Source organism: Medicago sativa, chromosome 4 (assembly GCF_051527215.1).
Source record: "Medicago sativa cultivar Bolivia chromosome 4, Bolivia_mono, whole genome shotgun sequence".
Taxonomy (NCBI): Eukaryota; Viridiplantae; Streptophyta; class Magnoliopsida; order Fabales; family Fabaceae; genus Medicago; species Medicago sativa.
Window position 1 is genome coordinate 13,764,278 of NC_140752.1, and position 143,494 is coordinate 13,907,771.

General features: G+C 37.8%; 8 protein-coding genes across 8 annotated transcripts; 2 read left to right on the plus strand and 6 right to left on the minus strand.

The window, feature by feature from the left end:
* Positions 1-63,732: 63,732 nt before the first annotated feature.
* On the minus strand, positions 63,733-65,172 carry LOC146926505 (uncharacterized). The gene has a single exon (XM_085706921.1). It carries the CDS (start codon positions 65,170-65,172, stop codon positions 63,733-63,735), a length of 1,440 nt encoding a protein of 479 aa, XP_085563047.1.
* Positions 65,173-66,781: 1,609 nt separating this feature from the next.
* Positions 66,782-71,668, minus strand: LOC146926506 (uncharacterized). Its single transcript, XM_085706922.1, has 3 exons — positions 69,941-71,668; positions 69,310-69,850; positions 66,782-68,859 (listed from the first exon to the last, which is right to left on the minus strand). The coding sequence occupies exons 1-3, from the start codon at positions 71,666-71,668 to the stop codon at positions 66,782-66,784; spliced, it is 4,347 nt and encodes a 1,448-aa protein (XP_085563048.1).
* Positions 71,669-78,672: 7,004 nt separating this feature from the next.
* Positions 78,673-79,642, minus strand: LOC146926507 (uncharacterized). The gene is made up of 2 exons (XM_085706923.1): positions 78,794-79,642; positions 78,673-78,702 (listed from the first exon to the last, which is right to left on the minus strand). Exons 1-2 carry the CDS (start codon positions 79,640-79,642, stop codon positions 78,673-78,675), a joined length of 879 nt encoding a protein of 292 aa, XP_085563049.1.
* A 1,529-nt stretch (positions 79,643-81,171) lies between these two features.
* On the minus strand, positions 81,172-84,602 carry LOC146926508 (receptor-like protein 7). The gene has a single exon (XM_085758830.1). It carries the CDS (start codon positions 84,415-84,417, stop codon positions 81,331-81,333), a length of 3,087 nt encoding a protein of 1,028 aa, XP_085614956.1. The 5' UTR covers positions 84,418-84,602; the 3' UTR covers positions 81,172-81,330.
* Positions 84,603-92,295: 7,693 nt separating this feature from the next.
* Positions 92,296-95,711, plus strand: LOC146926509 (receptor-like protein 6). Its single transcript, XM_085758832.1, has one exon. The coding sequence runs from the start codon at positions 92,317-92,319 to the stop codon at positions 95,515-95,517; it is 3,201 nt and encodes a 1,066-aa protein (XP_085614958.1). The 5' UTR covers positions 92,296-92,316; the 3' UTR covers positions 95,518-95,711.
* Positions 95,712-97,153: 1,442 nt separating this feature from the next.
* Positions 97,154-100,293, minus strand: LOC146926510 (receptor-like protein 6). Its single transcript, XM_085758831.1, has one exon. The coding sequence runs from the start codon at positions 100,291-100,293 to the stop codon at positions 99,130-99,132; it is 1,164 nt and encodes a 387-aa protein (XP_085614957.1). The 3' UTR covers positions 97,154-99,129.
* A 14,701-nt stretch (positions 100,294-114,994) lies between these two features.
* On the minus strand, positions 114,995-116,044 carry LOC146926511 (uncharacterized). Its single transcript, XM_085706924.1, has one exon. It carries the CDS (start codon positions 116,042-116,044, stop codon positions 114,995-114,997), a length of 1,050 nt encoding a protein of 349 aa, XP_085563050.1.
* A 9,337-nt stretch (positions 116,045-125,381) lies between these two features.
* On the plus strand, positions 125,382-128,900 carry LOC146926512 (receptor-like protein 6). Its single transcript, XM_085758833.1, has one exon. The coding sequence runs from the start codon at positions 125,409-125,411 to the stop codon at positions 128,769-128,771; it is 3,363 nt and encodes a 1,120-aa protein (XP_085614959.1). The 5' UTR covers positions 125,382-125,408; the 3' UTR covers positions 128,772-128,900.
* The last annotated feature ends 14,594 nt before the right edge of the window (positions 128,901-143,494 follow it).

Consider the following 143,494-nt stretch of genomic DNA (forward strand, 5'->3'; position numbering starts at 1 on the left):
TCTTAAGAACCATGTCTGGACGGGACCTTCTCAATTTCTGTTTGACAGGAGGGCATTCAGATCTTGTCGGTATCCGATGTTCCACAATCTTGGGATCTAGACCCGGCATATCTTTATAGGACCATGCGAAGACATCTGGATAATCATGGAGAAGCTGTGTAATCTTCTTTTTCACTTCTGGCTCAAGTGCAGCACCAATCTTGATCTCTCGCTTGTTCTCTTCAGTACCCAGGTTGATAAGTTCAATTTCTTCCTGGTGAGGCTGAATGGCTCTCTTTTCTTGTTCAAGCAGTCGAGTGATCTCATGCGGTATCTCTTCATCATCTTCCTCATCTTCAGCTTTATACACAGGGAATTCAAAATTTGGAGGAACCATAGGGTCACTGTGTTCAACGGGTTCATTATGGTTCAATCTGCATAATGTGATTGGGATGATTTTAGAAAAAAAAATGTTTTTCATGCAGATTTTTGAAATTAATAAGAAAATACAGATGTTTTGGTTTTTTTTGGCATTACCATTATTTCCAAGAAAAAGGCACTAAAAAGTAAAAAAAACAAAGAGTCGCGAGAAAGACAACAACTTTTATTGATAACGGCAATGCCGAAACAAACATGCCCTTACAAAGATATCACTTTCGCCTTGGGCAGAGCTAAAGGATTGTTATTTTGAAAACAAAGAAAAGCATGAGCAAAAAGACACATTAGATGGAAGCATGCATGACTAAAGGAACATCAATGGCCTCCCAATTTCTCACAGTGCCTCCTGGTAAAACAAATGTAGGCACATAGCTACTCTCAGCAGCATCTTCAGCAATAGCATTAATGAACCCAGCACTATAGAAAGTTCCTGTTGAAACGCCTGAGGTCGGGGAGAACCCGAGGCCCTCTTTACGCTTGTTCTCCAAAATCTGTATCACTTTGCCCCAACCAGCAGCTTGCCCTTCTTGAACAGCTTTCTGGGCGTCTTTCAATGAAGCCATACTGGCACTAGCTCTTCGGGGCTCTGCACCTTCAACAGTCAAGCCTTGAAATGACGTCCCTTCAGCGGACCCTGCTTCAACACAAGAGAAAGATGACACTTGGCTAACCAGATACGCTTCTTCACCATGTACAGTGACAAGCTTACCATTCCTCACAAACTTGAGTTTCTGATGTAGAGTAGAAGTTATTGCCCCGGCGTCGTGAATCTATGGTCTTCCGAGGAGACAACTGTAAGAGGCGTTGATGTCCATGACCTGAAAAGTGATCTGGAACGTCTCAGGACCAATGGTAATTGGCAGATCTACTTCTCCAAGAACATCTTTGCGAGATCCATCAAAAGCCTTAACCAAATAGCTGCTTCCTCTTAGAGAGATTACATGATGACTCAACTGTCTTAGTGTAGACTCAGGCATTACATTTAAGGACGATCCAGTGTCCACCAATACATTGGATATCATATCAGACTTACAGTGCACTGAGATATGCAAAGCTAAGTTGTGGTGTTTTCCTGCTTCGGGGAGTTCATCGTCACCAAACCCCAAGTTATTGGAAGCAGTAATGTTACCCACTATTCCATCGAACTGATCCACGGAGACTTCATGATCAACATAGGCCTGTTCCAGTACCCTCATTAGCACTTTCCTGTGAGCTTCTGAACTCAGGAGCAAAGACAAGATAGATATTTTTGACGGAGTTTACAGCAGTTGATCCACAATCTTATAATCGCTCTTTTTAATGAGCCTCAAAATCTCGTCCAGATTGGACTCTTCAATAGACTGGCCCCATGGGCTGGCATTCTTGTCAACAGGAGGAGCAACTGGTGGAGTTACTGTGGCAGCAGGTGTAACAACCTTCTTCTGGAACAAGGGTGGACCTTTCCGCTCCTCAGAGTTGTGATTTCTCCAGCAACGTTATCAACTGTAGCTAGGGATACCAGAGGCACTTCTACCCCGTTCTGAATCATAGTTGCATCATACTTGTAGGGGATTGCTTTCGTGGAGGCATAAGATACCAGGCCAGGTAACCTGATTACTAAGGGTTCAGCATCCCTTGCCTGTGCCACACCCCCAGTAGGAGAATCATGAAACACTGGCACAATCATACAAACATCACTGACAATTAAGTGTTTATCATCCATTAGGCTCTGTATATCATCTTGTACCACACAACAACCCATAGGATTTCGAAGACATTCTGAACAAGAAACATGATCGTGATTAAACAAAGAAGCTTGGCAAAGTTTAACGTGTAGCGGCACCAAAGGAGTAGCAACATTACGGACATCTAAAATGGGGGCCTCTTGAGGAACACGAACTCTTTCGAAGGCCTCGATCATGTTAACAGCAGCATGGTTTGGAAGTGGATTGTCAAGGACGTGAGGAACGCTATTTTCAAAAGTCAACCGACCTTTGTCTATCAGATCCTTCACAACATACTTCAGAGCATAACAACCTTCCACATCGTGGCCTTGAGCGCCCTGATGGAATTCACATGTAAGATCCTGCCGGAACCTGGGAGGCAACGACGTAGGCGGAGGCTTGTCGGGTCTAGTGACGCAGTGGCCTTTAGCGAGTAGAGTTGGGAGCAGATCAGCATACCGCATTGGTATTGGTGGAAAATAAGTCTTGGGCCGAGGACCCTGTTGTTGCTGCTGTTGCTGTTGAGCAGGAGGCTGCTGTTGTACCTGCTGAGTAATGGCATTAACGGGCACTGGTGGTTGACCCGGTGGCAGAGGATATTGTTGGTAGAATGGTGGGAAGAAAGGATGTTGAGAATACTGCATATATTGGTAGGGCAGAGGTAACTGAGCAGCAGTTGTAGCCTAGTTACCAGATACCATCCCTACTTCGGAATCTTTCTTCTTATGGTGGCCATTACCGTACTTCTTTGGCGCGCTAGCTGAGGACTCACCCTTTTCAAGAACAATGATACCTTCTCTGACAGCCTCCTCTAGACGAGTTCCCATAGTAACCATGTCGGACAAATTATTTGGAGCAGAGACTATCATTCTTTCAACATATTCCTTCTTCAAGGTTTTCAGGAATGTCTGTGTCAGTTCTTCCTCATCAAGCCGAGGAGAAACACGGGCAGCTGCCCCTCTCCATCTCTGAGCATATTCACGGAAGGTTTCGTCTAACTTCTGAGACAAAGACTTAACAGAATCCCTATTCGGCTTCAAGCGGGTGTTAAACTCATAATGATTTTCAAAAGCAGCAGCGAGTTCCTCAAAAGTATGGATATTGTCTTTGCTCAAACCAGTGTACCAGTCTGCCGCATCTTCCATTAAGCTATCCTGGAAGCAGTGGATCATCAGTGCATCATTATCTGCGTAGTTGGCCATTTTTCGGACGTACCGAATGACATGGCTATGTGGACAAGAAGATCTGTTGTACTTGTCAAAATCTGGCACTTTGAACTTCTTAGGAACCTCAAATCAGGATACCAGGCATAGATCACGAGCCTTAGCAGGAACACCGTTCCCACAGCTAGCTTTGACGTCATGGAGTTCTCCAGCTAGCTCTCTCAACTGTTCTCTCATAGCCTCCATTATGGGGTCTTGTCCACGCGGAGTATCATCATCAATTACCTGTCGCACAGTGTGTACAACAGGATCGGTAACAACAGTAGTTACTTGAGGCATTGAGGTACTTGTAGGAGCAAAAGTTGTCACAGGAATCTGTCCTTGATTGCCAATACCAGAAATACCGGCTGCAGTATTAGGAGCATAGAAAGCTGAGAGTCCATAAGGGAGGCCATTGGGCATAACAAACCGAGCATCAGAAGCCACAGTGGAGAATGGGATAGATGGAATCATTTCAGTAGTAGCTGGAACAGATGTGGCTGGTTGTTCTTGTGCAGCCATCATAGTAGACATAGCGTCATGAGCCTTAGCCAAGTCTTCTTTCATAGCAGCCAGTTCGGCACGGAGCTAAGCATTCTCTTCTTCAAAGTTAGCCATGTTTCTTCTCTTGTACAATCTTGTTTGATGAACTCTATCTGGTTGGTACACCTTACGAGCACGAGCCACTTTTCAGACTGCGGCAGAAGAACCAGGAGGCAATGAGCACGAGGGAAGTCTTTTGTGACCAATGGATGCATATGATGCATGAGATGTGTAGATGCATATGCAAAGAAGACTTTTTTTATGTTATCGAAGGGTTTTAGACAAACTAGAAATTTGTAAACATTACTAAACAACTGAAACATCAAAACCAGACGAAACAATCAAACATCACAAGGTCTTACAAGATAACTCCCTTTGAAATACTAAGCCAAGGGATAAACTTTGAAATGTAAAGCAATAATAACAACTGGAAACAACAACAGGAAACAGAGATCCTCAAGCATAAGAAGTGGAAGTATCATCCTCAGACTCAGTCTCAGACTCATAACTGCAGTATCGGGCATAGAAGTCACGGGCACCCCTAGCCCTCTTGGAATCTCTCATAAGCAACTTATCCTTTTCTTCAATTTCCCTTCTAGCTTTAGCCAACTCCTTCTTCAATGTTAAAACCTCATGAGTTTTCTGCTCATCTTTCCCATCCAAAGTCATGATCAAATTCTCAGCCTCATAGTATCTAGTCTTCCACTGATGCTTCTCTCGACTCTCCATAGCTAGATGCTCCTGATACATCTCCTGAGTAGGTGGTAGTAGAGGCAAAGGCAAGGTTGGAATAGACACAGACACATATCTCATGGCGGGGTAAGGCATGCCAATCTTCTCAGCTTGGTTTATCACCCACTGAGTATAGGCCTCATGAGCAATACCGGATCTCACACCCATATGCTTCACCTCTTTCTTCCGAAGCTCGGACCAAGCCTCCATGAAATCTTCTCTTATTCCCGTGGGAGCATTAGAGTAATGGAAGAAATAAGGAGATGTAGCAAGATGGATGGGCTTCTCTCTCATCGGGAAACCAAATTGTCGCAAGGCGAGCTCTGGGTTATAGTTGATTCCACCCCGGGTACCACGAAGAGGTACATTAAGAAACTTTCCATCACCGAAGATGATCTCTTTAACCCTAGCAGCGGGAGTGAGCCAAACCACTTCATTAGGGGTGAGAGCCATGATCCTCTGTGAAATAGTCCAATGCTCTGGATTATCATGAAAAGACTTCGGAAGGTGCGAAATAAACCACCTATAGAGGAGAGGTACACATCAAAGAATGTATCCGCGACCCTTGCCAGATCGATCGTGAATAGCATGGTATGTGTCAGCTAGCAAAGTAGGAACCAGATTCTTGGAGTGGAAGATCATAATAGCATTCATATCCACGAAGCCATCAAGATTCGGAAAGAGAATAAGCCCATAGATGAGTAGTGCAAGAATAGCCTCAAGAGTGTCCTAACAAGTAGTTTTGAGGTTGGCTTTCTCAAGTAAGTACTCCAAAGTGAATCCTTGGATGTGAGCCTTAGTAACAAGATTCTTGGAAACATCGGTAGTCTTGAGATAGAGATCACGGGCAATAACCAAAGGAGTAGGAGGATTCTCAAGTCCCGCGAAAGGTGTTCCTTTGGCTCTGGGTAAACCTGTCAAGGAAGAATAAGCCTCGAGTGTGGGCACCAACTGAAAGTCGGGAAAAGTGAAGCATCGATAGTCTCGATCATAAAACTGCACTAGAGTGTGCACAAGCTTCTCATCCACATTAGTCTGAAGAAGAGTAAGTAAGGCCCCGTAACGATGTCGGAAACCGGTCGGATCCTTGATCTTGAGTGCCAAATCTCTCAAACTAGCCAAATCCACTTCCTTGAACTTGTAGGACTTAGTCTTCCCCATTCCTACAATGTTTAAAAATTCAATTTGTCTAAGCCGTTCGATAAATGCATGGAAAAAGTTTATGCATGTATGCATGTATGCATGATTATGTCCAAGTACGGAGAAAACATGGTGGGTTGAGATTCAAAGTCAAGGAGTCATGGGTGGACACGGTGTTCGGTGAATCTAGGGCTTTGGATAATAGTAACCGGGTTCCAAAAAGTTCCCAAGTCGCAACCTCTCTGACGTATATCATGGTACCACGAGACAACACTCACTCCATGATTATCCGTAAGAAAGTCTAATCTTGAGTGTAGTATCCGGTGACGACTAAAACTCGAGACAACACTCGGTTTAGCCTCCGCACTACATCCTAGAAAATGGCCATGGATGGGTTTGGTTATCTACAGTTCATAGCGTCATAGAACAATTAGAAGTAAAGTGCCTAAACGCGACAACACACACCGACGACATCACCCCCAAAATGCCTCAGCTATGTGGGATTGATCGCATAATCCAATACACGAGGCAACCCTCGGAATGAATTGTCGATTATATCCCCCCTATATCCTAAGTTCACTCAGCCCGGGTGTAGGACTTTTGATATTCTCACCCCATACGTTAGCAAGAATTTAAACATTTATTCACATAAGAAAGCAAAAAGAAGTAAGTAAAAACAAAAGCGCAAGCGTAATAAATAAAGACTAGGCGTAACTCTCGAATCTCCCCAGTGAAGTCGCCAGCTGTTTTATCTTGGTTTTCGGGTGTCAAACATTGATTAAGTTTGAACCTTTTTAACCTTTGATATCTCATTTTTTCTTGGGAAGGGAAAAATAAGAAAAACCCTTGAGAATCGAGGTCCGGGAGTTGTTTTCGCTATGGGAAGGTGTTAGGCACCCATAACGACTATAGTATCATATAGGAACCATCTTTACTTTCTACGCGCGCGCTTTATTTTTAAATGCTATTTGGAAAATGATATTTACACCTAAGAGTTTACTAAGTGAAGAATGGGAGGAAGAAGAAGATGTTTGAATTTTGTTTTATTGGAATTGAAGGAATATTGGTTCCTTGCCTACGTACCCTTTTAAGGGATCAAATCCACCGTAGTTCTCTTCCAAAAAGTGTTCTTTTGTTTTTGTTGATTGATTTTAAGTTTGAAAATGGAATTCGAAGAATGAGAGGGAGAGGCCTCAAGGGCATAAGATTGTGAAAAATGTGCGGTGGAATTAGTTATTTTGCAAAGAAAAAGTCTAAATATGATTAAAATTCATTAAGATTTTTGTTTAAGAAAAATAAGGGAAAATCAATGGGATTTTGATCCCAAAGTTTATTTAGAAAAATATTTGAGTGAAGTTGTTCATATTTTTTTGAAAAGAGAATTTTTCTAAGTATCGTGATTCCTAAGCATACATCTAAGCATTCAATCACCTAAACATACATCTAAAGTATCCATGTGACGTGTGTGCATGTGTCGGTGCTCGTGTCGGTGTACATCATTAGAGTCCATTGTCCTTTACATATGCCCTAGTTTACATGCTATGGTCTTGCAAGAAATTAAAAAACATAAAGAAAATTACAAAATTCCTAGGTCTTTACATCCTAATTCTTTGCAAGAAATGTAAGTTGCTAGAAAATTAAATCTAGAGGGATGGGATGAGAATGCTATGAATAAACTATGGATGAGAGGGTTAGTAACATAATATGGCATAATAGAATAGAAATTTTAAACAAAGTAGCAAAAACTTAACACAAGAGGTGACAAGACTCTTAGCAAAATATACCTAAAATTTGTCACAATATCAAGACAAGCATATGACCTATAATTCCCATGTCATGACAATTTTCGAAGGTTTCATCACAATCAATGATATAAGAATTACAAGAACACATTCAAGTCAAGAATCATAACATATTTTAGACATACTTGGCACTTTATTTTCACAAACAAACATTTACATGACTTGTAAAACAAGTAATCACAAATCAGCACACCAAATAGTAAAGTGACCACAAATTCAGAGGCATATACATCATGGAATCACTTATCAAGGGGCACTATCATGAATCAAAGTATTAGGATCAAGAACATAGTAAAAGTTCACAAAATTTTGACAAACAAGAGTAATCAATTAGCAAGAAATACCATACACATTTTCCCTCAGGTTTTAATACATAACAACATCACAAAAATGTCAAGAAAAACATCAAGATCATGTAGAAAATATTTAGGAATTTTTTTTATCAAAGTTTTGAGTCTATCAGTGGTGTAAAAATCAAATCACAGTATTCAAATAGCAAAAATACAAGCACAAACGAAGTCCACACCAAACAAAAGCCCAGGCCCAAGGGGGAAATGGACCTGGATCATCCAAACGCATCAGGAGCGTTGGATTGATCCAGTCCAACGAAACCCTAAATCTAACGGTGAAGGCTCAGGGTTCATGGGTGAACCAGACTGGTTCAAGTGAACCGGTCTGGTTCAAGCCCCTTTATAAACATAAGAGGCCGGTCCAGCCTCATTTGCCTTTTTCGTTTCTCTCTCTAAGCTCGTTCTAGTGAGAGAAGCTCTCACTTCTCTCTTCACTGGTGTTCATCTCTCCACCGTCGGTTTCTGGAATGAAACGGCTGGAGACGATGAAGATTCATCGGAATCTTCATTGTCGCCGCCGTGAATTCCAGATTCCGGCAACACTTCAAACATCTTTGATTTTCATGGATCTAAACCCTAACTTGTTCTATTTCTTACACTGATTATGAATCTGAACTTATTTTTTCGAAACGAGGCTTAGATACGAGCAGATCTACATTTGAATCTTTCGGTTTCTATGTTTTCAAATCTTTTCGAAACTTTTTGAAATGAAACCCTAACCTAAACTATTTTCTTCACTGATTACGAACATGAGTTTGGATTTACAAAATAAACGGTGAATCTTCGTAGATTTACATCTTTAGGGTTTCGTTTCAAACTTTTTCGAATCTTTTCAAAGTTCTTTGAAAGAACAAGTCTGAGAACTTGTTAATCTGCTTCGATTCACCGTTTATTTGTGTTTACGAATCTTCGATGAGCTTTTTGCAATGAAAACGAAGGAGTTTTGATGATTACCTGAACTTTGACTTGGAGATTCGAATAAAAAGATCCTTGAAAGCTTCTGGTAAGTTTGGACCGAAAATAAATCGGTGTTCTTCTCTCTTTCTTCTTCACTGGTTCAGAACTTGCTTCGATTCTCTCTTCTTCTCACTTCTCTCGAACCCTCTGTGATCGTACCAGTTCGTCTTTGTGATGAATTGGTGCTGGAATTGCAGAGGACGTAGTTCAATGATGAAGATTCATCTTCGAATCTCTGAGAACTGCGAAGAAATTGCTTCAATTTGACTCAATTTTGATTCTGGAAAAACTAGGGTTTTGTTGAGTTCTTCATTGTTCTTGATGATTTCTGAATTTTGATCTAACTGCCAAGAGAGAGAAAGTTTTGATTCTGTTTCTGTGATTTGATGAGTTGGCTTAATCTTAATGGGACTGTGATGATTGGGCCCTTATATAGGTGACATGTGTGCTTGATAGCCAGTGAATGCTTGCCACGTATTCTGGACTAAACTAACTCGGCCTTGCTGAATTTTGGAACCTAAGGATCTTCCTACAAATTTAAAAACTAAAAGGACTAATATGCAATTTCTGAAAAAAGGACAAGAAAGGCAATTTTGACCAAAGGACTAAAATGTAAAATAGAAAAAGACTTCAAAAAGAAAATAAGATAGAAAAAGGACTAAAGTGCAATTTGCAGAATTTGAAGGACTAAAAAGAAAAATAACAAGAGGACTAAAATGAAAATAAAAGAAGAATAAGGACTAAAATGAAAATAATAAAATTTGGTAAAAAATGTAAATTGTAAATACGTAAAGTGAAACCAATAAAAAACACAAGAAGGACTAAAATGAACCAACTACTAAATGAGGTACTTTAAAGTAACCTCTCTCTGTCGAAATTTCATGTGAAATGACCAAAATGCCCCTAGGGACTAAAACGACTCAAAATGATTCAGATGCAATTTTAAAATGGTTTTTTAACAGGGAATTAAAGCAAGAGTTTATTCAGACCAATTGAAAAGACTCAGAGACAATTTTCAGAGATTAAACAGAGTTTCAACACTGGAAATGACTAAAATGCCCTTAAGGACTAAACCGACTCAAAATGCCTCAGATGCAATTTTTAAAATGGATTTTGACATGAATTAGATCAAGGACCTATACAAACAACTTGAAATGACTCAGAGGCAATTTCAGAGATTAAAAATGAGGTTGGACACATGAAATGACTAAAATACCCCTTTGTTATGAATTTTGCAAATAATATTGAAATAAAGTGCATAGAAACATGCAACTGATCAGAGACAACTTCAACATGACTTGATATGCAAGAAAAACATTTGGATGGTTTTAAATGTATGAAGACATAGACAAATTCACAGTTTGAAAAGATTTTTGGGGCAAAAAAATTGGAAGATAAAGCAGGGTAAAATATCAGTGTAAAATAATAGCACATTGGCAATCCTTCAAGAGTAATAGACACATATTAAAGATAGAAAAACATTTTGAGCAAGTATTTTTAGGTCCAAAATTAGGGTATAACAGCTGCCCCTATTTAAGTTTCTTTGTCCGGAGAGTCAAGAGACGAAGTCTTTGATTTGACGGGACGAAGATACTTAAATATTAACATTTGCACTGTTTTTGGACATAAAAATACGCTTCTCATATTTTCAAAAACATGAATGCCTTGCAACATTTTGATTATGAATGCAAGACAAGCGACTGGAGTCTACAGAGCATGTCATATCACTGGGGATTTAGGTAGACATTGACAGGGTAGACAAACCAGGGGACAAAAGATAGGTACAAGCTGTTCTTTGGATCGAACTGGCCACTTGACCAAATAATACAAACAAAAGGTGAGTACAAGCTGTTCTTTGGATCGAACTTGCTACTTGACTGGGGATAGAAGTACAAGACAGGTACAAGCTGTTCTTTGGATCGAACTTGTCACCTGACCGGAAACATAGACATATAGACAGATACAAGCTGTTCTTTGGATCGAACTTGCTACTTGATCAATAACACGAACAGACAGACAGGTGCAAACTGTTCTTTGGATCGAACTTGCTATTTGACCTGGAGGCATAGACAAAAAGTTGATACAAGATGTTCTTTGGATCGAAGTTGCGGCTTAATCAATATCACAACATGTAGGTAGATGCAAACTGTTCTTTGGATCGAACTTGTCGTTTGACCGATAACAAAACATAAGCAGGTTACAAACTGTTCTTTGGATTGAACTTGTCGTTTGACCGAAAACACAGGCATGTAAGCAGGTACAAGCTTTTTTTTGGATCGAACTAGCCACTTGACCAATAACAAGACATATAGCAAGATACAAATTGGAAGTTTGATTTAACAAGACACAAATTGAGGGTAAGTTGACATTGCCTTGAAAAATAGGCATGACCATTATTGTTGGCCCAAAGAGCAAATTGAGAGTGAATTAGCATTGATTTGAATTGAATTGAAAGTTGACATTGAAATAGACATTGAAGGTTGAAAATAATCAGAGACACAAACATGGAATTGAATTGAGAATAGACACAATCATTGGATTGAGAGTTGAAATTGGATTGAACTGAAAGTTGAGATTGAGTTGAATTGAAATTGAGATTGGGTCGAATTGAAATTGAGATTGAGTTGAATTGAAATTGAGATTGGGTCGAATTGAAATTGAGATTGAGTTGAATTGAAATTGAGATTGGAAATGTAACATGTATGTATGGTATAACAATATCATCAAATGTAAGGGCACATAGAATGCATGATTATGGATGTATGAATGCTTGAAATGCATGATTGGTTTGTAGCTTGACAGAGAAGTTTCACAGAGACAGACGAAACATTAGAAGATTGGGCACGTGGTGGCTTGTGCTATAACATGTACACACGGGAATCCTCTTTGGAGAGATCATTGTTTGAGAGACGTATCTAAACCATGGCTGAGGGCAATATATCATATCACATGCAAAACTTGCAGACGAGGGAACCTTGGAAGATTCTTTGATACAGGTCGACATTGCTAGGCGTGTCAGTGCTGGGTAAACATTGGATATTCGCATCTATGGTCAATGCTTTTCATTCTTTCGTTCTTTCATTTTTCATTCTTCAATCCCATTTTTTCCTGAACCGCCCTTTCGGGTTTTCGATTCACCGAGAATAAATTCTTTTCATTGCCCCATTTTTGCCTGAATTGCCTTCATAGGTTGTCAATCCGCGGGGTGCTCATTTTTGCCTAAGCCGCCCTTTCGGGTTTTCAACTTAGCGAGCTTTTCATTTGCACTTTTTTTCAAATTTTTCTTTCATTCTGTTTTTTCATTCTTGCCATTGACCACAGATCATCCTGGGGAACAACCTGCTTGTAACATGTATTGAAATAGACATTGACACTCATTTATTCATGCATGTTTCACTGGAATGTACCCTATTGCTCATGTTTGCTTTCAAAATAAACGGAAAAGATTTTTCAATTTTCAAAATGTTCGTTTCAGACGTTGACATTATCAAATAGAAAGAAAATATTTTGTATATAACATTGAAAATAGGAAGAAAATAGAGTTTCAAACAAAAGCATAGACTCAAATTGATGTAGAAGAGTGAAAGTCAACCAAAGGCATAACTCCACGGATTTACAAAGCTTGGAAAATGGTAATTTTATTGGTTGGTGGTACATTGAACACGGTGACCGCTACATTTCATAGAAATTTTGAATTCACAAGTACAGAAGCTTCTGATGAAGACGATCTTTGACAGCTACAGGTGCTCCAAGGGGTGATGGTGATTTGCCAGATATAGTTACTTGTCTTTCATTATCAATCTCATTTTTGCATGAACCGCCCTTTCGGGTTTTTGGCTCATCGAGACGCTCATTCTTGCCTGAGTTGCGTACAATCTCAGCGAGCTTTTTCATATTCATTTTTTTTGTCCCTAACTTTTGCCTGGATCGCCCTTTCGGGTTTTCGATCCACCGGGAAGCGCATTTTTGCCTAGGCCGCCCTTTCGGGTTTTCGACCTACCACGCTGTTCTTTTCTTTTTAGACAAAGTATTTCTTGACTATATCAGCATTTACAGGATTTGGAAGTTCAACACCATCCATGTGCGTAAGGATCAAAGCACCACCAGAGAAAGCCTTCTTGACAACATAAGGACCATCATAGTTAGGTGTCCACTTGCCCCTTGGGTCAGGTTGTTGCCTTATACTTTCTTTCAATATAAGTTCGCCTTCCTTGAATTCTCGAGGTCGGACTTTCTTGTCAAAAGCATTCTTCATTCGTACTTGATACAACTGTCCATGAGCCATAGCATCCATACGTTTCTCTTCAATCAAATTCAACTGATCATACCGACTTTGACACCATTCAGCCTCAGTCAATTTTGCTTCCATGATCACTCGAAGAGATGGAATCTCCACTTCTAGAGGGAGAACTGCTTCCGTACCATATACCAGAGAAAAGGGAGTTGCTCCGGTTGAACTGCGCACCGTGGTACGATAACCATGCAAGGCAAACGGTAGCATCTCATGCCAATCTTTGTAAGTAGTGACCATCTTCTGAACGATCTTCTTGATATTCTTGTTAGCGGCCTCAACTGCACCATTCATCTGAGGTCTATAAGGAGAAGAGTTGTGATGTTCAATCTTGAATTCTTCACATAAAGCTTGCATCATGCTATTGTTCAGATTGGAACCATTGTCAGTGATGATCTTGTTGGGAACACCATATCGACAGATGATGTTATTCTTGATAAACTTTACTACCACTTGCTTGGTTACATTTGCATAGGAAGCAACTTCAACCCACTTGGTGAAATAATCAATTGCTACCAGAATGAAACGATGTCCGTTAGAAGCTTTTGGTTCAATTCTTCCGATCATGTCAGTGCCCCACATAGAGAAAGGCCATGGGGAGGATATAACGTTGAGAGCATGTGGAGGCACATGAATCTTGTCAGCGTAGATTTGACATTTGTGGCATCTCTTAGCATGTCTGTAGCAGTCACGCTCCATAGTCATCCAGTAATAGCCGGCTCTTAACAGTTTTCTTGACATAGTGTGACCTGTAGCATGGGTCCCAAAGGTGTCGTCATGTACATTGTGCATCAACTTCTCAGCTTCCTGTTCATCAACACATCTCAACAAGACCATGTCATAGTTCCTCTTGTATAGGATTTCTCCGTCCAGAAGGAATATACTAGCCCACCTCCTCAGGGTCTTTTTATCCCTGTTGGATGCACCAGGTGGATATTCATGGCTCTGCAAGAACTGTTTGATATTATAATACCAAGGTTTTCCATCATTCACACTTTCATCAACTTGATCTGACATATCTTCAATAGTAAACACATGAGCGGGTCTATCAAGACGATGTACCTTGATTACGGGCACGTCATTCTAGTGATTCACACGAAACATGGAAGACAGAGTAGCAAGGGCATCAGCCATCTGGTTTTCATCCCGAGGGATATGATGCAACTCAACCTTGGTAAAGTATGTCAACAGACATCTTGCATAATCACGGTAAGGGATCAGCTTCTCATGATGAGTCTCCCATTCACCTTTTATATGATTAATGACAAGTGCAGAATCTCCATAGATGTTGAGGTGCTTAATTCTCATATCAATGGCCTCTTCAATTCCCAAGATGCATGCTTCATATTCAGCTATGTTGTTCGTGCATTCAAAAGTTATTCGAGCAGTGAAAGGAATGTGGTGCCCTTGCGGAGTTACAATAATGGCCCCAATCCCTTTACCATAAGCATTGATAGCACCATCAAATACCAATCCCCATTTGCTACTGGGATCCGGCCCTTCATTGATCACTGGTTCTTCACAGTCTTTTGCTTTTAGATACATAATCTCTTCATCAGGGAAATCAAACTTGATCGGCTGGTAATCATCAAGAGGTTGACAAGCAAGATGCTCAGCAAGGATACTTCCTTTGATTGCTTTTTGAGTTTTGTACACAATATCATATTCAGACAACAACATTTGCCAACGTGCAATCTTTCCAGTAACAGCAGGTTTCTCAAAGATGTACTTGATTGGATCCTTTCGGGATATCAACCAAGTTGTGTGATTCACCATATAATGGCGCAGGCGTTTGGCAGCCCAAGCTAAAGCACAATAGGTCTTTTCAAGCATTCTATACCGAGTCTCACAGTCGGTGAACTTCTTGCTCAGGTAATAGATAGCATGTTCTTTCTTTCCAGTCTCGTCTTGTTGCCCGAGAACACAACCCACAGACTCATCCAACACTGACAGGTACATAATCAAAGGCCTTCCTTCCGCTGGCGGGACAAGGATAGGTGGTTCCAACAAGTATTCTTTAATGCTATCAAAAGCTTCCTGGCATTCATCATTCCATACAACAGGCTGATTCTTTCTGAGCAATTTGAAAATTGGTCCACAGGTAGTAGTCATGTGGGATATAAATCTTGAAATATAATTCAGGCGTCCGAGGAAACCTCTGACTTACTTTTCAGTTTGAGGGGCCGACATCTCTCTGATAGCTCGGACATTGTCAGGATCAACTTCAATGCCTCTTTGGCTGACAATGAAGCCTAGCAACTTTCCAGATCTTACACCGAATGTGCACTTGTTAGGATTCAACCGCAGTTTGTACTTTCTCAATCTTTCAAACATCTTTTTCAAGTATACAACATGCTGCTCTTCATCGCTTGATTTCACAATCATGTCATCAACATATACTTCAATCTCCTTGTGAATCATATCATGAAACAAAGTAGTCATACCCCTTTGATAGGTAGCACCCGCATTTATCAAGCCGAACGGCATTACTTTATAACAGAACGTTCCCCATGGAGTGATGAAGGACGTCTTTTCTCTATCTTCGGGCAACATCCGTATCTGGTTATAGCCGGAGAAACCATCCATAAAGGAGAACACTTTGGATTGGGCGGTACTATCAACGAGCACATCAATATGAGGCAGTGGGAAGTTATCTTTTGGACTGGCTTTATTCAAATCTCTGTAATCAACACATGTTCGAACTTTCCCATCCTTCTTTGGTACTGGTACAATGTTGGCAATCCACTCAGGATATTCAGCTGTCATGAGAAAACCCGCATCAATTTGCTTTTGCACCTCAGCCTTGATCTTAAGAACCATGTCTGGACGGGACCTTCTCAATTTCTGTTTGACAGGAGGGCATTCAGATCTTGTCGGTATCCGATGTTCCACAATCTTGGGATCTAGACCCGGCATATCTTTATAGGACCATTCGAAGACATCTGGATAATCATGGAGAAGCTGTGTAATCTTCTTTTTCACTTCTGGCTCAAGTGCAGCACCAATCTTGATCTCTCGCTTGTTCTCTTCAGTACCCAGGTTGATAAGTTCAATTTCTTCCTGGTGAGGCTGAATGGCTCTCTTTTCTTGTTCAAGCAGTCGAGTGATCTCATGCGGTATCTCTTCATCATCTTCCTCATCTTCAGCTTTATACACAGGGAATTCAAAATTTGGAGGAACCATAGGGTCACTGTGTTCAACGGGTTCATTATGGTTCAATCTGCATAATGTGATTGGGATGATTTTAGAAAAAAAAAATGTTTTTCATGCAGATTTTTGAAATTAATAAGAAAATACAGATGTTTTGGTTTTTTTTGGCATTACCATTATTTCCAAGAAAAAGGCACTAAAAAGTAAAAAAAACAAAGAGTCGCGAGAAAGACAACAACTTTTATTGATAACGGCAATGCCGAAACAAACATGCCCTTACAAAGATATCACTTTCGCCTTGGGCAGAGCTAAAGGATTGTTATTTTGAAAACAAAGAAAAGCATGAGCAAAAAGACACATTAGATGGAAGCATGCATGACTAAAGGAACATCAATGGCCTCCCAATTTCTCACAGTGCCTCCTGGTACAACAAATGTAGGCACATAGCTACTCTCAGCAGCATCTTCAGCAATAGCATTAATGAACCCAGCACTATAGAAAGTTCCTGTTGAAACGCCTGAGGTTGGGGACAACCCGAGGCCCTCTTTACGCTTGTTCTCCAAAATCTGTATCACTTTGCCCCAACCAGTAGCTTGCCCTTCTTGAACAGCTTTCTGGGCGTCTTTCAATGAAGCCATACTGGCACTAGCTCTTCGGGGCTCTGCACCTTCAACAGTCAAGCCTTGAAATGACGTCCCTTCAGCGGACCCTGCTTCAACACAAGAGAAAGATGACACTTGGCTAACCAGATACGCTTCTTCACCATGTACAGTGACAAGCTTACCATTCCTCACAAACTTGAGTTTCTGATGTAGAGTAGAAGTTACTGCCCCGGCGTCGTGAATCTATGGTCTTCCGAGGAGACAACTGTAAGAGGCGTTGATGTCCATGACCTGAAAAGTGATCTGGAACGTCTCAGGACCAATGGTAATTGGCAGATCTACTTCTCCAAGAACATCTTTGCGAGATCCATCAAAAGCCTTAACCAAATAGCTGCTTCCTCTTAGAGAGATTACATGATGACTCAACTGTCTTAGTGTAGACTCAGGCATTACATTTAAGGACGATCCAGTGTCCACCAATACATTGGATATCATATCAGACTTACAGTGCACTGAGATATGCAAAGCTAAGTTGTGGTGTTTTCCTGCTTCGGGGAGTTCATCGTCACCAAACCCCAAGTTATTGGAAGCAGTAATGTTACCCACTATTCCATCGAACTGATCCACGGAGACTTCATGATCAACATAGGCCTGTTCCAGTACCCTCATTAGCACTTTCCTGTGAGCTTCTGAACTCAGGAGCAAAGACAAGATAGATATTTTTGACGGAGTTTACAGCAGTTGATCCACAATCTTATAATCGCTCTTTTTAATGAGCCTTAAAATCTCGTCCAGATTGGACTCTTCAATAGACTGGCCCCATGGGCTGGCATTCTTGTCAATAGGAGGAGCAACTGGTGGAGTTACTGTGGCAGCAGGTGTAACAACCTTCATCTGGAACAAGGGTGGACGGACCTTTCCGCTCCTCAGAGTTGTGATTTCTCCAGCAACGTTATCAACTGTAGCTAGGGATACCAGAGGCACTTCTACCCCGTTCTGAATCATAGTTGCATCATACTTGTAGGGGATTGCTTTCGTGGAGGCATAAGATACCGGGCCAGGTAACCTGATTACTAAGGGTTCAACATCCCTTGCCTGTGCCACACCCCCAGTAGGAGAATCATGAAACACTGGCACAATCATACAAACATCACTGACAATTAAGTGTTTATCATCCATTAGGCTCTGTATATCATCTTGTACCACACAACAACCCATAGGATTTCGAAGACATTCTGAACAAGAAACATGATCGTGATTAAACAAAGAAGCTTGGCAAAGTTTAACGTGTAGCGGCACCAAAGGAGTAGCAACATTACGGACATCTAAAATGGGGGCCTCTTGAGGAACACGAACTCTTTCGAAGGCCTCGATCATGTTAACAGCAGCATGGTTTGGAAGTGGATTGTCAAGGACGTGAGGAACGCTATTTTCAAAAGTCAACCGACCTTTGTCAATCAGATCCTTCACAACATACTTCAGAGCATAACAACCTTCCACATCGTGGCCTTGAGCGCCCTGATGGAATTCACATGTAAGATCCTGCCGGAACCTGGGAGGCAACGACGTAGGCGGAGGCTTGTCGGGTCTGGTGACGCAGTGGCCTTTAGCGAGTAGAGTTGGGAGCAGATCAGCATACCGCATTGGTATTGGTGGAAAATAAGTCTTGGGCCGAGGACCCTGTTGTTGCTGCTGTTGCTGTTGAGCAGGAGGCTGCTGTTGTACCTGCTGAGTAATGGCATTAACGGGCACTGGTGGTTGACCCGGTGGCAGAGGATATTGCTGGTAGAATGGTGGGAAGAAAGGATGTTGAGAATACTGCATATATTGGTAGGGCAGAGGTAACTGAGCAGCAGTTGTAGCCTAGTTACCAGATACCATCCCTACTTCGGAATCTTTCTTCTTATGGTGGCCATTACCGTACTTCTTTGGCGCGCTAGCTGAGGACTCACCCTTTTCAAGAACAATGATACCTTCTCTGACAGCCTCCTCTAGACGAGTTCCCATAGTAACCATGTCGGACAAATTATTTGGAGCAGAGACTATCATTCTTTCAACATATTCCTTCTTCAAGGTTTTCAGGAATGTCTGTGTCAGTTCTTCCTCATCAAGCCGAGGAGAAACACGGGAAGCTGCCCCTCTCCATCTCTGAGCATATTCACGGAAGGTTTCGTCTAACTTCTGAGACAAAGACTTAAGAGAATCCCTATTCGGCTTCAAGCGGGTGTTAAACTCATAATGATTTTCAAAAGCAGCAGCGAGTTCCTCAAAAGTATGGATATTGTCTTTGCTCAAACCAGTGTACCAGTCTGCCGCATCTTCCATTAAGCTATCCTGGAAGCAGTGGATCATCAGTGCATCATTATCTGCGTAGTTGGCCATTTTTCGGACGTACCGAATGACATGGCTATGTGGACAAGAAGATCTGTTGTACTTGTCAAAATCTGGCACTTTGAACTTCTTAGGAACCTCAAATCAGGATACCAGGCATAGATCACGAGCCTTAGCAGGAACACCGTTCCCACAGCTAGCTTTGACCTCATGGAGTTCTCCAGCTAGCTCTCTCAACTGTTCTCTCATAGCCTCCATTATGGGGTCTTGTCCACGCGGAGTATCATCATCAATTACCTGTCGCACAGTGTGTACAACAGGATCGGTAACAACAGTAGTTACTTGAGGCATTGAGGTACTTGTAGGAGCAAAAGTTGTCACAGGAATCTGTCCTTGATTGCCAATACCAGAAATACCGGCTGCAGTATTAGGAGCATAGAAAGCTGAGAGTCCATAAGGGCGGCCATTGGGCATAACAAACCGAGCATCAGAAGCCACAGTGGAGAATGGGATAGATGGAATCATTTCAGTAGTAGCTGGAACAGATGTGGCTGGTTGTTCTTGTGCAGCCATCATAGTAGACATAGCGTCATGAGCCTTAGCCAAGTCTTCTTTCATAGCAGCCAGTTCGGCACGGAGCTGAGCATTCTCTTCTTCAAAGTTAGCCATGTTTCTTCTCTTGTACAATCTTGTTTGATGAACTCTATCTGGTTGGTACACCTTACGAGCACGAGCCACTTTTCAGACTGCGGCAGAAGAACCAGGAGGCAATGAGCACGAGGGAAGTCTTTTGTGACCAATGGATGCATATGATGCATGAGATGTGTAGATGCATATGCAAAGAAGACTTTTTTTATGTTATCGAAGGGTTTCAGACAAACTAGAAATTTGTAAACATTACTAAACAACTGAAACATCAAAACCAGACGAAACAATCAAACATCACAAGGTCTTACAAGATAACTCCCTTTGAAATACTAAGCCAAGGGATAAACTTTGAAATGTAAAGCAATAATAACAACTGGAAACAACAACAGGAAACAGAGATCCTCAAGCATAAGAAGTGGAAGTATCATCCTCAGACTCAGTCTCAGACTCATAACTGCAGTATCGGGCATAGAAGTCACGGGCACCCCTAACCCTCTTGGAATCTCTCATAAGCAACTTATCCTTTTCTTCAATTTCCCTTCTAGCTTTAGCCAACTCCTTCTTCAATGTTAAAACCTCATGAGTTTTCTGCTCATCTTTCCCATCCAAAGTCATGATCAAATTCTCAGCCTCATAGTATCTAGTCTTCCACTGATGCTTCTCTCGACTCTCCATAGCTAGATGCTCCTGATACATCTCCTGAGTAGGTGGTAGTAGAGGCAAAGGCAAGGTTGGAATAGACACAGACACATATCTCATGGCGGGGTAAGGCATGCCAATCTTCTCAGCTTGGTTTATCACCCACTGAGTATAGGCCTCATGAGCAATACCGGATCTCACACCCATATGCTTCACCTCTTTCTTCCGAAGCTCGGACCAAGCCTCCATGAAATCTTCTCTTATTCCCGTGGGAGCATTAGAGTAATGGAAGAAATAAGGAGATGTAGCAAGATGGATGGGCTTCTCTCTCATCGGGAAACCAAATTGTCGCAAGGCGAGCTCTGGGTTATAGTTGATTCCACCCCGGGTACCACGAAGAGGTACATTAAGAAACTTTCCACCACCGAAGATGATCTCTTTAACCCTAGCAGCGGGAGTGAGCCAAACCACTTCATTAGGGGTGAGAGCCATGATCCTCTGTGAAATAGTCCAATGCTCTGGATTATCATGAAAAGACTTTGGAAGGTGCGAAATAAACCACCTATAGAGGAGAGGTACACATCAAAGAATGTATCCGCGACCCTTGCCAGATCGATCGTGAATAGCATGGTATGTGTCAGCTAGCAAAGTAGGAACCAGATTCTTGGAGTGGAAGATCATAATAGCATTCATATCCACGAAGCCATCAAGATTCGGAAAGAGAATAAGCCCATAGATGAGTAGTGCAAGAATAGCCTCAAGAGTGTCCTAACAAGTAGTTTTGAGGTTGGCTTTCTCAAGTAAGTACTCCAAAGTGAATCCTTGGATGTGAGCCTTGGTAACAAGATTCTTGGAAACATCGGTAGTCTTGAGATAGAGATCACGGGCAATAACCAAAGGAGTAGGAGGATTCTCAAGTCCCGCGAAAGGTGTTCCTTTGGCTCTGGGTAAACCTGTCAAGGAAGAATAAGCCTCGAGTGTGGGCACCAACTGAAAGTCGAGAAAAGTGAAGCATCGATAGTCTCGATCATAAAACTGCACTAGAGTGTGCACAAGCTTCTCATCCACATTAGTCTGAAGAAGAGTAAGTAAGGCCCCGTAACGATGTCGGAAACCGGTCGGATCCTTGATCTTGGATAATAGTAACCGGGTTCCAAAAAGTTCCCAAGTCGCAACCTCTCTGACGTATATCATGGTACCACGAGACAACACTCCATGATTATCCGTAAGAAAGTCTAATCTTGAGTGTAGTATCCGGTGACGACTAAAACTCGAGACAACACTCGGTTTAGCCTCCGCACTACATCCTAGAAAATGGCCATGGATGGGTTTGGTTATCTACAGTTCATAGCGTCATAGAACAATTAGAAGTAAAGTGCCTAAACGCGACAACACGCACCGACAACATCACCCCCAAAATGCCTCAGCTATGTGGGATTGATCGCATAATCCAATACACGAGGCAACCCTCGGAATGAATTGTCGATTATATCCCCCCTATATCCTAAGTTCACTCAGCCCGGGTGTAGGACTTTTGATATTCTCACCCCATACGTTAGCAAGAATTTAAACATTTATTCACATAAGAAAGCAAAAAGAAGTAAGTAAAAACAAAAGCGCAAGCGTAATAAATAAAGACTAGGCGTAACTCTCGAATCTCCCCAGTGAAGTCGCCAGCTGTTTTATCTTGGTTTTCGGGTGTCAAACATTGATTAAGTTTGAACCTTTTTAACCTTTGATATCTCATTTTTTCTTGGGAAGGGAAAAATAAGAAAAACCCTTGAGAATCGAGGTCCGGGAGTTGTTTTCGCTATGGGAAGGTGTTAGGCACCCATAACGACTATAGTATCATATAGGAACCATCTTTACTTTCTACGCGCGCGCTTTATTTTTAAATGCTATTTGGAAAATGATATTTACACCTAAGAGTTTACTAAGTGAAGAATGGGAGGAAGAAGAAGATGTTTGAATTTTGTTTTATTGGAATTGAAGGAATATTGGTTCCTTGCCTACGTACCCTTTTAAGGGATCAAATCCACCGTAGTTCTCTTCCAAAAAGTGTTCTTTTGTTTTTGTTGATTGATTTTAAGTTTGAAAATGGAATTCGAAGAATGAGAGGGAGAGGCCTCAAGGGCATAAGATTGTGAAAAATGTGCGGTGGAATTAGTTATTTTGCAAAGAAAAAGTCTAAATATGATTAAAATTCATTAAGATTTTTGTTTAAGAAAAATAAGGGAAAATCAATGGGATTTTGATCCCAAAGTTTATTTAGAAAAATATTTGAGTGAAGTTGTTCATATTTTTTTGAAAAGAGAATTTTTCTAAGTATCGTGATTCCTAAGCATACATCTAAGCATTCAATCACCTAAACATACATCTAAAGTATCCATGTGACGTGTGTGCATGTGTCGGTGCTCGTGTCGGTGTACATCATTAGAGTCCATTGTCCTTTACATATGCCCTAGTTTACATGCTATGGTCTTGCAAGAAATTAAAAAACATAAAGAAAATTACAAAATTCCTAGGTCTTTACATCCTAATTCTTTGCAAGAAATGTAAGTTGCTAGAAAATTAAATCTAGAGGGATGGGATGAGAATGCTATGAATGAACTATGGATGAGAGGGTTAGTAACATAATATGGCATAATAGAATAGAAATTTTAAACAAAGTAGCAAAAACTTAACACAAGAGGTGACAAGACTCTTAGCAAAATATACCTAAAATTTGTCACAATATCAAGACAAGCATATGACCTATAATTCCCATGTCATGACAATTTTCGAAGGTTTCATCACAATCAATGATATAAGAATTACAAGAACACATTCAAGTCAAGAATCATAACATATTTTAGACATACTTGGCACTTTATTTTCACAAACAAACATTTACATGACTTGTAAAACAAGTAATCACAAATCAGCACACCAAATAGTAAAGTGACCACAAATTCAGAGGCATATACATCATGGAATCACTTATCAAGGGGCACTATCATGTATCAAAGTATTAGGATCAAGAACATAGTAAAAGTTCACAAAATTTTGACAAACAAGAGTAATCAATTAACAAGAAATACCATACACATTTTCCCTCAGGTTTTAATACATAACAACATCACAAAAATGTCAAGAAAAACATCAAGATCATGTAGAAAATATTTAGGAATTTTTTTTATCAAAGTTTTGAGGCAATCAGTGGTGTAAAAATCAAATCACAGTATTCAATTAGAAAAAATACAAGCACAAACGAAGTCCACACCAAACAAAAGCCCAGGCCCAAGGGGGAAATGGACCTGGATCATCCAATCGCATCAGGAGCGTTGGATTGATCCAGTCCAACGAAACACTAAATCTAACGGTGAAGGCTCAGGGTTCAGGGGTGAACCAGATTGGTTCAAGTGAACCGGTCTGGTTCAAGCCCCTTTATAAACATAAGAGGCCGGTCCAGCCTCATTTGCCTTCTTCGTTTCTCTCTCTAAGCTCGTTCTAGTGAGAGAAGCTCTCACTTCTCTCTTCACCGGTGTTCATCTCTCCACCGCCGGTTTCTGGAATGAAACGGCTGGAGACGATGAAGATTCATCGGAATCTTCATTGTCGCCGCCGTGAATTCCAGATTCCGGCAACACTTCAAACATCTTTGATTTTCATGGATCTAAACCCTAACTTGTTCTATTTGTTACACTGATTATGAATCTGAACTTATTTTTTCGAAACGAGGCTTAGATACGAGCAGATCTACATTTGAATCTTTCGGTTTCTATGTTTTCAAATATTTTCGAAACTTTTTGAAATGAAACCCTAACCTAAACTATTTTCTTCACTGATTACGAACATGAGTTTGGATTTACAAAATAAACGGTGAATCTTCGTAGATTTACATCTTTAGGGTTTCGTTTCAAACTTTTTCGAATCTTTTCAAAGTTCTTTGAAAGAACAAGTCTGAGAACTTGTTAATCTGCTTCGATTCACCGTTTATTTGTGTTTACGAACCTTCGATGAGCTTTTTGCAATGAAAACGAAGGAGTTTTGATGATTACCTGAACTTTGACTTGGAGATTCGAACAAAAAGATCCTTGAAAGCTTCTGGTAAGTTTGGACCGAAAATAAATCGGTGTTCTTCTCTCTTTCTTCTTCACTGGTTCAGAACTTGCTTCGATTCTCTCTTCTTCTCACTTCTCTCGAACCCTCTGTGATCGTACCAGTTCGTCTTTGTGATGAATTGGTGCTGGAATTGCAGAGGACGTAGTTCAATGATGAAGATTCATCTTCGAATCTCTGAGAACTGCGAAGAAATTGCTTCAATTTGACTCAATTTTGATTCTGGAAAAACTAGGGTTTCGTTGAGTTCTTCATTGTTCTTGATGATTTCTGAATTTTGATCTAACTGCCAAGAGAGAGAAAGTTTTGATTTTGTTTCTGTGATTTGATGAGTTGGCTTAATCTTATTGGGACTGTGATGACTGGGCCCTTATATAGGTGACATGTGTGCTTGATAGCCAGTGAATGCTTGCCACGTATTCTGGACTAAACTAACTCGGCCTTGCTGAATTTTGGAACCTAAGGATCTTCCTGCAAATTTAAAAACTAAAAGGACTAATCTGCAATTTCTGAAAAAAGGACAAGAAAGGCAATTTTGACCAAAGGACTAAAATGTAAAATAGAAAAAGACTTTAAAAAGAAAATAAGATAGAAAAAGGACTAAAGTGCAATTTGTCAGAATTTGAAGGACTAAAAAGAAAAATAACAAGAGGACTAAAATGAAAATAAAAGAAGAATAAGGACTAAAATGAAAATAATAAAATTTGGTAAAACATGTAAATTGTAAATACGTAAAGTGAAACCAATAAAAAACACAAGATGGACTAAAATGAACCAACTACTAAATGAGGTACTTTAAAGTAACCTCTCTCTGTCGAAATTTCATGTGAAATGACCAAAATGCCCCTAGGGACTAAAACGACTCAAAATGACTCAGATGCAATTTTAAAATGGTTTTTTAACAGGGAATTAAAGCAAGAGTTTATTCAGACCAATTGAAAAGACTCAGAGACAATTTTTCAGAGATTAAACAGAGTTTCAACACTGGAAATGACTAAAATGCCCTTAAGGACTAAACTGACTCAAAATGCCTCAGATGCAATTTTTAAAATGGATTTTGACATGAATTAGATCAAGGACCTATACAAACAACTTGAAATGACTCAGAGGCAATTTCAGAGATTAAAAATGAGGTTGGACACATGAAATGACTAAAATACCCCTTTGTTATGAATTTTGCAAATAATATTGAAATAAAGTGCAGAGAAACATGCAACTGATCAGAGACAACTCAACATGACTTGATATGCAAGAAAAACATTTGGATGGTTTTAAATGTAAGAAGACATAGACAAATTCACAGTTTGAAAATATTTTTGGGGCAAAAAAATTGGAAGATAAAGCAGGGTAAAATATCAGTGTAAAATAATAGCACATTGGCAATCCTTCAAGAGTAATAGACACATATTAAAGATAGAAAAACATTTTGAGCAATTATTTTTAGGTCCAAAATTAGGGTATAACACTCTCTCCTGCATCTCCTCCCTCGACTGTGCATGCTCAAGTCGTCTAGCCTCAGTCAGGTGCTGCTCATAAACCCGCTTCAGTGCGGGATAACTGATATGACCAGGAGATTCATCCCTAACCTGAGCTCTGGCATCAGCATCTGACATGCCCAACAACTTGGTCATCAAATCAATAGATCGGTCCTGATCCATCGACTCATCGTGCTCCAACATGCGGCCGTAAATAGGAATGTGTAGAAGATTATGCACATCGTCCAGAGTGATCGTTATCTCCCCCACAGGTAGATGAAAACTACTCGTCTCCGTGTGCCACCTCTCGCATAGAGCACGTATCATCGCATGGGTCACAGTCAAATACCCAACGTGTATCAAACCATGAAGGCCAGACCCCTCCACAGGCTCCCAAAACCACCTCATAGCCGCCTCCGGCTTATCAAGCTCCTTCAACCTTTTCCCCGCGTTTACGCACTTATAACCCGCTGCATCATGCTACATCTGAAATTCAAATTAAATAAGACATTTTCACTATTTTAAATAACTAAAACACTTACGCTACATTATTTTAAATAACTAAAACACTTATGCTACGTTATTTTAAATAAATAAAACACTTACGCTACATTATATTAATTAATTAAATCACTTACGCTACGTTATTTTAATTAATTAAACAACTTACGCTACCTAATTTTAATTAATTAAACCACTTACGCTATGTTATATTAATTAATTAAATCACTTACGCTACGTTATTTTAATTAATTAAACAACTTACGCTACCAAATTTTAATTAATTAAATAACTTACGCTACGTTATATTAATTAATTAAATCACTTACGCTACGTTATTTTAATTAATTAAACAACTTACGCTACCTAATTTTAATTAATTAAATCACTTACGCTACGTTATTTTAATTAATTAAACAACTTACGCTACGTTATTGTAATTAATTAAACCACTTACGCTACCTAATATAATTAATTAAAACATTTAAAGAATTTTGAACAATTTAAACACTAACATTATTATGGTTCACCCAAAGAGGGTTCGCCACGTGTCTCGCGTAGTCCGACAACAATGACGTGGTCTGAGGTCCTCCAGGAAAGGGAGCCTCTCCAGCAGGATAGGGCGGTATCCGCGGAACACGACTACCTCGTCGTGGCTGAGGTCACGCTCAGGCTCACCCTCGGGAATAACATTCTGTGCCTCCATATAATCTGCCACAACATCCTCTGGCACCCCCTCATCCTCTGGCACCCCCTCATCCTCTGCCTCGTCCTGCGGCCGCGGCTGAAAATACATCCTCTCCTCCTCCATCCGATCATAGCCAACAAAACCATCATCCGCATACCCAGCATAATCATGCGTTGGTGTCGGATCAACCACCTGGGAGGAGTCATCTGAAGGTGAGAAAAACACAAGAAGGGGGGTTGAATTGTGTTTTGAAAAATTCTTCGTTTCTCCTAAACACTGAACACACTGATCAGAAGCTAAGTGAGACAGCTTCTGAAGTGATAATCAGAATCTAAATGCAGCGGAATAAAACAGAGAGAGAGAGAGAAGAAGAAGAACGACACAAAGCAATTATACTGGTTCCTTCCACAATCCGGAAGTAGTCCAGTCCCCCTTGCACTTCCAAGGAGATTTCACTATGAGTAATATCTGATTACAAATGCTCAAGCACACAAGCAAGAGACTTCCAATGCTCAAGCACACAAGCAAGAGACTTCCTTTGCTCAAGAACACAATCAAGAGACTTCCTGCTCAAGCACAACTGCAAGAGACTTCCTAACTAAACAAAATTACACAGAAAATTGTTTAAGGTTGAACACTTGATATACAATCAGAGGTGCTCACAATACAAATCAGATACAGACTCAATGGACTTAAGAATTTCTAAGATATGACTTTGAGACACAGAAATTCTAAGTGAATGCAGAACAATTTCAGTAGAGGTTTGGTACTTGTGAAAATCTTGTGAGTCTTTCGTTCAGCGTTCTTGCATTACCAAAACTCTAGGTCTTCACTCCTTTATATAGAGGTGTGAAAGAGACGTTGTGAAATTGCCAGCACACCAAAGAGTCGTTAGTTGAAGCTTGATCTTTCACCAATGATCTTTTGCCTGATTTGGTTGTTGTCCTATGAAGAACCAATTTGAAATCCATTCCTTATCCAAAGGAACATATATGCAGGCGAGACCGTATTCTGGAGCTGTTTTCTTGTCTTGAAGCGTGGACACAAAACAGAGTAGTGGAGAACGTGGTTGTACAATTCGTACAAAGTACAATGTCAACGCTTTCGTCCAAAATGCAAGCACAAGCCTTCAAACACCTTTGAAATGACCGTTGCAAAATTCCACTAATCCTTTGTTTGTGTTTTCGAATCCAATAGACAGTTTTTGCATTGATAATTCTTCAATTCTTGAATCTTTTGCAAATCCAGTTGAGATTCAGCTTCTGGTGAAATAGCTTCTGATGAGGCAGCTTCTGATGATATGACTTCTGCAGCTTCTGATGACGCAGCTTCTGATGATGTGGCTTCTGGACCTCTTGTCTTCAGAAGCACTATTCTTCAGGAGCAGCTTACTTCAGGAGCGCTATTTCTTCAGGAGCAGCTTGACTTCAGGAGCGCTTTGCCTTCAGAATCATCTAAGCTTCATTTTCTTTTGCTCTTTATTTGCTCATTCAGAACCAATGATGATGTAACTTTATAATTATGGTCCTGTACACTTGAACAAGAATTAGCTAGTCCAATTTACAATTTTTAATACCTTGTTATCATCAAAACTCTTTAAGATTCATTGTTAAACACATTTTGTTCCAACAATCTCCCCCTTTTTGATGATGACAAACAAAAGTATTTAAAATTGATCAATTGTTGTTAATCTAATTAACAAGTTGACTTTGGGGTTCTGAGGTTTGTAAGCTCAGAGTCTGAGGTTTGTAAGCTCAAACTCCCCCTGAGTCTGATAGTCTTTAAGGTGAGGTTTGTAAGCTCCCCCTAAGTTCTATCCAGGTTAATTAAATTCATTTTTTGCATAATAAAAATATCAGAGCTTTTTAAAAAAAAAATTGAATCAATGAAAGAATTAACTTATAGAAAAGAAGAATGGTTCAATTAATTTTACTTGAATTTTGATACTTCTTAGTTCGTTCATAGCTTATACCAATAAGGTCACAATGATAGAAGTTTTTCAAAAATTTCAAATGCCATTAATGGGGCTCAGAGCCTTTAAATACTTGTCACATATACTCCCCCTTTTGTCATTATCAAAAGAAATGAAATAAACAAATAAGCATAAAAGACAAAAAGATTTGAGAAAAACTCAAACAAAAGAGAGTATACAAGAAATTAATTAAATAAATCAGATCAAAATATATGAACATGAATATCCAATTATCAGAAGCAGTAAGCAGTTAGAAGCAGTAAGCATTCAGAAGCATAGAGAAATAAAACAAGATGGTTTCAGAAACAAGGACTAAGAATTTAAAACAAACAACAAAAAAAATAACACAAATGTGTGCAACTAAGGGTTGGTTTGTTGTTGTTTCTTCATCTTCTCCATTTCTTCAATCTTCTTCAGCAACAGTTCTTCAAGCTGTTGTTGCCTTTGGAGAAGAGCCTGTTCCCTTTCTCTAGCTTCTTGCTGCTGCTGTGCCATCTGTTTCTTCAGAAGCTTACACAACCTTGCTTCTCTGGTCAAGTAGGCCGTTTCTGAGAAGAAAGGCTGGTTTGCCAGGAGCAGTGTAGAACTTCTTACTCTGAGACTCTGATTCAGATGCTCCATTAACTTCCTGACAGAAGCTTCCTTGCTTCTGATGCACTTAGCCCTTATGCTTTCAATTAGCTCAGTTGCCCGATTCTGAAGAGATGCCCAGGAGTCTTCATATGCACTTGTGAGATCAATTGTCCTTCGTTGATCCACAAGATTATGCATCTGACCCAGGATTGTGAGAAGCTCAGAATTAATATATCCAGATTCCAGGATGTTTGAGGGTGGTTGTTCAAGGATTTCAAGATCAGAATCACTGATTTCCAAATCTTGAACAGGGTTAGGAACTGGAATGGTAAAGTGTGTTTGTGTGTTTGAAGATGAAGGCTGGTCAGAAGCAATGTGTGTGGTAGAGGTTGAGGCTTGAACATTGACTAGAGAGTTGTCAACATCCATGGGAGTTGGTTCTGGGGAGTGTTCAATTTCAGTTGGTGGTTGTTGTGGTGAAGTTGATGTTTGAGTGTTGAGTTGGGGGTCAATGGTAGCTGTTGGTGATTGTGGGGGTGTTGTGGGTTTATGTGGTTCAGGTGTTTGTTGATGGGGGTTTTCTGAAACAACATTTTCAGAAGCAGCTGCTTCTGGAGTTGCTTCAGAGGCCTTTTCTGAAGTAGATTTGTCTATGGGTAACTCACCTGAGTAGTGGAGAGCAAGATTGTCTAAGACAGAAGTGTCTTCTATTGGTTCAGGTACTGATGGTGAAGAAGGTGAAATGGGGATAGAGGTGACTGGAATCTGGATTTCCTGAACTACAGGACCAGCTTCAGAAGAGATCTTCTGTGGACTAGCAGCTTGAGGAACTACTTCTGAAGTTCCCTCTTCTGGAGCATTCTCCATAAATATCATCATTTCTTCATCCTCATTGTCTTCAGAAGATTTACCAGCAATGGCTCTTACTTCAGCCAATTTCTCTTTGAAGTACCTATCACAATCTTCCATACCCAAGGCCTTGAGCTTTTCATCTCTTTGATGAGTGTATTGTGCTTTTAGATCCTTTTTGTCTGAAATAAGTTCAGAAGCACGTTCATCTGCCATCCTTTTCCTTATTGGAGTCATCTCAACCATAGGACTCACAAGTTGAAGGGGAGCCTTCTTCTTCTTCAGCTTGGGATCAGCCTCTTCTTTCTCCATTTCTTCAAGAGCTTCCTCCAGCTGCTCTTGGGTGATTACCAAATCTGCCTTACCTTTTCTTCTTTTCTGAGGAATAGAGGCAGCACCAACCTTCTGCATCTTTCCTTTGTCCTTGATAGAAACAGGTTTAGCTATAGCAGCTTCTGACTCAGTACTAGTTCTGGCCCTCTTTCCTTTAGGTGCATCAGAAACAGCAGCTTATGACACAGCAACTGCTTTGGCCTTCTTGCCTTTCCCTTTAGCAAGAGCAGCTTCCTCCTGAGACTTCGCATCTTCCTCCAAGACGTACTCAGCTACTAATCTAGCTAAGTGTTCAGGATTACTTTCCTTAACTATGGAAGGAAAGTCCCTGATTATCTCAGATTCTTCTGTGGTCAACTCCAACCATTTCTCATCTTTAGGAGCTGTCTTGAAAAAGTGCATTGAATGCAAAGTCTTGCTACTAATAGTCTTCTCTGCAGTAGAAACTTCGAAGCATTTATCAGAAGCATCCCTTGTTCTTCTCAACAAATCCAGCACTTTCCCTTGATAAAAGATCTCAGAGAGCAATCTTCCATAGGGCACTTGTTTCCTTCCTTTGACTGTGCTTTCATTAATAGCCCAGCAGAGATGATCCAATACATATCTTGGAAAGTTTATCTTTTCCAGATTGGTCATGAAATAGATTGCTAGCTTCTGTTGGTTGTTGGGTTGATCAGACCCACCTGCTCTTTGAAAGAAGCAATCGTTGCTGAATTTCACCAACATTCTATTGTGAATCTCCATTTCAGAAGGCTTAGCATCTTTGTTACCACCCAGAAGAGTGTTGTAGTAGTTTTGCAGCAGGACATCTTCCTTCTTAACAATTTCTTGAAACCTTCCTTCTGCATCCATTCTACAAGCTTTAGCAACTATCTCCTCTGTGATGATTACGGGAATACCCATCACTTCAGACCTTATCTCAAGGCTACTGAAGGAAGTGGGATTCAACACAATCTCCTTCTTTCCTTTCTTCGACCCAGCTGGTTTATCTGCTGCCTTCACAGGCTTTCTATTGACAATTTCAGCCCTTAACCAGAAATCTTTGACCAAGTTCACATATGTTGGCCAATTTAGCATGTTGAAGTAGCCAGACAGTTTCTGAGTTTCTACGTAGCCTTCCATGTCTACTTCGTACTTCTTGAGTGAAGTGAAGTCCACTGGTGATTCTACTTGGACGATTAAGGATTTCCATGGAATATCCATAGTCTTCTCTTTGTAGATGGACCCAGATTCTGATACGCTTTGCTTGTTTGATGTAGATTCTGAAACTTTTGAGCTTGATGATGCCATTTGATGATTGACGAAGATTTGAAGAAGATGAAGATTTTAGGGTTCTAAGTTTGAGAGAATGCGCTTACTTCGCAAGAGGTTTGAGAGCAAATGTGTTTGTTGTGAGTGAGTAGTGTGTGAATTGTCAAAGTGTTAAAAGTAAAACGATTGCAATTCAAAAGAGACAAACAAACATAACATTAATGACAAAATTGGGGGCGCATGAAAAGTACTTTCAAAGCTATTAAATCATCATTGCCCTTTTAGTTATACACCAACACATACAGGCCACGTAAGAAGTTCACAGAGTAACTACCAAGTTAAATGGGCCAGAAGTTATTTTTTTTTTTTTTTAAAAGGTAACTTCCAACGTTTCCACTAATTCAACTATTCAGAAGCAACAAATCCAGCTTCTGGACTTCAGATGCTGACGTCATCATCAGAAGCGAGTTTTCCTCAGAACCTCAATAAGGAGCTTCTGATGGACTACCGCTTCTGAACTAACTTCAGAACCTAAAATCCTATTCAGGAGCAAGCAAGCATTTAATCAGATACAAAGTGCATGTTCAAATTTTTCTTTATAAAATCAAATCTTTCAACAGTTAAAGGCTTAGTAAATATATCAGCCCATTGATTTTCAGTATCAATGAATTGTATATCTAAAATTCCTTTTTGAACATAATCTCTGATAAAATGGTGTTTGATTTCAATGTGCTTCGCTCTTGAATGCAAAATTGGATTTTTAGACAAACAAATAGCAGCAGTATTATCACAATAAATGGGAATACTGTTAGCAGTTATCTGATAATCTTCCAACTGATGTTTCATCCAAAGTAGTTGTGTACAACAACTTGCAGCTGAAATGTATTCTGCTTCTGCTGTAGACATAGCAATAGTTGTTTGTCTTTTGCTAGCCCAGGATATAAGATTATCACCCAGAAATTGACAATTGCCACTGGTTGACTTTCTTTCAATCCTATCACCAGCATAATCAGCATCACAGAATCCAATTAGCTTATAATCTAAGGATTTCCTATAAAGGAGTCCAAGATTAGTCGTTCCTTTCAAATACCTGAAGATTCTCTTGACAGCAGTCATATGAGATTCTCTAGGATCTGATTGGAATCTAGCACACAAGCATACACTGAATAAAATATCTGGCCTAGATGCAGTGAGGTATAACAAAGAACCAATCATACCTCTATACAGCTTCTGATCTACTTTAGCTCCTTCATCTTCTTTGCTTAAGGTGCACGTAGGGTGCATTGGAGTGTTCATCACCTTACAATCTTCAAGTTTGAACTTCTTCAGAAGCTCCTTTGTGTACTTTGATTGATGAACATAGACTCCATCTTTGCATTGATTGATTTGAATGCCCAGGAAGAATTTCAGCTCTCCCATCATGCTCATTTCAAATTCATCCTGCATTAACTCAGAAAATTCCTTGCAAAGAGATGCATTAGTAGAACCAAATATTATATCATCAACATATATTTGCACAACAAGAATATCTTTCTCAAGGGTCCTTCTGAAGAGTGTAGTATCAACCTGTCCTCTTTTAAAATCATTTTTTATTAAGAAATTACTTAGTCTATCATACCAAGCTCTGGGAGCTTGTTTCAAGCCATATAGTGATTTCTTCAGTTTAAAAACATGGTCAGGATATTTAATATCCTCAAATCCAGGAGGTTGCTTGACATACACTTCTTCTTCTATGACACCATTTAGAAATGCACTCTTGACATCCATTTGATATAATATTATGCCATGATTAACTGCATAGGAAAGAAGTAACCTGATTGCTTCCAATCTTGCAACTGGAGCAAACGTTTCAGTGTAATCAATGCCTTCTTGTTGACTATACCCTTGTGCAACAAGCCTGGCTTTGTTTCTTGTTACTTCACCTTGCTCATTCAGCTTGTTTCTGAATACCCATTTTGTTCCAATAATGTTCTTGTGCTGAGGTTTGGGTACCAGATCCCACACATCATTTCTTTGAAATTGATTCAACTCTTCTTGCATAGCTAGGATCCATCCATCATCTGAAAGTGCTTCACCAACTGTTGTAGGTTCAATCATTGAGATTAGTCCAATCATTGACTCCTCTTGTCTGAAATGTGATCTTGTTCTTCTTGGACTATCTTTGTTTCCAATGATTAGCTCCTCAGGATGTGAAGACTTGTGTTTGAATGTGTTTCTGGGAGGATCTGCATGATGTGAGCCATCTTGTGCTTCTTGGACTATCTTTGTTTCCAATGATTAGCTCCTCAGGATGTGAAGACTTGTGCTTGAATGTGATCTTGATCTTCTTGGACTATCTTCAGATTCAGCTATCTGATCAGGTTCTGGAGTAGCTTCAGGAACCTGTATCTCTGCAGAACTTTCACCTTGCTTTGAAGTTTTATCTTCAAGCTCCTTGTCATCAAATTTAACGTGCATAGATTCTTCAACACAAAGTGTTTCTGAATTATACACTCTGTATGCCTTTGACCTTTCAGAGTAACCTAAAAAGATTCCCCTTTGGGCCTTGGCATCAAATTTCTTTAGGTAGAGCTTGTTGTTCAGAATGTAACATGTACATCCAAATTGTTGAAAGTAAGAGATATTGGGTTTTCTTCCTTTAAAGAGTTCATATGCTGTTTTCTCTAAAATAGGTCTAATATAGATCCTGTTTTGAACATAGCATGCTGTATTCACTGCTTCTGCCCAAAAATGTTTTGGTAAATTGTTTTCATGAATCATGGTTCTGGCCATTTCTTGTAAAGTTCTATTCTTTCTCTCTACAACCCCATTTTGTTGTGGTGTTCTAGGAGAAGAGAACTCATGGAAAATTCCATGTTTTTCACAAAAAGCTTCAAATGGCTCATTTTCAAATTCTCCACCATGATCACTTCTGACTTTCAAAATTTTTGATTCTTTTTCAGATTGAATTTTAGTGCAGAAGCTACTGAATACATCACACGCAACATCTTTACTCTTTATGAATTTCACCCAAGTCCATCTGCTGTAATCATCAACAATGACTAATCCATATCTACTTCCATATAGGGATGCAGTACTCACTGGTCCAAATAAATCAATATGGAGTAATTCTAAAGGTCTTGAGGTTGAAACAATGTCTTTGGTTTTAAAAGATGATTTCACAATTTTCCCTCTCTGACATGCACCACAGAGTGCATCTGAATGATAGTCAATGTCTGGTAGCCCTTTCACAAGTTGTAACTTACTAAGCTTAGAGATTAACCTCCAGTTAGCATGTCCCAACCTTCTGTGCCACATCCATTTCTTATCATTCACTGATAGTAGGCAAACCACCTTCTGATCAGCCAGTTCAGAAAAATTGATTTTATAGACATTGTCAACTCTCTTTCCCTTGAACACAATGGATTTGTCTTCTTTGTTGATTACTGTACAGTTGGGTTTTTCAAAAAGCACATCATAACCATTATCACAAAATTGACTAATGCTCAAAAGGTTATGTTCAAGACCATCTACCAACCATACATTATTAATTGAGGTAGAGGAATTACCAATAGTTCCTGTACCTATGATCTTGCCTGACTGGTTGCCTCCAAATTTCACATTTCCTCCCTCTTTCATTGTTAGGCTGAGGAACATGGACTTGTCTCCTGTCATGTGTCTTGAGCAACCGCTGTCTAGGTACCATGATCTTTGCTTTGGCACTGCTCTTAGACATACCTGCATCATTGACATTTTTAGATTTAGGTACCCATTGTTCTATGGGTCCTGGAAGGTTAGTACTTAAGGCTTTACTCTTCACTTCTTGTACCTTGTGCTGTGAGTTGGGTTGCTTCTGATTAACCATCACCTTAGGTTTTGGTACTTCAGAAGCAGTGACTATCTTCTTCTGAAACTTAGACTTCAGAACCCCAGATTTTGGTTTCACCAGACTCTGAGGAATAGGTTCTGATCTTTTCAGGATCCTGACCTTTGAAGTCTTGGAATCAGATTTGATCATAGCCTTTGACTTAGAGTTCTTTGGCGTTGAAGTAATCTTAGCCTTAGGACTAGAAGCTTCAGGTTCTGATTGAACAACAGTTTCCAACTCAGCCCCTTCTGGTACAAAGAATGTTTTCAGACCTTCCTTGATGCATTCACAACAAGATTTTAGATTGGTTTTCTCAAGTTTCACTTCTGGAAAACCAATTCCTCTGCCATTGTTCTTGTAAATGCTATAAATCATAGAAGCCACTCTGCTTCTGTCAATGCCAGATATAATAAAATCTTCAAGAGCAATTTCATGGTTACTTAAAGGTTTTTCATTACACTTTTCTTGTAGCTTCTGACATAAGAACCTGAGCTGATCTTCATATGTTTTACACATGAAGTCAAAGCCCCTAAGTCCTTGTTCAGAAGCTTTCAGATCCAATAGAGTTGATTTTTGCTGTTGTACCAAATCAGCATATTTTTCTTTTAAATCCTTCAACTCATTGGTTCTTACTTCAAAATGTGTAAGAAGTTCTTTAAGTGACTCAACAAGTTCATCTCTGGGAATTTTGGAATATACCTCGTTTTCATCTTCTGAGTCTGAATCTGATCCAGCTTCTGAAGTTGTTGTTGCTACCAACCCAACAGCTACCTTTGCATCTTCATCAGCTTCCTCTTTATCAGATCCAGATTCACTACCCAAATCATCCCAGGTTGCCATTAAACTCTGCTTAATCTGCTTTTTGAGTTTGCTTGGTTTGAATGTAGACCTCTTTGACTTGTCCTTTGACTTTTCTCTTTGAAGATCAGGGCATTCAGCAATGAAGTGTCCAGGCTTCTTACAGTTGAAGCATCCCTTCTGATCTTCTTTCTTTGAGCTTCTGGAGTTACCCCTTCTGGAGAGAAACTTTCTGTTCTTCTTGGCCAGATATTGAAGTCTGTTTGAGAGCATGGCCATTTCAGCAGCATCTGGTTCAGAATCTGAACTTGACTGTTCTTCCTCTTCAGATTCAACCACTTTGAGAGCTTTTGATGACTTGCCTTTGGATGGAAGAGCTATTGATTTACTCTTCTTAGTAGACTCATGTTCATTAAGACTTAACTCATGAACTTTGAGAGAACTAACAAGATCTTCGACACTTAAAGTGTTTAAATCTTTAGCTTCCTCAATGGCAGTCATTTTTGGTCTCCATCTGGCAGGTAAGCTTCTGAGTATCTTGCTTACATGATCAGAAGCAACATAGCTCTTCTTTAGAATCTGTAGCCCAGAAACTAAGGTTTGAAACCTTGAGTACATCTCCTCAATAGTTTCATCATCCTTCATCTTGAATAACTCATACTGATGTACAAGCAGGAGAGCCTTTGCTTCTTTGACCTTCTTGCTCCCTTCATAATTTGAACAGAGAGAAGCAAACATAGCTTTAGCAGTGGATTTGTCACTCATCTTCATATACTCTGCTTTGGGTATGGCAGTGACAAGGGCTCCTCTGATAATATGATGCTTCTTGTAAAGTTTCCTCAGTTCTGGAGTATGTTTCTTTCTATCCACAGCAGCTCCTTCTTCATCAAGGACTAAATCACCAACACCATCTTCCAGAATATCCCATAATTCTTCATCCAGGCTCATGATGTAACTGTAAAAGTTGGTCTTCCACCAAGAGAACTCTTCAGCATCTCCATTGAACTTTGGAACTTTTCCAACACTGGTTTTCTTACTATCACTATAATCATGTGAGACATGTTTATAGCTAGTATCACTAGGACCAGTAGGAGGAGGAGTAGACATGTTTTTCTCAGATCTTTGACTGTTGCACGGTTAAGTGATACACAACAGACCAAGGCTCTAGATACCAATTGAAGGTGAGAAAAACACAAGAAGGGGGGTTGAATTGTGTTTTGAAAAATTCTTCGTTTCTCCTAAACACTGAACACACTGATCAGAAGCTAAGTGAGACAGCTTCTGAAGTGATAATCAGAATCTAAATGCAGCGGAATAAAACAGAGAGAGAGAGAGAGAGAAGAAGAACGACACAAAGCAATTATACTGGTTCCTTCCATAATCCGGAAGTAGTCCAGTCCCCCTTGCACTTCCAAGGAGATTTCACTATGAGTAATATCTGATTACAAATGCTCAAGCACACAAGCAAGAGACTTCCAATGCTCAAGCACACAAGCAAGAGACTTCCTTTGCTCAAGAACACAATCAAGAGACTTCCTGCTCAAGCACAACTGCAAGAGACTTCCTAACTAAACAAAATTACACAGAAAATTGTTTAAGGTTGAACACTTGATATACAATCAGAGGTGCTCACAATACAAATCAGATACAGACTCAATGGACTTAAGAATTTCTAAGATATGACTTTGAGACACAGAAATTCTAAGTGAATGCAGAACAATTTCAGCAGAGGTTTGGTACTTGTGAAAATCTTGTGAGTCTTTCGTTCAGCGTTCTTGCATTACCAAAACTCTAGGTCTTCACTCCTTTATATAGAGGTGTGAAAGAGACGTTGTGAAATTGCCAGCACACCAAAGAGTCGTTAGTTGAAGCTTGATCTTTCACCAATGATCTTTTGCCTGATTTGGTTGTTGTCCTATGAAGAACCAATTTGAAATCCATTCCTTATCCAAAGGAACATATATGCAGGCGAGACCGTATTCTGGAGCTGTTTTCTTGTCTTGAAGCGTGGACACAAAACAGAGTAGTGGAGAACGTGGTTGTACAATTCGTACAAAGTACAATGTCAACGCTTTCGTCCAAAATTCAAGCACAAGCCTTCAAACACCTTTGAAATGACCGTTGCAAAATTCCACTAATCCTTTGTTTGTGTTTTCGAATCCAATAGACAGTTTTTGCATTGATAATTCTTCAATTCTTGAATCTTTTGCAAATCCAGTTGAGATTCAGCTTCTGGTGAAATAGCTTCTGATGAGGCAGCTTCTGATGATATGACTTCTGCAGCTTCTGATGACGCAGCTTCTGATGATGTGGCTTCTGGACCTCTTGTCTTCAGAAGCACTATTCTTCAGGAGCAGCTTACTTCAGGAGCGCTATTTCTTCAGGAGCAGCTTGACTTCAGGAGCGCTTTGCCTTCAGAATCATCTAAGCTTCATTTTCTTTTGCTCTTTATTTGCTCATTCAGAACCAATGATGATGTAACTTTATAATTATGGTCCTGTACACTTGAACAAAAATTAGCTAGTCCAATTTACAATTTTTAATACCTTGTTATCATCAAAACTCTTTAAGATTCATTGTTAAACACATTTTGTTCCAACATCATCCACATGTGCCTGTGATCCCTCTCCATGTATCATCGGGTCCCTGCGCCTCCGAGTCTTAGGGACATACTGGTCTTCAGCCCTCTTTTCTCTCTGAGCACTAGCAGTACTCGCCTCTTTACCTCTCCGCATCCTATCCTCTCTAATAACCCGTTTCTGCTCATCCGTATCCCTAGCCATATTTGTACAAAACAAATTTTAAAAAACATAAATAAGTTGACAATGTATTTAAGAATACAATGTATCTAAGCATTTACTTAAGGCATCGAACATAGGCGAACATAGGCATGCATACAATGTATTTAAAACTTTTAAGGCATTGAACATAGCAAGTAACATGTAACATATCAAAAATGAAACTTAGGCATTCATTAAATTTAATATAACACATTCATCAAACTTTATATAACATACCACATTATGTCATGCCTCAAACTTGCCAAAAAATTTAAAAATCCAAGCTTATAATAATTATAACATATATACTTTATAAAATTGAACATACTTGAAAACAAATTACACAAAAAAAGCAATATTTCCTCACTTATGCATTTTAACAAACACCTTATGTGCATTCTAAATTAGGAGCACAATTAGTGTTATTTGAACATCTAAACAACTGCATTGTACCTAAACCTACTCTAAACAACAATTCCAGCATAAACAATACATTAAAACATCTAAATCATAGTTAATTTTCAATTTTCTAACCTAACCTAAAACTACCTAAAACTAACATTTTGCTCAAAATTATGAAAACTAACACCCTAAACAAACTACATTGCATGTAATTAGGAAAGAATGACTTTACTTGTGAATTAATTGATGAAATTTGGCTCAAATTCGTGAAGTACAAGTTTGGAGAAATTTGGAAGAGAGTTGAATGTGTTTGTGTTTCTGGAAAATGAAGAAATGAGGGTTCTGGTGTTGTTTAATCGCAGAACTCAGCGGCAGTTAACAGCCGCTGGAAGCCAGCGGTAGTTAACTACTGGCGTGTTTCCCAGCGGTAGTTAACTACCGACAGGGGCATTAAGGTCATTTCCATGTGTCAATTGGAAGTATTCTTTGTTAAAAAAGCAATTTTCTCCGAATTATTGAGCCAAAAATACATAAAATAGGTGGGAAAATTTGAATTTTCAAAAACATTACTTATGTGCCAAGGTTCTACAATTTTTATGTAATATTTTTAGAGCTTGACACTTAAGATTTTTTCCTATTTTTAGTTCCACATTTGTATATTATTAAGATTAATATTAAGATGCAAGAATGGAAAAAGAGAAGTGTGACACATATTTGGGAGTAGGGTGTAGCTGTCAACTTTTTCATTGTAATGGATTTGGTGCAATTACTTTTCCCATCGTCCATAATGTTCTCTTCTTCATTCCAACAAAGTAATTTTAGCAATTTTAGTTTCTTTCATGAAAGAAAGTCAAGAACTTGGAGATAACAATGGTTCCATATACACAACAACTCACCAATAAAAATAAGAGCTTCTACGTTAAACTCCCTGAGCTTTTATATTTTATTTAGATTCTCTTTTTTCTCTGTTTCTTCAATACTCTTTAATCACTTTATTTTCATATTTTTCCTATTGTGGTGTGTATGTTGAGGGATAGTTTTGAGTGCATGAATTATTTTAGAAACGAAGAGAAGGCAAAAAATATCTCTCAGTATACACACATGCAAACGGAAAAAGGGCAAAACATGAAAATAAGGTGATCAAAGAGTATTGAAGAAACTAACCTGAGCAAGAATCTATATGTGTACAAAAGCTGAGTGAGTTTAACACAGAAGCTCTCATTTTTATTGGTGAGTTGTGTATATGGATCCGTCGCCATCTTCAATTCCTTGCCTTCCATTCATGAAACTAACTAAACTTATTTTGCTGGAATGCAGAGCAATACAATATGTGTATGGAATTATATATAAAATGTTGTTTTTGTATTCTTTCTTATCTTTGTTATTTTGTATATATTTGTGATCTTTTTAACATTTAGGTCTAGGTCTTTTTATTATCGTTGTTGTTTGAGGCTACTTTGCCTTTTGATTACTACTTTGCTATTTAATTAAAATAATATAAATATATTGAAAATAATACTATAAGAATATTTTCAGTACGTGTGTTTTGTATAAAAAATAACAATGAAATTCGTTCATCTATGATATCCTTTGACATGTTTGTTTAAGATTATAACTTCTAAATGCATATAAACTTGGTGAATGCGAGTAAGTTGTTTGAAAGTTGGATTTCTTCTTCTTCTTTTATTTGGTGAATAATTGTAGGTGACTAAGGAGAAAACGTTGGAGGCCAAAGAAGGGCCAGTAATATAGGAGATGCGAATTTGATGGCTGTATTTTAAATAATAATGTGATGTAAAAACTGGAACTATTACTAATATATTGATCGATATTTCATTTTAGAGTAAATAGGCAATTACCCCCTGAAATTGTAAGTTTCGTCAATTACCCCATGAAATTAACAAAACTTCAATTACCTCCTTGAAATTGCACAATGTTAATCAATATACCGCATCTGTCAAATTTTTCTGTTAGTCAACATGACGTTTTGCAAATACCCCTATGAAGTTTTGCATTTATGTGCAAAATGCCCCATGAACTTAAAATTAATATTTTTTTTCTTATCCTTAAAAGTGACTGCAATATCACTGAATTGTGAAGCATATTAGCTAAATTTGGACGGTATACAACCATACATGTTCCCTGAAACAATCGAACATTAACCATGTATTAGAGCCTAATGATATGAAAGTCAGCATAGCAAAATACAGCCACACCTGTCAGATGGAAAACTAATGCATGACATACATAATGAAGCACATAAATGACATATGATTGACATAACCAAGAATTACCAAGATGTCAAAATATATGGCTTTACTTGCTAATTTAAACCACATCAAAAAATTTCACTTCCTTTATATTGTGAGTGAATGAACAACGCATAAAGATTGAATAAAACAGCAAGAACTATGTATGAAATTGAAGAGAATTGGGATTTGAGTTTCTTGCTTGAAGAGAGAGAGAGAGAGAGAGAGAGAGAGAGAGAGAGAGAGAGAGAGAGAGAGAGGAGAGAGAGAGAGAGAGAGAGAGAGAGTTGAGATTAAACTTGTGAAAAATTTTATTGATTGAATGAACTACTACAATATTTACAACATATGAGTGAGTATATATACAACTAGACGTTGTAACAAACTCCTATAACAAACTAACTCCCTTGGTTAACAAGCTAACCAAGGTTTGTTACTAGACCCAGCTTCTGAAGGCATCAGAAGCTAGCTGATGTTCAGAGGCTGAACTTCAGAAGCTGCTGATCAGAAGCTGAACTTCAGAAGCTGCTGTTCAGAAGCCGAACAACAGTTATTGATTAATATCCTAATATCAATTCTAACTAAACTGAATTACTAAAATAATACACCTCCTTAATTCCTTTAGTTAGATGCTTCAGCCATTCCTAGCTTCTTCTTCAAGTAATCAAAGTTGCTTTGCTTCAGAGGCTTTGTGAGCAGGTCTGCAATCTGCTCTTCTGTCCTGCAGTGTGTAACAGCCCGATTTTTCGCTAGATTTATTTTATTATTTATTTAATTTATTTATGTGTGTTATATGTGCTTATGTGATTATTTGCCTCTGTGTGTACATTTGGTCGGGAATTGTAGAATTCGGTGTTGGAAGAGTATTTTAGTCATTTTGGACTTAGGGGTATTTTGGTCATTTTGAGAGTAGGGGTAATTTTGTAATTTTTCTAAGGATTTTTTTTAGTACTTAGTGAGAGTGGTTATTTTACTAAGTGCTAGAGAGAGTGTAGTAATTATTTTATTACCGGTAGGTGACCGTTAGTATTACATTTTACCGTTAAGTGAGTAGTAACATTTGGGTAATAATAGAAATTGGTTAGGCCCATTAAGGTGTTGTGAGTTAGGCCCATTAAGGTGAACCTATATAAGCTCTAGTTGGTAGAGGGAATAGGATTTTGCCAACATTTTCATTTTCAATTGAGAAGAGATAGAGATAGAGATAGAGATAGAGATAGAGAGAAGACAAGGGTTTGAAGAGGAGATCTAGAGAAGGTTAGAGGGAGGTCAAGCTTCAAGGATTGGAGTTAGGATTGGAGCTAAAGTGAAGCTTTAGTGTTGATTGTGAAGAATTGAGGTAAGGGGGTTAGGCTTTAATCATAATCCTTTAGTTTAATTCTACTCTAATTCTTTGCATAATTGTGGTTAAGTGCTTAATTTGATTTTTGGTTGTAGAATTTCGTGCTTAATTTTGTTGACATGATTATGTACATGAATTGAATGTTAATTGTGTTGTTGTTATTGAATTTGTATGTCAAAATGGGTAGATATGAACATGATATGTTTTTGTATGAAATTGATGATGAATGAAGTTGTGGATGTTGAATTGTTGATGAAATCAAGTTCAAATGTTGTTGTTGTTGTTTTAACATGTGTTGTTGATGAATTGATGCATTGGATATCAAGAATTGATGAATTGGTGATGCGAATTGTTGTTGTTGTTGAAAGTTGTGGAAGTTTGGTGATTTGATGAATTTTGTTGTGTTGATGTTTTAATCTCAAAACTTGTGTATGTTTAAGTGTTTTGAATGTTATATGACCTATAAACATCTTTGGAATTAAGTTTTGGGGTTTGGAATGATCAAAATTGGGATTTTTGGGTGAAAATGGGTTAAAATCCGAAAGCTTAATTTCTGGACAGCACTACAGTTCAGGAACATATCAGTTCAGGAGCATATCAGTTCAGGAGCATATCTGTTCATGAGCTGATCAGTTCAGGAGCTGATCAGTTCAGGAGCTGATCCAGTTCAGGAGCTGCTGTTCAGACAGCACGCCTGTTCTGTGTTCTTGCGTCTTTTACTCACATTTCTGTTTTGATTTGGCTTCTGACTTAAACATGAAAGTTGTAGATAATTTTGTTAGCTTTCCCGAGGCTTTGGTTTGACTTGAAAATGATTTTTGGTTTGTGAGTTATGAGGAAAATACTCCAAGGAGGTCTTAGGGAAATTTTACGAAAAATCCGCATAATTATTTCTAAGTCGACTTTAACCTTATGGATTGTTTCCAAGCTTCGAAACTTGAGTTTTATGAGTTCAATTAAGGTGTTTAATGGTATTTAAACTATGATGTGATGGATCTAAGTTGTTTTGAGAAGAGTTTCCAAGAGTTGAAGAAGAGGTTGACTTCAGCTCCAGTGTTGATTTTGCTGAATCCGAAGGAATTGTTTGTTGTGTATTGTGATGCTTCTAAGATGGGTCTTGGTGGTGTTCTTATGCAGAATTGTCAGGTTGTGGCTTATGCTTCGAGGCAGTTGAAAGTGCATGAGAAGAATTATCCGACTCATGATCTGGAATTGGCAGCCGTTGTGTATGTGTTGAAGATTTGGAGGCATTATCTGTATGGTTCTAAGTTTGAAGTGTTCAGTGATCACAAGAGTTTGAAGTATTTGTTTGACCAGAAGGAGTTGAATATGAGGCAAAGAAGTAGTTGGAATATCTTAAGGATTTCGATTTTCAGTTGAGTTATCACCCTGGGAAGGCAAATGTTGTTGTTGATGCTTTGAGTGAAGTCGTTACATATGTCTGCTTTGATGGTTAAGGAATTGGAGTTGATTGAGCAGTTTCGAGATTTGACTTTGGTCAGTGAGTTGACACCGGAGGGTGTGAGATTGGGAATGTTGAAGCTGACGAGTAATATTAAGAATGGTCAGAAGGAAGATTTGGAACTTGTAGATCGAGTGGTGTTGGTTAACCAAGGTAAGGGTGGAGACTTCAGGTTGGGTGAGAACGGTGTCTTGATGTTTCGTGATCGTGTTTGTGTACCAGATGTTCTTGAGCTTAAGAGACGGATATTGGAAGAAGGTCATAGGAGTAGTTTGAGTATTCATCCAGGAGATTGCAGAGTTTGTTTATGCTTGTTTGGTTTGTCGAAAGTCCAAAATTGAACATCAGAGACCGTCGGGTTTGATGCAACCGTTGTTTGTGCCAGAGTGGAATTGGGATGGCATTTCTATGGACATTGTCGGAGCTTTGCCGAGGACTGTTAAGGGTTTTGATTCGATTTGGGTAATTGTTGATCAGTTGACGAAGTTGGCACATTTTGTTCCTATCAAGACTGATATGTCTGTGGCGAAGTTGGCTGAGATCTACATTGAGCAGATTGTTAGATTGTATGGTATTCCTTCTAGTATTGTGTCAGATCGGGACTCGAGGTTTACTTCTAAGTTTTAGGAGAGTTTGCCAGTTGCTTTGGGAACTAAGTTGAGGTTGAGTTCTGCTTATCATCCCCAGACCGATGGTCAGACGGAGAGGACTATTCAGAGTTTAGAAGATTTGTTGAGAGCTTGTGTGTTGGAACAAGGTGTCAATTGGGTCGAATGTTTACCGTTGATTGAGTTTACTTACAACAACGGTTTTCATTCTAGTATCGGAATGGCACCGTTTGAGGATTTGTATGGTCGAAGGTGTAGGACGCCTTTGTGTTGGTATGAGTCAGGTGAAAGTGCTTTGTTAGGACCGGAAGTTGTGCAAGAGACGACAGAGAAGGTTAAGATGATTCAAGAGAAGATGAGAGCGTGTCAGAGTAGGCAGAAGAGTTATCATGATAAGAGGAGGAAGGACATTGAGTTTCAGGTTGGTGATCATGTGTTTTTGAGAGTGAATCCTGTAGCCGGTGTTGGTCGTGCTTTGAAGTGTCGGAAGTTGACTCGTTGTTTTGTTGGACCGTTTGAGATTGTTGAGAAGGTTGGGGTTGTAGCGTATCGGATTGCGTTAACGCCATCTTTGTCGAATCTTCATGATGTGTTTCATGTGTCTCAGTTGCGGAAGTATGTGTATGATGCGTCTCATGTGATTCAAGTGGATGATTTGGAAGTAAGTGATAATTTGACCGTTGAGACTTGGCCAGTTAGGATTGAGGATCGGGAAGTGAAGCGTTTGCGTGGCAAGGAGATCGTTTTGGTTAAAGTGATTTGGATTAGACCAACTGGTGAGAGTGCCACTTGGGAATCAGAGAGTAGGATGAGGGTTTCGTATCCAGAGTTGTTTCCTTTAGGTAATTTTCGAGGGCGAAAATTCTTTTTAGTGGGGGAGTGTTGTAATAGCCCGATTTTTCGGTAGATTTATTTTATTATTTATTTAATTTATTTATGTGTGTTATATGTGCTCTTATGTGATTATCTGCCTCTGTGTGTACATTTGGTTGGGAATTGTAGAATTCGGTGTTGGAAGGGTATTTTAGTCATTTTGGACTTAGGGGTATTTTGGTCATTTTCATAGTAGGGGTAATTTTGTAATTTTGCTGAGGATTATTTTTAGTACAGAGTGAGAGTGATTATTTTACTAAGTGCTAGAGAGAGTGTAGTAATTATTTTATTACCGGTAGGTGACCGTTAGTATTACATTTTACCGTTAAGTGAGTAGTAACATTTGGGTAAGAATAGAAATGGGTTAGGCCCATTAAGGTGTTGTGAGTTAAGCCCAATTAGGTGAACCTATATAAGCTCTAGTTGGTAGAGGGAATAGGGTTTTGCCAATATTTTCATTTTCAATTGAGAAGAGATAGAGATAGAGAGAAGACAAGGGTTTGAAGAGGAGATCTAGAGAAGGTTAGAGGGAGGTCAAGCTTCAAGGATTGGAGCTAGGATTGGAGCTAAAGTGAAGCCTTAGTGTTGATTGTGAAGAATTGAGGTAAGGGGGTTAGGCTTTAATCATAATCCTTTAGTTTAATTCTACCCTAATTCTTTGCATAATTGTGGTTAAGTGCTTAATTTGATTTTTGGTTGTAGAATTTCGTGCTTAATTTTGTTGACATGATTATGTACATGAATTGAATGTTAATTGTGTTGTTGTTGTTGAATTTTTATGTCAAAATGGGTAAATATGAACATGATATGTTTTTGTATGAAATTGATGATGAATGAGGTTGTGGATGTTGAATTGTTGATGAAATCAAGTTGAAATGTTGTTGTTGTTGTTTTAACATGTGTTGTTGATGAATTGATGCATTGGGTATCAAGAATTGATGAATTGGTGATGAGAATTTTTGTTGTTGTTGAAAGTTGTGGAAGTTTGGTGATTTGATGAATTTTGTTGTGTTGATGTTTTAATCTCAAAACTTGTGTATGTTTAAGTGTTTTGAATGTTATATAACCTATAAACATCTTTGAGATTAAGTTTTGGGGTTTGGAATGATCAAAATTGGGATTTTTGGGTGAAAATGGGTTAAAATCCGAAAGCTTAATTTCTGGACAGCACTACAGTTCAGGAACATATCAGTTCAGGAGCATATCAGTTCAGGAGCATATCTGTTCAGGAGCTGATCAGTTCAGGAGCTAATCCGTTCAGGAGCATATCAGTTCAGGAGCTGCTGTTCAGACAGCACGCCTGTTTTGTGTTCTTGCGTCTTTTTCTCACATTTCTGTTTTGATTTGGCTTCTGACGTAAACATGAAAGTTGTAGATAATTTTGTTAGATTTCCAGAGGCTTTGGTTTGACTTGAAAATGATTTTTGATTTGTGAGTTATGAGGAAAATATTCCAAGGAGGTCTTAGGGATATTTTACGAAAAATCCGCATAACTATTTCTAAGTCGACCCAAACCTTATGGTTTGTTTCCAAACTTCAAAACTTGAGTTTTATGAGTTCAATTAAGGTGTTTAATGGTATTTAAACTATGATGTGATGGATCTAACTTGTTTTGATTTGAAAATGGGATTTTTTTTTTTGTAAAAACGATAAGTGAGACGAACTTTGTGATTTTTATGATTTCGCCGTGGTTGGCCGGTGAAACGCCCAAGTATACTCTACTGCACTTATATGTGACCTAGAGATATACTTAGTTGAGGAATTGGATCTTATTTGCTTGGTTTTGAATTATTTGTCTCAATTATTTCTAATGTTGTGATTTTGAGAGACGAACTTGGTTGAAAATGGTCCTTTTGAGTCGATTACCTTATAAATCTTTCGTGAATGGTTTTATATTATTAAATGAGGATATGTGAATGGTTGCTAGATGTTGAATATGATGTTTATCATAAGGTGTTGTATTTTCTCATTTACTTAAATTGTGATAAGTTATATGAAGTTGTTGAACTATATTATATAGATGATGTTGATTGATGAGTATATGACAATTATATGTTGTTTGAATTGTGAATGTGGTTAGTAATTGCATATATGCTAAATGTTGTTGATAATCATTTGATGAATGAATGGTGGTGAACATGTTTATGTTATGTTGTTTGTTAAACATGTTAAATGTTGGTTGTTGGTGGTGAATTCATACATGCTAATTTTGATGGTGACATTGTTGGTGAATGCATGTATGCAAAATGATGGTGATGGTGTGGTGAATTGTTTGTGTGAACATATGCTTTGTGTCGAGTCATATGTTCATGCATTCATGACTGATGGTGACAGATTTTATATCCAATTGAGGTGAATTGTAAGAGGAGGTGTACTCTTACATACGATGTTTTTGTTGCATCGAAGGTGACGACCTTGAGGTGATCTGGTACTGCATGCATCTAGAAGAGTCTAGAACATTGCATGCATTTGAATAATTGATAAGTTGTGTCATAATTGAATATGTGACTTGGTGAATTTGTGCATTGGTGGATTTTGATGAATGTTGTGATTGTGTGGATTAGTTTTTTTTTTTTTGAATCGGCAAATATTATTAAACGCCATTCCCGCAAGACGCAATGTATGGACAAAACAAGATACAAATGGTGCCGCATATAGACGGTACACCATAACCACCTAAAAACACCTCTGGAGATAAACCCACCAAAACACATCACCACCTAAAACAAACTCCAAAAAACAAGCACCGTGAACACGGTATCCACCATCGCCCATCGTCACTCCTCACCCACAAAGAACACCCTAAAAAAACTCCCAGACCCCAACACCCAAGCTGAGCCACATTTTGAAGAAAACCTATTCGAAGGATCATGCAACTATCACAAACCTCACGACCTCCAATCCACCGAAAGAGCACAACACAAAGCCCAAAAACCAACTTAATTCAAAGAATTGCCTCCCGATCTCGAATCAAAAGTGTTCGACCCACCAAACTATAGAACCAAATTAGCAGGGCACCCCTCGCCCCCGGTACACCAGAGAAAAACCAAACTAACTCAAACAAAGATTGCAGCTAGACCCCGACTCCCGATCTCGAAGCCAAATGAATCGGTCCATCGAAAACCAGCACACAATATGTAAGACGAAAGACATGGCATGCGAAGTTTAAACAGCAAACAAATCAAAAGGAAAAGGCTCAACACAACGTGACTCCCACCCTCCAAACTCCGTAAACACATAAACCACCCTAAAAGCACAAAAAAGAGCTAGAGACGACGAACATGAACCCGTGTAACATAGGTTGCTTCTAAAGGAAATCACCCTAACAAGCACCCGCCTCCTCACTTAAAACACCAACCACCACCACACAACATCACCCACACCACACTTCATACCCCCTGAAAAAGCTCCCGTTTGCAAAGCGTTTCGGCACCGAATCCGCGACCCCCAAACCACACCAAGACAACTCCACGTACACCCACGCAAACCAAAACACCACCACAATCACACATCATCGACGCTGTCACCACCACCACCACCACTCAACAACAACAACAACACCACTCCTCCTCATCAATAGACGGCCACACAAACACATATCTAGAGAAAACGAAAACCATTAACAAAATTCGGGCAGCGACGCCGGTTTGAAATGGAAAACACAACCCAAACATATAAAGGTGGCCGCCGGTGACAAGGAAAAAGCACCACCACCATCACACACCTCTACCACGGCATCACCACAAACCACCACCACCTAAAACCAACCCAAATAAACAAAACAGAATAGCTACTGGCCAAAGCACCAAAACGGACAAAACCGCTCCAACAAACACACACTGAAGCGACCACACTATGCCGCCATTACCAAAAACAGATGATAGCAACATAGAATACACAACAGACCGGCAAAACCAATGTGTTGCAGCCCTCCAAACAACCGCCTATCAGCTGCCACATGTGTTCTCAAGAAACCAGGTCCACACATGAGTCCGCCAGATCCAACACAACAAAACAACCTCCCAAAACCACCAAACCAGATCGAAACTGATGCCTACAGAAACCACCAAGACCCAACAGACGGCGACGAAAGTAGAAAAAGGAACGGCATAAGTCGGAGGACGAGGGTTGAAAACGAAGAGGATCAGCAACCACTGGAGGGAAACCGCCGGAAAAGGAACGGTGGTGTAGAGGAAGTATACCCTCGTCGCACCACCAGCTTCACCATCTACATCTTTGATGAAAGGGTTTGTATTTTGGTAGGGAAGAGGTGGCGCGTGTGAAGCTAGAGAGAAGACAGAGAAAGGGCGTTTATTTTAGAGAGTATCTTTTTGTGTTGAGTGCTTATCTTTTTAAGCTTGATTGTGTGGATTAGTGTATATGTACATTTGTGAATTTTGTTGATGATTGTGATTAATCGAACTATGCTCTAATTACATGTTTTACTTGCTTGTGCTTATACACTTGGTGAATATATTTGATGATAATTACTTTGGTAATACTAATGAGGTGAGAATTGTATATATATATATATATATATATATATATCATGTGGTGATTCCTTTGATAATGATGATTGCTTGCTTATAACTTGAAATGAAGGATTGTACTTGTTGAATTAAGCATGCTAGATGAGTAATAAGGTGAGTAATGTTTTCATTGATTGATCTTGATAAATGATGAGCTTTTGTTGATGACTTGATTCAATATGTCTGTTATGCTATGATAATAATGTGATAGCTTGAAGTGCAAGTGATGGGGGATAATAATCATGTGATGCTAGTATTCTAGGTGGGATGGTTATGTATATGTGATATGTATGAATCCTTGAATGCTATGTTTAATATTTATTGATTATGATTAATGTAATGCTTACCCCAGTGGTTTCGACCGCCTACCTGTCTGTATGGATGGGTAGACGTTGTGCAGGATTAGTTGCTTGGTGAGTTACTTGTTGGATGTTTGGATGACGGGAGCTTTCTCTGTTGTCGTGTCGGAGTCGTAGGTCTAGGCTCTGATTAGGCTTTAGTGTCTGTTTGTTGTTTTCGGATTCTGTTGCTATGTTGTTGATATTGTCCACTTGTCGGACTTGGAGGATTTTTATATGATGATGTATTTGACCATGGTATATGTATATGTTGGAGTTATATGATTTGTATCCGCTGCGACTGTTGAGATATCATATATATATATATATATTACATTCATGTTTGGATTTTGGATTTTGATGTTAGACGTAGTGTCTATTTCTTGAATATTTGTTATATTCGCGTGTTTTATCGCTTTAATAGAAATAAGGCGTTACACAGTGCTTCACCTCTAGCTTTCCATTGTTCACCTAGTCCCTTAGAAAATGGAATTTGGTTTCAATATGTTTGCTCCTGCCATGTGCCACTAGATGTTTTGCCAAATATATAGTAGACTTGCTATCAATTCTGAGCTCCATCTTCTCATCTTTCACCAGTTGCAGTTCCATCAGTAGCATGTTGATCCACTGAACTTGACATGCTGTCATGGAGGCTGCAATGTACTCTGCTTCACAAGAAGATAGTGCAACCACTAGTTCCTTCTTAGAACTCCATGAAAAGGTTGCATTTCCAATCATGAACACATATGCAACTGTGCTCTTTCTATCATCTTTATCTCCACTCCAATTAGAGTCTGAATAGCCAACTAGTTCACCATTCTGATTCTTAGAGTACTGAATACCATAACTGCTAGTGCCTTTCACATATCTCAGAATCCTCTTGGCTGCAACTAAGTGTGAAGTGGTAGGTTTCACCATATACCTGCTAATCAAACCTACACCATATGCAATGTCAGGTCTTGTGTAGCACAAGTACCTCAATGAGCCCACAATCTTCTTGAACAAAGTGGGATTCACTTCTTTCTCATCATTTTCAAGAGACAATTTCACTCCTGTGTCAACTGGAGTTGAAACTGGTTTACAATTCAGCATATTGAACCTCTTCAAAACAACTTGTGCATATTTACTTTGATGTATCAGAATTCCCTTTGAATTCATTTCAAACTCAATTCCTAGAAAATATGTGAGATTGCCCAGATCAGACATCTCAAATTCCTTCATCATATTCTTCTTAAAAACCTTCATTTCTTCTTCATTGTTTCCAGTAAGAATCATATCATCCACATATAAGCATACAATGAGCTTATTAGTGGTGTTCCTGCAGTAAATTCCATGTTCAGTCACACATTTCAGGAAGCCTTGTTGAACAAGAAAACTGTCTATCTTCTTATTCCAAGCTCTTGGAGCTTGCTTCAAACCGTACAGGGCTTTGTCAAGCTTATATACATACTCCTTCTTTCCCTTTATCTCAAATCCTGGTGGTTGGTTCACATATACTTCTTCTTCAAGCTCACCATTGGGAAAAGCAGATTTCACATCCAACTGGTACATGATCAGTTGTTCTTTACTGCTATAGCAACAATCAATCTGATTGTTTCCATCCTTGCCACTGGAGCATATACTTCATAATAATCTTGACCATACTTCGGTAGGAATCCTCTTGCAACTAGCCTGGCCTTGTACTTTGCAACCTGACCATCTGACTTCAGTTTTGTCTTGAAAACCCACTTAACATCAATACACTTCTTATCAGTAGGTAGTTGAACTAATCTCCAAGTTTCATTCTTTTCTTTGGAGTCTAGTTCTTCAATCATTGCTTTCTTCCAATGACTTTGTTTAAGAGCTTCCTCAAATGATACTGGTTCAGATTCAGCAAGCATTGCTGACTGTATCATATCACCTTCATCCGTGATTTCTTGATTTGGAAACCTTTCATATCTCTCAACCTGGCTGGTGGTTGAGTATTCCTTGTTGGTCTATTAACAACACCTACACCTCCTTCATCTATATCACCAACTATTTCTTCTGGTTCTTCAGTCCCAGCATCTTCTGTTTCTGAATCAGATAGATGGAAGTGACTGTCAAATTTATTTGATGCCTTGTCTTTCCAGTTCCAACCATTTGTTTCATAAAACTTCACATCCTTGCTAAATACTACTTTCTTACTATTTGGATCATAAAGTTTGTAGGCACCAGGTGAGTGATATCCAACCATAATCATTACCTGAGACTTGTCATCAAGTTTCTTTCTCAGTTGATCAGGTACATGTCTGAAACACAATGAACCAAAGACTCTCAGATGTTGAACACTTGGTTGGACTCCACACCAGGCTTCTTCTGGTGTTTTGTCTTACAGCTTCTTTGTGGGGCTTTTGTTGATGAGATATGTTGCAGTAGCAGGTGCTTCTCCCCACAGATAATGAGGCATCTGCTTTTGCTTCAGCATACTCCTTATCATGTTTACCAATGTTCTATTCTTCCTCTCTGAGATTCCATTGTGTTGAGGTATATAGGGTGCAGTAACTTCATGATTTATGTCATTTAATGAGCAAAGATCATTGAACTCAGTTGAGGTATACTCACCTCCTCCATCTGTTCTTAATCTGCTTATTACTTCACCACTTTCATTTTGTACCAGCAGTCTAAACTTCTTAAACACACTGAGTACATCACCTTTCTTGACCAACAAGTAAATCCATAACGTTCTAGTAAATTCATCTATGAATGTCACAAAGTATCTATTTCCTCCTACTAAATTCACTTCAAAAGGTACACATACATCAGAATGAATTACCTCAAGTTTTCTGGTTGCATTGAATGGTACTTCTGCATTGTAAGAACTTCTGGCTTGCTTTCCAGTGCAACATTTCTCACAAACTTCATCAGGCAGCTTTATCTTTGGCAAACCTAGCACCAACTTCTTCTCACTAAGCATATTCAAGTCCCTGAAGTTGATATGCGCATACCTTTGATGCCATAGCCAATTTTCACTCTTAATTTCTGACAGCAGACACTTGTCTTCAATAACACTAATGTTAATTTTGAAAGTCCTTTGCTTTGATAGAGGAGCTTTCAGAATCAACCTATTCTTGTTATCAAATACCTTCATGGTTTGTGCCTCCATCTTCATAGAGTAACCTTTCTGTAGTAACTGACCAATACTAATGAGATTGCTTCTCATATTTGGTACATACAACACATCAGTGATGCAAGCTCTCTTGCCATCCTTTCTATGAATCAGTACTTTCCCAATACCAGCTGCACAAACTATACTATTGTCTGCAAATCTTATCTTTTTGTTAACTGAATCATCTAATAATTCAAAGAACAAAGATTTTCTGCCTGTCATGTGATTTGAACACCCAGTGTCCAGATACCATTCATTACTTCTTTCTTCTTCCTCTTTGATTGTTGCCATCAAGAGTACTTCATCAGAATCTGAATCCTCATTCTGAGCAAACTGAGCTTCATCCTTGTTTCTTGGAACCCTCTTTGATCTGCATTCAGATGCATAATGTCCCCGCTTCTGACAATTATAGCATTGAATCTCTTTCTTATCTTTCTTCTTCTTCTTCTGATCAGTCTTTGCATCATCCTTTTCTTGATTCTTGCTAGAACCTTCACCATCCTTATGAGACTGATTATTCCAAGATTTCTTCCCTTTCTTGGATTTTCCTTTCTTCTCATATTGGGCTTGCAAAACTTGATCAGATGATGCACTCTTCCCTCTTTCTTTATTCCTATCAATCAGCCTCAACTCATGTGCTTCAAGACTAGCCTGTAATTCCTCTATCTTCATAGAATCTAGATCTTTAGATTCCTCCAGAGCCACTACAATGTGATCAAATCTTGATGTTAGGGTTCTGAGAACCTTTTCAACCTTCATCACATCAGTGAAAGTTTCACCATTCCTTGTTATCTGATTTGTGAGATTGATCACCTTATCAAAGTATTGACTCACATATTCTTCTTCTTCCATTGTCAATATTTCATACTGTCTCCTCAAAGCTTGAAGCCTCACTTTCTTTAACTTTCCATCACCAGCATACAGTTTCTCTAGTGCATCCCATGTCTCCTTCGCGCTACCATAGTGCATGATCTTCTCAAAGATCTCATCACTTACACTTTGATGCATCAAGAACATAGCTTTCCCATCTTTCTTCTTCAATTCTCTGTGTGTTTGTTGTACATCAGTTGCATTCGCTGCAAGTGGTGTAATTCCTTCATTCACAGTTTCAAGAACATCTTGATACCTGAAAATCACTTTCATCTTTACGCTCCATTGATCAAAATTCTTGCCTTCAAAGATTGGTAGATGCGCAGGAATATTGCTGTTATGAGTTGCCATTCTTCACGAATTCTCTAACAACAACGGACGAACCAGGCTCTGCTATACCAATTTGATGGAACAACACATAAAGATTGAATAAAACAGCAAGAGCTATGTATGAAATTGAAGAGAATTGGGATTAGGGTTTCTTGCTTGAAGAGAGAGAGAGAGAGAGAGAGAGAGAGAGAGAGAGAGAGAGAGTTGAGATTAAACTCGTGAAAAATTTTATTGATTGAATGAACTACTACAATATTTACAACATATGAGTGAGTATATATACAACTGGACGTTGTAACAAACTCCTCTAACAAACTAACTCCCTTGGTTAACAAGTTAACCAAGGTTTGTTACTAGACCCAGCTTCTGAAGGCATCAGAAGCTACACATCAGAAGCTAGCTGATGTTCAGAGGCTGAACTTCAGAAGCTGCTGATTAGAAGCTGAACTTCAGAAGCTGCTGTTCAGAAGCTGAACAACAGTTATTGATTAATATCCTAATATCAATTCTAACTAAACTGAATTACTAAACCAATAGTGAGCACTACTGCACACTCTACACCAACACACTTCTCTCACCTTCAAGAAAAGAAAATACATAAACTTGTTACTTCTCTCACTTTATAAAAGATCTTGAAGGAATCTTGGTCTTCTTCCCCCTGTTAGGATTCAGATGAATGGTAATAATATTATATTATGTATATTTCATTATGTTTTTTTAAGAGAATTAAAAAACATGATAGCCACCAACATTTGATCTCTAATGGGGTGAAGGACAACTTGAAAAAGAAAAAGAAAAAGCAACATCTGATGTTGGAACAAAGAAATGCTTTTATGTTTGTTTTGTAAATATTCTTGAGTTTTGAACATTATTGTAGGGTTTACCAAATACTGCCAATTTGTTCTACCATAATGTCAATATATAGTTGTATACCGTCAAAACTTAGCTAATATGCTCCGCAATTCAGTGATAATGCAGTCACTTTTAAAAATAAGAAAAAAATATATAAATTTTCAAGTTCAAAGGGCATTTTGCACATAAGTGCAAAACTTCAGAGGAGTATTTGCAAAACGACATGTTAATTAACATAAGAATTTGACGGAGGGGATAAATTGATTAACGTTGTGCAATTTCAGGAGGTAATTGAAGTTTTGTTAATTTCAGGGGTAAGTAATTGACGAAACTTACAATTTCGGAAGGGTAATTGTCTATTTACTCTTCATTTTAAGTCCAATGAGAGAAGGGCTTTATTTAATCCGAGTACAGTGTACTTTTGTCTTGTTTGGTGATTAGAAGATAATTTGTTGGTGAGCAATAATATTTGTATACTATTTTGTGATCATTTTTGAATAATTTCTCTTATACTTATGTACTTATTTTTGGTCAATAAAAAATAAAAAATACAAATTGACACAAAAATTATTATCAAATAGTTATATATATATTATTACTCTTATTTTATGTTATACAATCAATGCAGCGGAAAGATCATGTCCAACCGCTAGGTGTTGTCAAACGTGTCAAAGTAAGAATATTTCAATTTTTCTAGCATGACACTTGTTCAACCACAATCATCATTTATATACACGAACTTACAAACAAACTGCAAATCAATCAATTATAGCATTTGCAAAACACGCAACAAAGTGCAGAAATAATAAGAATAAGATATTTACTTTGCTATCCATGGCTAGCAAAGAATTCAGGTTGGTTTCACCAGCAATTGACAAAGAAGGAGGTGTCAAATTACCAAGATATATATTACACACATGAAGGCATAGGTTCAAAATGGAACATATCTCCACCTCTAGAATGGCATAACGTTCCTCCCAAAACCAAGAGCCTAGCTCTTGTGGTTAAGGATGTTGACACCGTGGATCCAACTGGACGCACGGTGCCAATCACCCATTGGATAGTGGTCAATATTCCGGCAACTTTGACAAAGTTGCCAGAAGGATTGTCGGGAAAGGAAGATGAAATGGGAGATGAGTATAATGGAATTGAAGAAGGACTTAATGATTGGAAGGTGAATTTGTGGCGTGGTGGTGATAGGTTTGAGTTTCAGCTCTATGCGTTGGATGATGATATACAATTTGATAATAAGGGAACAATTTAACTAGCTCCTGAAAAGATAATAGGATTATTAATGGAAGATTTTAATGATACACTAATCAAATCATATCTTATATGTGTAAATGCAGAAACACCTACCATATATTTAGTATTCAGATTGGGAATAGTTATTAAAATATATTAAATTACATTTGCCACACCAAAAAAATTGATAACAATTGTGTTTACCTATCAAAAACAATTGTATTAATTTAATATTAAATTTACAAAAGAAAAAGTGTAACTTAAAATTGTTCATACGTTGATGTTATTTCATATTCTATTACTGTATATTGTGCTCCTTGAAACTTTGACAGGTGACAAAGGAGAAGCTGTTGGATGCAATAACAGGGCATGTACTAGGTGAAGGTGTAATGATTGCTACTTTCTGATATATGCACTGCCATCTTAACAAGGCCATGAAGATTAGACCAAAGAATATTCATCTATATTGTTTCTGCTTTCGTAGTTTTTTTGTGTGTTTATTATTACTTTGCATGTATTGTGTGGAATAATATAAAGAGTGGGTGATCAGTATATAGAAACGAATATGAAAGTCTATTAAGGGGCCCGTTTGATGGTTAGGATATGATAGAGGCAGTATATGATATAAAACTGGATAAAGATAGGATATGATAAGAACATGATAAACATTAATTCTATCTCGTGTTTGATGTGCACATGATAACAAACAGGATATCATTATAATTAAATGAAAAAATTGCTCTCATAATTAATTAAATATTGTAAAAATGACATGTTATTAATTATAATAGAAAATACATGCTATCATTATTTTAAAAATGACAATATTTTAAAAATGGCAAAATATCAAGATAATAAATAAGGAATGATCTTCCAATCCCATCAAAATAATTTTTATCTCCCGTTAAGTTTTTCTCATGTTATCTCCTGTGCAATCTCAGTCTTTCATTCTTTATAAAGACAGATCAACGGCTATGAGTAAACCAATTAAATTAGATAGATTTTGTCTCTATTCTTTAACACATTTCTCTTCTTCCTACACAGTGGTGGTCCCTTTTCCTTACTTCCTTCCTCTCCCATTCTCTATGTATATTTTCTGTTATTGTCTTTTTTGAATCTGATTTTCTGTATTGTTTAAGATGGCTTTCCATTTGTTATTATTCGAATTAACCTAATTTCAAATTTACTTGATGAAAAATGGCTGGGTTCATTGTCAACTGAATTTTAGATATTCAATAAAGGGAAGCAACAAGAAAGAAATCAATTAATCAAATTAATAAGAAAGGGGAAGCAAACAGAAGTTTAACACAGAAGAAATTATACACAAAGTATGGGAGAATGACATTCCCAACTCGTCAATTCACCACCGCATGTTTCGTTTGGATCTGGGCAAGGGTTGCCGCTGCTTCAACCACAACTTCCCTCTCCCGCCGCGAATCATGGTTGCTGACAGTGCTGAGTGGAGATCAGAGTCATGGAGTTGCAAATCGTAGAGATGAATTCTGTGAAGAAGTAGGATTGAGAAAGATTGAGAAAAATGAAAAAAATAATATTGATAGAGACGCCCATGAATGACCCATTAAAAACAAAGAAACAATGATGAAAAAGGTAGTTACTTTATGAGTCTGTGCTGAAGGTAAATGTTGATTTTGTTGAAGTTTTGTGGTAGCCAAAACGAAATGACATAGACAGTACATGAAATAGCCAAAATGACATCTCATCTATGTGTTTTATTTCTATCCATTGATTTGTTATTTAAATAAATGAAGGGTTGGGATCTGTTCACAGGAGGAAACTGGAGAGAAAACACACCGGAGACAATCCATTCCCTTTCTAACCCAACATATACTCAAGATAGAAATTACAAAGGAAAGTCAGAATAGGATACGAAAATGGTTTATTTTATCTTATCTCTTTAGTGCATCAAACATGAGATTTAAGCAGGATATGATTAATGCATCATATCCTGTCTCCCTATCATGTCCATCAAACGAACCCTAAATGGATGGGCCCAACAAGAAGTTAACACACTTGTTTCACCCACATATACAACAATACATAAACTAAAATATTATTAACTTATCAAATATTATTGTATTTATGTCATAAATATAAACTAAACAATATTAACTTGAGGCTCCTTCAAAAAAAATTAACTTGAGATTAAGGGCCCGTTTGTTACGGATTAAAATAAAAGTGATTTTGACATAAAATAATTTAAAGATTATATTTTAGAGATTTTATGAAAAATCAGAATCTATTTTGCGTTTGTTTACCTTAATAAAAATCTTTTGTTTTTAAACAAATAATCTAGTTTTTTTGCATACAACTATATAAAAGGGATTTTTTGTTACAAAATTAGTTCAATCTTTTAAACAATATTTTCTCTCTCCTCTAAAAAAAATCTATTTTTTGAGCAGCTGCTCTTAGCATACAACTATATAAAAGGGATTTTTTGTTACAAAATTAGTTCAATCTTTTAAACAATATTTTCTCTCTCCACTAAAAAAAATCTATTTTTTGAGAAGCTGCTCTTAACAGATTCTAATTTGAAGCTGTTTTTAGATTTTCTTTATATTCTGATTTTTTAAAAAAGTTGTAACAAACATATGCAAAACTCTTAAAAGTGATTATTTTTTTAAAATAAGTGATTTTTTTCTTATAAAAGTTATAACAAACGGGCTCTAATAAGGTTTGTTCAAAACATTTTCATTTTTTGTCATCCTGAGCTTAAATCAGTTGGTAGGAACAATGCATAATATATGCAAGGTCCGAGGTTCAAACCTCGGCCACCACAAAAAGAAAAACATTTTCATTTTAATGAGCTTTTCTTTGAAATTCACACATTAAATGTTGAGAGGTTAGAAATTGTAAATTCGTGAATTTACCTCTTAGTAAATTAAATGTTCCTGCATTTTTATACCTTTTGATGTATGTTGTAACACCTCGTTTTCCCAACATAAAAATTTCACATGTAAATCAGAGTCATTCAACATAAACGGAATGCTACACTTCTTAAAAATCATAAATGGAATAAATAACAATTCATCCTTCATAAATTGGTCAACATAAATATTCAAAAACTTCGCAGCGGATTTTAATTCAACAACATAATTAGTCTTGGCACGAAGGCCTCATCAAACATCTCGTAATAATCCAAAAACTAAATCATAGTCATGTAAAATCATAAGCAATACGTAAGGAATAGAAAATAGCCACAAAAGTTCTCATCCCGTTACGTATCAGAGCACCTAAGACACATTGAGAGATAGCCACTCACGACAACAATCAACAGCAACTTATTCTCAATCACCTGCAAGTTACTCATACGAAGAGCAACATTTCCAAGCAGAAGGGGTGAGATTCACAAACAATAATGTTAAGCATATAATTCAACAGTTATATTTAACAACATAAACATCATCAACATATCATAACAATAGTCATGTAGCATCATTATCATCATCATAATCAACTTCATAAATCAACTTAACAACTTGACTCGACAATGCAACTTAACTCGACTATGCAACTCTATCATTTTACTCATGCATGTGGTGAAGTAGATAAAATAGTCACAAGAAAGGGGGGGTTTGAATTGTGACCCTTTAAAAATAACCTGTAACTTAAAAATAATTCTCAAGAAAATTCTTGGAATGGTTAAGTTAACTTTCTGAACTCAGAACGTTCTGAAGTTCATACACAGAAACTGATTAATGAAGTAAATGTGTTGGTGTGTGTTGTGTATACTGAAATTAAAGAGTATAAGGAAGAAAGAAAGAACACACAGAGATTTATAGAGGTTCACCCAATGTGGGCTAGTCCTCTCCTCACAATCTTGTGAGAGTTTTCCACTATGATGCTTGAGATAACTTCTCAACTCCTGCACCTTACAAACTGTGTTCACCTGAACACTTACAACCTGTATTCTCTAAGCTTCAGCAGGCTTGCACCTTGTTGCTAAGTTACCCACTTAGACTTTTACAATTCTTGCTCAAGCTAACACTTTAGAACCCCTAAAGCTAGATGAGACTTTGTTACAATTTGTGTGAAAGTTTGAATGTGAATCAGACAAACAGAAGAAGAGAGGAAGGAAGAAGTTATCTGTGAATAAGATAACAAAGAGGGAGAAAGAAAATTGATGTACACTATAAAGAAGGTAAGAAGAAAGCCTTCAGTGATGATCAATTGAATTGCAAGAGCTTCAAACAAATTAAGTTGTTTTCTTGTATGCTTTGCAATGGTGCAAGTAATGCTGAGCCTTTGATCTCTATTTATAGAGTTTTTGGGCTCATATAGCCGTTGTAAGGTGACCAATGGTGTTATGCCACGTGTCCTGGGCCCCACAAGCTTTTACTTGAAAATCTGGGTGAACATTCTGACCATCAGAATGTTGTTGAGTTCCCAAGATGAACATCAGAATGTTGCTGTGTTCTTCATCAGAATGTTGGATATTCATGATGTTCTTCATCTGGGTTCATCATGGATGAATGTTGGATGAATATCTGGGCTTGCCCAGCACGTGGTATGAGATTTGTATGAGTTTTATCCTCCAAAAAGTAGCCTTTCCATATGCATCCAGTTTTGCTGGAAAAGGTGGGATAAAGTACACCAAATCTGTCTTGGACTTTGTGCAGGAGAGAGAGAGCAGTGGATTTGCAACTTCAGGCCCATGCTTCAAAGAAATCTGCTTGTTTACAGCTCAGAGGTCAGGTTATCTCTGATGCAAGATCTCTTTTGCTTTGCTTGCTAACTTTTTACCAACTACACTGTTCATTGGCTGAAGCATGCGCAGACATGAACATTCTGACCATCAGAATGTTCCATTTGTGCTTACTTTAGGATGATTTGTAAGACTAGCTTTTAATGTAATCAATCCTAATAGTAAGGACATAACTGAAGTGCAGTGAATGCAACATCTAGGATTAAATTCACATTGGAATATTCCTAGTACTTTAATGTTCATAGTCTTGGATGAACATTAAAGATCCTTTTCACATGATTCCTTGTTCATGCCTTTATTTGTTGATAGGCCCATGCAAATGTACTTTTCTGGACCTTTCATTTATGTCAAATGTACTAGCATGTTCTTCACGTTCTTGATGAACCTAGGTTTGCTTATGAACACCCTTCGGGGTTTCCATCAGAACGTTCAGCTTTCTGATCAACATTCTGACCAACCTTCTGATCTAACTTTCTGAACTTAGATTTAGTTCATGAGTTTAAATGTCCTTTGATTTGGTATGATTTAAACCTGTTCCTGTCTTAGTAAAACACTCAAGAGCACAAGTTAAATACCAAGGAATTAATCAAAGTCCATTTAATCCTTTAATCATTTAAAGTTTATTATCTTTAAAATTAATTAGGGATTTTGCCTCAACAATCTCCCCCTTTTTGAAGATGATAAACTTATGATTTAGGATTATGGATTTTGATTATATATGAAGAATTTCAGAGCTTAAAAGAAAATTTATCTTAATGCTCCCCCTCATTTTTATAATCCATTATGAGTTTTTAGAAGTTATAAAAGCTCCCCCTCATTTTTATAATCCATAGCATAAATAAAAATATGCAGATTTGAACCAACATCAATATTCATTCATTACTTATCATTCATGAAGTACAATTATATGATGAACATGGTTCAAAAACAAAAAAGAAATTCAAAGTACATATGATCATGCAAAAATGAAGTTTTATAAGACTTCAATAACTATTGATCACTTAGCCTACTTAGGGCCTAATACTTAGAAACTTAAGACATAATATCCTAAAGCTTCTCCCCCTTTAGTCATCTGCAAAAAGGATAGGGAGTAGGACCAGAAATGATTCAGGGAGTTGAATCCCCAGAATCTGAGGATGGTTCAGACTCAAAGACAGATGGATCATCAAAGATTGGTGGATCAATGGCCAGACCAGGAGCATGAACATTCTTAGTCCAATCAGCAAGTGCACAGACAATCTTGTGGGTTTTTGTTGAAACCCTGAGAGCCCTAACAGCTAACTTCTCAGCCTTTGAAGGCTTAGCAGGTTCAGCAGCATGAGAAGGTTCAGATTTCTCTCTATTGGCTGTGACAAAAGTGTTCAAAGAGTCAAACAGGGCAGACAAGTTTGGAAGCTTTTGAGTGGTTCTGGATTGAGGAGGTGGTGGTGTGGATGGTGGAATGGTGTTTGGTATTGGTAGAGAGGACACCAAATATTGGCTAATTCCAGCAGTAGACCCCATAGTTGATGTTGACAAGTTCACAAACTGAGCATGTTCCATGTTCTGATCAGAAGGAACATCCGGATTAACCTGAACATTCTGATTAGGTTGAACAAGATGCTGAACTTCCATAGAGGGCAAAGATCCTGTATCCAGTGGATTTGGATCTGCTGACAGCTGCTCAGTGGGAACATTCTGATCTCCAGCTTCCTGAACATTCTGATCAGTTGGCTGAATGTCTTCTTCTTGAGCATCTTGAAAGATCTCATTATAGAGATCATTTGTAGTATCTTCAATGTTGAGATCAAAGTCAGAATGTGTTCCAACATTCACTTGAACTTCATCATCAACTTCCATTTGTTGATTCTCACTTCCAAGAGTGTTTGATGCCAGGATTGTAGCAACTTCCTGTGTATCATTATCAACATTCTGAGCATCTTGCTCAGTATTTTCTTCAACTCTTAAATCTCCAGAAGGTGCTTCAACTTTCTGCTGACCTTCAGCAGATTCTCCAACATTCTCAACAACTTTCCTAGCAAGCATGGCTTCAAACTGTTGAGTGCTTGCTTCAACCAGCTCTCTTGCATGTTCAGCAATATGAGCAAATACTTCTTGAGCTGGAGTGGGTTTTCCTTTCTCATTATTGTGAGAACTTGATCCAATGACCTTCTTGGTATGCTTGTCAGACCTTTGTTTCTTTCTGACTTCTTGAACATTCTGATCAGCAGTTCTTTTTACTGATTCAGTCTTTTGAGGAATGGGCATGTTGGAGGAAGTGAGGCGTAGTTGACTTATGGTTTTAGCTGTGAACTTCATGAAAGTATCCAGACTTTCTTCTCCATTCAGAGACACACCAACAGCTTTGAAGATGGGTGTCAGATGCATCCCATATGGTAAACCAGCAACTTTTTGCTTGAAGGAGAAGCATTGGTCAATCATGTATTGAATCATGATATAGCAGAGATTTAGGGGAGTCTTGTTCATAAGATGATAAAGGATGCAAAGGTCTAGGTCTGTGATTGCATCAAAGGTTCCACATCTAGGTAAGATGGTGTGCCTAATCATGTTATGAAGGATTTTGGGAGCATCTTTGAGGTTTGTGGAGGTGAAATCAAGGTTTGGTTTGGTATACTCTAGGATGAGTTGCTCACGTGTCACATCTGAGCAAGAAAACCAAGTGTTAAAGAGTTGTTTACCTTGATTGGGAATGTTCAGAATGTTTGAGAGAGAGTCTTAAGTGACTTGGAACTTTACTCCTTTGACTGTGGACTCTAGGAATTTTTCTCCTTTTTCTTCCTTGACTCTCATTGATGCATAAAATTCTTTCACCAAGTCCTCAAAGGTTGGTTCTTGTGTAGAGACAAATCCTGACCATCCTTGAGGATCTGTGAAAACTTCCAAGTTCCAGCCCTTTGTTTTGAGACTTTCAAAATCAAAGAACTTTGCTCTGCTTAATGGCCTAGCTGCCATTTTCTCCAAGTTCTGAACCTTCAAAGCAGAGGCAAGAATGGCAATGTCCTTGCCTTTTCCTCTTCTCAAGGAAGGGGCTTCTTCCTCAACATTCTCTTCTTTTCCAACTTCTTCATTTTCCAGAGATGGAGAAGCAGTTTTCTCTAGAGGCAGAGCATCTGCAGCAATTTTCTTCCTCCTTTGGTAAACCTTCTTAGCAGTTTTAGCCATTTGAAGAAGAGTTTCACCAGTTTCTTCAGAATTTGCTTCCTCTTGAGCAATTTCTTTTCCCTTATCAGAAAGTTCTTCCTCAACTTTCTCTGTTTTGTCAGACTCGTCCTTTTCAGAGTGTGTTCCTTCCTCAGAAGCTGTTTCCTTTTCTTTCTTCTCATCATCAGATACTAGGTCCAAGTGAGAAGTGGTTGGTGTTGATGAAGATCCTCTTTTCATTCTTGTTGATCTTCTAGTAGCCTTAGGTTTTGGTTTGGCAGATTTTTTAGAAGATTTAGGTTTAGGAGAGTCAAATAGAGGAATGATCTCATCAGGAAGAATGGTATGAACAGCAGTTTCGTTGAGTGGAGAATGATCAGAGCGTTGATCAGCAGCGTGTGGTGGTGATTGGGAGTGAGAGCGAGAGGTGGTTTTGGTTCTCGCCATTTTTGTTAGAAAAACAGAGTGTTGAGAATTTTTTGAGAGAAAAAAAGAATGTTTGAAGATGTGATGAAATGTTTGGAGTTGGTTTAATGATTTATAGACCAACGTGTAAGAGTGGAAAGAGGAAATGAAGGAGTGTTGGCAGTTTTATTGGGAAAGATGAAAACTGAAAAGTTGTGGGAGAGAGAAAGAACTAGCCGTTTGACAAGATGGAAGGAGAGTGGTTGAAATAATTTTTAAGCTTTTGTCTAATGGACATAGCTTTAGCACAACAACCCTTAATCAAGCATTAAATGCTAGAGATTTTGAGAAGATTACTGGATTAAATCCCATGATTTCCTGCGTACAGGATTTTTACCCAGAATCTAAGACTGACTATTCTGAACCTTATGAACATTCTGACCTGAACTATCAGATGAACATTCTGATGAACATTCTGATTGTATGAACATTCTGATGAACATTCTGAACTCTTGAACATTCTGATGAATGTTCATATTAAGATTGATCTTACTGATTTAAATCAGATAATATCAAGGGGGTAAGTTTTAGGCCCTTAGTGATTTAATGATCAATCTTTATTAGGATTTTTAATGATTTGTAATTTCTCTTTAAGAAAATTAAATCTATCCTCAACAAGGGGTTTTGTGAAAATGTCAGCTAGTTGATTTTCTGTATCAACAAAGCTTAATGCAATATTCTTTTTCTGAACATGGTCTCTAATGAAATGATGCTTAATTTCAATATGCTTAGACCTAGAATGCTGAATAGGATTTTTAGACAGATTAATTGCACTTGTATTATCACAAAAAATAGGAACATTTGTGTACCTTAATGAGTAATCTTCCAACTGATTTCTTACCCATAACATTTGAGAGCAACAACTAGCTGCAGATACATACTCAGCTTCAGTTGTGGAGAGTGCAATGGTGTTTTGCTTTCTGCAAGACCATCCAATCAAAGCTTCTCCCAAGAATTGACAGGAGCCACTTGTACTCTTCCTCTCAACTTTGTCTCCAGCATAGTCAGCATCACAATATGCTACAAGATCAAAACTAGAACCTTTTCTATACCAAAGGCCAAGATCAGTAGTACCTACTAGATATCTAAAAATCCTTTTAACTGCAGTTAAATGAGATTCTTTTGCACATGTTTGAAATCTAGCACATAATCCTACTGCAAACACTATGTCAGGTCTGCTAGCAGTCAAATATAATAATGAACCTATCATGCCTCTATATTCTTTTTCAGAAATAGATTTTCCACTCTCATCCTTATCTAAACTTGAAGATGGATGCATAGGGGTGACCATGATTTTTGCCTCATTCATTTTATATTTTTTAAGAATGTCTTTGACATACTTTTCTTGACTAATGAAAATTCCATTCGGATGTTGTTTGATTTGTAAACCAAGGAAGAAACCAAGTTCACCCATCATGCTCATCTCAAATTCACTTTGCATAAGGTTGGAAAACTCTTCACACATTTTTTCTTTGGTAGCACCAAAAATAATATCATCCACATAAACTTGAACAATTAGTAAATCAGAGTTATGTGTTTTTCTAAAAAGTGTGGTATCAATTTTTCCTCTTGAAAAACCATTTTCAATCAAAAATGTGCTAAGTCTGTCATACCAAGCTCTAGGAGCTTGTTTAAGACCATAGAGTGCTTTAGTGAGTTTGAAAACATGATTTGGTTTTTCTTCATTTATGAAGCCAGGAGGTTGGCTTACATAAACTTCCTCATTTAAAAATCCATTTAAAAATGCACTTTTAACATCCATTTGAAAAAGTTTAATGCTTTTATGTGCAGCATATGCAAGAAGAATTCTGATGGCTTCTAACCTTGCCACTGGTGCAAAGGTCTCATCATAGTCAATACCTTCTTGTTGGTTGTAACCTTGAGCAACTAACCTTGCTTTGTTTCTGACAACCTTACCATTTTCATCAAGCTTGTTTCTGAAAACCCATCTTGTTCCAATGATGGTTTTCTCTTGATTATTTGGAACTAGGTTCCAAACTTTGTTTCTTTCAAACTGAGAAAGTTCTTCCTTCATGGCCTCAATCCAAGAGTCATCAATAATAGCTTCATTGATTGACTTGGGTTCCATTTGAGAGATCATTGCCATGTTGGCATCTTGAAAGGACAATCTGGTTCTTACACCATCAGTTGTGCTTCCAATGATTTGATCTACAGGATGATCTCCTACCATTCTCCAACTTCTGGGTGGACTTTGGAAGGTTTGGTCTTGAACATTCTGATCATCTTCTTTCTCTGCTGAAGTTTCAGTGTTCTGACTGGGAACATTCTGAAGTGCTGGCACTTCTGTGTCTTCACTTTCTTTTGGTTGAGAATGTTCATCATATTCATCAAATATGACATGCATACTAATTTCGACTGTCTGGGTTTTTAGATTGTACACTTTATAACCTTTAGAAGTTGTAGAGTATCCTAAAAAGATAGCTTTATCTGATTTAGGATCAAACTTACCCAATTTTTCTTTGTTGTTCAGAATGTAGCAATAGCAGCCAAATATGTGAAAATAAGATATGCTAGGTTTAATGTTTTTCCAGAGTTCATATGGGGTTTTATTAAGAACCTTTCTTATTGAAACTCTATTCAAAATGTAGCAAGATGTGTTAATGGCTTCTGCCCAAAAATAATCTTCAACATTTGATTCATTTAACATTGTTCTAGCCATTTCTTGCAAAGTCCTATTTTTTCTTTCAACAACTCCATTTTGTTGTGGAGTTCTTGCACAGGAAAAATTATGTTTAATACCATTTTCATCAAAGAATGTTTTGAAGGATGCATTTTCAAATTCTCCTCCATGATCACTCCTTACTGTAATGATATTAGAACCTTTTTCATTTTGAACTCTTTTACAAAAGTTTTGAAATGCTTCAAAAGATTCATCCTTGTGTTTTAAAAATAGAACCCATGTAAATCTGGAAAAATCATCAACAATAACAAAACCATATCTTTTGCCAGTTAGACTTGCAGTTTGAACTGGACCAAAAAGATCTATGTGAAGTAGTTCTAAAGGTTTCTGAGTTGAAATAAACTCAATGGTTTTAAAACTACTTTTTACTTGTTTACCTTTAACACAAGCTTCACAGATCTTGTCCTTGTCAAAACTGATCTTAGGCAAACCTCTAACTAGATCAAGTTGAGAAAGTTTAGCAATGGTTTTCATGCTTATATGACCAGCCCTTTTGTGCCAAATCCATTTGTCTTTTTCAAGAGACATAAAACAGGATTCTGCAGGCATATCATTTAGTTCTAAAACATACAAGTTCTTTCTTCTTGATCCAGTGAAAAACAACTTGTTAGAGGAGGTCTGTCTTATTTCACATATGTTAGGTTTAAAGATCACTTCAAATCCACTATCACATAATTGACTTATGCTAAGTAGATTGTGTTTTAAACCTTCTACATACTGAACATTTTCTATTTTAGCAGAGTTAGGCTTACCTATAGTACCTTTACCTCTGATCTTACCTTTGTCATTATTTCCAAATGTTACCAGTCCTCCATCCTTCTTTTCAAGGGTCAGAAAACAGTTCCTGTCACCTGTCATGTGCCTAGAACAACCACTATCCAGGTACCATGGCTTTGTTCTAGCACCCTGAGGCAGGACCTACATTTGACAAGATAAAAACTTTAGGTACCCATGTAATGTTGGGTCCTTGAGGGTTAGTTCTTCTAAGAGATCTTTCCTTATTGTAACATTCTGTCTTGTAGGGTCAGATTTGTTACAGTAGGAACATATCTTCTTAGCCTTCTCAGCCTTTTGTGAACCTTCTGATCTATTGAGATGAGAACGTTCTGAACTAAGATTAATCATATTTTTTCTGATAAATTTCTTCTTAGCATGACATACTGATTCATTATGTCCTGGCTTATTACAATAAGAACATTTCATTTTAATCTCAGTTTTCTTAGGTACAAAACTTTCAATGATTTTGCTAGGATTTTTAAAACCTAAACCAGATTTTTCAGCAATGTTACTTTGAGATCCCAAAATGTTTTGAAATGTTTCTGTAGATTTTATAAAACATGTAAGATCATTTTTTAATCTTTCAACTTCCTTTTTCAAAAGTTTATTTTCCTTTTGCATTTCAGAAGGTATAGATAAAATGCCTTTTTGTTTCTTGTTTAATTCTTTTTGTCTTTTTGACATTTCAAAATGGGAATCTTGCAAAACTTGTATGGTTTTTCTAGATTCATCATACTTGTTTTGAAGTGTTTCTTTTTCTGCCTTTATCTCAGAAAGTTCTTTGATTAAAGAATGACATCTATTAGTTAAGAAGTTTGAGTCATATAAAAGACTATCTATTTTACTTTCAAGATCTTTGTAAAAAGAATCAGTTTTATAGATAATTACCTCTTCTTCATCATCTGACTGAGCCATCAATCCCATGTTGGCTTCTTCATCTTCTTGAGGTTCTGATTCTTCCAAGTCATCCCAAGTGATCATTGCCTTTTTCTTGAAGGGAGGTTTCCTTTGCACTTTCTTGATGTCAGGACATTCACTCTTGTAGTGTCCAGTTTTGTTGCAGCCATAACAAGTGACTTGGCTTTTGTCAGCTTCAGTTCTTGTGCTGTTGTTGGTGTTTGGAAACTTCTTTCTGATCTGATTTCTTCTTAACATCATTCTTTGAATTCTTTTGGAGATTAGAGCAAGTTCATCTTCAGCTTCTTCTTCATGAACTTCTTCTAATTCTTGTGGTTCTTGCACATCATCATCAGCTACTGATGGAGTTTGCTGAGATGCTTTCAAGGCAAGTGTCTTTACCTTCTTTACTGGTTTGTCTCCTTCAAGTACAACTTCATGAGCCCTCAGTGAACCAATGAGATCTTCTAGGTTCATGGTTTTTAAATCCTTGGCCTGAGTGATTGCAGTGACCATAGGTCTCCACACACTAGGAAGACATCTTAGGATTTTTCTGATCCTATCATGAGTGGAATATGCCTTTCCAAGAGATCTCATTTCATTTACTATTGTAGTAAATCTAGCATACATCTCATCAATGGTTTCATTTTCACTCATTTCAAAGACTTCAAACTTTCTGACACCAATGTCAATTCTAGTTTCTTTGACATGAGATGTACCTTCATGATGTATTCTCAGAGTATCCCATACCTCTTTAGCATTCTTACATTCATCAACTCTTTCACTTTCTTCCATAGTTAGTGCACATGATAAAAAGAGTCTAGCTTTAGAGTTTAACAATACCTGAGCCTTTTCATCTGTTGACCATGAACTCTTTTCTTTGACAGCTCCTTCTTTGGTTGTTGGAACAAAGTCTCCATCTGTGATGACTTGCCACATATCATTGTCTTGAGATCTGAGAAAGAGCTCCATTTTGCCTTTCCAGAAGTAGTAGTTTGAGCCATCAAAAAGAGGTGGTCTGTTTGATGATCCTCCTTCAGCTATGTACTTGACTTTAGACATACTTCCTGAATCTTTTCTCTAACACTTGTTTAAGTGTTCAAACCCTTAGAACCAGGCTCTGGTGCCAATTGAAGTAGATAAAATAGTCACAAGAAAGGGGGGGTTTGAATTGTGACCCTTTAAAAATAACTTGTAACTTAAAAATAATTCTCAAGAAAATTCTTGGAATGGTTAAGTTAACTTTCTGAACTCAGAACGTTCTGAAGTTCATACACAGAAACTGATTAATGAAGTAAATGTGTTGGTGTGTGTTGTGTATACTGAAATTAAAGAGTATAAGGAAGAAAGAAAGAACACACAGAGATTTATAGAGGTTCACCCAATGTGGGCTAGTCCTCTCCTCACAATCTTGTGAGAGTTTTCCACTATGATGCTTGAGATAACTTCTCAACTCCTGCACCTTACAAACTGTGTTCACCTGAACACTTACAACCTGTATTCTCTAAGCCTCGGCAGGCTTGCACCTTGTTGCTAAGTTACCCACTTAGACTTTTACAATTCTTGCTCAAGCTAACACTTTAGAACCCCTAAAGCTAGATGAGACTTTGTTACAATTTGTGTGAAAGTTTGAATGTGAATCAGACAAACAGAAGAAGAGAGGAAGGAAGAAGTTATCTGTGAATAAGATAACAAAGAGGGAGAAAGAAAATTGATGTACATTATAAAGAAGGTAAGAAGAAAGCCTTCAGTGATGATCAATTGAATTGCAAGAGCTTCAAACAAATTAAGTTGTTTTCTTGTATGCTTTGCAATGGTGCAAGTAATGCTGAGCCTTTGATCTCTATTTATAGAGTTTTTGGGCTCATATAGCCGTTGTAAGGTGACCAATGGTGTTATGCCACGTGTCCTGGGCCCCACAAGCTTTTACTTGAAAATCTGGGTGAACATTCTGACCATCAGAATGTTGTTGAGTTCCCAGGATGAACATCAGAATGTTGCTGTGTTCTTCATCAGAATGTTGGATATTCATGATGTTCTTCATCTGGGTTCATCATGGATGAATGTTGGATGAATATCTGGGCTTGCCCAGCACGTGGTATGAGATTTGTATGAGTTTTATCCTCCAAAAAGTAGCCTTTCCATATGCATCCAGTTTTGCTGGAAAAGGTGGGATAAAGTACACCAAATCTGTCTTGGACTTTGTGCAGGAGAGAGAGAGCAGTGGATTTGCAACTTCAGGCCCATGCTTCAAAGAAATCTGCTTGTTTACAGCTCAGAGGTCAGGTTATCTCTGATGCAAGATCTCTTTTGCTTTGCTTGCTAACTTTTTACCAACTACACTGTTCATTGGCTGAAGCATGCGCAGACATGAACATTCTGACCATCAGAATGTTCCATTTGTGCTTACTTTAGGATGATTTGTAAGACTAGCTTTTAATGTAATCAATCCTAATAGTAAGGACATAACTGAAGTGCAGTGAATGCAATATCTAGGATTAAATTCACATTGGAATATTCCTAGTACTTTAATGTTCATAGTCTTGGATGAACATTAAAGATCCTTTTCACATGATTCCTTGTTCATGCCTTTATTTGTTGATAGGCCCATGCAAATGTACTTTTCTGGACCTTTCATTTATGTCAAATGTACTAGCATGTTCTTCACGTTCTTGATGAACCTAGGTTTGCTTATGAACACCCTTCTGGGTTTCCATCAGAACGTTCAGCTTTCTGATCAACATTCTGACCAACCTTCTGAACTAACTTTCTGAACTTAGATTTAGTTCATGAGTTTAAATGTCCTTTGATTTGGTATGATTTAAACCTGTTCCTGTCTTAGTAAAACACTCAAGAGCACAAGTTAAATACCAAGGAATTAATCAAAGTCCATTTAATCCTTTAATCATTTAAAGTTTATTCTCTTTAAAATTAATTAGGGATTTTGCCTCAACATGTGGTACCATTCTAGGGCATAAGCCCTCATCTCTTTTGAGCATAAATATACTCATAGGGCATGAGCCCTCGTCGTTATTGAGCAAAAGCTCCTAGGGCATGAGCCATCGTCTTTAGGGTGAATGACAAAGCATTCCAGGGCATCAACCCTCTTCTTTAATGATGATGCATGGAATCAACAACAATACTTTGACGACCAACAACTTCAACGACATCGACAGACAACTTACAACTTAAACGACATTGACAAACTACTTACAACTTTGAAGACATTGACGACAACTGTGGTAACGACAATGATAGCGACTTCACATCATAATTTCATATTCATCAATCATAAACAACGTCATATAACATCGTATTTAAACATCAACAATTCATCATATAACATCGTATTTAAACATCAACAATTCATCATATAACATCGTATTCAAACATCAACAATTCAAACATAATATATTATACACAACAAATTTTTATGTCAAACCAAGGCTACTGGAAAGATATCACAATTATCAAGCAACTTTCATGTTTATACCAAAGACCAATTCAAAACAGAACGTGTGAAACAGACGCAAAAACATGAAACAGAGAATGTTGTCACCGTACAATTTTGCTAAGACCTCCGCGGAGTATTTTCATCATAACTCAAAAACTAAAAGTCATTTTTACGTCAAACCAAAGCCACTAGAAAGCTAACAAAATTATCTAAAACTTTCATGTTTACACTCAAGGCCAATTCTGTACCGATCAATACCAGTTTTCGTTTCGAAATCGAAAAAGTTGTGCAGAAAGTCCATAAAAATTCACTGTGACCTACGTGCAGTAATTTGACCATAACTCAAGTTCTATAAATCATTTTGATGCCAGACCAACGACATTAGAAAACTAACATCCATACCTACAACTTTCGTGTTTACACCTAAGACCAATTATGTACCGATCAATACCAGTTTCTATTTCAAAATTCGGGACGGAGATAAGAACAAAATCAGGAAAAGCAACTTATATTATTCAAACTTCACATTCATTCAAAAATCATCACAATCAACAACAACAACTCAACATAATTCATATCCAATTCATAATATGACATTAACAACAACAATCATCAACAACCAGAAATCAACAACAACATAACATAAATCATCAATTATCACTCTTAACCCTAATTCTCCAATTCTCAAAAACTAAACCTACGACATGTTAAATGAAATTGTCAGAATCATAGACTCAAGATTATTGAATGATAGTCTCACCCTTACCTTAGATTAATTGATTGCAAGAATTCTACAGACTTCTCTTCTCTGGTTCTTCTCTTCTCTAGGTTTCTCCTCTTTCTCCCAAAAACAGTTTGCACGTAATCCTTATTTTCTAACTCTGACTCTCCTCTTTATATATAAATCCTTAACCTACTTATTTTCCCTTATTTCCAATTCTGCCCCAAAGCCTCATTATTCTAAATAATTATATTTTTCCACTAAATATATTCTCCCACTAAATATATTATCCCACTAAATATATTCTTCCACTAAATATATTCTCCCTCTAAATATACTTTAATAAATAATAAAATAAAGTCACTCAATAAAATATCAACATATCACATAATTAAATAAATCATATAATTCGACTCTATCTCAAGAAAAATAATTAAATAACAAGGAGGACGTTACATATGCAATTTGTTCAAAACTTTAGTTACACAAATATCTACAAAAATTAAGTCATTGAAATTGGAATTAAATAAACTAAGGGTTTGTTTGGAAAGCCATATAGTTGAGCTTATATCTTATACACTCATTTGATTAAAAAAGATCAGTTTAAAAATCATAACTTTCTCATTAGCTTATAGTTTTTTTTTTTTTTTTTTTTTGAAAGAAAGAAACTTATAGCATTTCATTAATAATAATAGTTTCAATACAATGTGGGATAACATAATAAATCATGGGACTAGCTAAGGATGTGGCTTCTCTTGCAAGGGCATGAGCCGCCGCATTCGCTTGTCGCCTAATAAACTCGACCCGGGAGTTTGTAAAGGAGGTGGAAAAAATCTCACGGCACGCGTCAATTATATTACCAAACTCTGTGACATCGATCGTGCGGGAGTGGAAGGCATCTCGTGTGATTTTTGAGTCAATCTCAAAATCTATATTGTCAAAATGCATGTCTTGCATCCATTGAATGGCATGATATAGACCTAACGCCTCGCTGACAGCCACGGGATAAATTTGATCAAAATTCAACACTTTAGCTAGCACAAAGATTCCAGACTCATCACGAATACACACGCCGATACCTGTCCTCTGAAATCGTTCCGAAAACGCTGCGTCTATATTACACTTGAGTCTCCCATTAGTCGGAGGTGTCCATCTCGGCTGAGCAGCAGCTGCTGATCTGTTCTGCTGCTGTACTAGAGCTTGCACAGAGATAGCAGACTGCTGATGCTGCTGTGCGTGAGGCTGCACAGAGATAGCAGACTGCTGCTGCTGCAAATTCTCTTGCTGAGACGCTGCTGAACGCGGTCGGTTTGCTTCTTGCCAATCTTCAATCAAATGTCGAGCCCTGTCAACAACCTGGGCACTATTTTCATCAGCATTCTCCCAAATTTTAAGGTTTCTATGCTTCCATAAACTCCAAAAAATAGCAGCAATCCGTTGTTGAAAGTTCATTGGCAGATTATGTAGTAAATAAAAAATGGTATTAACAGCATTATCCGACTGTATTGCTGCATTTTGAACTTCATGCCAAATTCCGGCGGAATTCCAAACTTGGATAGCAAAAGAACATTCAAATAAAAGGTGATTCAAGTCCTCATGAGCAGCATCACAACTTGCACAGTCCATTGGACATGAGACCCCTTTATCTTGCAATCGAACTCTAGTCGGTAAGCATCCCCGACACATACGCCATAACAGATTTTTAACCTTCGGCGGTACTTTTAATTGCCAAATGCTCTGCCAATTACCCGGACGACGGAGGTGAGAAACATCAATTAACTCTTCCACACATAAACGATATGCACTCCGCACCGTATAACAGCCATTTCTTTCCGCTTTCCAAATGAGGCGATCATGGATAACTTGGTCATACAGAGGCGTATGCAAGATTGCTGCAGCAATATCAGTTCTAAAAATCTGTTGAATAAGAGGTGCATTCCAATTCTTACCATGTTCAGATATTAAACTTTGAACATTAAAGTCGCGAACATAAACACCTTCTGCAATATTTCCATCAATAGATCCTCCATCAGCCAACCAAGGTGCATCAAGGATAGGAATAGTTGCACCAGAGCCAATGCTCCATCTTGCTCCACCACGAACAATGAAACGGGAACGTAGAATACTCCTCCAAACATAACTCGGATTATGACCAATGCTAGCATTAAGAAAGGATTTAGTCGGAAAATATCTAGCTTTAAAAATACGAGAGACAAGGGAATGTGGCTCCGAAAGAAATTTCCAAGCTTGCTTTCCTAACATCGCAAGATTAAAGGTGGACAGATCCTTAAAGCCCATTCCCCCGTGAGATTTGTGCATGGACAACTTTTCCCAACTCAGCCAATTAATACCCCTACGAGTGGTTCTACCATGACCCCACCAAAACGAGTTCACCATCCTTTCGATAGAAGTAATAAGTGTATCTGGAATTTGGAAAAGACTCATGACATAAGATGGAATAGCTTGGAGTACCGACTTAATCATGACCTCCCGTCCCGCCTTCGAAAGACACTTGCTACTCCAAGAGTTGATTCTTTGCCATACCCGGTCTTTAATGAAAGAAAATATGGCTGTCCTATTTCTCCCGATCATAGACGGCATGCCTAAATACTTACTTGTTCCCAACACAGCCCTGACCGCCAAAATATTAGTAATATTATACTTCAAAGCATCAGACACGTTTCTGCTATAGAATATTTCTGACTTCGGCAAACTAATAGCTTGGCCTGACGCCGCCTCATAAGTATTCAGAATATTTTTCATAACTTGTGCCTGACTTTCTTCTGCTTTAAAGAACAAAAAACAGTCATCAGCAAACAACAAATGAGAAACTGACGGAGCCCCGCGACAAATGCTAGTGCCGGAAATAGTTTCATTTTCCTCGGCATTTCGTATTAAGGAAGAAAGACCCTCTGCACAAATAATAAAAAGATACGGGGAGAGGGGGTCCCCTTGACGCAGACCTCGCCCTGGAATAACAGGTCCAACATGTTCCCCATTCACAAGGACATTATAGTCAACCGATTCAACACACATAGACATCCATTGAATCCACTTGTAACTAAATCCCATTTTTTCCATGACTGCCTTCAGATAATCCCAATCCATTCTGTCATAAGCTTTGCTGATGTCAAGTTTAAGAGCAACAAACTTATCATTTCCTCTAGTTTTTGTCTTCATAAAATGGATAACCTCAATAGCAACCATCGCATTATCTAGTACGGATCTATTAGGAACGAAAGCCGACTGATTGTCAGAGATGCACTTATGAAGAATTATTTTGAGTCTGTTAGCAAGTACCTTGGAAATGAGCTTGTATAACACATTACAAAGAGCAATGGGGCGCCAATCCTTCATAGAAATTTGGGAGTTACCTTTTGGTATTAAAGCAATATTCGTCATGTTCAGGTCGGGTGGGAAGGTTCCTGTGTCTAGCCAAATGCAACATTCTTTGAAAATCTCATCACTACACATGTTCCAAAATTGTTGATAAAAACCCGGACTGTAGCCATCCGGCCCAGAGCATTTATCCGGATGCATGGAGAACATAGCCTCACGAAATTCTTCCTTGGTGAAAGGTTCTGTAAGTTTTACATTATCATCATCTGTCACGGACTGTCGGATAACTTGTATAACAGGGGCCGCATGATTATTATTTTTTTTGGAATAACTCCAAAAAATAATTCTTTGCAATTTCACACATACCGTTGCTGTCAGAGATCTTATTACCTGATGTGTCCTCAAGAGATAAAATTCGGTTAACCTTCTTTCTTGCAGTAGCAGAGGCATGAAAGAATTTCGTGTTCCGGTCACCGTCTCGATACCAATGAGTTTTAGCACGCTGCCGCCAATAAGCATCTTCTTGAGATAACAACCTGCTCATTTTCTTCCTCAGCCGCACCACCTTGTCTTGGTTATAACCTGTACTATTGAGACGGACATTTTGAATTTGGCGCCGACATTCTTCAATATCAATCTTTAATTTATTGCAATTTTCTCTATTCCAATTCACCATATCAGCCGCACAATGACTCAATTTAGGCATCAACGAATAAACATTATGTTCCTGCCAAGCATCATTCACTAACTCCTTGAAACCTGGTTCCAAAAACCATGCATTCTCATAGCGAAAATTTCGTTTATGAAGGTGAGGACGCTGCACCGGACTTCTATTCAAAAGAATAGGATAATGGTCGGAAGACGGAGCAGCAAGGTTCTCTAAAGTTGCAGTTGGAAACATGTTAAACCAAGCACTATTAGCAAGCGCTCTATCAAGCCGCTCTTCTACCGCACGTGGCGTACCTAAACTCTTGAACCAAGTGAAAGGGTAGCCTTCCATCGGAACATCAACCAAGCCAGAATCAAGAACCGCTTGCCTAAATCCATTTATTAACCAATTAGAACGGAGGTTTCTTCCTCTTTTTTCACTAGCATCCATTATATCATTAAAATCACCAAGGATGCACCAAGGGCCTGTAAATTGATTAGATAACTGTCGAAGGAAGTCCCACGCTAGACGCCTACGTCCCCCTTCAGGGTACCCGTAATATCCGGTGAGTCTCCAAGGACCATGAACAGAGTCGGTAATTTCAACGGTAATGTGATTGTTTGAATAATTAACAAGTTGACAATTAGAAGAAGTGCGCCAAAATAAAGCAAGACCACCGCTTCTACCGGTGCAATCAATAGAAAAACAAGAATCAAAACCAAGCAAATATCGAAAAGCTTCAATCTTATTTCGGTGAACCAAAGTCTCACTTAAAAATAGTACATCTGGATTGAAGTGTCGAGCGAGATATTTCAAATCAGGAACTGCGCTCGGGCTGCCTAATCCCCGGCAGTTCCAACTAATGACACTCATCTGACAGCCCTAAAAAAACCCTTATTCCAAAACTGGAGAATCACACAAAACCAAACGGCGGCTGTTAAAACACTCACAGGAATTAATTTGTTTTGCGGCCAAGGAATATGAAGAAAGAAATGAGAATCACACAATCACTAAGATAAAAGGCTTATATGGAGAAAAGAACCCAAAGACTGAATTGGTAATGCTAATATATGGAATAAGCATACAATTATCAATCGGTGATGTAATCATAATTCTTGTGCAACGAGCAATTAAAGGGAAATTTAGCAAAAACCTGACCAGCCATGCCACATGGAGATATCCATCAAGGATAGAAAACAAAAACGATCAAGATTGATATGAATTCAATCTAATCGACAGCCAAACTCTCACAGAGGGCGGAGAGAAAACCAGATCGGCAATTATCAATCTATTGATAGGGGCCTCTCATGATGTACTCTGATTGATAACTATTCTTGCTGAAAGAAGGAAAAATATTGGATGTACAAAATATTAGAAATAATTACGACACACATTATGGATTTTGGGATAAAAATGAGTTCAACGAAAATTCAATTAGCATACTAAAATTGAATAGGGAATAAATCATTGAAGATGAAATAATAAACATCTCCAAATCCTCAAAATTAAAGGGTTAGTTTTCATTTCTAACCCAAGTTAATTACCACTCTAAGGCCGACTAGTGGTTATTAGAATGGTGAAGGCCATCTCCAATATGTTTTTCTCTTTATACATATTTGAACAGAAAAGAAAAAAAATTAAAAAATAAATAGTGAAGAGATTAAAAAGGTAAGACCAGTGAAAGTGAGAAAATGAAAGTCTTCAGTTCCAAAATCATGTTTAAGTCATAATTGTGTTGACTTTTAGGTGATCAAAAATAGCTAAAGAAAAATTGGCCAACACATAAAATTTATTGATCAAGCTATGACTTTTGATAAGGTTTACTTTGAAACAATGCATTGGTTAGTTTCTTCTTCATGTTTCTGTAACTTTATAACAGCCATTTGTGTTGTGATTTTCACCAAGAGTAGGCAGACAACAATAAGATCAATTACATTACTTTCATTGTTTTCCTTCCTTCTCTACTACTACTGCATTTATATCAGTTTCCAAATCTAAATTGCCTCTGGAAAATGTCATTAGTTTCATTCCTTCTATGCTACTACTTCATATATATCATTCATGCCACAACCAAATGTCTGGAGGATCAACAATCATTGTTGCTCCAATTAAAAAACAATCTCATTTTGAACTCAGAAATTTAGAGCAAACTGAAGTTGTGGAATAAAATCATTGCATGCTACAATTGGAGAGGTGTAACTTCTGACATATATGAATTTATCAGATGCTAGATTTGTTGGTAAGGTAATAAGTTTCCAATAGATATCATTTCCCATCTATCAAGGTTTCCTTTTATTTTATTTTTTGAGTTATAAATATTTCCTTTGTGTTTCCGGTTTGATTACGATGTTTATAGTTATATATCAACTTATATATTTCTATTTTGAATGAAACACTATCACTATAATTCTCAATGACACTGTTTTATTTAAACTTTGTAGAATGTTTCTTCAAAGTTATAATACATATCATCACACAGAAAGTAGTAACACAAAGTACAACTTAAATGGAAATGGAAAACAGCATTTTAATAATTATCACAATCCTTAGCACTAATGTTATCACCACCTTAAAATTCTGTATGTCTGTCCTCTATCAGTTACATATTCAAAATGCATCCTCCGGAAGATCCAACACAGAATTTTGTCTACGAGTTTCCAATAGCTTACTCTCCATTTCTTCCAAAACAAGAGGGGACCGATGATGATTCCGAGCCCAAAAACAAATCCCAACTCCACACTTAAAAAATTCCAGTCAATTGAACAAGCTAACCTTTCAAATGTTGGTTGTGGGTGCAGCTCATCCTGCCCTTTACCATTTGGTGTTTCAGTTAACGGAGGACCATATAGCCCATAATTTCCTTCAAATGAAGAACCCTGAAATGACTGAAGTTGAGTACCTGTTGGGATCTTCCCAACCAAATGATTAAAGGAAAGGTTCAAATAAGCAAGGAATGACATGCTTGCAAGTTGCAGAGGAATTTCACCGACCAAGGAGTTGTTTGAGAGGTCCAAGGACTCTAACTGTTTCATGTTTCCCATAGTTGATGGGATTTTACCAGAGAGACCATTGTTTGAAAAGTTAAGAATATAAAGTGCTTTAAAGTCCATCAACACCTCTGGTATTGGTCCTTCAAAATGATTGAATGAGAAATCAATGGCTGTGAAGATTTTTATAATTTTCGCCAACTCCACCTGTTGGCCTTTATAGGAAACTGCCACACTATCCTGATAATATACATAGCTTAATGTGTCCCCTATGTGAATAAAGTCTGATACAATATTATCTTCATCATGCATCATTTTTTCCCATGTTGTAAAGAAGGTTTCTGGTAGTTTTCCGTTGAAATTGTTGAAAGCAATATCCACAATTTGAATCATTTTCCAAGGCTTCTTTTCTAGTGAGTGTGTACATTTTATGGAACCATGCAGTTTGTTGTTCCGCAAAACCAAGACACTAAGTGTTTGTATGTTTTTCAAAAAGCATGGAAAACCACCAACCATTTGATTTGATCCAATGTCCAATACCTTTAATGATGAGCAATGGGAGAGAGACTTTGGAATTGGCCCATTTAAGAGATTTCCGTGGAAGTTCAAAGTGTTTACAACACAAGAAGTTGGAAACATATCTGGTATAGAGCCATTTAGATTATTATTCCTCAAATTTAATGCCTCAAGGGTATTAGTCATTGTCATTAAACATGGAGAAATTGTTCCAGAAATGTTGTTGTAGGAAATATCAAGCACTTGAAGCTTTGAAGCTTTGCAGAGGGAATGAGGGATGCTTCCTTGTAAATTATTATTTGAGAGAGATAGAAACAATGTGGAAGACAGGTAATTACCAATACCATGTGGGATAACAGAAAATTTGTTTGTTGAGTAATCCAAATATCCAATAGATTCAGGAAAAACAGGTATTGATCCTTGTAGTTGGTTGTTATGAAGGTCAATAAGAAAGAGGTTGGAGGTAAAATTTTGCAGCGAAGCTTCCAATTCTGTGAGAAAATTGTGTGAAATATTAAGCAGTGTAAGACTTTGTAGTTTCCAAATCCAATTGGGCAGAACTCCTTGAATTTGGTTAGCTGAAAGGTCTAGAAATTCCAATGTTGATTGATTTCTCAAGAATATAGGGAAAGTTTGCAAGTTGCAGGATGCCAAAGATAGACTATTAAAATTGGGAAAGGAAATCTGATCAACATTTGCATCATTCTCATTGATTGATATGTTGTTGTATGAAAGGTATAGTGAAGTTAAATTTCTAAGCTTCAAAAGGTCATCTAGTTGTAGTGACCCATACAACCTATTATAGGAAAGAGTAAGGAAAGAAAGTGAACGGAGCTGGAAGATAGATGTTGGAAAAGGCCCTGATATATTATTTCTACTTAAATGAAGGTATTTCAATACAGAGGAAGACACATTTATGAATTCTTTAAATTTACTAAACTGGTTGGATATAAGCCAAATTTCCTCCAATGATGGAAGTGTAAAAATGTAAGGAATTGAACCACTTAAATCATTATCAGAAAGGTCTAGGAATTTCAGGGGTGTGAGGTTTGACATTGAATTGGGAATTGTTCCATATAGTTGACAGTTAGAAAGATCCAATAGGAATAAGTTTATCATGTTACCAATAGTGTGTGGAAATGCTCCAGAGAAGCTTGTGTTACTCACTATAATGCTAAGAAGATATTCACTAAGTGAGTAGTTTGGAAAATTAACACGGAGATTGGGGTTGTCAGATAAGTCAATAACTGACAATGTTCTAATTTGGAAGATCTTTTGAGGAAATGTTCGAGTCAATCCACAATTTTGAAGATTGAGGGTGGTTAGATTTTTAAAATTGGCAAATGTTTGTGGAACCGGGAATGAAAAATTGTTCTCACCAAGAATAATGACTGATAGGTTCTCTAGTTTTGAAAGGGAAGGATCAAGGGGTCCTGATAGACTACAATTATACATGCTTAACTCTTTCAAGCGACGCAGAGGTAACAAAGCATTGCTCCATTCATGTCCCTTAGATGTTATATTTATACCATCTAGATATAGTTGTCTAATATTGGTGAGATTTTTTATAAGCTTTTGTAGATTTGTGATTTTAAGTTTTGGTGGTGATGCAAATGAGTAAAACTGGTTAAAAAGTAGATTGAAATCGAAATGGTAGAAAGGGAAAGAGAGATCAAGAGTAACCAACCTTGTAAGCTGGGAAATCTCAATTGGAATCTCCCCATGAAATCCAGCATATGACAAATTCAGATAAGTCAACTTCTCCAATTTGTTGAATCCTGATGGAATCAGAGAATTGAAACTGTTATTACCCAAGTTCAGTTTTTGGAGATGTTGGAGACTGAAAAGACTACTTGAATCGTTAAATCCACCATTGATGTCTTCGTCACTAAGGTCAAGGCCAATAACATATCCCTCGTTGTCACAAGTAACACCACTCCAATTGCAACAAGCAGTGCTTTTATTCCACACTATTAGTTTGGTAGAATTTTCAGGATGAAATGTGAGGTTGTGTTGTAATTGGAGCAACAATGATTGTTGATCTTCAAGACATTTGGCAGAGGCAAGAGAAGTTTGGAAAGTGAAGAAAATGCAGTAGTAGCAGAGAAGGAAGGAAAACAATGAAATTAATGTAATTGACCTCATTGTTGGTTAATTACTCTGACATAAAACAACACAAATGGTTTGTTTTATAAAGTTTTAGAAACATGCCAAATGTTTTGACAGAAATTTCGTCGAAAGGCAGAAAAAGTATTGCATCATTTCAAATGTTAACTTTATCATAAATTCATAGCATGGAAAGTGAGACATATGCCACGTTTTTTGTTTTCCCATTCCATATTAAGCATAATATTTTTAGGTCCTCCATTGTGACTGAGAAAAATGTTTCCTTAAAAAGGGCAAGATAGCTTTGAATGTCTTTTAAAGCCATGTGATGCTGTCTGTCACCAGCCAAATGATGAATAAACATATAGGAAAGTTCATTGTATCAGAGAATTGAAAAATAGCATCTAGTGAAAAATTTAATAAGCATTTAACCATTGTAGGAGATTGGAATCAAGAATCCTTTAACTGAACCAATTTTCGACATGCATTAATAGGCGAGACTAAAAAAACAAAACTATTGATGAAGCACAGCCATCCAAAATCTTATAATTCATCAATTTAATCAATAAATTATTTTCATGGTTAATAAAGTGTTTAACTGAAACAAGTCCTGAGTCTATATACACACTCCGCTGCAACTTTTACAAAGCATTAATCATATGTGTGATCGGCAGCACCATATTGTTTGGTTACTAATGTATCGTGTATCGATACAAGTGTGTGTGTTCCGATACAAAATGTGAGTGTATCTATACTTGGTACCTACTATTCCTGATCTGTCCTCATCAATTTGTAGCTCTAAAACCACTATTCACTAGTGCCAACGCCATTTTAAAACCGTGCATTTCACAATGAGTTGTCAATATAGTACCTTTGCCCAACATTTTCACGAAGATGTTTCATTCGTTGTTGTATCTGATGCTTTCACTCGTCAGATAATAGTTCGACTAGTTCATCTTTTGGCTTAGCTTAATCAGACTCGCTTCTATCTTTGACATCTTGGCTTAGCTGCATGTCTTACTTTAAAATACTACAAAATATATAATAAAACATGAAAAGAGGAAGGAATGCGAATTAACCGGAAGAGAATAAGAATAATAGATACTCAGGAACAGAGGCGAGCGACCTCGAGGAAGATGAGAGGTTGCGTTATTATTGTCAAATTTTGAGCTTATTTTCATAAGTTCTCCAAGATAGCTTATGAAAATAGCTTATAGCAATAATATTAATGTCAAATTTTGAGCTTATAACATCATGTATCTGTAACTAAATTTCAGTCTACAAATACATGATTTTGAGCTTTAAACAGTTTTTTGAAAAGGTCACATATCTTTTAACTTAAACTAGTCTAATTATTTTATAAACACATTTAACTTTTACAAAGCATTGATCATGTGTTTGAGAGGCAGCACCATATGATCCTGAATAATGCAGAACAACTTTCATAGTGTAATTATGTCCACAATACCTTTCAAAATTTGGAAAAAATACTAGTAATCACAAGGATTGAATTAGATCTTCAAATTTTAGGACTTCAAATTTCTAAAGTTTTGTATTTAATTAATTAACTGGATGAGTTATTTTACAAATACGACCAAAGGCACTATAAAAATTATTATTAGGTGTAGCTTCATATCTGAATCAAATAGGTGACACCAACTTTTTAAGATGCTAGGAAAAGATCCCATTTGGGTTGGCTTAGTGATGTTGGCTTCGGACCTTGGAGTTAGGTTCTATTCCGCCTGATGTCAATTTCTGTGGGCTAAGTCCATACAGAGCTATGCTCTGAATTTAAATGGTGCCTCCACAAATAGACTTTGGGATTGGACCCCTTTATTATTCGATCATTGCACTTGATACCGGGTTTCCAAAAAAAAAAATGTTAGGCAATGAATGGTATGTATCTTCAAAGTTCCAAAGCATACCATCAAAAAGAAGTCAACACAATGAGCAATATAAATGGAATTGGAAATACAAAACAATATTTTGCTAGATGAGAAATGATATTTGTACAACCATTTTATAACAATTTTGTGACAACATTCTCTCATACTCACATTATATTTTTATTTTCTTTCTCTATTGATTTTTCTTTCGTTCCAATAAATACCTTTCTTTGTAAAAATGGTTTTCTTTGCTAGATAGATTCATCTATTGTTTTAGGAGAGCTTAAAATAACCTATACTGTAATAGTAAAAGTTATAGTACTCTCAAGTTGAGGGTTTGGAGTTAGTACTCTTCTATTGTTTATGGGCTATTCTAAGTGATAAACTTTTAGCAAGTGTACTAAAAATGCATCGAAGTAATAAAATTTATAAGATTCGTCTCCACAGGGACTGTTTCAATTTCTACTCGGCAATAATGTTATTATTAAGGATGTATTAAAATGGGGGTTGCCCTAGGCAGTTGGTTTGATTGCAATGATAAATAAATAACTGAAAAATAAAATTGGTTTTGAAATAATTTTAGAGAAATGACTAAGTCATTCGATTCATCTATACATCACTCATTAGTAACCTGTTTCTTAAGCCTACGAATGTCACAAAGTCAACGACGAATTAACAAATTAACTTAGGTCAATCCCTTGATCCTAAGTCCTCTCATCTAATCATAATTCCCTAATTCCTTAGGTGAACCTATAATCATCAAAGGCTATTGAGTCCGTTAATTCAATTATCACTATCTAACAACGCTCCATCCCTAGATTGTCCGTTAGATAGAACAGCATAAATATTTCCGAGATACACGCTAGTGTCAGTAGTCATATATTCTCTTAAAACAATTATATTGGGTCAGAATCATAAAAGCATTAAGAACAAGATATACTGAATAAACTAGATTGACATTCATAAACGTAAGAGTTTCAGGTTACATCACATGAGCTAGTACAGAATCATCTCTTGACCTAATCACAGGAAAACTTAGCAATTCATAATAAAAGGATTAATAAAAGAAATTACAAGGTTTTAATCATGAGAATTTCTTCAATTTGATATGCTATGGCCCTCTCTGCATGCGTTAGAACCAGCTGCCACTTCTCCTTGCTTCGTGATCCGTATCCCTTCTTGGTTCCCAAAACGTGATCCACTTTGTGCCCAAAACGTGAATAATTTCTTTCTGGCGTGATGGATTTCTTTTTATAGGTTATGTAACCTAGTTTCCTTTCTTCCTCCACATCCTGTTTCTTTTCCAATACGGTTCAGCCCACAACTTTGGCAAACAATCCAATTGGTTTATCAATTCTAGCACCCCACAAATGCTGCACGTGTGGCTTTAGTTTCTTTTGTTTCAACTTATCAATTTCCTTGGCCAATCACATTCATCATAAAACCATGTTTTTTGTTTCATTCAATTTCCTAGTCACTAATTGACCAATAATAATAGTAATAATACACTACTTGACTCAATAAATCAATAACGACAATTTATTTAAAATGACTCTAAATGAAATACTAAACTAATAAAATAGACTAAAAACCTAACTAAAAAGACTCTGAAAATATGGAATGACGGACTGTCATCACAACCCCAAACTTAAACTGTTACTTGTCCTCAAGGAACAAACTTGTTAAATTGACAATCGACAGTAAAATAACAATTACCTGATCAAAAGATAGTACCCAAAAGTTCATCTCCTTACTAGCTAAAGATGAGCTAGTTTGACTTGTAAGCATCCACCAATTCACAACTCCACGTAAAAATTTGAAAAGGGTTCACACACAGTCGACATGCAATCTACATATTACCATACGCTTGAAAAGTTTCTAAACGTCAATCAAAATCAATGTCAATGCACACTTTGAGGTCTTAAAGGGTTATAACGGGGCTTAGGTGAAGGTGGGATCATATTTGGATAAGTAGGCTACACAAAATTTGAGTTAGGCACTCCTACGGAAATTAAAGCACAAATTCAATCCATCATTCACCTTTGGAATAACAATTCTTGTAAAGGTACTAGAGAACGCTTGTAACTATTGGGACAATCGAGTTTAAAGTTACTCGGATTTTCAATGTTTTGTCCCTTTTTCATTCTTTTTTTTTTCTTTTTTTTTTGATACACCATTTTTGTGTGTATTTTTCATGATAATGTTCTTTCTTTGTTCTCTAGTACCCCCACCCCAAACTTAGTTGGTTGCAAATTCCAATAGCAACCCCAAACTTATTATTTAGCAACATTTTACAATGCCTAACTTAGAAAAAAACAATATGGAACAAGTCCTAAAAGTCTCTAAGTTTGTAATGCAGTTTGTCACCGAACAAAAAGTTCTAAACCTACTGGCTCAATTTGGCTAAGAAAAGGATAAAATATAACAGTTAAAATCAGGGTAGGCTTCAAAAAGGCTCACAGGACCAAGCATTTTTGCCTCAGTGTGCTAATGACAAAGATCAATCGACAGTAGAGAAACAATGCAAGTTCTAGAAATGTAAAAGCATGGAACACTCTATATAAGTAAATTGAAAAAATAAAATTTGGCCATGAACCTTACAGTTTAGATTTCTGGGAGTTGTGACTACCTATCTTTAATTGCCGTACACTTCGCCTTTGAATTTCTAGTCACTACCTCCTTATGAACTTTTTGGAATACCCCTTGAATAAGCAATTGTTACTAAACTGGAAAAAGTCAAGAAACAAGAAAATTCATTAATAATAAACAAGCAAACAATTAAAGTTACTGAAAAAGGGAATTAAACAGACACGACTGACATCTGACAAGTTATTGAAAGAAAAAAAATAAGAACTGATGTGGACTTTGATTTTTTTTTTGTCCATCTTTTCAATTTTTTTTTTTTATTTTTTTTCTTCATTTTTTATTTTACTGGATAAAAATACCTGCAAAATAAAAAACATAAAAAAAAAAATAAAGGATGGGTTGCCTCCCACCAAGCGCTTTCTTTTACGTCATTAAGCTTGACGTCTCAGCCACTGTTAGGGTGGCAAATATGAAAGAAAGAATATATCATCTTTTTTCTTCCTCTTGTTTGGTAGGAATTCCATGAACTTCATACAAAGAAGCAGATGCTCCCATGATCCAACTGCTAGACTTTCAGCATTTGAGCTCTCCCACCATAAAGAAGAAAAGATATACCTTTGCAAAGGAATGATTTCTTTCAACCCCATTGGTTGAGACTTTAGGTAGAGACCAACACTCCTCACTTGTGCATTTTCTTCCACCACAACATGACACTCAGTCTCCATCTCAACCAGCTGCTTCTCACATTCATTCGCTTTCCCAACAAGATCACCACACTGAACTTCAAATTTCTCAAATGAAACTTGATTTAATATCAAGAAATCATCTAAAATATTTTGAAGCTGAGTATTGTAATTGATATTGATAAGCTCTTTCAGCCCTTCGCAATATGTACCCTGATGATTCGCCTCATGATCACATCTCGCATTTAATCTTGAGATTTGATTGTCCCGTTGTTCTATCTTCCAAGAAAGCAAATGTTTTTCATACTCCAACGTAACAATCTCTTCTGTGTCATAGAGGCGTAACATGTCTACTAACCTGTCCATCATAGCTGCAAAACTTGGATAAACTTTTTAGTAGCACTGTACAATGAGAAGAAAACTAAAAGCATAAATCTATTTTTTTTTCAATATATAAATATATATATATATATATATATACAAAAATATAAATGACAGAAATCCTGAATAAAAACAAAATTGCCAAGTTGAAATGATTTAACAATCCCCAGCAACGGCGCCAAAAACTTGATAAACTTTTAGCAAGTGTACTAAAAATGCATCGAAGTAATAAAATTTATAAGATTCGTCTCCACAGGGACTGTTTCAATTTCTACTCGGCAATAATGTTATTATTAAGGATGTATTAAAATGGGGGTTGCCCTAGGCAGTTGGTTTGATTGCAATGATAAATAAATAACTGAAAAATAAAATTGGTTTTGAAATAATTTTAGAGAAATGACTAAGTCATTCGATTCATCTATACATCACTCATTAGTAACCTGATTCATATGTTTTACGAATATCACAAAGTCAACGACGAATTAACAAATTAACTTAGGTCAATCCCTTGATCCTAAGTCCTCTCATCTAATCATAATTCCCTAATTCCTTAGGTGAACCTATAATCATCAAAGGCTATTGAGTCCGTTAATTCAATTATCACTATCTAACAACGCTCCATCCCTAGATTGTCCGTTAGATAGAACAGCATAAATATTTCCGAGATACACGCTAGTGTCAGTAGTCATATATTCTCTTAAAACAATTATATTGGGTCAGAATCATAAAAGCATTAAGAACAAGATATACTGAATAAACTAGATTGACATTCATAAACGTAAGAGTTTCAGGTTACATCACATGAGCTAGTACAGAATCACAGGAAAACTTAGCAATTCATAATAAAAGGATTAATAAAAGAAATTACAAGGTTTTAATCATGAGAATTTCTTCAATTTGATATGCTATGGCCCTCTCTGCATGCGTTAGAACCAGCTGCCACTTCTCCTTGCTTCGTGATCCGTATCCCTTCTTGGTTCCCAAAACGTGATCCACTTTGTGCCCAAAACGTGAATAATTTCTTTCTGGCGTGATGGATTTCTTTTTATAGGTTATGTAACCTAGTTTCCTTTCTTCCTCCACATCCTGTTTCTTTTCCAATACGGTTCAGCCCACAACTTTGGCAAACAATCCAATTGGTTTATCAATTCTAGCACCCCACAAATGCTGCACGTGTGGCTTTAGTTTCTTTTGTTTCAACTTATCAATTTCCTTGGCCAATCACATTCATCATAAAACCATGTTTTTTGTTTCATTCAATTTCCTAGTCACTAATTGACCAATAATAATAGTAATAATACACTACTTGACTCAATAAATCAATAACGACAATTTATTTAAAATGACTCTAAATGAAATACTAAACTAATAAAATAAACTAAAAACCTAACTAAAAAGACTCTGAAAATATGGAATGACGGACTGTCATCACTAAGTCTCTCACATTAGAATTTTCAATATTGGGTACTAGTACTATAGCTCATATTTGACACAAGACCACACACCTGATTAATGTACATCATCATTTATTAATGGAAAATAATGTTCCATTTCATGAAGGACGGTTATGTGTAATGTCAAGTGTACCACCCACAATATTTCTTTCTTTTGACGGGGTCAATGAACAAGTGTTGTTAACTTGTAGTGTGGGAAATTTTTTTCATTGGAGTTTGTTATAACAACTGTCTTTTCCATAACTTAGCTAGTTAAGAATTAAGAAACTTAATAAATTCTAAAAAATCAGTAAATCAAAAATTGCGTCACACAATTCCAAATCCCTTCCATATACAATGATTGACTGAATAACTATGCTTCCCGAATGAAGCAGAGATATTGGATGCACCACCAAATATAGAAAAGATTTTACTACACAAAAATATAGATTGGGATAAAACGAGTTCAACCAGAATGTTGAAGTCAAAACCTTACTAGTGTAATTACTAATGTGAAAATTGAATAAGTTTGACAGAATTGAATAGGAATTAAGACATTGAAGAAGAAATAATAAGCATCTCCCATTTCTAACCCATTTTTACAATTTTAAGACATTTAGTGTCTATTAGAAATAATAAATATCAGAATGTTTTTTATGCATTTTCTTTTGATAAAGTTACGCAAATTCATGGGTCAATTATGAATATATATCAGTTCTAGAACTAATGATTTTCTATGCATCTAGTTGCATATAATACTCCACAAGTCCCTATAAGATTTTTTGGGTCAAACTATGACTTTAATACAAGGTTTACTCTAGAATGATGCAATGGTTAGTTGACTTTTCAGCAACTTCATGGTTATGTTCAATGAAATTTCCCTTAAAACTATTGACCCCTTCCACACTGGAATACAACAATATATAATACAACCATTTCTGTTGTGGTTGTCACTAAGAGTAAACAACAATGAGAATCACCTTACTTTCATTGTTTTCCTTCCTTCTCTGCTACTACTGCATTTATATAACTTTCCAAATCCCCGTTGCCTCAGCCAAATGTCTTAAAGATCAACAATCATTGCTACTCCAGTTAAAGTCGAGTCTCATGTTCAAGCCAGAAAGTTCTAACAAGCTGAAGTTATGGAATTCAAGCACTGATTGCTGTGAATGGACTGGTGTAGCTTGTGACAGCAAGGGATTTGTTATTGGCCTTGATCTGAGTGAAGAATCAATCTCTGGTGGATTTGATAATAGAAGTAGTCTTTTTAGTCTTCAACATCTTCAAAAATTGAACTTGGCTGCTAACAATTTCAATTCTGTTATTCCATCAGGATTCAACAAGTTGGTGATGTTGAGTTATCTGAATTTGTCATATGCTAGCTTTGTTGGACAAATTCCTATACAGATTTCTCAGCTTACAAGGTTGGTTACTCTTGACATCTCTTCTCAAAGCTATTTAATAGGACAAGGGCTGAAACTTGAGAAACCAAATCTACAGAAGTTTGTCCAAAATCTCGAAAGTACTAGGCAGTTGTATTTGGATGGTGTTAGTATAACAGCTCAGGGAAAAGAATGGGGCAATGCCTTGTCGTCGCTGCATGCACTGCAAGAATTGAGTATGTCATACTGCAATTTACCAGGACCACTTGATTCTTCCCTAATAAAACTTGAGAATCTATCGGTCATTATTCTTGATGGGAACAACTTTTCATCCCCGGTGCCTGACACATTTTCCAATTTCAGAAATTTGACCACTCTTAGTTTTGCATTTTGTGGATTGACTGGTACATTTCCACAAAAGATCTTCCAAATTGGAGCGTTGTCAGTTATTGACTTAACATTCAACTACAATCTCCACGGTTCATTTCCAGAATTTCTTCCGATTGGATCTCTCCATACCTTAAGGGTAAGTAACACAAGCTTTTCTGGAGCATTTCCATATTCTATTGGTAACATGAGGCATTTATCTGAATTGGATCTTTCGAATTGTAAATTTAATGGAACACTTCCCAATTCACTGTCAAACCTTACAGAACTTAGATACATCGATTTGTCATCTAATAACTTCGCTGGTCCAATGCCATCATTTGGCATGTCCAAAAATCTTATCCACCTAGACCTTTCTCATAATCGTTTGAGTGGTGAAATTCCAAAATCTTCTCATTTTGAAGGACTACACAATCTTGTCAGCATTGACTTGCGTGATAATTCTATCAATGGGACCATTCCTTCATCCCTTTTTGCACTCGCATTACTACAGAAGATTCAGCTTTCATCCAACCGCTTTAGTAAATTTGACGAATTCAAAAATGTGTCTTCCTTCGTATTGAAATACCTTGGTTTAAGTAGCAATAATCTATCAGGGCCTTTTCCAACATCTATCTTCCAGCTTGGTTCACTTTCTGTCCTCGATCTTTCCTCTAACAGGTTGAATGGCTTGCTGCAGTTAGATGAGCTTTTGGAGCTAAGAAATTTAACTACACTAGACCTTTCATACAACAACATATCAATCAATGTCAATATTGAAAATGTTGATCATACTTCCTTTTTCAATATTAGTACTCTAAAGTTGGCATCCTGCGACCTGAAAACTTTCCCTAGTTTCTTGAGAAACAAATCCAAACTAACCATTCTTGACCTTTCAAATAATCAAATTCAAGGAAAAGTGCCCAACTGGATCTGGAAGATATCAAATCTTCAAAGCCTTAATGTCTCTCACAATATGCTCACTGATTTGGAAGGCCCTCTGCAAAACCTCACTTCCAACTTGATATCCCTTGACCTTCATAACAACCAATTGAAAGGCCCAATACCTGTTTTTCCTAAATATGCTTCTTATTTGGATTACTCAATGAACAAATTTGGTCCTATTATCCCACAAGATATAGGCGACTACCTGTCTTTCACAACTTTTCTCTCTCTTTCAAATAATGCTTTACATGGCACTATCCCTCATTCCCTTTGCAGTGCTTCAAATCTTCAAGTGCTTGATGTTTCCATCAATAGCATTTCGGGAAAAATTCCCTCATGTCTAATGACAATGACTCAAACCCTTGTGGTATTAAATCTGAAGATGAACAATCTCATTGGTACTATCCCAGATGTGTTCCCACCTTCTTGTGTTCTAAGGACTCTTGATCTCCAAAAGAATAACTTAGATGGACAGATTCCAAAATCTCTTGTGAAATGCTCAGCATTAGAAGTGTTAGACCTTGCACAAAACAACATCATTGACACATTTCCATGCTTGTTGAAGAGCATATCCACAATCCGTGTCATAGTTTTGCGCAAAAACAAATTCTATGGTCACATCGGATGTCAAAAAACCAACAGCACATGGCACATGCTTCAGATAGTTGATCTGGCCTTTAACAACTTCAGTGGTATACTAACTGGAAAATCCTTATTAGAGTGGAAGGCAATGATGTCTGACCAAGCTGATTCAAAGGTAAACCACATCCAATATCAGGTTCTTCAATATGGTCAAATATACTATCAAGATTCAGTGACAGTTACAAGTAAAGGTCAACAACTGGAGTACGTTAAAATACTAACAGTCTTCACATCCATAGACTTCTCATCCAATCATTTTGAAGGACCAATACCAGAGGTGCTGATGGACTTCAAAGCACTTTATGTTCTCAACTTTTCAAACAATCGTTTCTCAGGTGAAATCCCATCTTCTATAGGGAACTTGAAACAGTTAGAGTCCTTGGACTTCTCAAACAACTCTTTCGTTGGTGAAATTCCTGTGCAGCTCAAAAGCTTGTCATTCCTTTCTTATTTGAACCTCTCATTTAATCATTTGGTGGGGATAATCCCAACAGGTACTCAACTTCAGTCATTTCCAGCTTCTTCTTTTGAAGGAAATGATGGGCTATATGGACCTCCATTGACTGAAAAACCAGATGGCAAAAGGAAGGATGAGATGCATCCTCAACTTTCATGTGGAAGGCTATCATGTTCAGTTGACTGGAATTTTTTAAGTGTAGAGTTGGGAGCTGTTTTTGGTCTCGGAATTGTCATTGGTCCTCTCATGTTTTGGAAGCAATGGAGGATAAGGTATTGGAAACTTGTCGATAAAATTCTTTGCTGGATCTTTTCAAGGATTCATCTTGAATATGTAACCCACAGAGGACAAACATACATAGTTTTAAGGTGGCATTAGTGACTTTTGAGGCGCTTATTAGTACAATTTAGTGCTTTCTATTTCCAATCATGTTGTTTGTTATGTATACTTCTTTGTGATGATATATTCTGAAACTTTGAAGCGTATCTATTAAATAAAATAGCAACACATGGAGTTGTAGTGAAAAGATTTTATTCGAATTAAAAAAGTTTGGGTTGATGTATAAATTATAACTATAGAAATCATATTCAGACTTAATCAAATTTTTTCGTTGTGTTTTGTAAGAGGAAAGGCTTCCAAAATATCAAGCAAACTTTTGCATGTTAAAGATTTTTGACATTTGTATTCTTAATCAGTCATGCTGATGAAAGAATGAAAACGGTGAAAGTAATATGATTCTCATTGTTGTTTACTGAGACTGTGATCCGGTAAACAACAAAGAAGTTGACAGTGGACCAATAAATCTGACAGGGATTTGTGGGGTGTCAAGGCTTACTGTTTATGTTCTTTTGAGATTCTTTGTGAGACAGCAAAAAGCAAAACTGTAAAATACATATATTGTTAATAGATTAAAAAGTTACCCCACTGAGTATTCATTTCGTATACATAAATCAAATGTTGATCAGTTTTACTCAAGTTTTTTATACAAACAATTTTTCATCCCAGTGCCAGAAACATTTGCTAGTTTTAGGAGAAAAAACAAGAATCCAAATAAGAACATCTATGAGAGCATATCCAAAAATTATAAACCTTTCAATAATAAGATTTTACTAATGACTTCATTTCCTCATTTGATGATTTTACTTCCATTTAGAGAACACAGAAAACAATTTGAACAGGTCTAAATATGATTTTGTTGTTATACTTTAAATCGTCACAACTCTGTGTGACATTATTTTATTTAAATTTGATAGAAAATATATATAATGAACAATGTGATAGCTTCACATGTAGTTCTGGTGAAATCTTTTCTTTTAAATTAAAAAAAGATGTGAAATTATTATGGCATGTTAATGATTTTGGACATTAGAGGCAGTGAAATACATGAAAATTTTCACTTTTGATTGATTAATGAATGTAATACATAACAATCAAGTAATGAAGGCAATACACAACAATCAAGTGTAGCATTTTCTATGAGAATTAAAACCAAAATCGCTCTACAACACAAAACATTTTTTAGTTAATATAATAAAATGTATGCAATCTATATAACAGAAATGACATGCAATTGCAATAAGGCTTTCTATAAACAATGCAATTCAGTGTCAAGGTGACTGGTGACATCATATATATATATGATTCATTGGGTTTTTAAAATCCATTTATGTAGACATTCAACTGCAACTTTTACAATGCATTAATCATGTTTAATTTGATCGGCAGAACCATGACACTAAATAGAATGTATGTCAACTCTGATATACTATTATGCTGGATAAACTTCTACCTCCAAAAAGCTTCCAGTGTAATTATGTTCACTGCCTTTCAAAAAATCAAATTAAAAAATTGTTTTACCAAAAAGGAGAGAAAATGAACTAATTGGGTTGATATATAAAGACTTAAAAGATCTATATCTAGGATCTAGTTATTCGAGTTGTATCATCTTGGTTTCCTTTTTTTTTAGACCACAATTCCCAATGACACAGAGGGAAAGAAATGAACTTATCGAATGTTTCTTCAAAGTTATAATACATATCATCACAAACAAAGGAGTAAACACAAAGTACAACTTAAATGGAAATAGAAAACATTATTTCAATAATTATCACAATCCCTCTAACATTAATGTTATCACCACCTTAAAATTCTGTATGTCTGTCCTCTATCAGTTACATATTCAAAATGCATCCTCCAGAAAATACAACAGAGAATTTTGTCCACAAGTTTCCAATAACTTACTCTCCATTTCTTCCAAAACAAAAGGGGACCGATGATGATTCCGAGCCCAAAAACAAATCCCAACTCCACACTTAAAAAACTCTAGTCAATTGAACAAGCTAACCTTTCACATGTTGGCTGTGGGTGCAGCTCATCCGACCTTTTACCATTTGGTGTTTCATTCAACGGAGATCCATATAGCCCATCATTTCCCTCAAATGAAGAAGCCTGAAAAGACTGAAGTTGAGTACCTGTTGGGATCTTTCCAACCAAATGATTGAAGGAGAGATTCAAATAAGAAAGGAATGACATGCTTGCAAGTTGCACAGGAATTTCACCAACCAAAAAGTTGTTTGAGAGGTCCAATGATTCTAATTGTGTCAAGTTCCCTATAGAAGATGGGATTTCACCAGAGAGAGCATTGTTTGAAAAGTTGAGAACAAGGAGTGCTTTAAATTTCATTAGCACCTCCGGTATTGGTCCTTCAAAATGATTTGATGAGAAATCAATGGCTGTAAAGATTGTTAGAATTTTATCATACTTAATTTCTTGACCTTTATTGGAAACTGTCACACTATCTTGGTAATATGAGTAGACATCCTCTCCCGTGTAGATGTAGTCTGATTTAGAATCATTTTCATCATGCATCATTCTATCCCATGAAGTGAAATATTTTTCTGGTATTTTTCCTTTGAAATTGTTGAAAGCAATGTCAACAATTTGCATCATTTTCCAAGGCTTATTTTCTAGTGAATGTGAACATTCTATGGAACCATGCAATCTGTTGTTCCGCAAAACCAAGACACTAAGTGTTGGTATGTTTTTCAAAAAGCATGGAAAACCACCAACAACTTGATTTGATCCAATGTCCAATACCTTTAATGATGAGCAGTGGGAGAGGGACATGGGAATTGGCCCATGTAAGAGATTTCCATGGAAGTTCAAAGTGTTTATAACACAAGAAATTGGAAACATATCTGGTATAGTGCCATTTAGATTGTTATTCCTCAAATTTAATGCCTCGAGGGTACCAAACAATGTCATTAAACATGGAGAAATTGTCCCAGAAATGTTGTTGAAGGAAATATCAAGCACATGAAGATTTGAAGCTCTGCAGAGGGAATGAGGGATGGTTCCTTGTAAATTGTTATTTGAAAGAGATAGAAACTCTGTGAGAGACAGGTAATTACCAATATCATGTGGGATAACAGAGAATTTGTTGTTATGAAGGTCAATAAGAATAAGGTTGGAAGTAATATTTCGCAAAGGACCTTCCAATTCTGTGAGAAAATTGTTTGAAATATCAAGTTCTTGAAGACTTTGTAATCTCCAAATCCAGTTGGGCACAACTCCTTGAATTTGGTTAGCTGAAAGGTCTAGAATTTCCAATGTTGATTGATTTCTCAAGAATCTAGGGAAAGTTTTCAAGTTGCAGGATGCCAAAAGAAGAAAATCAAAATTGGGAAAGGCAGTCTGATTAGCATTTGCCTCATTCACATTGATTGATATGTTGTTATATGAAAGGTCTAAAATAGTTAAATTTCTAAGCTTCAAAAGGTCATCTAGTTGTAGTGACCCATTCAACTTGTTAGAGGAAAGAGAAAGGAAAGAAAGTGAACGAAGCTGGAAGATAGATGTTGGAAAAGGCCCTGATATATTATTTCTACTTAGAAAAAGGTTTTTCAATGATGGGAATGTAAAAAGGTATGAAGGAATTGAACCACTTAAATCATTATCAGAAAGGTCTAGGTAGTTAAGGTGTGTGAGGTTTTACAATGAATTGGGAATTGCACCACTCAAATCATTATAAGAAAGGTCTAGGTATATAAGGTGTGTGAGGTTTGACAGTGAATTGGGAAGTGTTCCATATAGTTGACAGTAAGAAAGATCCAATAGGATTAAGTTAGTCATGTTCCCGATATTGCGTGGAAGTGCTCCAGAGAAGCTTGTGTCCCTCACTTTAATGCTATGAAGAGATTTACTAAGTGAGTATTCTGAAAAATAAACATGGAGATTGGGGTTGTCAGATAAGTCAATAACTGACAATGTTCTAATTTGGAAGATCTTTTGTGGAAATGTACCATTCAATCCACAATTTTGAAGATTGAGGGTTGTTAGGTTTTTAAAGTTGACAAATGTTTGTGGCACTGGGGATGAAAAATTGTTCTCACCAAGAATAATGATTGATAGGTTCTCTAGTTTTGAAAGGGAAGGATCAAGGGGTCCTGATAGACCACAGTTATACATGCTCAACTCTTTCAAGCGACGCAGAGGTAACAAAGCATTGCTCCATTCATGTCCCTGAGATGTTATATTTATACCATCTAGATATAGTTGTCTAATATTGGTGAGATTTTTTATAAGCTTTTGTAGATTTGAGATTGTAAGTTTTGGTGGTGGTGTAAATGAGTAAAACTGGTTGAAAAGGAGATAGAAATCGAAATGGTAGAAAGGGAAAGAGATATCAAGAGTAACCAACCTTGTAAGCTGGGAAATCTCAATTGGAATCTCCCCATGAAATCCAGCATATGACAAATTCAGATAAGTCAACTTCTCCAATTTGCTGAATCCTGATGGAATCAGAGAATTGAAGTTGTTATGAGCCAAGTTCAATATTTGGAGATGTTCGAAATTGAAAAGGCTACTTGAGTTGTCGAATCCACTATCGATATATTCTCCACTCAGGTCAAGGCCAATAACATATCCCTCATTGTCACAAATAACACCACTCCAGTTGCAGCATGCAATGCTTTTATTCCACAATATTAGTTTGGTGGAATTTTCAGGATGAAATGTGAGATTGTTTTTTAATTGAAGCAACAAAGATTGTTGATCCTCAAGACATTTGGCAGAGGCAAGAGATGTTTTGAAAGTGAAAAAAATGCAGTAGTAGAGAAGGAAGGAAAACAATGAAAGTAATGTAATTGATTTCATTGTTGGTTAATTACTCTGAGTGACAACAACAGCACAAATGGTTTGTTATGTAAGTTTCAGAAATATGCATACACAACACAAGCTGCATGTGTTTTGCATTGTAAAACAGGCTAAAAGTCTTGAGAGAAATTTCGTGGAACATGACCACATTATTCTATCAGGTAATATTAACGATGACTTTTCAACTCTTTGAAGGGCGATATATCAAATATTGTAATTTCAATCAACTAGCTTTGTCAAAATAAATTATCAACTTTTTTTAGGCAAAATAAATTATTTACTAAATTAGTACAAAAGGAATTAGGATTTTTTTTTTTTGACAAAAAAAGGAGTTAAAATATTGTGTTTCAATACATCACCGTTTAACTTTATTTTTTTACAGGAGCTTTAACGAGAAACAAACGTGTAAATTTATATCCCTTGCCAATAAAACATAAATTGAGAACCCAAAGACATCTAAGAGCGCTTAGATGAGATGGAACATGTCTCTTCTATCTTAACCAATGTTCTGGTTCGAATTCAGCCTAGAGCATGCAGCTGTTTTAAAACTCTTAGGGAGAGCTTGTCATCCATTTAGGTCTCACAATACTCGGGTGATTAGTCTCTGCAGTTACGGTAGATCGAGGATACTCGGTTTACACAAAAAAAAAATAGTTTAATTTTCATATGCCATCATAAACTATTAGCAAAACAGTTATACGAGTATGTTTGCTTAAATTATCTAGACATAAAATCACTTTTTTAAGCAAGAATTAATGTTTAATGTTTCAAGTTATTCAATTTATGTTTGTGTAAACTTTTCTTAAAAATTATTTTGTTAAAAAAAATGGTTTTTTTTTCTTTTTTTTGGTACAAAATAAATGACTTATATGCTTTAAGTAAAAAAAACTATTTTGATTAGATTTGATAAATAAACAATATTCATTTCCGTCTGAAGAGATAGAAATATAGATCATATTGATTTAATGAGAAACACTTTCGTAGGGAACGTGTAAAGCAGGCATGGCTAATTTAATGGTCAAAATAGCATCTTTCTCTTGAAAAAGCCAACAAAATTGCATTCAACAAAACTATATATGGCAGAAAGTATGTCACAAAAAGGAAGAAGCAAATGTCATATCATATCATCTAAATTCAAAACCATCCGGAAAAAAGAAAAAAAAGAAGAAGAAGAAAGAAACATGTGTTTAAACAAGCATTGTAGTGATGCATCATCTCTTGAAAAACTTCTTATCCTCTCTTAAAAATTTTCCACCCTCTCTTATTCTAACATCTTCATCACGTGTTATTTATACAATCATTTTATGACAACTTTTGAGACAACCATCTTTTTCTTTCTTCTTATTGACAACCATCTTCTTCTTCTTCTTATCCTCCACCGCATGTGATTGCAACCTTTTAAGACCTGTTGGTTTACAAACTAATTATGGATGAAATTCGTTTTCTCATTGAAAAAATCACAATTTTTATAGTAATCATGCATAATAAGATCAACGAATAACGTAATGGTAGGTTTTCTTGCAATAACATCAACCAAAATTATAAGGTAAAGTGAAAGCACCCTATGTTGTAAATATTGTTTATATTTCAAAAGTTCAAATATGAATATTACTTAGAATAAGTGAAAAATAATTTTAGTTGAAAATCATAAATTAATTAACTAATTTTTTATTACTAAAATTATTATTGAAGTTTTGCTTTGACTGATTTTATATAGATACTAAACAACCCATTCCTAATCTCTCTATGTGTCATCAAAGCAAATACATGTTTTTATTTAGTTGTCCTCTTAAGAATATGTTGCCACAATTTTAGCAACCATTTTGACTTCCTTTCAAAACGTGTTCATTAAGTTGGCTTACTAGTATCCCTATTTTTATGCCAAGAATTGGTTTTCAAAGTAGCAGTGCTGAGTATGTGTATATCCCACATGTTTATTGTGCTCAACGGTTAATTTTGAAAATAGCCTATATAATAATTGTTTTGAGGAGCACATAGTGAGGACAGATATAACACAACTCACTTACAAAACAAAACATATCACTTTCACACTTCCATTTTTCTTTCTGGTTACACTACCTGTCACATAAAATTTCTTGTCAGTTCTGAATCCTCGGCTTGCCGAGAAGGGTCTGTTAAATCTTGGAAGAGTTAGCGTTTTACACGCGGAAAATCCTTGAGGACAGTCCGTTCAGCACGTCTCAGATCTATCTTATTGTTTTTGTTTTGCATGTCTTCGTAGCATTTTCTACAACAATCTCAAGGATTTTCAGATGACTACTGAAGACAACTCCAACAGCGGCTCTCCAGTTCCGCCTCCCAAAAATGATGCTCCAAAAGATCAGCAACAAACTCTTGTCTGAACCGATGAAACCTTCATCGGTTTGGATTGGTTCGGTTTTCACTGTTTTTCAAAAAAGAAACCGAACCAAACTAATCGGTTTGGTTCGGTTTGGATTGGTTCGGTTGATCGGTTTATTTAAAAATACAATTAAAAAAAAATCATATTCTCACAAAATATTTCATAGAACTTTGTAAAATTGTATTTCATATTTTGTTTTTCATGTTCTCTATTTTTCAAACAACATTTTTATAACTAACCTTACTCAATATTTCGTACATATGATTCAAGATTCATTCATCCATCATTCTTCAAAAACAACTTCATCAAACTCAAATATTTCAAAAGTATTTTATGGCTAGGGTTTCTTTTTTAGTAGAAATGAAAGAGTATGAGATGAGATGAAGATGAGAGAAAGTGAATGGATTAAAAAGTATTTTATGTTTAATTTTGAGCATAACCATAAGTTTGTGTGAGGTAGGATAATATTAGTAAAATAAGGAGTGTGGTTATCATCGGATTGGTTCATCGGTTTCACGGATCTCGAAATGAAAAACCATGAACCAAACCAAACTAGATCGGTTTCAATTGGTTCGGATCGGTTTGAAACCGAACCAAACAAGGTCGGATATTTTTTCGGTTTGGTTCGGTTTGGACTTTCGGTTTCGCTGGTTTTGTCCGAACCACTTACACCCCTACATCGAGGTGAAGATAATTGGGTGGGCCAGCTTGAAGTTTGTATTTAAATTTAGTGGTATATTTGTAGTTAAACGTATATAAAAAATAAAATAAAAATTGGGGGGTGGGCCGTGGCCCACCTTAGCCCAAGTGGTGCTCCGCCACTGATTGCAGGCCATGCGGATACCTTCAAATTTAAGAGAGAAGGAGACACTATAAATAATAATATTTGCTGCCTTATTTCATTTATATCATCTTAGAGTACAAAATCATAAACTCAAGTTCCATCAAATTAGGGAAAACATAAGAAGAAAAATAGTTATTGAGAGCATGCACAAGAACTAAATGACAACAAGTGGAATATTCTAGCATAAGGAATATTGCACAATTCTCTTGCTAGTGAAGAGCTCATTTATCTCATTAGGATGTTTTAGACCGCCACACATTCGCCTTTACGACACCTAACATTAATTCCTCGAAGTTTTGGACAATCCTTATCTGTTTTACAAGCACTCTCAATAGTCGTACTAAAAGAAGAATTTGATACTATTATGCAAAGAAATATGGAAAGAAATAGAACAAGAACATAAACTAACTTCGGAGTTTCAACCATAGTTTTCTCTATTTGTGTCCAAATAATAGTAAATGACTTGATCTCTTTATAGTGTATAGTAAATTTCATGGTCTTACATAAATGATTAAAAAGTTTAAGCGTTTTACAATTTTAAAAAGCCTTCAAAATTCTAGAATCATTACTAAATGTCTCTTAAATATACCAATGTGTTATTTTTGTCCCTTTAGCTCACTTAGGAAGGAGATCATGTAATGTAATAAACATAATAATCAAAATAATTGAATACAATTTTAATAACTTTCCATTAATTTTTCCTTTAGATAATTTTATTTTAACCTTTCAGGGGTGTAAAGGGAAAAAAAATATTATGTCATCATAAAGTTGCGTACGAATATAAAGCACCATTGGATATTTATGAACAAGTAGAACTGTGTTACAAGCAATCTATTTTTTGATTAAATCTTCGGATAATAAAGAATGTATTTTTAAAAAATTTCATCGCATAATTTATTCAACTTTCTTATTCACATCAATTATATAATCATTGGCCCTACTCTTATATTTGATAGACTTTTAGCAAGTGTACTCAAAATTATCGAACTAATAAAGTATAAAATTCATCTCCACATGGACTGCTTTAATTCCCTTTACAGGTTTTGTTTGAAGTACAAGTGAACCTGTAAACCAAGTCTGGGATTAAGGGCCTCGACCAGTAATATCCCCATTAATAAGGAGAACCTTCGACATTCATGATGCCTCTTTTGCAGTTAGAAAGTTGTTGATGGTCGAAAAGGTCTTTGAAGATGGGAAAGACCTCGTCCATAGAAAATCCATCTTTGACCAACACTTTAAGCATCAGCAAGAGATATTTGGCCCCATCAGATCCATGAGTTGTTGTCTTTTGCAGAATGGGGTAATCTCTTCCATATTGGAATGGCCTTCTTAAATCATTTGGGTCGCCATCACCACACAAAATGTTGCATGTCCACTATGAGATATCTTATGCATGAAGGGCATTTTTCTGCACAAGGTCCAATGGTCAAAAAGGTACCACATGCAATCCCTTGGTAAAGCCCTAAGCACCACCTTTTTGTTGGCAAGCCTCCGGTGAAGAACAAAAGTGGCTTTAAACCTAAAAAAAATTGAGTTCCAGAAGCAGCAACCTTCTTAAAAATGGTGAGTAAGACATCTTCTGGAACTTTAAACCTAAAAAAAGTGCAGGTTTTTAGAAATAGAAGACGAGGTTGAGAAGTGAACAGGAAAATGAATTTTATATGGGACAAAGGTATTTGACGAAACAAAACTCTTCATTTTCCCGATTAAGTAAGCGCAACTTGTTTTGAGAGAAATTGCAGTCATGAGTTAGTGGAAAGTTGAGAAGTTTTCGAAAAAAAATAACCCACAAAATCCAAAAAGGTGACGTTGTAATGATGAAAAATGAGGAAATGTTCCAAAGATGACGTCATTCTTCAGAGAATACGTAGAGTTTCAGAAAATGTCAATTTTCTCCTTCATATCTTCTAGTCGAAAATGACATTTTTGGGGGAAAATTTGTTGGCCAGTATTTTATCTTGTGTTATTTGACAAGTAAATGAATGTTTAAAGCTGCAAAATTCTCTAAGTCCATGATTGGAAGTTGCTGAGTTCGACAAATACTGGGAGTATTCGACAGAAGCCACAGTTCGACATGCAATTAATTAAATAAAGAAGTTAGTTTCAAGTGTCCAGACACGTGGAAGGCGTGCAATTTCTAATCTAAGAAATGTACCTTAGCAATTTAGTTTTGTAGTTATTTCTTCTATGTAAATATAGTAGATTTTCATAAGGAAAAAAGGGTCGCAAATCACGTATAGAATTCTAGCACTCAAAGTACTAGCGTCTCGAGAAAAGAGTCACAAAATGTATGTAATCTGATTTGTTGAACTACATTTACTTTTCTTTAAGTTTGTGCATTTAAACTTTTAAGTCTTTTACTTGCATCTTCATACAAAAACAATTTTCTTCATCCAGTTCATATACCGATAAATGACCTAGATTCAACTCGGCTCGAATCGATAAAAATTAGATCAGCATAAAACTCGACTCAAGTTCGTCACAATCTACTTTTATCATCTCGAACTCAATTCGAGCTCACAAGCAACTCAGTTCAGCTGATAGCTCGAATCAAATGAACCACAACTAAAAAAAAAATGATTTTTTTTAAAATGAAAATGCATGCCAAAAAAAGCCAAACACCGTAACAATAGAACCGTGCGAATGGCTGAGAACAAATTTGGTCTTAAGACCAAGTATCAGGAAATGCGCATTCACGAGTGTTTTAGCTTTTCTCTTATAGCCAATCTAGCTCTCAATTGTTTAAAAACTACCGATGTGGGACTATTCTCATACAATAGTTTCATGGTTTGAAGCATTTTTGTACACCGCTATGTTATAGTTCTAAACATTCATTTGTCACTTTTTTATTTTGAAAGCTATATTGTACTTGCAGAAAAGTACGGTAAGGAATACTAGGATTCTAGGGTTTAGACTGATGATTCGATGCCCTGAGAATGCTCTCAAGAGTGGTATTTATAGCCTGCTATGGGCTTGGGCTTCGGTTGCTTGGTTTCCAAGCAACAGGGGCATTTGTGTATTTTGGGGCTTTTGGGCGGTTTCTAGAGGCTTCTAGAAGTTTAATGAGGCGGCGCCCTTTAGGGGGAGCGCCAGGGCTCAGGAGTCCTTCTGGAGGGCGCCCAGGCCTTTCCGGAGGGCACCCAGGCCTTTCTGGAGGGCTTAGAGCCTTTTTTGGAGGGCTCCTACGCCTTTAGGAATATGATGACGGTCCACAGCCCCCCAAGCACAAGTCTTGGGACAAGGCGAAGTGATGATGACATGCGAAGAGTCTTTCTGGGATCATTTGATTCATTTAGGAGTATGATGACGGTTCACAGCCCCCCAAGCACAAGTCTTGGGACAAGGCGAAGTGATGATGGTTTCATGAAATCCTGCTATGCAGCCAGGCTATTTCGAAGGACTTCTCCAGGGCGGTTTACGAATGTCATGGAGACCCCGAGGGTAGATATATGTCCTGAACTTGGAGCGTTGTACTGAGTCTGTCATGGAATGCTTTGACGGAACCCGAGGGTGTATGTTCTGTGTGCCCGTATCCTACATGCCCCCCAAGCATGAGTCTTGGGTCAAGGCGAGATGGTTGGTGATCCGGGTTTGCTTCGTGTGTGTTTCGCTCGAAGGAGGTCGCCATTAGGCGATCTCGTATGTTCCTTTTGTATGGTGAGTTCCCCAAGGCGCTCTTGGGGGGTTTACGGACCTTTGATATGCCTTTAATCGTTGATGACCGCCACGTGTCTTGATCTTAACTGTGCCTGACACGCTTCCCGAGGCGACTTTTGTTCTCCTTTAAAAACGAATTTCTAGGTTTTCATTTCTTCACTTTTCATTTGTCCAACGCTCTTCGCTGCCTTCTTCTCCGGTTCTCTTCACGTTTTGTTCGCCGGTTTATAGCATCTGAAGATCCGTCTTCCACTCCTTCGCAGGTACTTATTGACTTCTCATCCCTTCTTTTTCCCCTCTTTTTGTATTTTTATGTTTAGAGCGCAAAACGTTAGTTTAGGAGATGGTTCTAATTAGGGAGTGCGATGGTGAGGGGAAACTGGTCCAACCCATTGATCCGATTGAAAAAGAAAACTTGAGGAAAGCGTGTCTGAGGCACGCTACCGGTGCTGATGGGATTATCAATTGGGATGCTTATTACGATGGGTTATTCGGGGAAGAATTGTTTAGTGACCTTTCGAGCGAGTCAAGTACTAATTCGGGCCATGATAGTGATTGTGTGTTTCTGTCTGCCACTTCAGGGGCAGCTAAGGAGGACGAGTGCTGGGAAATTCGTCCGCTTCAGGGAACTTCGCGCGCAGTGGAGGGGAAAAGGTTACCTTCTAGGTTAATAGGGATGTCTTTGTTTGCGGAAGAAGTGTTGTTAGAAGATTCCCTTTATGTTGATGTTTCTGCTATGGATTCATTTCGAAGTAAGTTCGATATTTCGGCCACCGGACGGGAAGAGGACGTGGTGTTGTTGTCTTGTGATCCAGACGAACGCGTGTGTGATCAAGAGATGGCGGGCGAGGGGGACGAATCTTACTTTGTCTATACCGCCGTCTTAGAGGAATTCGGCGTGAAAATTCCTTTCACGCCTTTTGAGATGGACGTATTGAAGTTTCTGAATGTGGCACCCACACAGATTCGCCCTAATAGCTGGGCGTTTATTCGTGGTTTCGAAATTCTATGTAAGTCGCTGGGTCTTGAGCCTTCTGTCGCCGTCTTTTTCCAATTTTATGGTACCAAAGATGTTAACAAAGGAACCTGGATAGCTATCTCTGCTCACTCTGGAAAGAGGCTCTTTCCCACTTACGCTTGTAACTTTAAGAAGGAGTGGCGGGATACTTTCGTTAGAGTGCAGGGGGCGCCTGGGTGCTCGACGTCCTCAGTTCTGGTGAATGGCGAACCAAAGTTTCCTCTTCGGTGGACCAGTGCCCCTTTGGCGGTGAAAGGGTATGACTTGGATGCGATGTCGCCCTATGAGTATGAGCTAACTCAGTTCCTGGAGAAGGTTCCATTGACAAATATTCATGACCTGTTAAATAGGGAGGGCGACGTTGTCCGCATGGCAGCCTATTTGCGTGAGTGTCTTTCAAAAGTTTCGCATTTGTTTCGGTTTTGTCATTTTATTTGATTTATTCACCTGAGTTTGTTCTACTTTGCGCAGGCGAAATGTTGCCCCTTACTGGCGCGGAGATGAGGAAGTATTTGGCTGAGTTGGAGAGAAGTAAGAACCCTGATGGCTACGTGTCCAGCAGTCCAGGGGGCGTTTCCTTGAGGAGGTTGAAGAGGAAGGAGTCTGTTAAAGGTGATTCTGGTGTGATTGAGGTGGACGATTTAGAAAGTGCTGGTGGAGGAAATGCCCCTACTCCGGCGGCCTCTCCTTCGTCTAAGAAGGCGAGGACGGGTCGGGGATCTAAACCTAGCAGCAGTCGCCCTCCTTCGGGAAAAGAGACTGGAGGGACTTCTCTGAATGATGACGTGATGGACTCTTTCTGGCATTCTGGATTCGACATTCGCCGGTATACTATTATTCTTGTCTTTCTTAGGCGTTGATTCCTTTTGGTTGTTTGGTCTTTGGACTTTAGTGACTTTATTGTTTGATGGTCTTGCAGGTATATGAAGGAACAGGTACCCTTTACCAAGGTGGACGTGGAAGCTGGGGTGAAAGCTAAGTGCAGCGACCTGGTGGCGGATATCCATACGGCAAGCTTTGAGAACTATGCTGTTGAGCCACTGCTTGGTGACGAAGTATGACTTGGTGGAGAAGAAGCACAATGATGCTGCGGAAGATGTGGAGAAATGGAAACATAAGTCTTCTGGACTTGAAAGCCGCCTTAGGGAGGCGTTGAAAGACAAAGCAGCCGCTGAATCCGCCCTAGAAGAAATGAAGCAGGCTAAAGAGGCCGCGGAGACAGAGAAGACAGAGAAGGACGCGACGAAAGCTGCGCTAGAAAAGTCAGAGTTGGCGGTAGACGAAGGACGGCGGGCTCTGGCGCTATACTTTGAAGATGGCTTTAGGCGTGCTAAGGAGCAAGTGCTTTTCTTTAATCCAGAGGCCAAAGTTGAAGAGCTTGATCCCTTCAAGATTATTGTGGACGGCGAGTTGGTGGATGACGAATAGTCTTGTACTTTTATTTGAACTATGTTTCTTGGTCTGTAATTTAACGTTGGCGGCTTCTTAGAGCGCCCCCCGAATACTGTTTTATTTGCCTGGCAGCTTGGCGATTTTGAATCTTTAAGCATGCTTATTTTTGATGCGGTGTCTCTTTCCCCTATGGCTTGATTTTCCGCGAATGTTAAGTATTTTTATAATTTTATACGTTGCTTTGACTCCACTCTGTATGTTTAGTGCTTCTGATTTGATTGTTGATAGGATGCGGGAGTTGTTTCCTTAAAAGTGAGTGTCTCGGCGATTACGTCTCTTTTGTAGATTTAAACTTTTCTCGATCAACTGGTATCTTTTGTCGCCCGAAAATGGCGATATAAGTATTTCGGCGATCACGTTGAGACGTCGGGCGTTTTATTTCCCGCGTTTGTTTTTTGTTTTCAAGAGAAACCCTGATGGCGGGCTGTCCGATTTATTAGTTTACACTTCCAACTCTGATGGAAGGCGCCTCCTACTCTGAGGGAGGACTTTTGCTTTCCACTTTGAGGGAAGACTTTTTATTTTACACTTCCAACTCTGATGGAAGGCGCCTCCTACTCTGAAGGAGGACTTTTGCTTCCCACTCTGAGGGAAGACTTTTTATTTTACACTTCCAACTCTGATGGAAGGCGCCTCCTACTCTGAAGGAGGACTTTTGCTTCCCACTCTGAGGGAAGACTTTTTATTTTACACTTCCAACTCTGATGGAAGGCGCCTCCTACTCTGAAGGAGGACTTTTGCTTCCCACTCTGAGGGAAGACTTTTTTATTTTACACTTCCAACTCTGATGGAAGGCGCCTCCTACTCTGAAGGAGGACTTTTGCTTCCCACTCTGAGGGAAGACTTTTTATTTTACACTTCCAACTCTGATGGAAGGCGCCTCCTACTCTGAAGGAGGACTTTTGCTTCCCACTCTGAGGGAAGACTTTTTTATTTTACACTTCCAACTCTGATGGAAGGCGCCTCCTACTCTGAAGGAGGACTTTTGCTTTGGGCTGGCTAGCGCCATGGATCCTTTATCTTTATACTTTTAGTGGGCGAATTCTGTTTGCATGATAAAAAAAAAGAATACGGAGAGAATCATAAATATGAAAAAAGGAAAGGGCGCCTCGTTAAAAACCCCTGCCCTTGCAGGGGAAAAGAGTGCCACCCTGACCCTATGTTATTGATAAAGTCAAATGATAAGAGTTGCAGTGGTGATCTTACATCATCCTTATTTGGTACATAAAATTAAAATGCAAAAGAAAAAGAATCTAGCTATAATAGTGACGCAGATTGGCCACGTTCCAGGTGCGAGGTACAACATCTCCGTTTAGTTCTTCTAACTTATACGCCCCGTGAGCGTATTTTTCCCTGATTCTGTAAGGTCCTTCCCAGTTTGGAAAGAGTTTGCCTATTCTGGTTGGGGCGACGACTTGCTTGAGGACCAGGTCGCCCTCTTTCATCTCCCTGGGCGTTACCCTGGAGTTGTATCGTCTAGCTGCTCGCTGCTTGGCTGCGAATTCCCTGATGTGTGCTTGCTCCCTGACCTCATCAATGATGTCCATGCTTACCGCCATACCTACTTCATTAGCTTTTTTAAAGAAAAATAACGCGTAAATTAATAACAATATTTCCCTGCACGTAAAAAATGTTAGTCGCCTGGCTAAATAAGATAGATACCTTCTTCTGAAAACGCATCTCGCCTCCACGTGGGGGTGTCGATTTCGACAGGTATCATGGCGTCTGTGCCGTAAACCATAGTGAACGGAGTCTCCCTGGTCGTAGAATGAGGGGTAGTGTGGTAGGACCATAGTACCTGTGCTTATTTTGATCGATGCATCGTTTATATATAATATAGTAGTTTTGATAGAGATTTAAGACTTTGGAAAGTTTAAGGCGAGAGTAAATTGATTTTGAGAACTATTCATACCTCATGGAGTTGTTCTGCCCACAAACTTTTGGCGGCCTCTAATTTCTTTTTGATCCCGCTAAGAATAACTTTGTTGGCCGATTCAGCTTGCCCGTTGGCTTGCGGGTGAATTACGGAGACGAATTTCGTTTGTATCCCTAGGTTTTTGCAGAAGTCTAACACTGTTGAGCTTGCGAACTGAGTTCCATTATCAGATACTATGCACTTAGGTAGGCCGAAACGACAGATGATCTTCTTCCAGTAGAACTTCTTTACTCTTTCCGCAGTTATCTTAGCGACTGCTTCCGCCTCGATCCATTTGGTGAAGTAGTCCACTCCCACAATGAGAAATTTCAGCTGTCCCGGGGCGAGAGGAAAGGGTCCAACGATGTCGACCGCCCATTTGTGAAAAGGCCATGGCGAGTATACAGAGGTTAACTCCTGAGCTGGGACATGCTTCCTGTCAGAGAACCTTTGGCATTTATCACATTTCCTTACGAAAGTCGAGCTATCCTGAAGCATGGTGGGCCAATAGTATCCGGCGCGGAGGAGTTTGGCAGCTAGAGCTCGCCCGCCTATATGGCTACCGCAAACGCCTTCGTGTACTTCCAAAAGGACCAGGTGCGTCTCGTCTTCTCCTAAGCATCGTAACAAGGGAGTCGTGCGGCTTCTTTTGTAGAGTTTCCCAGAAACCAAAGTGAATTTGGACGCTTGCCTTCTGATTGTCTGTTCCTCGTCGCCATCGGTTGGTGTGAACGACCCTGTCAAATACCTAAGCAATGGCTCCATCCATCCTCCTGTGTTCTCTTCGACCTGAAGTACTTCGTCCACCTTCGTACTGGGTGTTGAAACTATTTCCTGGATGACTGTTCTGTTGTTGCCTGGTCGTTTGGTGCTGGCGAGTTTTGCCAACAAATCTGCTCTGGAATTCTGCTCCCGTGGCACATAAATGGCTTCGAAGAAGCTAAATTTCTTGGCGAGACTCTGCACCTTGGTCAGGTATTTGGCTAGCTGTGTGTCTTTCATATGGTATTCGCCCGTGATCTGCCTTGTTACGAGCTGGGAATCACTCTTGGCTCTTAAATTCTCGGCGCCCATCTCTAGGGCTAGGGTCATGCCAGCTATTAAAGCCTCATACTCGGCCTGATTGTTGCTTGCCTTGAATTCGAATCTGAGGGATTGTTTGATGAGAACGTCGTCCGGCCCTTCCAAGATTACGCCTGCGCCACTGCCTTTCAGGTTGGATGAGCCATCTACAGATAAGAGCCATACGAAAGGAGGTTGTTCCTGTATTGGGGAGGCGAGCTCTACTACAAAATATGCCAACACTTGGGATTTGATACTCCCTCTTGGTACGAACTGGACGTCATACTCTGAAAGCTCTACGGACCATGCCACCATTCTTCCGGCCAGGTCAAGTTTCCCCAGTACTTGCCTGATTGGGTAATCTGATTTTACGACGATCTTGTGACTTTGGAAGTAGGGGCGAAGCTTCCTTGCTGTTATGACGACAGCAAGGGCGAGACGTTCTATCTTCTGATATCGCAGCTCTGCCCCCTTGAACACCCTGCTGACGAAATAAATTGGCTTTTCTCCTGTTGCTGAATCCTCTACCAAAACTGTGCTCATGGCGTTGTCAGATATCGCCAGATACAGGAAAAGAATGGCGTTCTGATTTGGCCGCTGAAGGATGGGCGGACTAGCTAAGAACTTCTTAATTTGCTGGAAAGCCTCTTCACATTCTGGAGTCCACTCGAATCTCTCCTTTTTCTTAATGGAGGCGAAGAAAGAGAAGGCTTTGTCGCCGGCGCAAGACAGGAAATGAGATAGGGCGGCGAGCCTACCTGTGAGTTGTTGTACTTCCTTGATGCTAGTGGGGCTTCTCATGTTGATGATCGCCTGGCATTTGTCAGGATTTGCTTCGATGCCTCGTCTTGTTAAGAGGAATCCTAAGAATTTTCCCGCCTGCACTCCGAAAGAACATTTTGCTGGATTTAGACGAATTCTATATCTTCGAACCTGGCTCAATATCTCCTCCAGATCTTCTAAGTGACTGTATCCCTCTCTCGTTTTTGCGACCAGGTCGTCAATATATACCTCGAGATTTCGCCCTATCTGTGCGGAGAACGCGATGTCCATAGATCGCTGGAAGGTGGCGCCTGCGTTCTTTAGACCAAAAGACATGACTTCATAGTGATAATTCTTTGTGCTGGTCATAAAAGCCGTTTTTGGAGCGTCCAGAGGGTCCATCCATATTTGATTGTAACCTGAATAGGCATCCATAAAGCTTAGAGTTCTGTACCCTGAGGCGCTGTCGATCAGGTGGTCAATGTTTGGGAGAGGATAAGGATCTTTAGGGCACGCCTTGTTCAAATCCGTGTAGTCCACGCACATTCGCCACTTCCCGTTTGCTTTCTTAACAAGGACGGTGTTGGCTAACCACGTGGGGTACTTTATTTCACTGATAAAGTGGGCTTCGACTAACTTTTTTACTTCCTCATCAACTGCCTTCCTTCTTTCCTCGCCCACCTTCCTTTTCTGCTGTACTACCGGTTTCATGCCAGCCTTGATTGATAGATGGTGGCAAGCAATGTCGGGGTCCATCCCTGGCATTTCTGATGGATGCCAGGCGAAGAGATCCAGATTCTTCTTCAGTAGCTTGATCAGGGCGACCTCCTCTTCAGGAGATAGCGACGTGTCAATCTTTGTTGTATGGTGGGCTTCTGGTCCGATGGAGACCTCTTTTAATTCTTCAGTGGGTTCCAGGCGTTTGCTGGAAGCCTTCTCTGGGATCCAGATCGATCATGTTAACTTCGTGCGTTACCTCGCTACTTGACTTCTTTCTGGTCTTCTGCAACCGCAAACTGTTATGATAGCATTCCCTGGCGAGTTTCTGATCGCCTCGAATGGTTCCAATTTTTCCAGAGTCAAGAGGGTACTTCATTACTAGGAACTTCGTGGATAAGAATCCGCCCAACAGATTGAAGGCGGGGCGACCTATAATGATGTTGTAGGAGCTAGGCGAGTTTACGACGAGTTACCTGACTCGAATGGTTTTGGCGTGAGATCCGCTTCCGAAAGTTGTCTTTAGGGTGATGTATCCTCTCACATGAACCTGTTCGCCCGTGAATCCTGCCAGGGTTCCTCTGAAAGGTTGCAGCTGCTCCGGGTCTAGCCCCATTCGATCAAATGTGTCGTAGTAAAGAATATCCGCAGAGCTTCCTGGGTCTATCAACACCCTCTTCATGTCCCACTTGAAGATTTGTAAAGTGACGACCATGGGGTCGTCGTCGTGGGGTACTATGTCTCGATAATCTTTGGGCGTGAAGGATACCTCCGGTTCGTGCCTCTGATCCGTTTCTTCATACTCTTGGCACAACATTACCTGCCTTACATATTTCTTCCGCGATGAACTTGACTCCCCTCCTCCGGCGAAGCCGCCTGAAATAGTGTTTATGGCGTGTCTCTTTTCGTCGTTCACTTCCTCCTTTTTATGATCTGTTTTCTGCTTTGTATCAGTCGCTCGATTTCTTGGCGAAGATGAATGCACGAGTCAGTGTCGTGTCCTCGTACCTTATGATATTTGCACCATTTGTCTTCATCCCTTCCCATGACGGGGCTGCGGGCCGGCAAGGGTTCTGGGATCAGCCTTGCTTCGAAGATCTCCTTCATGATACGCTCTGGCCATGTATTTAAGGGTGTGAAGTCCCTTTGAGAATACGGATTGAACGGTCGCCTCTCTGGCCTTCTGTAGGGGGCGCGATCCCTGCTTGTTGGTTGATAAGGTCGCCGTTCCGGATTGATCGCGCGCTCCTTGGCGTCTCTGGCCTTCTTTTCCGCGTTGCTCTCCTCGCCCTTGATGTAACAGTCTGCCCTGGCTATAACCTCTTCCATGGAATCCGCCGGTTTCTGGGCTAGAGATTCATTGAACTGCCATGCCCTTAGTCCGTTCTTAAAAGCTCCTACGAACACTTCCTGGTTGGGGTTGATTACCTTGATGGTTGTATCGTTGAACCTAGCTAGGTAGTCTCTGAGGGATTCATTATGTCCCTGTCGCACGTTGAAGAGGCTGGTTGCTGGGACCTTGCGGTGTCGACTAGCGGAGAACTGTTGGATGAGTTTTCTGGTCATGTCCTGGTAGCTGAGGATGGAGAACCGCGGGAGATTCATGTACCAGCGTAGGGCGGCGTCAGTGAAAGTACCTGCTAGCAACTTGCACTTCAGAGAATCAGGAGCCCCGACAACCGCTATGCGTGTGTTGAAGGCTGTGACATGCTCCATGGGGTCGCTTTTTCCGTCGAAGGCGGACAGGTGGGGCGGCTTGAAGCCCTCTGGAACTGGCGCGTCCCAGATTTCAGTGGATAATGGTTGTGGTTCAGGGTCATCTAACTCGCCATGGTGCGATTCTTCTCTCTCCTCTAGTTGCTTTTGTTGCATGGTTTCCATTGAGGCCTGAAGGGCATCGTTATGATCCTTCAGTTGAGCGAGTTGGGTTCGCATGGATTCTAATTCTTCAGCTGTTGCCATGATGAGAGGCTTTTCTCTAAATCGTACGTGAGGTGCGATTTAGGTTGGTTGAAAAGGGTTGGGGTTTCCAAATCGTAAGAGTTTCTACGATCTAGAGGACTAGCTTTGGGGTTCCTGAACCACGATTTGCGATTCAGAAACGTGGTCAAGGTTAGTTTTACCTTTCCCCACAGACGGCGCCAACTGTACTTGCAGAAAAGTACGTTAAGGAATACTAGGATTCTAGGGTTTAGACTGATGATTCGATGCCCTGAGAATGCTCTCAAGAGTTGTATTTATAGCCTGCTATGGGCTTGGGCTTCGGTTGCTTGGTTTCCAAGCAACAGGGGCATTTGTGTATTTTGGGGCTTTTGGGCGGTTTCTAGAGGCTTCTAGAAGTTTAATGAGGCGGCGCCCTTTAGGGGGCGCGCCAGGGCTCAGGAGTCCTTCTGGAGGGCGCCCAGGCCTTTCCGGAGGGCGCCCAGGCCTTTCTGGAGGGCTTAGAGCCTTTTTTGGAGGGCTCCTACGCCTTTAGGAGTATGATGACGGTCCATATATATTTATTTACAGTACAATGTTATGGCTCTTAATTTTTGTTTTATAATAGTAATATAATATAAATGTAAAACTGTTAATATATTGATAAATGTTTTAACAACAGGGTGATGTGATAATGCTTAACAAACTTAAAAAAAAAAAAAAAAAATCATAATATCTTCATGTTTAGGAACCTATATTTTTAATTTAGTGGGTTAATTTAAGTAGTTTGATACAAGTGTATGAATGTGTGTATATACTCGAGCTGGCACATGAACCAAACGAGCCGGACTATATAGTTCAAGTCCAACTCATTTGTTTAACGAGTTTAATTTCAAACTCAAGTTTGATTCATTCGGTTCATGGACCGAGTTCAACGAATTAATTATTAAATCGAATCTCGAACTATTTTCGAGTTGTTTCGGTTCTTTGCCAACCCTAACCTCCACACTAAATAAAGGGGACTCTTAGCAGTCCCCAAGGTTAGATTCTCTTAACTCTCTCAACCCCCATTCTAGTCTCAATGCTGACTTGAGCGTCAGAGAATCTGCAGGTACACCTCCCTCGTTGTTCCAATTATTGCAATTTAATTTAATCGTCATCAAACACCGTGTAGATAGTCAACTTCTGATCAGGCACAATCAGTTTCGAAGACCACATATATTTGTGCAAACCATCTCATTCATCTCAAATTCTTCAATGGAAAAATATTAAATACAAATCAATATGAATTATTGGGTTGTATCATTAGCACAACATTAACTATGTTGGATTGCTTACAGGGGCGGATCTAGACATGATGGTTTGGTGTGGCAAAATTATAAAAGAACATTTTTAGTGTACATTTAATTTATAATACGATATATATATATATATATATATATATATATATATATATATATATATATTAGTAATGCGAAAATTAAACAGAAAAAACACTATAGCGAAGTGGCTAAAGCATGTTTGTTACATCTCTGTCTCAGGTTTGAATCTCATCCACCACACTTTTGATGATTTTCTCCTTAAAAAAGAGTTAAAAACGGTGGCGCTGGGAGTTGAACTGTGGACGTGACTATAAATATAAATAAAGGACTATGTGATATATATTATCTTTTTTGGTCTACTATATGGCAGCTGCCACACCATATGCCTAACACTAGATCCGCCCCTGATTGTTTATCAAAAACAAATATCAAAATTATAGAAATTGCAATATAGTTTTTGACATTCAATTTTTGCAATATAATAAATTAATGATTGAAAAAGAGTTGTTTTGGTTAGATGTCGTCATCTATTCATTCAATATGTTCCCTTGATCGATTATATGCTTTCTAAAATTCAGTTATGTTTCCACATGTCCCTCATCATATGTTTTCATGTATGTGAAACGGCGCAAAATCTATTGTATTACTCCCTCCGGTCAATTATTATACTCCCTCCGGTCCTTATTATAAGAAAAAGTTGACTTTTTAGGTTCATTGTGTAAGTGATGTATCTAGTCTATATTTATAACAAGATACATTATATTAATTATTCTATGAACCAAAAAAGTCAATTATTTCTTATAATAAGGACCAGAGGGAGTATTTAACTTCCAATGTAGCCAGAATCGTTAATTGATTCGAGGAAATATAATCAAACAGTGTCTGTGATTGTACACATAACATTATGTAGTAATTATAAACTACAAATGATTTAATTTAGATCACTTGGATAAAATGTCGATGTCTCGTACTTTCTTAATTAAAAGTTTGTTTTAGATTGAAATCCTAGCTAACTAAACATACTCCCCACACGAAGAGATAATTAATTACCCATGAGTGGAGTAACTAGTACAAAGATGAAAATGATGAAGGAGAAACTTCCAAATGCTTATCACACTTGTGAGTGAGATATAAAGTAAGAATAACCCTTATAGTGAGTTGTTTAATGACCCGAGAGAGAGTATCGTTGAAATCAAACCCTTGTGGTTAAAACCCTTCAGTAACAACTCCAACATAGTAATTGTTGATGTAGCCAGCATGATTTTCTCAATGTGAACCACCCATTTGCAAACATTACCAGTCTTGATTCGAGAACGAAGAACGAGATTCCATGTTTCATTTTTCTACTAAGTATTAAACTCTTCACACGTACATTGAGCTAGATAGGGTTTTTAAAGGAAAGATTCACATTTTTGGAATCACCGTGGTTGAGTAATAGAGTTGGTTGAAGGCAAGGTAGGAAAATACATGATTTGGAAGAGTTTGGATTAGAACTCAAGTAGGGATAATACAAATTACAAAACCCCGATTTTTTTTTTTATTTATTCTTATTGGGCCTAGCAAATCTTCCAATAGATAAATTCCATGGTTGAACTTAAATGATGATTATTGAGTTTATTGTAATATTAAGGTGTTCTGTTTGACTATAGTCAGTTTTGGTATGGTGTCGTGAGTGACTTTGTCCTTCTTTTGAATTCTCTTTGTGCTATGTGCCGTGTTAAAGACAATATCTTGAGTTATACTTATTCAATATGTATGCTTCTTATACCCTTAGAAATTTATTTTAATTATATACTAGTTTCTTTTTTTCTTTTTTCCCCCTGAAATCCAGCATATGACAAATTCAGATAAGTAACTTCTCCAATTTGCTTAATCCTGATGGAATCAGAGAATTGAAATTGTTATAATCCATATTCAGTTTTTGGAGACGTTGGAAATTGAAGAGACTACTTGAGTTGTTAAATCCACTTAGATCGCAGCCAATAACATGTCCTTTACTGTCACAAGTTACATCACTCCAATTGCAACAAGCAATGCTTTGATCCCACAATATTAGTTTGGATGAATATTCCAGTGTGAAATTGTTTTTTAAATGGAGCAACAATGATTGTTGATCCTCAAGACATTTGGCAGAGGCAAGAGAGGTTTGGAAAGTGAAAAAAATGCAGTTGTAGCAGAGAAGGAAGGAAAACAATGTAAGTAATGTAATTGATCTCATTGTTGTTTAATTACTCTGAGTGACAAAAACGGCACAAATGGTTTGTTTTATAAAGTTTCAGAAACATGCATACATACACAATATGTCATGTGTTCTGCACTGTGGAACATGCCAAAAGTTTCGTGGAAATTTCATGATATTAACGCTGACTTCCAAGTCTTGATTTCAATGAACAAGAATTCATCATGATGCATTAAAGCTGTCCACTTTCCATATTAAGCATAGTCTTTTTGGGTCGTCCATTGTGGATGAGAAAAATGTTACCTTAAAAAGGGAAAGACAACATTGAATTTTTTTGTACAACCATGTTATGTTGTCTGTCACCAGTTAAATGATAGGAAAGTTCATTTCGAGTTCATTGTATTAGACCATGGTAGGAAATTGGAATCACGAATTCTCTAATTCAACAAAAAATTTCAATAAGCGAGAATAAAAAAATAAATTTGTTGGTGAAGCACAGCCATCCAAAATCTTTATGAAGTTGCAAACCATTTTCATGCATAGACCAGAATTTAGGAAGGATATCGTATCCATACGATCACAATCTTTTAAAGCTATAATTTAATTTATATTAATTTGAAATGAATTACTTATTCATTTATATACCTAAATTGTCTAACGTATACCATCTTTATTATGGGAGTCTAATGCACCATCCAATTGATGGAACAATGTGTAAAGATTGAACGAAAACAATCACAAAACTGTGTACAAATTGAAGAGAATTGGGATTAGGGTTTTAGGGTTTCTTGCTTTGAAAGAGAGAGAGAGTTGAGATTAAAACTTGTGAATGTTATTGATTGAATGAACTCACTATATTTACAATAGCTATGAAGTATTTATACATCAAGTGATGTAACAAAAACTGAAACAAACTCCTAACAACCTTATTACTTCACATGCAAGCAACTTGAGTTAGTTACTTCAAGTGCAAGTTTCTAAACAAACTAAAAGATAAGACTAATTCTAACTAAAATGAATTACTAAACCAATACTAATAACGTCTCATTTAATCCATTACAACCAGCTCTCCGTAGATTTATTTCTTATGTTTTGCAATATTAATTATTCTCTCTGTATCTCATTTCTTACGAGGTTCGATATTTGTTGACGTTAAAGGTTCTATATGTTAGATTTAGGAAATAGAGAGAAGAAAATCTTCGAGAAATTCATACTAAACACATTCATAATTCTAAGCATTCTTTGATTTCATTCCTTTCATCAATTATTTTGCTGTCACTTATATGCTTCAAAAATTTACACATTTAGTCACGTTTTTATTTTTTGAATATTGCAAGTTGATCTTATATATTTTTCAAATTGGCCACTATAAAGTAGTATCTAAGAAATTGTTGTCCCTAATTTTTTTAAAATGAATGATGTAATTATTCTATCCAAACAACATAATAATAGAAATGAAGGAAATTCAATTGGTCTCTATAATTCTCATTTAACCTATTCAAACAAAATCTAATGAGATGCTATAAGCATATTTCTTTAAAAATAAAAATAAAACATGTTTAATGCATTGTAAGAGTTGCAGTTTATTGCATTTGTAGAATGATTTTGCTTTAAATTCTCATAGAAAAGGTTATCCTAACTACGAAAAATGGAATTTAAACTATCAATCATGGAAATGAACTAAGTAATGTACCAAAATTAACATTCTGATAACTTGTAACCATGATTTGTTAACCATGACTTTTGCAAGGAATAGGAAAAAGATGGTAGAGTGGAATTGGTCAGAGAAACCAAATTAGAAGTTTAGTTTAACAAGACCCATAATGCATTGAAAGCATTCAAAGCAAACCATATCATTTAATTATAGCTTGACTTTGTAGAATCCTTTTGTCGCTTTACTCCCTTCACAATTTGGATCACACAAAATCAAAACAATGACCCTACAATGTGATAGGGATGACTTCCAAGTTTTTCATTCCGACTTTAGAGTATTCTGATTAAAAGAAAATGATCGTTATAATCATTGGACTAGAACTGAACATGTATCATTTTTTCCGTTTGAAGAGTAGTATCACTTTAGACTGTTCAATTCCTTATAAAAAAGTGTAAGATATTTTTTTTGGTCTCAGCCGTCTATTCATTTGAAATAGATCTTGGTAATTTAGAGTTCGGCTATAGGTTTGTGAAGTCCGACCAATGATTGTCTTATCAAATTTGGACACACTGTCATAAGCAAAAATTACATATCAAATCAACAAATTGCAGATGTGTATACTTTGATGTTGTATTTGGTTCCCAATTTGTGTTTTAATGGTAAGGGATATAAATTTACAAGTTTCTGGTAAAAGCTCGATCCTGTAAAAAAAAAAAAAAAAAAGTTCTTGTAAAAGTTATGTGGTGTAAATATCAAAATTTGTTTTAACATTTAATGGCAATAGGTTAAAGTTAAGCTGGTGATGCATGGAAACACATGATTCTAATTCCTTGTGTACTCGTTTGGTAAAAATTAAACTGATTTGATAGTTGAAAATTTATTTTGCCTAAAAAAAAGTTGATAATTTATTTTGACAATTATAGTTGATAGTTTTTTTTTTTTTTTGTGTGTGATTAATTTGACCAAAAAAAAGTTGATAATTTATTTTGCCTAAAAAAAAAAAAAGAAAGAAAAACGAGTTAAGCGGACCAGCCTTCCACGCCTCGTGTCTGTCCCACTTTTTCAACGAGTTAAGCGCGACGAGCCAACTAAAGGAAATAAGTCCAAAACATCGACTCAGCCTGCAAAAAATAGTGGGTTAAACGAACTGATCTGACAGGTTTGGCCCATTTTCCCACCCGTAGTTAAAATCCTACTCTTTACCCAAACGGTTTTGCTCACTCCCAAAGTAAAAGTCCAAAATGCCCCTACGTGACTTTAAATGCGCTAGTGTATTCTGTACTTATGTTAAGTCACGTTGTGTGACTTAACATGCGCTAGTGTTAGCTCAGCATGACTTAAGTCACGCACCACTGAGTCATCGCGCGAGTTAACTCACGCTAGTTGGCCGGTGGCCAGAACTGAAGAACAAACGTTTTTTGGTCTGTGGTCAGTTTTTCAACATTCAATCCACACGTTTTTTTACCAAATTTTACACGCTTTTTGACCACATTAATGGTGTTTACAATCTATACTACCATTCTCACCTATAAATACCACCCATGCTTCCCTAATTCCTCACACCATATCACTTTCTCCCCCTCCTCACTCTCTCCCTCTGTTTCTCTTCTTTTTTTTTTCAATATTCTCTTTGGGGGGCAAAAGTGATCAAACTTCTTCGGGGTAAAATAGTGAGTAGCCGACTTGGGGAAGTGATCGACCCTTGGGATAAATTTAAATCTACTTTTTTTAACCCCAGAAACTTTTACCGTGGGTAAAAAGAATTTCTTGGGGTAAAAAAAAAACCAGATTTAAATTTAGCCCAAGGGTTGATGATGTATTTTCCCCAAGAAGGCTGCTCACTATTTTACCCCAAGAAGGTTGCTCACTTTTTACCCCAAGAAGGAGAAAATAAGTAGTGAATTTGAATAAATTATTGTATGAATTGTTGTATTGTATGAATTATTAATAAAATGAGATATTATTATATGCCTCAATTTTGTTCATTCCTTTTTATTTTATATTTGCTTTTATTTTCTAATGTTGTAAATAAAATATCGAATCAATATTGTATTGTATGAATAATATCGAATCAATATTTATTTTAAGTGCATAAATAAATTTGAATATAGTAAATAAAATAATTTAGATTAATGTAAACAAAATAATATAGAATAAAGTAAATAAAATAATTTAGAATAAAGTTAATAAAATAATTTAGAATATAGTAAATAAAATAATTTAGATTAATGTAAGCAAAATAATTTAGATAAATGTAAACAAAATAATATAGAATAAAGTTAATAAAATAATTTAGAATAAAGTTAATAAAATAATTTAGAATAAAGGCCTCAAATGCAACCAAAAAAAAAAGGCCTAATTGAAAATTATTTGGTGCATAGGTTTTATATGCACTAAATGCAGTCAAAAAAAGTCAAAAAAAAAAACGTGTAAAACCGACCAAAGTCCAAAAAACGTGTTCTCGACCTGGGCGTGAGTTAACTCACGCTAGTGTTAATCCTTGGCGTGAGTTAACTCACGCTAGTGTTAATCATGGGCTCAAGAAAACACTTTTTTTTTACTTTGTTCAATGCATTTTAATTTATTTTACACGTTTTTGTTAAGTTTTTACACGTTTTTTGACCCTATTCATGGTAGATATAACCTATGTTACAATCTCCCCCTATAAATACACCTCTAAACTTCCCCATTTCCTCACACCATCGCCCATTCTCACTCTCCTCCTTAGTCTCCCCCCCTATGAATCTTCTTCCTTTCCTTCTTTTTTTTCCTTCTTTATTTTGGTGTAAAAAGAGAAAGAATGATAAGTAGTGGGAATGCTGGGGAAAAGATAAGTAGTGAGCAGCTTTCTTGGGAAAAGAACCATATTGGGTAAAACTAAATGTGCAGATTTAGTTTTACCCCAGGAAGGTCGGTTTTTTGGTAGTTTACTTTTAGTTTTACGCCAGGGAGATCGGTTTTCTGGTGGTTTTCATTTTTTTGCAGATTTAGTTTTACCTCATTGTAAATGTAATAAGAATTATATTATTAAAATGATATTTTAGTTTCTTTATTTTTGTTAATTGTTGCATTTATTTTACGATTGCGTATTGAATTAATAAATTCGAATAAACTAAATAAATGAATTTGAATAAATTCAGCGTGAATTTGAATAAAAATTGCGTATTGAATAAATTCGAATAAAGGTTATGTTACATTACATAAATAACATGTACGTCAACTATATATGTTCATAAATATGTCCTATAATTACATTACATTACATTCGGGAATGCACCTTCCAACTACAACAACTGTCTTACCTTTGAATTACCCCATTAGAATAGTATAAGTCCATGATAGGTAATGATCCATGATAGGTAATGCACTCGCGTAGTTATTTGTATCAGTTTCGTATGGTGGATGTGTAATGATCCATGATAGGCCCATTAGAATAGTATAAGTCCAAGTTATATTAGGTGATGAGTCATGCTTTTTAGAAGGATCCAGAGAGATCCTTTGTGATGAGTCATTAGAATATCAAGGTTATAAATAAGTGATTGATCATTGTAATGATTATCAAATGAATGAATGAAGAATTAGTTTGTTAGATTAGTGAGTTATAGTTTTATTCTCTCTTTTAGAATATTATCTCTCATTTATGAACAACCAAAATCATTTATAAACAACCAAAAAGTTGTCCATAACAGGATGTTACTTCCTCGTTGTTACATAGCCTTGTCGATTGGTCACTACATTCCTCCTCCTTGTATCTGTTTATTTGTGTATTTGTTGGTCAATGGACCAATAACTTAAAATTTATTAACTTAAATGATCACATTGTAAAACCCACTTCATGACCATATAAGTTATTTAACTGCAACATGTCAAAATTGAATTAGGAAATAAGAAATTGAAAGACATGTAGTGTCTATTAGAAATAATAAATATCAATGTGTTTTTTATGCATTTTCTTTTGATAATGTTAAGCAAATTTATAGGTCAAGCTTAAACTATGATTTTTTACCCAATGGACCCCATAATACCCCACAAGTTCCAATCAGACTTATTTGACTTTATGATAAGGTTTACTTTGAAACTATGTAATGCTCAGTTCAGTTGATTTTTCAAAAACTTAGAGATCATTTTCAACGAAATTTCCCTTAAAACTATTGACCCATTTCACACTGGAAAACACAGTGAAGATTACATGTATCTGTGTCTTTATAACACAACCATTTTAGTTGTGGTTGTCACTAAGAGTAAACAACAATGAGAATTACCTTACTTTCATTGTTTTCCTTCCTTATCTGCTACTACTGCATTTATATAACTTTCCAAATCACCATTGCCTCAGCCAAATGTCTTAAAGATCAACAGTCATTGCTACTCCAATTAAAGAACAATCTCACTTTCAGGCTAGAAAATTCTAACAAACTCAAATTGTGGAATTCAAGCATTGATTGTTGTGATTGGAATGGTATAAATTGTGACAATAAGGGATTTGTTATTGGTCTTGATCTGAGTGGAGAGTCAATTTCTGGTGGATTTGATAATAGAAGTAGTCTTTTTAGTCTTCAGAAATTGAACTTGGCTTCTAACAATTTCAATTCTGTTATTCCATCAGGATTCAACAAATTGGTGATGTTGAGTTATCTGAATTTGTCATATGCTAACTTTGTGGGGCAGATTCCTATAGAGATTTCTCATCTTACTAGGTTGGTAACTCTTGATATCTCTTCTCTTAGCTATTTAATAGGACAAGGGCTGAAACTTGAGAACCCAAATCTTCAAAGCCTTGTCCGAAATCTCACCAGTATCAGGCAGTTGTATCTGGATGGTGTCATTATAACAGCCAAAGGGCATGAATGGAGCAATGCTTTGTTGCCGTTACATGGTCTAGAAGAACTGACCATGTCTACCTGCAATTTAACAGGACCCCTTGATTCATCTCTGTCAAGACTAGAGAATCTATCGATCATTATTCTCGATGAAAACAATTTTTCTTCCCCAGTGCCTGAAACATTTTCCAATTTCAGAAATTTGACTACCCTTAGTCTTGAATCTTGTGGATTGACTGGTACATTTCCGCAGAAAATCTTCCAACTAGGAACATTGTCATTTATTGACTTAACGTTTAACAGCAACCTCCACGGTTCATTTCCGGAATTTCCATCTAGTGGATCTCTCCAGACCTTAAGGGTAAGTATGACAAACTTCTCTGGAGCATTTCCATATACCATTGGTAACATGAGGCACTTATCTGAATTGGATCTTTCTAACAGTAAATTCAATGGAACACTTCCCAATTCACTGTCAAACCTCACAAAACTTAGATACATGGATTTGTCATCTAACAGCTTCACAGGTCCAATGCCATCATTTGGCCTGGTCAAAAACCTTACCCACCTAGACCTTTCTCATAATTTCTTAAGTGGTGCAATTCCTTCTTCCCATTTTGAAGGACTGCATAATCTTGTCAGTATTGACTTGCGTGGTAATTTTATCGATGGGAACATTCCTTCATCCCTTTTTGCACTGGCATTACTACAGAAGGTTCAGCTTTCATCCAACCAGTTTAGTAAATTTGACGAATTGATAAATGTGTCTTCCTCTAAAGTTAACACCTTTGATTTAAGTAGCAATAATCTATCAGGGTCTTTTCCAACATCTATCTTCCAGCTCCGTTCACTTTCTGTCCTCGATCTTTCCTCTAACAGGTTGAATGGATTGCTGCAGTTAGATGAGCTTTTGGAGCTAAGAAATTTAACTGCACTAGACCTTTCATACAACAACATATCAATCAATGTGAATGTTGAAAATTCTGATCATACTTCCTTTCTCAATATTAGCAATCTAAATTTGGCATCATGCAACCTGAAAGCTTTCCCTAGTTTCTTGAGAAACAAATCCAAATTAACCATTCTAGACCTTTCAAATAATCAAATTCAAGGAAAAGTGCCAAAATGGATTTGGAAGCTACAAAATCTTCAAAGCCTTAATGTTTCTCACAATATGCTCACTGATTTGGAAGGACCTTTGCTAAACCTCACTTCCAACTTGATAGCCCTTGACCTTCATAACAACCAATTGAAAGGTCCAATTCCTGTTTTTCCTAAATATGCTTCTTATTTGGATTACTCGATGAACAAATTTGATTCTATTATCCCACAAGATATCGGTAACTACCTGACTTTCACAACTTTTCTCTCACTCTCAAATAATACTTTACAAGGTAATATCCCTCATTCCCTCTGCAATGCTTCAAATCTTCAAGTGCTTGATATTTCCATTAACAGAATTTCTGGAACAATTCCCTTGTGTCTAATGAAAATGACTCAAACCCTTGTGGTATTAAATCTGAAGATGAACAATCTCATTGGTAATATTCCAGATGTGTTCCCACCTTCTTGTGTTCTAAGAACTCTTGATCTCCAAAAGAATAACTTAGTTGGAAAGATTCCAAAATCACTTGTGAATTGCTCAGCATTAGAAGTGTTAGATCTTGCACAAAACAACATCATTGACATATTTCCATGTTTGTTGAAGAACATATCCACAATCCGTGTCATAGTCTTGCGCAATAACAAATTCTATGGTCGCATCGGATGTCCAAAAACCCATGGAACTTGGCCCACGCTTCAGATTGTTGATCTAGCCTTCAACAACTTCAGTGGAAAACTACCCGGAAAATGCTTCACAACATGGGAAGCAATGAGGTCTGATGAAAATCAAGCTGATTCTAAGGTAAAACACGTCCAATTTGAAGTTCTCCAATTTGGCCATATATATTATCAGGATTCAGTGACAGTTACAAGCAAAGGTCAACAGATGGAGTACGTTAAAATTTTAACGGTCTTCACAGCCATCGACCTCTCATTCAACCATTTTGAAGGCGAAATACCAAAACAGTTATTCGACTTTAAAGCACTCTATGTACTCAACTTGTCAAACAATGCACTTTCTGGCCAAATTCCATCCTCCATTGGAAATCTGAAGCAGCTTGAGTCCTTAGATCTATCAAACAATTCACTGGAAGGAGAAATTCCCATAGCGATTTCAACTCTTTCTTTCTTATCATTCTTGAACCTCTCTTTTAATCATCTCTCAGGAAAAATCCCAACAGGTACACAAATTCAATCATTTTCAGAATCTTCCTTCATTGGTAATGAAAAACTATATGGCCCTCCTTTGCCAACAAACAACGGCAGCAATAAAAGTGGACCGACAGCCGAATCTGTCATGAGATTTGATTGGCAGTATGTATCCACTGGAATTGGTTTCGGAGTTGGAGCTGGAGTGGTTTTCGCACCATTAATGTTTTGGGAGAGAGGCAAGAAATGGAGCAATGGCATCATAGACAAAATTCTCATGGCAATTCTTCCATTATTTGGATTGGTTTATACTCCAATTGATGATGATGAAGAAGATGACACAAAAGAGGACCCAAATATGACAGATGACAGTGAATACAATGAAGAAGAAGATTATTGGAGTTATCCAAGATTGTATTGTGTGTTTTGTTCCAAATTTGACAACAATAAGAAAAAGGTCATTCATGATCCCAATTGCACATGCTTTCACTCATCACCAGGTTCAAATTCAACAGATTATTCAGATTCATATTCTTATTAGTCACATGCAAAAGATGAAAATTTGATATTCTATTTTTGCTTTTTTTTTTCCTTGTCATTATTCTTTTCCTCTGAATGCATACATGTATTTGTATTGTATATTGTATATAAACACACAAAATCATTCAAATTGTGGCAATCTATGAAGCACTGACACGATCACATGATATGACACTAAAACATACATGTAGATACTGATAAAAAATTGAAAAAATAGATTTTATTTAGTGTTACTACATGTGTCAGTGTCGTGTCGGCATCCGACTTCAATATGTGTCGGACACGGGTCGCGCCTTTGATTTGAAGTGTCAGTGCTACATAAGCGGCAACCAAGAATTGAGAAATCAAAGAGTAAGAATTTATACGCTGATGTTGTAAACTGTAATGATAAAAAAAGGTTATATGTTCAGTCAGGATTTTCATCAAACATTATTATACTAAGACTATACTTCGTGGCATAAAAGCTAAAATAAAGGTAAGTGCAAACAATATTTGTACCGTTTTGTAGATTATCAAATCAGACATGAGAAATTTGAATTGAAAGGAAACTTGGCAGTTAAGTAAGTGGTGATGATTTTGTTCTGGTATTGAGTCACAAATGCTTTTGGAAAATTGCTTTTTTGACATAGAATACTTCCTATTGACACACGGAAATGACCTTTTTGCCCCCAGCGGTTGTTAACTACCGTTGATTAAAGCGCCGGTAGTTAACTGCCGCTAGACTCTCAGCGGTAGTTAACTACCGCGGAAAAACTGCTTTTGTTTGCTGCCCCACTTGTTTATGCCACTTTTCCACTTTTTAATTAATTTTTTTTTTTTTGAAATGGCAAAATATTATTAACCAGCAAGCCCGTGCGAGGTGCACTAATAGGCAAGGGAGGAGAAAAAAAATTACAAGGGGAAATCGGTTGCCGTAAAACTACCGGCTCGAACAAAAACCCCTAAAAAACCACCCAAGAAAGAACAAAAACAACACACCAAATAATGATGCGGAAGTATACATGCAACCAAACCACATGCATACCACAGCCTCACCACCTAGGCAACAAAGCAACAAAAAAATGAAACCCAAGGATAAACACCACAAGGCCGCAAAATAGGAGGACAACAGCAACACAACAGGAGCACAGGAAGCCCTCACAGCACCAAAAGGAGGCCTCCCCAACAGCTAGGCAAACCGCACCAGCAAACTGCTGTATCCGCAGCTAAACCTGCAACGCCAGCTCCCAAATAACAAACCAGCAAAGGCCGAACCAAACTCCCAAACAGAAGCAACCACACCAGTCCAGACAGCCCAAAAGCAACCTACACTCTAACATCAAGGACGACTAGAAAGCCTCGCAAGGCACCACTTGGGATTCCAACTCCATTCATAGAATAAGCAAACCGGGGAAGGTAATCTACTAAGCACCCACCTCCACGACAACACCTTCACCTCTTCCACTATAGCGCTCACCATGAATCCGACATTTTTAAAGATTTTATCGTTCCGGGATTTCCACAACACCCATATTGTAGCATGCCAAATCAAACTCAACCCCTTCTTGACATTTTTAATAGATTCACCCCCGTTCCAACATTCCCAATGCACAAAGAGATTAGGAGGGATAATAAACAAATTCTCCAACCACACCATCAAATTAAACCACACCAAACTAGCCACCTCACAATGTAGAAATAAGTGGACGGCTGATTCATCCAACCTATTGCACATCACACACAATTTAGAGTCTTCCGGGGCAATCACTTTGCGTAAAGCAAGATTAACTTTTGTTGGAATTCTCTCAAGTAAAATTCTCCACACAAATGCCACCACTTTTGAAGGTGCCGGGCTCCTCCACAACTTCTCAAACACTCTTTTATCCTCCTCCAACCACCGATTTTCCCCAAACGTAGCCCTTCCAACTTGGAGTAAGACGAAGCTACCGAAAATACTCCGGAATCCTCTAACTTCCACCTCCAAACATCGGGATCATTAGACAACCTCACTCCTTCCACATCCTCCTTAAGACTAAGAAGAACCTCCTCCTCCCACATAAAGAGGTGTCTTCTCCAATTGAAATTCCAATCCGTGCCAAAAGCCGAGGTTACACCCAATTCACCTACCTTAACCTCTTTTTGAGTAGAAATAGAATAAAGGCGAGGATATTTCATCCGGAAGCAACTATCCCCTCTCCATTTATCATTCCAAAAATTAGTCGAAAGGCCATTACCAACTTTCCGAACCACTTCCGAATTAATCCAATTAAGCCCACCGCAATCTCCTAATTTAACAATATTCTTCCACCACGAAGAGGCTAAAACCGGCCGACTACTAGGAATCCTATCCACCAAACTTCCGGTCACCGCACCATACTTTTCCTCCAAGACAAGCTTCCATAACGCACCATCCCCTTCTAGAAGTCTCCATCTCCACCTCGCCAAAAGGCTATCATTCATATCCCTAATATCCTTAACCCCCAAACCTCCATTCCTCTTACTTAGACACACCGTCTCCCATTTTACCCAACTAATTTTCTTGTCTTGACCAACTCCTCCCCAAAGAAATTCTGTTTGAATACGGATCATCTTCTTCCAAGCTTGCACCGGCATCTTCATAAAGGACAAGAAAAAAATAGGAATAGCATTAAGAACCGAATTTAAGAGGACAATTCTACCTCCGAAGCTAATGTACTTATGCCCCCACGAATTCAACCTTCCACTTAAATTTTCCAACAACGGCTCCCAAGAAGACATACTCTTCGGATTAGCTCCTACCGGAAGACCCAAATAATTGAAGGGAACCCTCCCCTTACTACAATTTAAAAAGTTGCAAGCCATCTCCAAAAACTCACTATCAACATTAACCCCAATCAAAGAGCTCTTGAAAAAATTAATCTTTAATCCCGATACCAACTCAAAACCTCTTAGAAGGGATTTCATAGCCCAAAGATTTTCCACCGTTGGTTTCCCAATACAAAGAGTGTCATCGGCATATTGAAGGTGGGAGACCACTAAACCGCCATTTCCAAATGCAAAACCCTCAAACACATTGCGATCAACCGCATTCCTCATCAAACCACTAAAGCCTTCTGCCACCAATAAGAACAAAAAAGGAGCAAGAGGGTCTCCTTGTTTAAGACCTCTTTGAATGCAAATCTCCTCCGTCGGACTACCATTCACAAGCACGGACATATTCCCACCAAAGACACAAGCCTTCATCCAAGCCACCCACTTCTCACACATACCGACTCTCCCCATCATTGATGTAAGACTTTTCCTACACGTCATATAACTATGTACACGTGAGTATATATAGGATCGTTTCCACAGGGAGTTACGTTTAATCATAAGCATTTACACAATCGTTCACATTAAGGGTTTGGATATAATTTGTTTGTTTGTAACACTATATCCATATTTGACACTAAAGTAAAAACGAGAGGGGATCGAACTATTTCGCTTGCGGTATAAGATAACGAGCAAGCATAACAGCAGCAATCTCTCGATCGATTAACAGACTCTAGCTTTATAACCAATATTATTACAATCATTTCTACAATATCCTTCGTGTCCAAAGCGACATCGTTATTTCTAGGTTATCGTTTAAACATTCGTGTCCAAATTCCTTAAACGATAACAAAGTTGATCGGATGACTTAATCGACCGTGTCCAGCCTGATTAAGTATCTGAAAGCATTAAAAGCTTGATTAAAAGTAATTATCAAAGGTTTACAAACTTGTCAAGAATGATATAACATAAGATAGATTGTTATTCTAGGTCTAGATTCAAGGGTTTGTGTCCAAATCATCTTGAATCTCTTTGAAAGCATTAAAAGCAAGAATAACAACAATATTGAATCATTAAGCTAGAACCTTATATATTAAAAGATCAAAAGATTACATAATAGCTTGATTGTTACCTCAATACTACAAAGAAGGTTAGTTACATATAGACATGTAAACTAATGCAAGGAATGAAGGAAAGATGAAGATTCCATGCCAAGATCCTTGATGTCTCAATGAATCTAGGGTTGAATCTACTCTTTAATCACTTGCTTTGTGTTTCTCTCTATGAAATAGCTCTAACCTCTCTCTAGAAATGTATAAAATGTTTCAATGGAATAGTGAATAGTCCTAGAGAGAGGGAAAACTTGTATTTAAATGGGCTAAAAACGTGTAATCTCGCTTAAGCGAGATACATCTCGCTCAAGCGAGAAGCCTAAATATCCAATCATGGCCAATGAAGTCTTGCCACGTAGCCCTGCTCCTTGATGAAGTTGCATCTCGCGTAAGCGAGTTAGACCTCGCGTAAGCGAGGTTGCTTGAAACTTAAACCGCCTTAGAATCCTGCTTGAGCGACATGGAAGCGAGATGGAAAGCGAGATGCTCATCTGATCCCTGGAGAAATCTCGCGTAAGCGAGATTATCTCGCGTAAGCGAGTTTCTAAGATTGCACAAGCGACCTGGAAGCGAGTTGTAAGCGAATGTTTAGTTTCTCCCTGGAGGAATCTCGCGTAAGCGAGATGACCTCGCGTAAGCGAGATTTGCTTGGTTCACACAATTGAGTTTTGGTCCTTGCTTGTCATTTCCTGCATCAATTGGGTAGAATTAGGCATATAAAGCATAAATGGTATAATTACAACAATTGATTGCTTTTCCGTAGATAACTTGCATAACAAGTCACTAAAAATGCCTCTTTTTCCACATGAAATATATTACTTTTGAGCACTTATCAAACTCTCCCCAACTTAGCTTTTTGTTTGTCCTCAAACAAAAGAATAAAAAGGAAACTCACAAGGCTTTGGACAAGCTTTCTAGCACAGTACCAAGCAATTCAAATCAAATAAAAATTTTCAAGTGGTGATTCAAATGTGAATGCACCGGCAAGCCTGAAGTTCTCCATTATTCCTAGCACAACTATAAATGTGAAACAAGTCCTAAGCACAAAATACACATCATAAACTTCAAAGTATAAACATATCTATCTATGAACCACACCTAACACACTTCTTTGAAAGTAAATGCAATATAATGATAACAATGAATGAGGTAATGAACACACATCCAACAATCATGCTAACATACTATTTAAGTTAGGTGTCCATCCAAATATCATCTCAAAAAGCATAAAAGCATGGATCAAAAGGTCTTGCAAGGGTTATAACTTGGCCGGGCTACAAAAGAAATGTCATATGTGGGGCAGTTGATCAGAAAGCCTATCAAAGAGGAACATTCTTTGTAATTCAACTTGAAATTCAAAATCTTCCCTACCAAAAATTACAATCTTTGATGATTAACAATCAAAACAATAACCTTGACAACTTATTCTATTTTTGATTTTTCTTTCTTTTTCTTCTTTTTCTTTTCTTTTCTTTTCTTTTTCAAATGTACAACTTTTTCTTTGATTCAATGTTGTCAGGTTATTTTACAACTTCACCAGAACTTAACATATAATGCCTCCTTTTTCTCCCCAACTTGAATACAACAAAACTCTAATTGAATGTTCCCCTATCCTAAGGCAAGGGACAAAGTACAAAAAAGTTAAGGGTTCAACAAAGTAACATTATCAAAGTCCTATAAGATTCAACCATGAACTGGATTTTTGAAAAATTTCAGGCAAATTCAACAAGCATTGTGCTTATGAATATTGACAGTTCATGTTTGAGGACTTGATTCATTTAGCTCAGATTGGGGTATCAGATACTCACTCTTCTCACAGGTAGGCTTTATGTGGTCAAGTAGGTTACTCTCGATTCAAAAAGTGCCTTGATCCTTTCCATGCTTTCAAACAGTTCAAAATAATTATCAGATTTAACATAACTAAAACAAGTTAGACGATGATTATCGGTCTCCAGCATATATACAACAGATTGAAGCTACCTCACATTTAGGTTAAGTACTAAGTGGTTCAAAGATATTTATGTTTATGAAAAGACTTAAATGATCTATATTTTGTGCACAGTACAAATTTCACATTCATAGTAACACCTAGAATAACAGGAAACCAATACCTTGACATTGCGCTTTCTCACAATTCATATCATTATCACTCACCTGCTTTTGCTCAATAATTGGCTCCATGGAGCACTTTAAACTTTGATGTTCATGAGCAATTTTTCTTTTAACGAAACACAAGCAAGATTAATCAAAAATTTCATCCAAAGCAATAAGTTAAAAACCAAACAACAAGCTAAGCTATTTTAACCCAAAACGAAATTAAAATTAAACCAAAGTATTGAACACCCAAAACCGTGCTCAAAAAGTATAAATTCAAAAGCAATAAATTGTTCCAGTATAAAAATAAAAACATAAACTAAAAAGTCAAAGCAGAAGTCAAAGTAAACTAAGCATCAAAAGAATGCGGTCAGTGTGCCGCATCATCATCCATATCATCCTGAGACAGATGGACACTGGCTGTCCTCTCTGGATCATGAGCACCATGCAAGCTAGCAGTCCTATCTGGATCATGAGCACCATGCAAGCTAGCAGTCCTCTCCTGGGTGTGAGATGGTCCTGCTCCACTGCCCCCTCCTGGGTAAATTGGCCTGTCCCCAGGCCACATGCAAGAGTCATAGTACTGTGCTGGAGTGAACATGAAACACCCAGGGTCCATGTGAGCATCGTAAAGATGCGAGTAGATGCCCTGGTTGCTGCGGAAGATAGCAGCCTGCTGATCCATTATGTGATTCTCTCTCAGCTCCTGTGCCTGAGCTAACTGAAAGGCTTGCTGCTGCTGTGCCTGAGCTCTCTCAACTGCTCGCTGCTCATACTGAGCCATATATGCCTGAAAAGATGAAAAATCAAAAGTGGCTGACTGCTGAGGTGGTTGCATAGTCTGGTGAGGATCTTCATGCTCTGGAAAGTCCTCAGGTTGGGGTGCATCCTCAGGTTGGGGTACATCCTCGGGTTGGGGTACTTGAGAAGAAGAAGCAACACCCTTAGATAGTGCTCTAGAAATGTAACCCCGAATGTACTTGTCATCAATGGGAGATACCAGCTCTTCTGAAAAAGGCTCGGTGACTGGTACCTGATGGTGCCTAAGTAAGCCCATAATAAAGCCCGGAAAAGCGAGTCTGGTCTCTGGTCCTGCTACACCACCGAGAGCTACATGCTTCAGCTCTCTTGAAATAATTGCAGCCACATCCACTGCCCTTCCTTTGCAAATATGCCAAATCAGAGGAGGCATCACTTTCTTTGGAGTTGTGGTGACATGGCTTTTTGGCCAGACATTATGAACCAAGAACTTAAAAATAATACCAGCTTTTGGCCTCATATCAGAGAAAGCTGCCAAATTTCGGTTACCCGCTTTGGACTCAGTGTAAGTCCTTCCTGGGAGCAAAATTTCCCTCTCTATCTTACCAAGATTCCAATCAGCAGCCTCTTCTCTTTCCCCATAAGGACACAAGGCAGGTGTGTCAGGGTCATCGGACTCGGGTAAAGTGTAAGGTTTGCCTAGGTAATCATTAATAGCATCCCTATCGAAGCGGATGGTTTTTCCTCTCACCATGGTGGTATAGGAAAATGCAGCTTGCATTTCCTTAGCATCACAATCTGGTAAGGCATTTGCATAAAACTCACACAGAAGGTCCAGGTTGATTTTGGGGTATGGGTTAAGGAGTTTCTCCCATTTTCTCTCAGTGAAAACGGCTGCTATGTCAGCATACTCTCCCTCAGGGTTAATCCGGAAAATTTTATCATGCCAGGTTTTCTCTTTTTTCAGCTCGAGAAACCTGGCATAGGTTTTGTTGGATGTGTAAATGGTACGGTCCGGGTTTCTAGGTAAGGGTGCAGGACGGTTTACAACACCGGATGAGGAAGCAGTGGTTTTACGTTTCTTGGTTGGTTGATTTTTAGGGGCCATCTGCAAAACAACCAGAAAAACCATATACAGTATAGCAACAATTGATCAGCACAGTATGGTATCAAATGGAAGTACACAGATTAGATTAACACAAAAGTCAGAAAGAACAAGAAGGCACTGGGCTATCTCGCTTGCAACTCGCTTAAGCGAGGTCAGAAGCGAGATATTGAAGAAAAATCTGGGCAAAAATATGAAGTCTCGCTTAAGCGAGAAAATTAGTTAAGAACTTCGCTTAAGCGAGATTCTCCAGAACCTGCGAAAATCAACCCCAATTCCAGAATTTTCAACCAAACCCATAATATTTTCAACCAAAATTCAACCTCAATCCTCTACTCATAAAACCAACTCATGAAAAGAAACCAAAATCAAGACTTGTGTTCAACATTAAATCAAAACCCTTATTTTCCAAAGATTCCAAAATGGGTCAAAATTTACACAATTGAATGTTGAATAAAAACAGTGATGATTTTGATTCATTTTCATTGTTATGAACCTAAGGAAACAGTCTCTAGTCACAAACACCTACATCTAACCCTAGCCATTCTAAATTTGCATAAAGCATGAATTTTGAAATTGAAAAGCATGGCACAAAAATATAAATCAAACCTGTTGAAATGATGATGAATGAAGCAAGCAAATGATGATGAATGAAGAAATATGCAAGTGCTTGACTATGGTTGAATTGGTTTTGATTTTAGGGTTAAAGTTTGTGAAGAAAAGAAAAGTTTAGAGAGAATGGAGAAAAGGAAAGTTGGAAAACGTAAATGAGTGGAAATGAGTGGATGGGGGAGTGGTTAAGGGGAGTTAATCCCCTTGGAAACCGTTACCATTTTTGAATAAAAAAAAACTCATCTCGCTTGCGCGAGATAATCTCGCTTAAGCGAGATTTCTCCAGAACCAACAATTCGAAAATGCAACAATCTCGCTTAAGCGAGATTAACTTCGCTTGAGCGAGATTTCTCCAGATATGTTTCTTACTTTGCTTTGCTCATGAAATTATTCCTAAATGCATTAAAACATGAAAATACTTACAAAACTGGGTGTGACTCCCAGAAAGAGCTTGTTTTACGTCCTTAGCTTGACGCATTTTGAAGAAATCATGGCTCGATTAGTGAAATTGTCGTCAAACACCGATCAATTTCACCACCGAAGTAGGGCTTAAGCCTTTGCCCATTAACAGTCCAGTTGGCTTTGGTGACTGGGTCCTCAAGTTCCACAGCTCCGTACGGTTTGACCTCTTTAACCATGAAAGGTCCGGACCACTTAGACTTCAATTTGCCCGGAAACAACCTCAGTCTTGAATTGAAAAGTAATACCATTTGTCCCGGCATGAATTGTCTCAGAATGATCTTCTTGTCATGATACTTCTTGGTCCTTTCTTTGTAGAGCTTTGAAGATTCATAAGCTTGATTTCTCAATTCTTCAAGCTCATGCATTTGAACTTTTCTTCTTTCACCGGCTTTCTCTTGATCGAAGTTTAGGAACTTCAATGCCCAAAAGGCTTTATGTTCGAGCTCGACCGGTAAGTGACAAGATTTGCCATAAACCATTTGGAAAGGAGTGAGGCCTATAGGAGACTTGTATGCAGTCCTATATGCCCACAAAGCTTCATCAAGTTTAGCCGACCAATCCTTCCGAGATGTAGAGACCGTCTTCTCAAGTATGCGTTTGACCTCCCGGTTAGAAACTTCGGCTTGTCCATTCGTTTGCGGATGATACGGTGATGCTACTTTGTGCTTGACTCCATAATGATCTAGGGCCTTGGCAAGTTGTGTGTTGCAAAAGTGTGACCCTCCATCACTAATGAGAACTCTTGGTGTACCAAACCGGGTGAAAATATTCTTCTTTAGGAACTTCACCACCGTCTTGCTATCGGCTTTAGGCGATGCTACGGCTTCCACCCACTTTGACACATAATCAACAGCGACCAAGATGTACTCATTTGAATATGATGAAGGAAAAGGGCCAACAAAATCTATACCCCAACAATCAAACACTTCCACTTCAAGGATGAGTTGTAGAGGCATCTCATTTCTTTTTGACATTGATCCGGTTCTTTGGCATTCATCACAATACTTGCAATGTAAATTGGCATCTTTGAATAAAGTTGGCCAATAGAACCCGGATTGAAGTACCTTGGTGGCTGTTCTCTCCCCGTTGAAGTGACCTCCATAGGGCGAATTATGACATTGCCACAGGATCTTCTTTGCCTCTTCATCATCCACACACCTACGCAAGAGATTGTCCGCTCCAATTTTGAACAAATAAGGCTCATCCCACACAAAGTGGTTAGCATCATGAAGGAACTTCTTGCGTTGTTGCCATTCAAAATCTTCCGGAATGAACCCGGTTGCTTTGTAGTTCACCATGTCGGCAAACCACGGTCTCACATTGATTGCTAGCAACCGTTCATCTGGAAATTCTTCACGAACCTCCGGTTCATTCTTGGTTACCTCATTGTTTGTCAACCTTGAAAGGTGATCAGCTACAAGATTCTCCGTGCCTTTCTTATCCTTGATCTCTAAGTCAAACTCTTGAAGCAACAACATCCACTGGATGAGTCTAGGCTTTGAGTCGGACTTAGTAAGGAGATACTTGATAGCTGCATGGTCAGTATAAACAACAATTTTGGAACCTACAAAGTAAGAACGAAATTTCTCCATTGCATAAACTATTGCAAGTAACTCTTTTTCAGTTGTGGCATAATTGATTTGTGCCTCATTTAAAACCTTACTTGCATAGTGAATAGCATGAAAAATTTTATCCTTACGTTGACCCAAGACCGCACCAACAGCATAATCACTTGCATCACACATTAATTCAAAATTTAAATCCCAATTAGGAGCAATGATTATTGGTGCGGTGGTCAACTTTTCTTTTAAAGATTCAAATGCATCAAGACATTCATTATCAAAAACAAAAGACTTATCTTTGTTGAGCAAGTTGCTCATAGGCTTTGCAATCTTTGAGAAGTCTTTGATGAATCTCCGGTAGAAACCGGCATGACCAAGAAAACTCCGAACACCTTTGACATTCACCGGTGGTGGAAGCTTTCCTATGACATCGACCTTTGCTTGGTCTACCTCAATACCCTTAGCAGAAATCTTATGACCAAGGACAATACCCTCGGTAACCATGAAGTGACATTTCTCCCAATTGAGCACCAAGCTAGTTTCAATACACCGCTTCAGCACGGTATCCAAGCTATTCAAACACGTATCAAATGACGAACCGAAAACCGAGAAATCATCCATGAACACCTCCATGCATTTACCAATAAGTTTGGAGAAGATTGCTTGAACACACCGTTGAAAAGTTGCTGGTGCATTACACAAGCCAAATGGCATTCTTCGATAAGCAAAAATACCAAAGGGACAAGTGAAAGCCGTCTTCTCGTGATCAACTGGGTTCATGGCGATTTGATTGTAGCCGGAGTAACCATCTAGGAAGCAATAAAAGGATTGACCGGAGAGTCTTTCAAGCATTTGGTCCATGAAGGGCAAGGGAAAGTGATCCTTCCTTGTTGCTTGATTGAGTCTTCTATAATCTATACACATCCTCCATCCGGTGACGGTTCTAGTTGGGATCAACTCATCTTTATCATTAGTGATCACCGTCATTCCTCCTTTCTTGGGAACTACTTGAACCGGGCTTACCCAAGCACTATCCGAGATAGGATAGATCATGCCGGCTTCAAGCAACTTCACTACTTCCTTTCGCACCACCTCTTTCATGTTTGGATTCAAGCGGCGTTGCGGTTGTGCTACCGGTTTAAAGTTTTCTTCCATCATGATCTTGTGCATACAATAAGATGGACTTATCCCTTTCAAGTCGGATAGCTTCCACCCTATTGCTTCCTTGTTGGCCTTGAGAACCTCTACCAACTTTGTTTCTTCATCGATGGACAAGGAGCTACTAATGATCACCGGTTTTGTACCATCTTTCTCAAGAAAAACAAATTTCAAATTAGATGGTAAAACTTTTAATTCTACCTTGGTGTCATCAACTTTGGCTTCTTCCTTGGATTCTTCTTTCAAATCTTCAAGTATGGCTTGATTAGGAAGAACCTCCTTCAAGGAATCTAGCTCCTTCAAACACTCTTCAATGGCACTTGCTTCGTCTTCATCAATAGCATTGAGTGCGTCCACCAAAGCACTCTCTAGGGGTGTTCTATTATGCATTTGCTTCCGAGTAGTCAAGATGACTTCTTCGGTTGCATCCATTTTGAAACATGCACCCTTGTCTTTCGAGTACTTCAAAGCTTCTCGGATGTTGAAGGTAACCTCTTCATCATTTACCTTGACCTTCATGATATTATCATCAAGATCAATCATCATCCGAGCCGTTTGCATGAAATTCCTTCCCATTAAGATAGGCACATCCTCATCTTCTTCGACATCCATAACCACAAAATCAGCCGGAAAAATAAATTTGTCCACTTTTACAAGAACATCTTCGGCCATACCTAGTGGTTTTGCAAAGGATTTGTCGGCCAATTGCAACATCATCCTAGTCCGCTTTATACAAAGGTCACCAACTCTTTTGGCAACGGACAAAGGCATGAGATTGATGCTTGATCCAAGATCAAGTAGTGCTTTACCTACATGTGTTGTGCCAATAGCTACCGGTAGAGTGACTCTTCCCGGATCTTGCTCTTTCTTTGGCATTGTTCTTTGAATAATAGCACTACAATTGGCATCGATTTGGATCGTCTCTTCATCGTTGATTCTTCTTTTCTTGGAAAGGATATCTTTCATGAACTTTGCATAGACCGGCATTTGCTCCAAGGCTTCCGAGAAAGGTATATCAATTTGCAACTTCTTGAAGAGTTCAAGAAACCTTGCGTATTGCCGCTCTTTGTCTTTCTTCGATGGAGCATGTGGGTATGGTAAGCGTTGAGCCACCACTTGCTTCTCAACTACTTGTTTCTTCCCTTTATCTCTCCCCACATCTTTATTCTTCCTCTCCATCTCCTCTTGTAACTCTAGATCTCTTTTTTGATTTTTTTCTTTTTCAACTAATGCTTCTTTATTCTTTATATACACTTCCTCCTCTATCTCTACACTATCCTCCTCGAACTCCTCTTTGTCCTCCTCATTGACAACTTCATCATCCTTTTCTTCAACAACAATATCATCACCTACCCCTATACCTACTACTCTCCCACTCCTTGTAGCTATAGCTTTTGACTGCTATGCCTTGTTGTGCTCCTTAGGATTTGGTTGAGTGTTAGCGGTGAAAGCTCCACCTTGCGGAGGACCTTGAGCCATTTGTTGAGCTAACTGACCAACTTGCGTTTCAAGGCCTTTGATGGACGCGTCGGTGTTTTTCTGGTTAGCCATGGACACTTGCATGAATTGTTTCAAGACCTCCTCGGTGCTTTGGGAATTATTCGGTTGTTGGGGGTTATTTGGTGGTGGATTTTGGTATTGATTATTGAATGGTTGTTGGTAAGGTTGTTGGTAGTAGTTTGATGGTGGATATTGATAGTTATTGTTGTACGGTGTTCTCCAAGGTCTTTGTTGGTTTTGGTTGGCCGGATACCTTCCTTGGAAGTTGGAAGTACCCGGATTTTGTTGTGAGGTTCCGGCTTGTTGTGGTTGGTTAGGCCTTTGTTGGTTTCCCACATAGTTGACCTCTTCCCCTTCAAAAGAACCGGGCTCGGGACAATAGCCGGTGGGATGATCCCCCGTACAAAGTCCACAAGTATAGACTTGAGCGGTTCCTCCTTCTTGCTTGAGAGATTCAAGAATTTGTTTAGGCATAGCTTTCATCTCCTTTTGCATAGCTTCTATTTGTTGAGTGAGAAGCTTATTTTGAGCTAAGACCGCATCATTTGCTTCAAGCTCAAGAATACCGGCTTTCCTTTGATTAGGATTCCGATTGTGAGAAGATTTTCTTGTGTTGAGCGCCATTTGGTTAATGATTTTGACAGCTTCAGCTGGGTTTTTCAAAGCAATAGAACCTCCAGCACTTGCATCTAGCATCGTCTTGGACATGTCTTGAAGCCCTTGACGAAAAAGATATAGTTGCATTTGGCTATCAAAACCATGCTTTGGACAATTCCTTAGCAATGATTTATAGCGCTCCCAAGCTTCACAAAGAGTCTCACTTTGGCCTTGAGCAAAAGTTGTAATTGAAGTTTTAGCCTCAAGATGCCTATCCTCCGGAAAGAACCGTTCTTGAAATTCTTTCTCTAGCTCACCCCAATTTTCCATCAGAGAAGTTGGTTGATCAAGATACCACTCCTTAGCCTTCCCGATCAAAGAATGAGGAAACAATTGCACAAACACACCCTCTTCCTCATCTTCCTTCATACCAAGTGTACCGGCGGTAACATAGAAGTTGGTAAGATGTCTATATGGATCCTCATGATCCATACCGGTAAACTGGTTATGAGTAATCAAGTTAATCAACCCCGACTTCAGCTCAAAAGATTTGGCATTACGGTTGCCAAGATTAGCTAGCCTCCTCGGACTAACCCACATAGGTAGAGCATTCTCATCTTCATTAGCCATGACTACTTCTGGATCACTCCTCGGAGATGAATGTGCAGAAGAATGTGATGAAGAATCACCTAGTGATATAGTATGCACCGAACCTGACGGAGAAGGAATAAAAAGTAAAGATTCCGGCTGAGCCAGCCTGGCTAATCTCCTAGCTTCCTTTGCTTGCTTTCTAAGTAACCTAGCAGTTTTCTCAATTTCAGGATCAAATTGTAGGTCTTCTTTATCAACGGTACCTCGCATAAACAAAGTTCACCAAGACTATACCAGGTGGTTAGCATAAAAAAATAATGAATGACATAAGTGTATAAGTATATGCATGAAAGAATTTTGTGCAAAATTGACTTAACATGACAAAATTGTTTCAATACTTATG

Coding starts and splice junctions, on each gene's coding strand:
- LOC146926505 (XM_085706921.1), bottom strand. CDS start 65,172: ATGATTAGGCACACCATCTTACCTAGATGTGGAACCTTTGATGCAATC.
- LOC146926506 (XM_085706922.1), bottom strand. CDS start 71,668: ATGTCTAAAGTCAAGTACATAGCTGAAGGAGGATCATCAAACAGACCA. Junction 69,851..69,940: donor CTGACCCTACAAGACAGAAT/GTTACAATAAGG, acceptor TGTCAAATGTAG/GTCCTGCCTCAGGGTGCTAG. Junction 68,860..69,309: donor CTGTGAAGCTTGTGTTAAAG/GTAAACAAGTAA, acceptor ATTTTTGGGCAG/AAGCCATTAACACATCTTGC.
- LOC146926507 (XM_085706923.1), bottom strand. CDS start 79,642: ATGAGTGTCATTAGTTGGAACTGCCGGGGATTAGGCAGCCCGAGCGCA. Junction 78,703..78,793: donor GTCATTGTGCGGCTGATATG/GTGAATTGGAAT, acceptor TCAATAGTACAG/GTTATAACCAAGACAAGGTG.
- LOC146926508 (XM_085758830.1), bottom strand. CDS start 84,417: ATGAGGTCAATTACATTAATTTCATTGTTTTCCTTCCTTCTCTGCTAC.
- LOC146926509 (XM_085758832.1), top strand. CDS start 92,317: ATGAGAATCACCTTACTTTCATTGTTTTCCTTCCTTCTCTGCTACTAC.
- LOC146926510 (XM_085758831.1), bottom strand. CDS start 100,293: ATGAAATCAATTACATTACTTTCATTGTTTTCCTTCCTTCTCTACTAC.
- LOC146926511 (XM_085706924.1), bottom strand. CDS start 116,044: ATGGCAACAGCTGAAGAATTAGAATCCATGCGAACCCAACTCGCTCAA.
- LOC146926512 (XM_085758833.1), top strand. CDS start 125,409: ATGAGAATTACCTTACTTTCATTGTTTTCCTTCCTTATCTGCTACTAC.